The sequence below is a fragment of the Sceloporus undulatus genome, chromosome 3 (assembly GCF_019175285.1).
Source record: "Sceloporus undulatus isolate JIND9_A2432 ecotype Alabama chromosome 3, SceUnd_v1.1, whole genome shotgun sequence".
NCBI lineage: Eukaryota > Metazoa > Chordata > Lepidosauria > Squamata > Phrynosomatidae > Sceloporus > Sceloporus undulatus.
In genome coordinates, this window is record NC_056524.1 from 140535481 (window position 1) to 140679659 (window position 144179).

The following is a 144179-nucleotide window of genomic DNA, read 5'->3' on the forward strand; positions in this document are numbered from 1 at the left end:
CCAGTCCAACCCCCTGCCATGCAGGAAATCTAAATCAAAGCATCCCCAACAGATGACCATCAAGCCACTGATTAAAGACCTCCAAGGAGGGAGACTCCATCACTTTCTGAGGGAGTGTGTTCCACTGTCGAACAGCCCTTACTGTCAGGAAGTTCCTCCTAATGTTGAGGTGGAATCTCTTTTCCTGTAGTTTACATCCATTGTTCCGGGTCCTAGTCTCTGGAGCAGCAGAAAACAAGCTTGTTCCCTCCTCAATATTACATCCCTTCAAGTATTTAAACATGGCTATCATATCACCTCCTAACCTTCCCTTCTCCAGGCTAAACATTCCCAGCTCCCTAAGTCTTTCTTCATAGGACATGGTTTCTAGACCCTTCACCATTTTAGTTGCCCTCCTTTGGACATGCTCCAGTTTCTCAATATCCTTTTGAATACACAAAGTATTATGGTACACAGTATTCCAGGTGGGGCCTGACCAAAGCAGTCTAGAGTGGCACTATTATTTCCGTGGATCTTGACACTATACTTCTGTTGATGGAGCCTAAAATTGCTTTGGCCGTTTTAGCTGCAGTATCACACTGTTGACTCATGTTCAGCTTGTGGTCTACTTGGACTCCCAGATCCCTTTCACATGTAATCTCGTTCATCCAGGTGTTCCCCATCCTATATCTGTGCATTTATTTTTCTGTCCTAAGTGCAGTACCTTACATTTCTTTGTATTAAATTTCGTTTTGTTAGCTTTGGCCTAGCTTTCTAGTCTATTCAGGTCATTTTGAATTTTGGTCCTGTCCTCTGGAGGTATTAGCTACTCCTCCTAATTTGGTGTCATCTGCAAATTTGATAAGTATGCCCCCAATTCTGTAGTAGTACTTTGTATCATATCGGGAGATATTAACACAGCTTCTGGTTGGCGGCTGTGGCTTGTGGCTTCCCTGCCAGTGGGGCAGTGATTCTTGTCTGAAGTTTTTGTTGAAGCTATCCTAGGTGCCTGCCCCTACCCCTAAAACAGGTTCAGTGTCTTGGACAGCTCTTCTGAAATTCAGAATGAATTGAAACCCTGCTGACACATAGGCCACCAGCTGTGACTGACAATGCACCAACATTAATCCCCGTGGTGTTAGTGCTCTCTCCAACAGCTATTGCTAGGGTTTTATAAACACAGTTTATAATCTGGAAGAGAAAGAGAGCACTGGCTGGGGAATTATTATGTAACAGCTACAATCATTTTGTAAACTGAGTTCTGGATGTAAAATTATCTAAGATAAAATGGCCCTGAGCTGCTCATTGCATCCCAATTTTCTACTAAAGCACAGGGATTTGCATTTTATACCTCTCCTAATCCCAGACTCGCAGGTCAGGACTTTGTGCTGCTATAAAAAGCTCAGCATAGCACTTGCTTTTCTGGGTGGTGACCTCCCTCAGAGTTTTAATTCTCTGATACAGAAATCAGAGCGGCTTCTTCTTTGCTTTTAAAAAGCATTTGCTTCAAATAGAGCATAACCCAACATGTCTGCTGACTGGTTTGTGCTAATTTCCTTCTCCATAGGGAATTGGAGTCTGTTCCCATCCAGATCCACCTGGTCACATTTGATTCTGCCTCATTTCAGAAGTTATCTGTTATTTAGGAAGGTAATTATGCTTCTCGGCAGTATCTGTGAATTTTAAAATTCCGTGTTACAACCTTCAGTCTAAATAGTTTGTGGAATATATACTTCCCAGTGAAGGCTGACCCTGCTCAGAAATGGGGGTCTTACTGACAATGACCAGTCTAGACACACTCTTGTAGCAAAAGGTCTTCATCGTTGCATGGGGATAATATCAAGCCCTGCATAGGGATAAGCATCCGTTCCTATCATGCAAGAAATCTCTTTCTTTCTCTCTTTCCTTCCTATCTCTGCATTATTTTTATTAGCAAGGGAGCCACAAACATGAGCTTGAAGAGGTGGCTTGAAGAATATAGTCCACGATGCTCATAAGGGAGCAGAAGCAGCTTAAGTTGGTTAACATCCAGTGAGAACTGTAAGCAGAGGATGTATTGCTGAACTTTTGTGAACTCATTGGTTAGGGGCCATCCACTACTTTACTTAACTTGCTGGGTTGGTTCATTGATCCCACTGGATTACTTTCCTGACATCTCAGCATTGTTTGGATTATCTCGCTGTAGCAGAATGCCACAGAGTGCCTTTTGTTTCTGTGTGCCGACTTTGTTGAAAAGAATATAAAAAGAACAACTAATCATTATCTGAGAACTCTGCTAATGCAATTAGTTCTGTTTGGGTTAATTTAGGATAAGATCACGTTTAGACTTTGGAAGAGGACTCCTGGTCAATAAACCTCAGGACAGTCTGCCTGCTCTTTCACTGAAGACTTGCCTTCCACTGACCGAAATTCTTTTTAAAAATTCAGGACTCACATTTTAGGTTGAAGGGAGAATAATTAGCCCAATTGTTTAGTAATTAGATTCCCTACTGTGGCTGAAGCCCCAAATTGAGTGTAAGCTTTAGGAGCCAGTACATACTTAATAAAACTGAAGTCTATCCTCTCCTGTTTGAATAATCTGGGAACCACTGCCTGATTATATAGGCTATTAGGAGCCTACACTCTCCTTTGCATGTGTTAGAACATATAGATTTATTAAATTTTGGAGGGTGTGTGGACTTCACTCTGGCCTCAAACTGACCTCCTAGAGGCACTGTCATTTCTCTAAAGAGAGGAGGTCAGGTAGACAGCTTGCAAAGGAGGGGGCAGGAGCCCTAGAAGATAATAAACTGTAAAATCCCCACAGGAAGTTTGGGAGTTGCTAAAAAGCCATCACCTCCAAAACCAACACAATGCTGATCAAATCAATGACCAGCCCATATATCTGTTTGTCTTCCCTGATTGTGTCGAGACCCAAGTGCATTGACTAGACTATTCTTCATGGTTAACAAAGCCCAGGTCTTTGCACCCTTTGTCTCAGCTTCGGCTAAACCATTAAGCTCATCACCAGAGGCTAGATTTCGCCTATAAATAATAAATAATAATAAATAAAAGTTTTATTTATATACTGCCCTTCCGTAGATCAGGGCGGTTTCCAACATAAAATACAATACAAACCATATCAATACAATAAAAACAGTATAACAACAATATAAAACGATACAAAGCCCCCGTTAGCCCTTCCTCTTTGCCACAGGAGAGGAAGGGAGGCCCACTGAACTCTATTTGGGGAATGCCAGATGGAAAAGAAAGGTTTTAAGGTCCTTTCTGAATTGGGCCAGGGAGGTATTCGAGCGGAGCTCTATGGGCAGCGTGTTCCAAAGGGCCGGAGCGGCGATGGAGAATGTCCTCCTCGTAGTGGAGGACAGCCTAGCCCCTGGCACCCTAAGGAGTTGCTGCCCAGATGTTCTGAGGGTGCGGGGCGGAATGTACGGAGAGAGGCGGTCCATCAGGTATCCTGGGCCCAAGCCATTTAGAGCTTTATAGGTCATTACCAACACCTTATATTGTGCCCGGAAGCGAATAGGCAGCCAGTGCAGATCTTTGAGCACAGGTGTGATGTGGCTGGCCCTGGAAGTACCAGTGACCAGCCTGGCTGCCATATTCTGTACCATTTGTAGCTTCCGAGTTTGGTATAAGGGTTGCCCCATGTAGAGTGCATTGCAGAAATCCAATCTCGAGGTTACCAGAGCATGTACAACAGTTTCAAGGTCTCTCTGGGCCAGGTATGGGCGCAGCTGGCGAATCAGCCGAAACTGATAACAGGCGTTCTTGACCGTCGCACTCACCTGAGCAGTCAGATGGAGCGACGAGTCAAGAAGCACCCCCAGGCTGCGTACAGAGTCCTTCACAGGGAGCGTGACCCCCGTTCAGAACAGGTGGAACTACCGCCATTCCTGGACCAGGGGAACCTATCACAAGTACCTCCGTTTTCTCTGGATTCAATTTGAGTCGGTTTTCCCTCATCCAGCCCATTACTGACTCCAGACAGGCCACGAGAGGAGAGACGCCATCCTCAGTCACTGCATCAGTCGGAGACATAGAGAAGATTATTTGGGTATCATCAGCGTACTGATAACCCCGCGCCCCATGTCTCCGGATGATCTCTCCCAGCGGTTTCATGTAAATGTTAAATAGCATGGGAGACAGAATGGCTCCCTGAGGGACCCCAGTTTTAAGGGCCCTCTCATCGGAGCACACGTCTCCCAGCTGCACCATCTGGGACCTCCCAGAGTGGTAGGAACGGAACCACTGGAGCGCAGTGCCCCCGACTCCCACCTCTGCCAGGCGCCCCAGAAGGATACCATGGTCTATGGTATCGAAAGCCGCTGAGATGTCCAAGAGCACCAACAGGGACACGCTTCCACCCAGTGTGCTATTACCAGAATACAGCCCGGTTCACGCCAGACTTGGCTCTGATTTTAGCTCCCTCAGCCATTTCCCCCATGTTCTGGCAGCCATGTCTCTTTCATCATCCATACCTGCATCGGACTCCCGGAGAAGCCTTCGGAAGTAAGTATCTCCTGTAGTTTTGCCTCTTTCAACTCTCTCCCAAATTTCCCTCCTTTGCTTTTGTTGAGCATTGATATTGTGTGTGTGTGTGTGTGTGTGTGTGATTTTTGCTGTGTGTTTGTTTCCCCCTTTAATAAATATTTGGACATTAATTGGAGTAGTCTGTCTCCATGTCATCTCTTAAGGGATTGTTAGGTCCTCTAGTATACACTAAGGGACAAAATCTTGCGAGGGTGTTGTTAACCCTCCCTCTCAGCAATTTGGGTTAAATTAAGAAATTCCCCTAATTAGAGACTTCCTAACACACGCACCCTAAAAGGTTGCAATTATTCCGAATTTATGCTGGGGAAACAAAAGCTGGGGACACTTTCCTATATTGGCAAGTACTACAAGATTTGAAATGACAGCCTCAGCACTCCATCAACTGCTCCATGATGACTTGCCTGACCATAACTAGCTTCTTTCATCACACAGAACACTTTTCAACAACAGCGGTTACTGGCCTTCAGGTAGAATGTGTGCACACCTAAGCCAGTACTCAGATTTATCTGTGCCAAAAAAGATTGGTGTAAGGATAAAGTAAGGACTGAACAGCACTTTGTACCTGAAAGATGTGGTGTAAATAATAATTGTTGCCATCTATAAGTAAAGGGCAGTGATGGGTAGCTGATAGTAATAGCATGATTGTAAACTACTCAGCTGTTGAACAAGCTGTTGATGGAAGCTAGGGGCTTCTTTTTTAGGTCGCTTTCTCTTTTTTTAAAGGTTGGATAGATGTCTGTCAAGGGTGCGTCAGGTGAACTATCCTCCTGCCCTGTGCTGTAAGGCAAATGAATGAGAGCTGGGTCAGAGTCGTGATGATCACTTATGGTGCCAAATCCCACTGCAGTGATCTCTGAAACCATAAACCTTTTTCTACAAGTAAATGAGTCCCTTCATCTTGTAAATGTGAGCTGTGACACAATGCTAAGGTCCGGCAGCATTTGAGAATTTATTTCTTTGTTGAACAAATGAGCTGGTGCTGCTAGCAAACCTGGCTTGTTTTCTTTCCACTTTTGTAAATTCATTTTGACATGGGAAAAAGAAAGTGCTTTATACCTGCCTAATAAGTAATTGAACATTTGACAGTCAAGATTACTAGCTTCTGAGAAATACCTGTGCGACCAACAAGAGTTTTGTGAAGTACACAAGCTTCTGTTCTCGCTTTGCAGTCAGACACACACAGGTCTCTCCCTCTCTTCTTGCAAACTCTGTTTGCTTCCCCTCTCCCTCATTTGCTAACAGTTTTGGTGGGTGAGTTTTAAAAAGCTCCTTTTAAAAGTCTGCTTCATTGTGCTGCCTCATTCATGAAACAAACACCATACAGGGATCATCAAGCTGAAGCTAGTAATCTCTGATTTGGAGGAGACTTAGGGCTCAAACAGACAGGCCAAAATAAAGCTGCTCCAGGTCACTTTGGAGGTATGCTATTTAAATACTGCATGCATCCTAAGAGGCCAGAAGCCAGGCCAAAGCCACGCTCCAGTCCTAAGGACTAAAACACAGCTTTGGTGCAGCTTCTGGCTTCTTAAGATGTGTGTGTCATTTAAACAGCATACCTCCAAAGTGACCTGAAGCAGCTTTATTTTGGCCTGTCTGTCTGGGTGCTTATTTATAGCGACTATTGTAAATAAATAAATATGAAACAACTCTCATACGTCTCAAGAAGCAGAATAATAGATTTCCCCATTAATCAGCCACAAAGCCAACTTCAACTATATGGGTAACTTAAATGTGACCTTTCTTTTCCTGAATGCCCCACCATTATCCATATGTTGAAGAATGACTAGTTCAGGGGCAGGAATGAGCAGCAGACCCTCCTCCTAGGAGAGAGAAAGAACATCAGTTCAGTTATAATAAGTTGGAATGTAAAGAATATATTCAGCTTTCAGACAGTTGTGAATAGATAGCCCTTGACTGCAGGAGGAGTTTGTCACCCAGAAAGCAAAGGCGTTTATTACTTAATGCATTTTTGTTCCCCTTTTAATTGTAGAAACTGTGACCGTACACAAAGAGGACCTTGCTGATATGGCAAGGACTGCATGAATGAGAATGCTCTTAATGAAAAGAGGAGAAATAGTTTTTAAAAAGTTAAGCAAGCAAATCCCTCTGTTTTTATTCATAAGAAAAGTATATATTTCTTTTCTAAAGAAGTTGCCAAAGGGCTGAATGAGAATGAAACGAACCATTTGCAGTATCCATTTGAGCTTTCCTTCTTTTTAATGTATTGGCACTTCCTGCTGTGGTCAGTTCAACTCCAGCTGAAAATCTATTAAGAGAAAAACCCTTTAAAGATAAACAGACATGCAGAGGCTTTCTGAATGAGAAATAAAATATGGCAAAGGCTCCTAGAAAGAAAGCCAAGACTCCAGCTGAGGGCAGAATGTATATGCACTGCACTCTGTGGTTTTGAAGTCACAAACGCAGAGAGGAATCGTCTTTTTATTTTCTTTACAACAGTGTTTTGCTGACAATTCCTGGCAAAGCAGACATGCAACACACAAGGGGAGACAATGAACACAGGTTGCTGTCTCCTCTTAAGGGCAAGTAGGTCAAACATGCAGAATGGTTTGGAAATGAAGGCGACCCCTTTTTATTAGAGGTTGAAAGGTGCTGACAATCTGCAACTTCTCTGTTCACCAGCGGCTATAAAGAAACCATACATGCCAGCTGCTGCCACAACATTTTGCAAGGTTTTCATAGACTTCCAAGGCTAAGTTACTTTTGTAGCCAAAACAGCACCATCTATGCACAAAAGAAAAGTATAAGCAGGCATGAAAACTTTAAAAAATGTCTCCTTCAGTAATTTCAAAATCACCCTCACCCCTAATTCAGCTGTCCTAATGGATATTATTGCATGGAGAAGACTGAGCATACTAGCTCTGGTGGTTAATAGCTTCTGTATCAGTGGGGGTTTATCTGAAACTCAAAGCAGCTATCCAAGGTGCTGAAACCTATTTCCCTAAACCCATAGCTTCAGCATCTTGGATAGTTCCTTTTAAATGAGAACTGAAGCTCAGAGGACAGCCATTGCCTCATTGACATGGAAACCTTTAGAAACACCCAAGGGAGCAGTCGGCAGATGAGATCCTCTCTTAGATGCTTCCATTGAATACATAGAGTCCCTCCCTGTATATTTGAAAGGGATGTGCATTTCATGGAATTATGAAGAAAAGAGAAGCAGTGTGGCCTGGAGGCAACCAATGAAGTACTTCTACACCTCTTTCCCTCAAACATTTAAATTCAGGACATTGTAAGCCTACATGTAGAACCTACCTGGATGGAAGTAGTCTATCTGTAATTGGTTCGAGGAATCACTCAACCTGGCAATGAGAGAGAGGGCAACGGATATTTTGCAGGATCTAGCACCAGATATATCAATATTCACTATGGAGACCCAGTCAAAGTGCAATATATATTATTGAGAAACAAAGAAAGTAGCATACATGCAGAGAAAACTCATACAAATATACAGCATACAGAGCTAACCAAATATGGAGACTTGAAAGTGGGCAGCTTAGACTTAAGGTTGGATGAGGTGATAGATACCTGTTCCTGAACACAAAGATTCATGGAAAGCTGGGACGAAAAAAAAAAAAAGAAAAAAGAAAGAAAGAAAGCCAAAAGGCTTGGGATGGCAAAATAATAATATATATATTATTTTTAAACTGTAGATGCTTGAATATTTGGATTAAAAAAAAATCTGTGGAGACGGAAGACTGACTAGAATATCTCTTCTTCGCTGAAAAGGGCATCTCAAAATACAGGAGCAAACAGCATTACGTATAATGACTGAAATCCTATCAGTGACAAACATGCATGTACATCTTGTTCTGGACAGGTGACAAAGAGTTATTCACTAGCTGTTTGTGCCTTGCCCCAAACCACCAGTCCTTGGCAGTCTGGAAGGTGCTTCTAGGGCACAACTGTGAGATGTGCAGGGTGACTATGCAGCAGGGATTGACTTGCATTAAAACAATTGGTTGCAATTATTGATGAAGATATTTGAGAATATTATCAGATCTGTGTGTGTGTGTGTGTGTGAGTGAGAGAGAGAGAGAGAGAGAGAGAAGCATGCTGATCAAGCATGTACTTAAAAGATCCACCAGTTTTTTTCCAGCAAAATGTTGTGTATATAAAATGCATAAATGTTGACATCTTCACATTTCTCACTGTCTCTTTTTCCCACGCTGCTTAAAGTCAAATTATAAAGATGGTGCAGTGCAAATGTTAAAAGGATAGTAGAGCTCAAGTGGGCTAGACAAATCAATATTCAGTTCATGCAATAGACCTAACCTAACTTGCTCTCCTCCTCTTCACACGCAAGGTCAAATGATGTAGAGTTGAAGTCTGATACTGCTATAAATATCTGAATCAAAAGCATTTTTTTTCCTCTGGGACTTGCAGACAAGGTGAGGATTCTTAGGACAGACCTTTACTGAAAATTCAACACTCAATTTCATTACCTTTTCAAACTAAATAAATACATAAAAATAAAAATGCGGTAACTGTATGTTGGGGAGGGTCAACCATGCAATTTTAGACTGTGGATGTAATGATCATATGGAGGGGTATTTTTAGGGTACCTGTAGATACATAATCTTGCTGCTGAGTGGTTCCCTAGTCCCTATGATGCCACTGGGAAAAATATGTTGACTATTCTCTGTTAGAGATCCCTTGACTTTTTCACAAAATGAATATCTTCAGTGTTCTAAGGAAAAATGTCCCTAGCATTCTGTAGTCATTTTCATATGTTTAGCAACAAGCTACACAGTAAGCAAGAAACAACTAAGTGATCAGAAAAGAAAGGTGGAAACATTGGCAAAAAATGAGCACGGAAAAAAATGTGTTCTAGTTTTGTTTAATTAAAAAGTGGGCTCCTTGACATGGATGCAAACGCTTCAAAACTATGGAATCACCTTCAACATCTGATGCAATCAGTTATGGCCTTCAGACATGCAGAGACTTTCCTTCATTTTACCTTAACGGCAGCATAAGCTTCCAAAGTGTCATAAGCATCCCAGGGGTTTGTCTACATGGCTGATTTACCCCAAATTTTCTCTGGATTCACTGTGTCCTGTTTAAATGATACAGGCCCCAAGCCTCAAGTTGGATCCAGACTGTCTTCATGGCACATGCAGACAATTTGGGGCTTCTTCCCCCTGCCCCGCATTTGAATAAATCGCCTTTTACTGTGGGTTTATGGCTCTTTTCGCAGTGAGAACAGTGACTGCCTTTTCATTCGCTGTCTCTGTGAACTGGTTGGAGTTATCGCTGTGGACAACAAGTTGCTCTGACATCAGCAGGAGCTCAGCATCTATAGAATGGCTGGGTGCCTTGTTTTGACCTCAGCAGTGGTGTCAAATAACCAACATGGGCCATGTAAGAAAGCGGGAGTCTGTTTTTCACTGCAAGAGTTGAAAACCTGCAGCAAGATTGCACAGGGAAATTTGGGGCCAGAATACTCCAGGGATGGCTCAAAGTATTTGGCCAAGTGTTGACTTACCCCAAGAAGCACTGAGGTACATGTGTGCCTACTGAAAAATTTAGGGTCATTTAAAAGAATAAGTTGGATATGTTAAACAGGGAATCATTTCTATTTCAGCTTTCCTTCTCACCTGCCTCCTATGCAAGGAACAAAGGAAAGAGCAATATAATTCAAATGTATTGCACCAGATGAGATACTTAAAAGAAAATGAATCAGTTTCACACTTTTCAAAAGGCAAAGTCAGAAGACAGACTTTGCTTTTTAAAAAGTCAGTTGTAATTGGCACTTGTGCAATTTTGTACCCATGCAATTAAAGAGCACAAAGAAATATCTAAGAATCACCATGACAGGGCATCATGCAACACCTGAACAAATGAAAGGAAGGGCGCATAAAGAATAAAAAGAATGTTTTAAACCCTACCACTTTATGAATTTTGGAAAGAATGTGACTATCACAAACTGGAAAACAGGAATTTGCAAAAGGTGTATTCAACTCTTGCTGTTTTATAAGTCATCCAAATGTCTTGATCCAAAGATCAGAAACAAGACTACAGTGGACCCTTCCCATCTGGGGGGAAGGGTTGATTCTGCCTTCATCATGAATGGCAAAAAGCATGGATGGCTGTTCCCCACATGATTCAACACGAGGTGCACCTGCAGCCATTTAATAATATGGGGCACAGCAATCTATGAGTAGTCAAATGTGCTGATGGCCAACCTGCTGATACGAGGAGTCCGTTGCACATAGAGATTTTGCAAGGTTGGCAGGTCAGCAGTTTGAGACCCAAGTGCTGCGTGATGGAGTGTGTGTCCATCACTAGTCCCAGCTTTTTGCCAACTTAGCAGTTCAAAAGCCTGCAAAAGTCAAGGAGATACATAGGTACCACTTTGATGGGAAAGTAACAGTGTTCTGTGCAGTCATGCTGGCCACATGATCAGAGTCCTCTTTGACAACGCTGGCTCCCTCGGCTTAGTAACAGAAATGAGCACTGCCCCCTACAGTTGGACATGACTTGACAACGTTATCAAAGGGGAAACCTTTACCTTTTTAAGCCTTTTAAATACTAAGATCTATGTTTTCATATTCTTCTCAGCTGGAGTTAAAATGGAAAGACGGTTCTGGGTTTGTTCCCCATTTTATTTTCAGAAACAGCAAGGAATGTTTAATTCAGACGATCCAGATAAGTAGGAAAAATGACACACCCAGACACAAACTACAAACATTTTGTAACTCTTTATGCTTCACATTAGAAAGTAAGAAAATTAACATCTTTCATATTCGCTATCCTGTGGAAATGGGCAGACATAAAGGAATGTGGACTAGAAACACTCTGATCAATTCCTTTTCAATTTGATTGTGTGAAGTTGTCCTACCCGATTATGAACTTTGCAACAAGTTCATTGTCTCCCAGTTCATTTCTGGGCCCAATCTAAAATAGGCGTTGCAATATTAAATTGTGATGGGGAAAGCGTACAGCCTAAATGTGGGGAACACAAAGCTGTTTTTGCACTTACAGGTCATCCCCAGCATTCTCCTGACTGTATTTAGCCCAAACAAGTCTGTTTTTTTCAACCAGGAAGTTAATTTGACTTCAATTGACTGGTGCCCTTTAAAATTCATTTATTTGGGCTGCATCCCTCTAAGGTCCCATGGGAAGGGGCAATGTGGTCCCTCAACTCCTGGCACTCAGTTTATCCTGGACTAAATGGTCTACAGTCAAGATACAGTACCTTAAACCACAGCTGCACCACCTCTCCCTCATGGGTAACATATGGCCTTAGGCAATCTGTCATCTGACCTGGAGTTTTCACCTCCATTTGCTGTTATCTCTAATCAGTGACAACAGGTGATTTTAAGGCCAAGAAACAAGGGGTGGAAATGAGCTCTGCTTTGCAACCCAGTGCAATAATGCACTGGAGCTTACTCTTGAACTTTGCTTTGGCCAATTTAGCAAAAATGATAGGACTGGGGGTGCAACTATTTGTTAATTTTACTCTCAAAGGAAGTAACAAGTAATTTTAGCAATGTTCTTCCCATGAGAAGTCTCCAGGATCTATTTTGCCCAAATTTAGCATGTTGTTTCACCCCGAAAATAGTATTTTTGGGGCAGAAAATATTGCCATAGAGAAATATTCTATGCATAGAAAATTGTTTCCTGCGTGCATACGCATGCGTGTATACACACAGAGAATATTTTGCACAGAATAAATCCCTAATTGCTTAGCTTAATCTCATCAGGGTTTTCCAACACTTGAGTAACACTTATTTTGACCGTTTATCAAATATTCTTTTCATCCCTATAGAGCACTCCCTATTGATTTTGATGTGGCTCCAGTTAGTATTACCCATTCCTTGTGACCCTTTCCAAATTAAGATTTTACTACCAGTCCAAAAGTGTTTCCTCATCCCTCCATTTAAGATTCCATGCTTCTATATGAACATATCCACAAAATTCCTCCTGCAAGATACTGCTCCATGGTGCCTCTGCATCTGCAACAAGACCTTTCATGCAATGGTACTTTAGTAATGGAACTCTTTCTTTAGTAACATTCACTGCTGACCTTTAGTTGTCAGATAAATTAAGCTCTGATGGAGAATATATGCAAATCTCAAAGAGAAGGCACAAGAAACTAGACTATGCTTTAGCCTTTCATTTGCTGGTACACTGCAAGCCTTTATTTTTCAAATGATGAAGCAAGGATTATGCTATTGACTGATCCATATTACTCAGCCCTCTCAAATTTGTTTAGCTATTCAGGATAATCCTCAGGTTCTGTTTAAACAAGATACCAGATTTATAACACTGATATCCATATGAGATTCCACATTCAGTAACATCATGTTTAAACTGGGTGTTGTTATGGTACCTCAGCATGATGCCACCAGAGATATAGTATCCATTTGTTTCTAGTGCCACACAAATACTAGAGGAGGGACCAACTGAAAACATGGAAACTGGCCATGTAGAACTGTGTAAACAATTCCAGCCTCCCCATTCTCTGGTCAAAGTGTTGCTTGTTTGCCTGACCGGGATGTTTGTGACACCTCAATTTAAAAAAAATATTGCATGCCTATGACTAGGTCCATCAGCAGTTTGTCAGTGATGTTGCTTTGTTTTCTCGGCACAACTTCACAAGAGAAGGTCTGACATCAATATATAGCTAGAGAAATATAGCCATTATCAGCATGGCAGATGTGATCTTGGTGCTCAATATTCTGACAGCCCCTTTATACATTGTGCTAAGCCCCTCACATTCACAGAGCTATGCTAGCCAGCTACCAATCACTCCTACCCTCATTAGAGCAGGAAAGACTACTTCCTATTACTTGTTAAGAATGAGAAACGCTCCATGGTTTCCTGGACTCCTGCTTCTTTTCATAGATCTCTCTCACCTAGCCCTTATATCTCTTTCACTAGTTCTATGCTGCCTCTGCCAGCAGAATCAGATTAATTTCAAGGAAACACTGTGAACTACTACAGCAAATAAATGGTTCTTCAAGCAGCATACATACTGGTAGTAATGCAAATGGCCCTGCCAATGATTTTATTACATCCAGGATGATTTAAAACTTTTATTCATTTGATATTTTGCATGCTTTTCCACACAAGAAAATTGAATTAAAACCAGTTAAAGTCCGCAGTATAAGAGTTCTTTTCTGTCTCAGCAACATTTTAAAAATGCGAATTCACAAACAGACAAAACTGTCCAGTGTCTACAACTCAGATGGGTTTGTTAGGGGAGTAATGACATATTACTGCTATTCCCATAGAATATTTTTTTTAAAAAGCCATCTCTAGTGGTACAAGACTGGGACACAGAAACTATGAGACAGAGAGAGAGAGAGAGAGGGAGGGAGGGAGGGAGGGAGGGAGAGAGAGAGAGAGAGAGATTTTCTTTCAGATTTAATACCAGAACCATAATCAATAGTTTGAAACACTTCTGAATAACAGAAGAGACAACAGGTCAAACAAACATGGCTGAATAAAAGGATGTGAGATAGGAAGGAAAAATAATCCCTGAAGCTTTTTGTAAGGTAACTTTTCCAACTGCTGTGTCAGGAATCCTGTAAAATAAAATCAAAATTAGTGTTGTTGTATCAGAAAAAAAAGCCATTGAGTAGCATGAAAAAAGACTGAAGCATTACAGTTAAATACAACTAGCATATTTCTAGTTTTCTAAATATTTGAGATGTTTTATGATACAGCGGACAGATAATATACGGATACTGAGAATACAAAACAGATCCTGATACAAAACAAATCCTGTAACAAAGCATATTTCATACTAAATATCGTACAGTAAAGTCACAAGAATGAACAGAGCAGAATACAAATGCATATTCACAATTATGATAAAACAGAATGACTAACAGCTAACTGAAGCAAAATCTAGTTTGATGATTCATTTCGAAAATCAGAAGTATACCCTGATGTAGCTAAGCTCCAGCAATGCTTTTGAAATGGTTTCGTGGTATTTTCAGGTAGAATATTGATTATCAAATACTTTGTAAAGTGGGAGGAGTACAATTGGCCTTGGATAGGATACACTATCCATAAAGATCAAATCAATACATGTGGGTCCTCTTACACAATGCTCTCTGTGGATATGTAGGTGGTGCTGATGCCTGGATGGGGGTAGGTTAACTGATTCAGCTGGAATTTTATCAAAACTAACTAAACCTTGATGCCGTTATCCATGCACAAATTATATCTAGGCTAAGCTAATATAACATGCTGTATATGGGGCTAGCTAACAATGTGGTCTAGAAACATCAACTGGTGCAGAATGCAGTTTATGAAACTGTTGGTCAGCACTGGATGCAGGTGAGTATAAAATTGAAGATGGAAGTTCTGATGTTCAACTCTGGCCACACTGGTTCACACCTTATGTGTCTCCCAATTAGACTACTGGGGCTGTCCTTGAAAAGTGTTCAGAAACTACATGTGATGCAAAATGTGGTGGCCAGAAAGATCCAAGAATATGTTGTATATGATCCAATAAAACTGATTCTGTAAAGGCACTCCCACAGTAAATACACTGAGGGTTGTAGCCAAAGTCCAATCAGACATACGAATCACTGAATATGAAAGATGTAGGTGAAGATTGTAGATTTAAAAATTTAGGATACTAGTGGTACAGCAGGAAGAATGAATGGCAGCATCCAGTCATGGCTCCCACAGACTGACTCCCTAGCATTTGGTATGCAATGTCAAGCTGTCACTGCATACCAAACAGTGGAAGCCAATGTGATTCTAGACTGTATCAATAGAAATGTAGTTTCTATATCAAGGGAAGTAACAGTGTCACTCTATTCTGCTTCAGTCAGATCTCACCTTTAAGACACTGTCCAGTTCTGGGCACCAAAATTCAAAAAAGAATATGGACAAGTTGGAGTAAGTCCAGAGGAAGGCAATCAAAATGGTGAAAGGTCTGGAAACCCTGCCCTGTGAGGAGTGACTTAAGGAGCTGGAAATATTTAGCTTGTAGAAGAGAAAGCTAAGAGGTGATATGATAGCCCCATTTAAATATTTGAAGATGTCATACTGAAGATTGAGCAAGTTTTGTTTTCTGCAGCTCCAGAGAATAGGATCCAGAGCAATAGATACAAACTACAGGAAAAAAAGATTCGACCTCAACATTAGGAATAACTTCCTCACAGTAAAAGCTGTTTGACAGTGGAATATGCTGTCTTGGAGTGTGGTGGAGTCTCCTCCTTTGGAAGTTTTTAAACAGAGGCTAGATGGTCATCTGTCAGGGGTGTTTTGATTGTGTATTCCTGCATGGCAGCGGGTTGGACTTGATGACCTTTGAAGTCTCTTCCAATTCTATGATTCTAACTGTTTGGGTTGAATTCCACCCTTTGTTTTTGTTTTGAGCATATTAGGATATTATTTTAGTATTTTATAGTGTTGTGTTTATTGTTCACTTTTTATTGTATATGTTCTGATGTACCACCCTTTGGTGGAAAGAGCATTATAAATAGTTACTCCTCTTACTCACATTGTCACTTAAATATGGGATTTGGGGTATACCATATGACCCCAATATGGGACAGTATTTGAGCGTCCAAATAAAGGATTTCATATATGAAACAGACACTTGGTACCCAAAACATTTTGGCACCAGGTTATTAGGTCTGCCTGCATGATAAGACTGTAATCATTGGTTCAACTCTAACATCTATTTAGTTGGTGAGTGTGAAATCATGTTGCGTAATTTCATGTTTTCTCCGGGATAATTTTGGTTTAACATTTCGATCTCCCTCGTGTGATAAACTCCCAAGAGAGACATGACCATTTCAAGGTTTGTACTCTCTATCCATTTATGCATGGCTTCATCTGTGATTGTTTTTTAAGAATGTTATAAAAGTTTCATGTTTTCATCCTATTTTTCCATAAGTCTGAACTGCTTAACTTAACTGAACAAGTTAAAAATTGTATTTACCATATATACTTGTCTATAAGTCTAAAAATTTCTGCCCAAAAATTGACCTCAAAATCCCAGGTCAACTTATTTATGGGTCACTATGGCAATGTGACAGCAGCTCTTTCAGATTTCCCCATGCAGTTGGCAGAGCAGTTTATTTCTCCTGGGTGATTAATTGATATTGCTGTTTGTTTAAGAGTCCTCTCCTGCCCGCCCACCTATCTGAAAGGAAAGTTGAAACGATGAAGCAAAAAGCCTCAATGATAGTCTCTCTTGCCATACGCACACATACACACACTGAAGGAGCCTCCAAGTTTTACCCTCAACCCATCCACGGGTCATGGCAAATCCAAAACATAGCCTTGACTTATACATGAGGTCAACTTATAGCTGAGTATATATGGTAGCCTTAATTGCTTTTATAGACATTTTAAAAAACCTAGCCAGATTTTTTCTACTTTTTTATTCAATGAAAGATATACTGCTACATGTCTGATTATATATTTCATTTACCAATAATTTTATTATGTGAGGGACCTTATGAGGATGTGATCCTAGGAGGTGGCATACAAATGATTACACAAATAAATAATAATTAATATACATTTGTGTTGGGACACACAAGGACTTTGCTAGAAGGCTTATGTCTGTCCTGCCTGAAGGTAGAAAGATCACTGATTGATATGAGATATGGGAATTCTGTATCATTATCAATCAATTTATCTAGATTTTTTCACTGAGCAAGAAAAGCTGGCAATGAGATTTGACAGACATTTCAAGGGAGAGTAGCTGTGTTAGTTTGCTGCAGAGAAAAGAACAGTCTTGTGGCACCTTAAAGACTAAAGAAGATTTATTTGGCAGCAAAGGCATCTGATGAAGAGGGATGGAGTCTACAAAAGGTTATACCAAACCTTGCTACTCACAAGACTCTTTACAGGATTTAACCATATTTAAATGATGTACTGAAAGCATTCCCACAATGTTTTAGGGATGGAAAATTCCCAGCATTCAACTATGCAGGCTAGGGCTGCTGGGAGTTGCAGTCCAACAACATCTTGAGGACCTCTTGCTTCCCATCCTTGCAACTCTTTGAACTACCAAAATAAATCGCTCCCATTATTGTGGGAGAATGAATGGAATGTGAATGACATAGGTTCGGGGGAAATGACACACATGATTAACAATGAAGTCAGTTAACCAAAGTTCAGAAAGTTACATTTTAAAAGCAATCCTAGGCGGGATATAGACCGCCGCTTTGCGGCGGTCTCCCGCCAGCACCATTTGCTCCGTGAGGGAGCCGCAGCAGCCAAACTGCGCAGCTCCCGCGCGGAGCAAAAAAGAAGCTCCATTTTGGAGCTTCTTTTTGCGGCGCCTTTATGATGTCGCGAGGCGCCGCTGGCACATTCACGACGTCATAGGCGTCGCGACACGTCTGGACGCTATGCATCCAGTACGTAAACATGGTGGCCCCCATGTGGAAGGGGCGCCGTCATGTTGTACGTATTCTATACGTACTAGGGTTAGGGGTGTGTGGAAGCACCGCCCTTCCTAACCCTAGTACGTATAGAATACGTACTATATGGCGGTCTATATCCCGCCCTAGTTATAATTACAGGCCCAATGAGTAGGTAGTTGCAGTTACTTGCACTTTTTAAAAGAAACATTCCTTTCTAGTTTCTCAAAAGTTATTTTTACATATTTTTAAAAAAAATCTGAACGCTACAAGCAGCTGCCCTGTGGGGAAAATGATTCTTCTTCCATTGACAGCATTGCTAGCTTAACACCCACAGCAAACCATTAGACAGCAGAATGAAATCCAATACAAACTACCATTAGGACTGTATCATATTTATAAGTTACAGCCATACAACAAATGAAACAAACCCCTCTATTTAAGTTAGAACTGTCATTAGGGGATGGCGGAATTGACTGCAAATAACTTGTTACAGGTAGCTAGTTAGTTCCAAGCTCTGGTTGTATAACCCCTAATACATGAAAGGATTAAGAATATGAATAATACATTTTAAAAATAAGTGTGTGTGACAGACCATCTCTAAGTATTAAGAAAAAACTGAGTTTCTCACAGCAATACAGAGTGATGATTACCGAACAATTTTTATGTGTTGACTGAGCCCCCTGGGATTTTCAGATAGCTTCCTTGCATTAAGAGCAGGGACATTATTCATTCCCAAGAGTCCTTCTCATTCCCATTTCTGGGCTTATAGTTGTCAAAGCATTTTTTTTTAAAAAATGGTCAAGTCAGATTCCCAAATCCGTATTTCAACACAAGTATAATTCTATGTTTTGGAAAACTTACCTGTCTAATTGTTTTTGTATAATAGCTCACATTTTACTGGAAATATCGAGATTCCTGTAGAAATGAGAATTGGTATTAGCATATTTATGGTTGATTTTCAGGGTTTACATTCAATATAAAATATGATTTAAAGTCGTACATCAGAAAAATAAAATTGGTAAGAGACCCAATAACACTGATCAACCCAATAAAAACAGTAAAATCAAACAACTGCAAGCACAGCAGAACCAAGATGATCTTCATTCAAATTAATGGTGTTTAAAAACAATAACTTAGATACAGTGAAATTGTTAGATTTGTGAGAGAAAATTTCCTGCACTTCTGATCAGAGGGAAAAGGCCCCTGTCTGAGCATCCTCTCAGACACATAAAGTATCAGGCGGAAAACGCTTGCCCAATCATTGTCTCATGTGCTGGTCAGGAAAAAATGGGTTGAGTGGAATATATGAAGTAGGCTTACAAAAGATCAGACTACAGCTACACTGTGGTAGGTATGTTCCTTGGCATCATATCATGAATAGAAAACATTGATACTAGAGACAGTAATAACATGGGAACGAATATAGGGACAGATTCATACACAGCCACCAAAGTATGGCAATTAAACATGTTTTAGGAAAAAATTATTCAAAACTAACAATATGAACATATGAAGTAAAGAACATGGTTCAGGGAAGCCTTGCATAAGGAGACCAAAACATTTTGAACCTTCTGGAGACAATGCAAAGGCTTATTCCAAAATTCATACAGGGATGACTTTTTCACCAGCCTCTACCTTTCTTATGATTTCTATTTTGGTGGCCACAAACTCTGCTGATGCAGTTTTCTCCGTTTTGCTATTGCTATTTGTATGTGCTTGGTAAAGGGTTTTGGAGGCAGCTGCTGTTTATCTTGTCTGTTGCAGGCAGTCCCAGATAGTTGCAGCAGGATAGGCTAAGGCAGAATCCTGCTCTCTCTCAGCTCAAGCTTTGTTTATAGCAGACAAATTGCTCCCAGTACTAATGCTGCTTAAAAACTTTCACCTGTCCTAGGCAGAGTATGAGATGAAAATGGAGGCTCCATGGGCAAAAAAACTTTGCAAAAAGAAATGTTGTTGCCAAGAGGCTTTGATCATTGATGCCTGTCTGTATTGGCCAGTCTACTACCATCTGCTACTAAAGCGGTAGAGGTTCTCAGACAAAGGTCTTTTCCAAGATTTTAGATACACTGGAATTGAACTGAATTGTGGCCTTCTTGCATATTAGCAACATGTATGCTATGTTATGGAGTCAGAACCCCTTTCAAAGGTCCAACCTATGGTCTGAGTAGGTAAGACACAATGAGGGACTCTAAAGAGACCATAATGAAAGGACTGGCACAAGGGTAATTTTTGTTTTGTTTATCCAGCTATGATGATAATGTGTGCTTCAATGCTAGACGTTTTGTTTGGAATAGTCACTCTTAATTTTGTATATACCCTCCCAAAAAAACATGGTGGAAGGAAAAGTAAAACAAGCCATTCTTTCTCACACAATCCTTCAGAAATTTAGGACTAGCCCAGATGTTTTACAAGTTTGTTGCTTATGGCCAGCTCTAAGACTTCTGTTACTTTCATTGCAGTGGTCCAGAATGAACACAGGGACCTAAATCCAACTGTTAGTCTCACCTAGAATGGATCCAGTGAATCAATGGAGATTTGTTAAGTCAACACTTATGTAGATTTCATTGACTCAACTGATAAACCGTAGTAGGGAGCAACAACTGAATTTAACTCAGGAAGATTAAATATATCCATTTTTGGTATACCCTCTGAATGGAAAGCCTGCTCTTGGACAAATTCCTTGTAGTGAAAGGTGTATAATCGCTTTCATAGACACTGCTTTTCCTGTAGAGTTTCATCCAACTGTGATGAAAACAGCAAAAGCAATAGCCATTTCTCTATCTTCCATTATAGTCAATGGCAGGCACAAACCTCCAGATTTTGGAGTCAGATTGGTATCTGAAGAAAAAAAGAGAGAGGTTGTATTCATCTCTATGGGGCATCTATTAATTACCAACTCCTGCCCCATAACTTTATTTTTTGGGGGGAAACACATGTAATACTGTCCCTCAATTCTAGCTTTCACATATGTATGTGAACATATGCCTCACTGAATGCTGCAGGATGTTCTTCCAAAGAACTTATCACACTACATTATTGTGGCACTATACTGCACTTTAACTGCCATAGCAACTTTCTGGAATGGAATTCTAGGGTTTGTAGTTTTAGTGATGTCCAAGAGCTCTCTGACTGAGAATTCCTAATGCCTCTCCCTAAACTACGAACCCCAGAATTCCACAGGATGCTTTTATGACAGTTAAAGTGGGAATATAGTATTATAACAGTGTAGTGTGATAAGGACCCAACTTCCATGTAAACGGAATAAAACTACAAATGGGGCTATCCTGAAAAGGAAACAATTTCAGGATGGGATTAAAGAGCAGGAGCCATTTTAAGTCACACCAAATTGGAAAAACTTTGCTGAATTATGCAACTGAGAAAAAAGGACTTCTATTTTGTCAATGATATCTCTGTTTGGATCCTCTGGTGCTCTGCAATGTTATAACTAAATAGCAGTGACAACAACCCACTCTTACCTTGCCATGGCAATACAGCATTTTAGATTGCAAGTGAAGATAAAACAGTTTCTTAGGTCTGGTGTGCAAACCCAGCATTCATCTTAGGCATGGCTATGCAAATGCTGTGGCTCCATGTAGAACCCACCAGTACCAATACACTTCTACAAATATTGTGTAAAGTGCTCTAGACTAGAAATATACAATTACTTGATCCCTAGAAATGAAGGTCCTTTAAGCAAAATTTAAAGTCTGCCCAACCACCCATCTTCTAAACATTTCATATTCACTTTGGGACATACTGTGTATTGTTTGCCATGCTTATAGAGCAGCTATTATTTCTGCCTCCGCAGATAAACACATTTTATCCAAGATTTCTTTCTGTTGTACTATACAGAAGGAGCGATAAAAGCAGCATATTCAAGGCAATCTAAATCCTGCAGAAGCAGGCAGCTGTCATTTTGTGTTTAGATAAAGTCTCGGTTTCTTCCTCCTCCAAAGTGATCGCTGAATTTTTATTCATCACCTTGGCTTCATGCCGACCCCAGACAATGAATATTACAAGCAGACTATTCAGGTGGTGTGCCATTTAAAAAAACAACTCCTCGTTGTTTTATTCTTCAGGACTTTGAAAGATGAGGTTTGTTACTCACCCAGCTGTCAGCAGTAAAACCCATATTCCCAAGATATCCAGACTGGTAAATGCCACCTGGCTGGTTATTGTTTTGTAGCCTGTCCAGAAATGCATTATTCACCCTTAGAAATAGAAGTCAGGAAATGAATGTTAACAGAATTCCACCAAAAGGCACAGTTTATGGAAGTGAATGCAATGTACAAGCTTGAATTGGTTTTTGTGACAAGAAAAACAGACTGTGTAAGTGTGAAGGCCAGTTTCAAGTCAAAACTATAAATCTTCTATTTAAATATTCTAGCTTTCCTACTTTGTTGAGCCAGCTTTGACTATGATGACAATGTTTTCCAAAATACCCAATTCTACACTGCAAAACCCTGTTAATAAATATTCAATCTCACTATGTTACTAAAAATCAGCAACTGTACCAAGCAGTTGCTAGAATTGGCTCTCATAGATAAACTGACAGGATTGATGCATACAAGAAAAGAGAAAATACCTTTAATAGATTTCCCTCCATAAAAGGCAATCATGTTTTAGAACAGCTTTCCTGGGTTAACACTGAACCCAGCACTGGGTACTATATATTTATATTCAAGATAGTATATGAAATGGTACCGTACTGATGCAAATGCTAGACATGTCCAAGTCATTTTGTATTTTCACTTATAAATAATAAAGCTGTTACAGTCTGCCCTCTATATCAACAGATTCTTTATCCACAGATTCAAGCATCCACTGCTTGAAAATATTTTAAAAATATATAAATTTCCAAAAGCAAACCTTGACTTTGCCATTTTATATAAAGGTCACCATTTTACTATCCACTGTATTTAATGAGACTTGAATAGCTACAGGTTTTGGTATCCAGGATGGTCCTGGAATCAAACCACAGGAGATTCCAAGGGTCCACTGTAAATAATAAATGTTCAGTCTGGAACTAGCAGTGCACAAGTAACTTCAGAAGACTGTCTGAGTCACTCACTTAATGGAAATGAGTACATCATTATCAATTTTCCCTTTCAAATCAAAACATGTAGTTGGAATGTAGTACACTGTTTATAAGTTTGGAAGATAGCACTGAACATTTCCCCACCTACAAGTCAACTAGATTTCACACAGAAAGTTAAGGAACCACTACCATTTGACTCTATGACCAGGAGAATGAATTTGAGATGAATAGGAAGGGGCTGGTACCAACCTCACTAGCATTTGTGTCGCACTTTGGGATTCACAATATATAGTCGGCCCTTCTTATACATGGATTCAAGTATACACGATTTGAAAATGTTAAAAAAAAGTATAAATTTCAAATATCATACGTTGATTTTCAATTTTTTATAAGGGACACCATTTTGCTATGTCATTCTATTTAATTGGACTTGAGTATACGTGAATTTTGTTATATACAGGGGATCTTGGAACCAAACCCCAGCGTATAACAAGGGTCCACTGTACCCCATACTCATACACACATTATCCACTAATTACAGTCCAATGCACCAACTACCATGTTAAAAGAAAAGCATGTAGAATCCTACAGCTCAACTTACCACAGTTTTCCTACATTTAAACTTAACACTACTGCCATGTCTGACATGAGGAATTTAAATGTGTCCCAACAATTCCTTCCATTAATGTTACCTCTGCTGTTCATTCCGATGTGTTCTCATTCTCATTTTCTCCTCTTGCTTTTGTTTGAGTTCCAATAATTCAGCCTGGAAATAATAATAAAAAACCCTGAATATTAATGTTGAGTATAATTAAGTATGAGGCAACAATTAATTTTGTCTTGTAATAAACTGGTGTAATACTTCATCTTTAAGACCTGCTTACCCATGTACCTGTGAGAAGTACTTTTTAAAATGCGCACTACAGTTAAAACACAGTGATTCCTCATTTCCTCTTTGAGACAAAGTACTTTCCCTTACAAGTTACAGACATTTTGAACCATGTCAAAAAAAATATAAAACAGCACCCTGAATGGCTGAGGTATCAGGAAACTATTACTGTGTTATGTTATGCTATTTTCCTGTTCGTCCTTACAGTGGATCAGCATGCCAGGCACATGGATACTGATTTAATATCCATGGAGAGAGAGATACAAAAAGAGAGACAGTGGGGCTAGCGTGATTCATTTGGTATGAAACTTCTATGTAAGGCCAGGCTAACTTCTATGGATAAGACTGGATCACATTTGGGATTCTGGTATGTAGGTGTTTTTTGTTTGTTTGTATGCTTTAGCAGAATGCAAACTAGAGTTTGGAAAAACATTATTTTTTAGACTACTGCTCTCACAGTCTCCTAGCCAGAATGACTACTATTTATAACTGGGAGATTATGGGATTTTTAAACAAAAAAGTAGTATTTCCAAACTAAGTGCAAATCAAAAGATAAAATTAATCTGCCTGAAAGACCAACATTATGATGTTGTGTATTCATTTTGCACTTCTCCCTCTAAAGGCTCAGATAGATCTTAGCTATTCAGGAGTGCCTTTAGTTATCATAGTTTGTCACTAAATAGCTCCCTAAATGCTACAGATACAGTTTTATACAGTACTGAGATGTTCTAGGAAGCTTATAACTCAGCTTTCCTGGTAATGCTGACTGTATTCAAGAAAAGAATACTTACAAATGCTTCTAAGTCAATTTATGTTTTGTTATGCTTAATCTCCCATTTCATCAATACTTGGTGGGCAGTGCTTCATATACTACTAGGGTAACATCTGTCAAAACCTTTGTATGTTTTCCTGTAATGTTACTCTGAGGGTGCTACCAAAATAACCACAGCCAAACCAACTTACATCAGCAAGATAGCATGCATACATTTGTGTATGTCAGTAAACACGAATTCAGGTTACGCCAGTGCCCAATGCATTTTTCACTCATAAGCATTCACAAAGTTATGTGTTTGGATCCTCTGGTACTTCTGCTACACCCTTGTACTGTGTGGCATTCAGATTTGTTAAAAACATTAACTAAACAAATCTATTTTAGTTACTTTCAGGACATGAAGAAAAAAGTATTACCTTAAAAAATCCTAAGTGGTAAATAGTAAATAACTATCATAGAGTTGGAACAGACTACAAGTGCCATCCAGTCCAACCCCCTGCCATGCAGGAACTCACAATCAAAGCACCCATGACAGATGGCCATCCAGCTTCTGTTTAAAGTCCTCCAAAGAAGGAGACTCCACCACAATCCAAGGGAGTGTGTTCCACTGTCAAATAGCTCTCACTGCCAGGAAGTTCCTCCTAATGTTGAGGGGGAATCTCTTTTCCTGTAGCTTGCATCCATTGTTCCAGGTCCTATTCTCTGCAAAAAAAGCTTTCTCCATCCTCAATACAACATCACTTCAAATATTTAAAGAGGGCTACCATATCCCTTAACTTCTCTTCTCTGGGCTAAACATACCCAGCTCCCTAAGCCTTTCCTTCACCATTTTGGTCACCCTCCTCTGGACACGTTCCAGCTTATCAACATCCTTTTTGAACTGTGTTGCCCAGAACTGGACACAGTATTCCAGGTGAGGCCTGACCAAAGCAGAATAGAGTGGCAATATTACTACCCTTGATCTAGACCTTATGCTTCTATTAATGCAGCCTAGAATCCCACTGACCTTTTTAGCTGCTGCATTGTACTGTTGACTCATGTTCAACTTGTGGTCTACTTGGACTCCTAAATCCCTTTCACATGTAGTCTCATTAAGCAAGTGTCCCCCATCCTATATCTATCCATTACATTTTTTTAACCTAAGTGCAGTACCTTACATTTCTCTGTGTTGAAATTCATCTTGTTAGCTTTGGCCCAGATTTTTAACCTATTAAGGTCATTTTGAATTTTGATTCTGTCCTCTGGGGCATTAGCTGTTTACTTCTAATTTGGTGTCATCTGCAAATTTGATAAGCATGCCCCCTATTCTTTCATTTAAGTCATTGATACAGATGTTGAATAGCACTGGCCCAGGACAGAATCCTGTGGTACACCACTGGTCACTTCTCTCCAGGATGAGAGGAGCCATTGCTCAGCACCTTTTGGGTTTGATCGGTCAAGCAATTACAAATCCATTTAACAGTTGCCTTGGCTAACCCACATTTTACTATCTTGTTTGCAAGAATGTCATGGGGGACTTTGTCAAAAGCCTTACTGAAATCAAGATATGCAATATCCACAGCATTCCCTTCATCTATCAAGCTGGTAATTTTATCAAAAAAGGAGATCAGATTAGTCTAGCATGACTTGTTTTTTAGAAACCCATTTTGACTTTTTGTTATAATGGCATTGCTTTCTAAATGTTCACAGACTCTCTGTTTAATGATCTGTTGTAGAATCTTTCCTGGTATTGATGTCAGACTAACTGGATGATAATTGTTAGGATCCTCTTTTTTCCCCTTTTGAAGATGGGAACAACGTTTGCCCTCCTCCGGTCTGCTGGGACTTCTCCTATTCCCCAGGAGTTCTCAAAGATTATTGCCAATGGCTCTGAGATTACATTTGCCAGTTCTTTTAATATCCTTGGATGTAGTTCATCTGGTCCCAGAGATTTACATTCATTTAGATTAACAAGGTATTCCTGTACTACCTCTTTACTTATTCTGTGCTGCATTTCCCCTATTGTGTCATCTGCTCCATTCTTCTATGGGACTATAACTGCAATCAATTATTTTTAAAGTAGGTATGCAAGCTCTGAGTTTGCATAAGAAATTCAGAAAAATCTTTCAGGAAAGCGTCGCCAATTAGAATATGTCCTCCAAACAAGAAACAAAAATTCAGTTTTAAAGTGGTGAACGCATACAAATTTAGGTGTTCTTTAAGAAACAAATTTGAGAAACAAAGGTGTTCTTTAAGAAACAAATGTACATTACCTTCAGGCTATATGTTTAAGGTGTACATGAAACATTCATGAATTTCATGTGTAGACTTGAGTCCTGTCACCAAGATATTTCATTATGCACATGCAAATATTCCAAAATCTGAAAAAATCCAAAATCCAAAACACTTGTGGACCCCAAGCATTTCAGATAAAGGCAACTCAACCTACACTGCTTCCAAGAATAGCTTAACAAGTATGGACATAAATTAACTGAGACTTTGAGAAATGAAAGACAAATACTTAAGAAAAAGTAAATAAAGGTGTTCAAGCAATATTAATACCGGGAAACAGCTGTAGTGTAGTCCAGCCTTGAAGTTGTGGCTTATTCAGTGTGATTATTAAAACTGTATAGCTAAGGTTGCACAACAAAATAAGTTCCCAGTTCAAAGGAGAAGCCACAGATACCAGTATTGACCTAAATTTTTCACCTTTCTTCGCTGTTCTTCCTTCATCTCCTGCAGCTTTCTATTTTCCTCTTGCCTTTGGAGTTGCCTGTATGTGTGGCTTCTGGCCTATTGCAAAACAAAACAAAAATTGGTGTAAAAATAAGCTTGAGATAATATGTTTAAATTATCTTAGACATCTTGCAGCTAAGTGAAATGCCACATTTGCAAAGATACAGTCAGGTAAGCCAAGCAATAAGGTGCGAACAGCAGAAGAGACTTGACATTCAAGGATGGTTTTCTTTAATAGTCTAGTATCCCACAGCTGCTGACAACAACTTTTTTTTTTCCAGGAGATGTTCAGAAATCCATCAGTATTCATAGTTCCTGAAGGAGAATGGAAGGGTAGCATATACAGCCCCCAAATGGAATGTGTCACTTTGAAGTATGGATATTTTGAATTCTGGAGCTTAGATTTGGAAGAGTTCCAAGAAGCACAAGACACAAGATTTATGCTTCAATACCAGAAATGATTTACTTTCTGCCCATTGATATGCTGTCTTTAAGTACTAATACTTGGTAGTGCTGATGATTTCATCTGGAAATATAGAGATTTCAACAGATTGTTGGAATATGTTTCATAAAAGTGCATGTATCTGGGAATAACAAGCTCTAAATTCAAACTAACACCTGAAAATGCCTGGTTCAAAGTTATTGTTATCTCCAGGGCTGCACTTTCATATCCACTATCTAAATAGAAGCATAGAGTACATATATAAAATCTATTGTCTAATGAATTACATTTTAAAAAGATTATGCATGCTTTGCATACTAATGATTTTCATACTCATGAAATAAAGGTAAATTCGTTCTTGGTCACATTTTATACTGCTCCTCATCTATACAAGTGGCTTGCACCCTTTGACTCTCCATATGGGACTTCAGTTCTCAGATGCCCCAGTTCAGAGACTGGGCACAAAAGTCCAAAATAATTTGAAAGGAAAGGCTGAGAACTAACTGTCTTGACTATAGCAAAACACACAAAAGTGAGAAACCAGTCAAAACATACACAAATTACAGACAAACATACCCAGGCAGTGGATTCCAGGCTAGAGCAGTCTGTTTGACAGGTTCTTTGGTTGGATGAGCCAAAATCTAATCTATTTAAAAATTCAGTGGTTTTTCTGTAGAAAGAATACAAACACAGAAAAAAAGATTATGCTTTTATATGATTCTGCATTCTATTCTAGAATTATGAAATGAATAAATACAAGCAAATGTAATGAAAGTTTAGCAGGATGGATGTCCAAGGAAGAGGCATGCCATAGAAAGACTGATACTGACAGAAGTTGTCTTTCCACAACCTGGCCACCTGAAGTTATGTTGCTGTACAGGTTCAATTATTCCCAATCTCCCAAACTATGAATGCAGTAGTAGTAGAAGATCCTCTGGAAATTAGTAATGGCCGGTGCCTAGCAGTTCTGAACTCAGTCTGATCCCACCAAACTCTTCATCAATGAAACAGAAACTAGTCTCTCCCTCCCAAAGAATGGCATCATAGTTGCACTTTTGGATCCATGGGGTTTCAGTTCTGGGACACCCCATAGATGCAAAAAAGAAAAAAAATGAGTAATTGTGCCCCATATCATTCAATGGTGTTGATATGAATGTGCACACTTCAGTGTGTCTGCATTTGTGTCACCGCCATTTAATAATATGGGTCATGCTGATCTGTGATTTACTGCATTTGTGGATCTGAAGTGCGCAGATCCAAAGAGCCAATAATACTTAGAAATATAGCCTGTCCTACCCAAAACAGTGTATTTCCTTCATCTACACTCTAATATTAGCCAGACTTTATTCTTCTTGGTAAACACAGCAAGTATCAGGTAATCTAACCTTATTCTCTGTGATAGCAATGGCTAGAATGAGATCAATAGGAATTTTCACAGCATCATCTTATTTCAGTTCTCATTAACTTTTCCAATCACCCATTTTTATTGCTAGTACCTTGATGTTATTTCATGTCTCTTTCTTAGCTGGCTGGCATAGTTTCTCTGCTGGCCCACCTTCCTTTTATTCTAACCTATTAGTCTGTTGCTGGAGGCAATTTCAGGCATCAAGATTTCATTTATTATTGTGAAATAGTTGACATAAATCCCATAGTCTAAGAAAATTACAGCACTCAGTACTCTGTGGAGGTCTTGCCTTGTAAGCCATCCTAGGCTCCCCATCTGTATGGTCAAGCTGCTCCTATATTTTCAGCCAGCTTGAATGGCAGATTAATGGGCACAATTAGAAGGTGCCCTCACAGGCATTCAAACTGGCTTCATTACTACACTCAAGGAGGGGGGGGATCTATAGAAGCCTAGTTTTCTGCCAGTTAGCAAAGCACTGGACAATGGCCAAATAATCAGTTGCAAGAACAAAACTAAATACAGCAGTGTAAAGAGCAATTCCAATATAGATGCAAATTTTTGTTTGTCTTCATTTTCATTTGTGACAACAAGAAACCACAAAACATTTCCCATCACCTACAATATGATTTTCTGCTGACAAGAATTTTTGCATTTGTGAGAAGTATTTTTGTATAGCTGAGTAATGATAGTTACTGTTTTGCTAGATTGACTTTTATTTATTATTTATTTTAGTTATTTCAGTTTTATGCCGACTTTCTCCCAGAAAGGGATCCAAGGCAGTTCACAAGATAAAAACATGTTAAAAACTTTATGGTAAGAATTTTAAAACAGTTAAAATCATCTAATTAAAACAGTGTTTGCTAGTTATACGAGCACTCGTTAAACGAGCAGGCGTTAAACGCGGACCCCCCCCCCTATAAAACCACCCTATCATGAATATTATGTTAAAAAGCATGCCTAAATAAAAATGTTTTTGCTTGCTAGTGAAAGTCGAACAGGTAGAGGGCCAGTCTAGCCTCCCATGGAAGGGCGTTCCAGAGGGTGGGAGCAGCCACCGAGAAGGCTCACTCTTGAGACCTCACCAAGCGGATCTGTGATGTTGGCGGACCAAGAGAAAGCCTTCCTGAGAAGATCTTAGGACTCTGGAAGGTTCATATGGAGAGATACAGTCTTTCAGTCTGGACATAAGTGATATAAAATCATTACACTGGCTGCTGATCAGCTTCCAGGCCCAATACAAAGTGTTGGTTATGACCTTTAAAGCACTACATGGCTTGGGCCCGAGTTACTTGAAGGAATGCCTCAATCCGCCCCGCACTCTCAGAACATCCAGGAAGAATTTATCGGAATATACAAAGACCAGACCATTTACAACTTCCCATAAAGCATTCACAGCCGCAGCTCCCACACTCTGGAACAACTTATTGGAAGAGATCCATCTCATCACCACCTGAGAAGCCTTTAATAAGGCACTTAAGACAGATCTCTTCTGGCGGGCCTATCCACCTGATGTTTTATAGTGGATCTTATAGAATTTTTTACACCTGATTCAACAGTACAGAAACAGAGTACGATTTGGCTTTGTTGATGATTGTATTGCATCTTGGCGTGTTTTAATTGATTATTTTATGTAGTAGTATGGGTTGTGCAATTGTATCATTTGATTTTATTGGTTGTAATCCCACCTCGATCCACAGGGAGAGGTGCAAATTATAAATAACAACAACAACAACAACAACAACAACAACAACAACAATAGGCTTTATAAGTCATAACCATCCATTTGAATTGTGCCCAAAAATGAACCAGTAGCCAGTGAAGCTGTTTCAACAAGTGAGTTACATGCTCCCTATAACTTGCCCTTAAGCTTGGTGTTTTGAACCGGCTGAAGTTTCTGAACAGTTTCCAAAGGCAACCTGCGGAGTGTGTTACAGTAGTCCAAACTGGATGTAATCAAGACATGTGCCACCATAGACAGATCTGACGTGTCAAGGAACAGGCGCGCAGGTGGCACACTAGTTTTAGTTGTGCAAATGCACAGCTGGCCACTGCTGAAACCTGGGCATCAAGGCTCAGAGTGGGGTCCAGATCCAGGATACACCCAAGATCCTGCCATATATTGTTGTTATGCATTTCTAATATGTATAGGGGAAGGATATGGGGCATGCTGTATACATGTATCATTGGGTAGTGATCTTTTGCAAGGGATGGCTATGTAGCAGGGGTAGGAGGTGATGTAATGGTTAAACTGTTTGTCACAGCACTGAATGCTGAGACCAGTCTGAGAAATGTGTAGGAGAGTTCATCCTGGCAAGCCGAAGCTTATCACAGGCTGTAGATTCAGAAGAAAGCAGAGGTGATGTGGGACATCTAGTCACTGTCCTGGGAGCAAAGGATAAAAGAGCACCAAACTGGTGGGGTTGAGTAAACAACTTTAAATGTCTTGACAGTGGGCCCTCAGGATCTGTGGGGAATCCGTTCTGGATCCCCCTGTGGATATAAACATCAGTGGATGCTCAAGTCCCATAGTATGACATTTTGCCCCCATGCCCCCCTGAAACCAGCTTTGCCGTTCTCACTGCTGCAGCAGTGGGGGTGCCTCCATTTCCTCCTCTTCCCTGCCTCCTCCTCCTTTTCTCCTCTTCCCCCTTTCATTACTGCTGCAGTGGCTCTTGCTCTTTTTCCTCCTCCTTGTTCTTCCTCTTCCTCCTCCTGCTCTTAACTACCTCAGTCGCTGCCACTCTACCTCCTCCTTGTCCTTTCTCCTCCTCCTCTGCCATCCCCCAGGCTTGCCAAGTGCGGGTGCTCAAATCTGCACATGGCAAGTCCTCAGATATGGAGGGAGCACTGTTTTCTGCTTTGATATATTCTAGTGCCCTCAGTTCTAACTGGAACTTCTGTCTCCGCTGGCTGTAGCAATAAACATGTTTTGTTAGTCAGCTGAAGACTGGTAATCTGTGGCGCTGTACATACCGGTGTATGCAGCGCCCTGTCATGTGCTAGGGGTTGGCTGAGGACGCAGTGTCCATACCGGCTTCACCCCTAGCAAGTGACGGGGGCATCAAAATGGCACCACCCTGTACACACGGGTGACACAATTTTGACGTAACAGCCGCGTCGCGTCCAAACAGCTGTTACGTCCTGGCGTCGCTGAAGGGCGCTTGTGGCGCCATTTCAGTGGTGTTGAAAGGAGCTCCAAAACTGAGCTCCTTTTGTGCTGCGTATCGCTGGCGCGGCCTTTACATGACCATGCCAGTGATACTGAAGAGAAAGAGGCCGAGTGGCGCCTTTCTCGGTCTCCCTGCCGCATGAAGCCCCAAGGACACCCCTTTCCAGGCTGCAGGGAAGCATCGGATCGGGGCCTCCGGGGGTGCTGCTGTGGCAACTGAGGCCCTGATCCATTGGGGAAAGGGGTGGTCTGTATCCCACCTGTGTTTTGTAGTAAGAATTTCCCCTGGTTCTGACAGAGCCAATGGTTAAGATGGGTCTGCAATCTGACAACATTTGGAGTACAGAATGGTTGCCCACGCCTACACTGAAAGCAATATTTTCATTAAAGACTACTACATTGCTAATCACATGAAATTATCGGAATATATAACAGTTTAAGAAATACAAAAGCTCTAGAAAAACTGAAGGCAATGGTTTTGGGGCCAGCCCAAGGAATGTTCCTCCCTCAGGAAAAGCAGCAAGCCCTCATAATTCCAGATGCATAGTACCCAAGGCCATCACAAAACCTACACGTGTCCCTCCCTGACAAGAAAATACAACAACAATATTAAGCAATTGGCAGATTGCTTGCCTTTACACATCAGACAAAAATCAGCTAACTGAGGCACCCACCACAACAAATAAGCAGGGCTTGAGGTGAACTGCTTATCCTCTACAAGACTGCAGAATTTACTACAATAATATAAGAAAAGTTTAACTGTTTAAGAAAATTGTTGTCAGCTCTGACCTAATTCCATCATTACCCATCTAGTACATAAGACCTTGAACTCAGATTGGTGAATGACTGCTGAAAAGAAATGACTTTATTCTGAAGAACAAAGTAGTTACAATTTTCAGAGAACATCATTTCAAGGTATTAAAAGGGAATCTCATTACTCTTAAAAGAGAATAAAAACAACCTAACAATTGGAATTCATGCTGACGATGTGAAGAGATAAGTTACTTTCACACGTAATGAAGTTGAAAAAAAATACAGTCACCTTGAAAGAAGGTTTTGATGATTAAAGATATAACTTTAACTTATTAATGATCCACTCTAAGTGTCCTTTTGGAAAATTCAGAAAGGAGACTCAAGTACATCTAGAGAAGGCTTTTATTATAAAACCACCCTGCCCATTTAAATAATTTTCTGTACATCCAAATGTCATCTTCCATTTACAATTTTCCTGAGCTTTTCCACTATTCCTTAATCTTCCTTCCTCCCACAGAAGATTTGTTAAATTTTGCCATCTTATGTGTGCAAAATGACACAGCAGATGTTCTAGCCTGAAGACTTCCAAGAAACATTTGCTTAACAGACTGTATGAGTGAATGTGTTTGGGCTCCTCCAGATGCAGTAAATGTGCTGGGAGGTTCTGGTATTTATTGCTATTGCTATTGTTCTTGTTTTGTTTTGTAATATCCAAACAATGATTTTGTTGATCTGGACTATCTTCTAGCAATTTACTAGAAGAAGAGTCCAGATCATCTGGCAGCCCATTGTGAAAAACATGCCCAGCACTGTGCAGATAACATCACTCAGATCCATTCTGACTTATCAGTACACAGTATCTAGCTTTGGTGCCTACTTGATCACTGATAATGGGTACTTTTTAGTTTGTACAGCCACAGGATGTGGAAAAGATTCTTGGAGAGATGAGGGTAACCACAGATGTGTTACTCTTCCCTTCCTGACTTACTAAAAATTCAAAAAGGATTGGCTCAGTGTGTAGACGGTAGGTCTTGCTTGGGACATCCAGGAGTGACCATGTTACACCAATTTTAAAAACACTCCACTAGTTGACTCCACGAGTCAAAAAGGCTGGAAAATCCTGGTCTATATTGTGAAAACTCACACCTCTAACACAATCTGGAAAAGTCTGACATTTTGAAAATCCTGCCACTTTCACGACTTTAATCTAAACCTTATTGGTTGTCCCAACTAGAGTTGACTAGGTCAATAATCTGTGAGTTGGTAAATCAACATTTACATGCCAGAGATTCCATGAATGTGCTCTTGCAGGGTCTAAAAGGATGATTCAGCCTTGAAGCTTTATAAACTACTTGAAACGAGACAAGATTATACAGGAGTTGGTTTGAAGCTAGTACTGGGTGATTCAAAGCCAGCTATGGGTTTTTTTTGACACTTTTCTTCTTCAACTTCATGAACAGGATTTCCTTCCTTTTCCCCCTTTCCTTTATACTACCTTCTCTTAGCAACTGTTCTGGCAGACACAATCTCTGGCAGCAACTATTTGTAGCCCACAGAAGAAAAGAGTACCCAACAGCAGAATCTACTCTCAACATTGCCCCCTTTCCAAAGTGATTAAAGGAAGCACATTTCCTGTCCTCTTTGTTGTCAGCACAGGTAATAGCTCTCAAGCCAATTTTGGGATATTTACAATATTCTTATATAGGCAGAAAGTTACTCAAGTATAACAAAGGCTCTGACTGATTTATCTGCCATTAGTTTATTAGTTTTTTCAGACTAGATGGTGCTATTGCTTCACTACTTGTAGGATGTACTAATTGCTGCCTTGCCAGTCTCTCCTTGTGAAAACCTTTTTGCAACTATTGTAATGTTCCACCCTGTGTCCTATAAAAGCTTGAAAGTAGACCTCAGACACATGATTTCTTTGAAAGGTGCTTATTAATTTTGGAAAAATACACACATTGACACACATCTCAAACAGCCTGGTAGCTTATTTTTAAAAAATATGTATCTAATGATGATTTTAAGTTTCATGAAAGGGTTCATATTGTTAGACATTCAGTTTATTATCCTTGTATTCTTATTGTTGGGGACAAGGAAGATGGGATTATGAGGTTTTCTGCCTCAGGTGGCAGTATCACTTAACTATATGGGAGTGGGACATCTTTTGTTATTCTATTCTGCCTCAGGCAGCAAATGTTTTGTGTTGGGTCTAACAGAGAAGCTTCTTGCAAGTCAAGCATTTCTTCTTTTATTATTATTTTTTAAAAAATTAAAATATTTCTTCCATACCAAACAATTTCTGATTTGCTGTCCTAATCAGGCAGACAAGAGATTAAAATAAGTTTATGACTGGATGGGGTTTCTTATGTTGGTTTTTATAGATTTTTTAAGAGAAATCATTGTTCCCCCATCAAGTTTTATATAGTGGAAAAAAGGTTTGATTACTGTGAGGTATGGATTTTCCATTTTGAGACTGCCCTAGAATGTTTATTTTGTGGGGCAATCTTATGTTCAGGCCATCTCTCTGTAAACTTTCCTGATTTTTCAATGGAAACAATATATTTTTATTGTTTCTGCATGTAAGGAGGTTGAATTTCATAAGCAGAACACAGTTTTTCTGGAGGCTATTTCAGTATGGGCTCTTGGGTACTGGAAGAATTTGGTTTGAAGTGCAAGAAGATATGAAGTCCAAGGCTTTCATGGCTGACATCCATAGTTTTTTGTGGGTTTTCTGGGCTATATGGCCATGTTCTAGAAGAGTTTCTTCTTCACAATTCTCTGAAGATGCCAGCCATTGCAATGCTGGCAAAACATCAGGAACAAAGTCTTCTAGAACATGGCCACATAGCCCAAAAAAACCCACAAAAAACTAGGCAAGAAGATAGATTAGTTATCGACTTTAAAATCCTGAAAAATAATGAATAGGATCCACACCCATTCCTGTTCGTATAACTGAAGAACCAAAATAGTAACTGTCTAATCATGTCTATCTCGTTAGAAAAATGTACTTTGTCCATCCTAAAAACGTCAAGTTACTTGCATTCACTTCTAGGCTTAAGCAAGATCACATGCATTTTCAATGTGACAATTTAGTTTGCAACTACTTCTTAGTAGTAGCAGACCCAAGACTTCACAAATTCTCATTCGTACTATCTTAAACATGATCAGGCAATAGGAACAGGGGACAGCTGTCAAATGATAGGATCGTAGCATGAGGCCAGAAGGCCATACCCAAGAACTGAATAATATTTACTTATTATGAAGAACGGATGGTAAGAACCTCCACTAAGGAAACAGAAACACCATCTTTCCCTGTATGTGTGGTATGTATGTGCCTTCAAGTAGCCTGTGGATTTAGGACGATCCCATGAATTTCATAGGGGTTTCTTAGGCAAGGAATACTACTGAACCTCAAACACAACTTACAAAAGGTAGTCTTCATCAAGCATCTGATGCCTTTGCCATTCTTGTTGTCTTTGTTTTTCTTCAAGTTTCTTGGCCTAGAATATTACAACATCAGAGCCGTACAATGAATTATTGATGCAGTACTATAAACAGAAACAGTCAGCTAGAAGTGAAGCACATGTATCCTAGGACAGACAAAGATAAAGTCATCACTTAAGGCTGATTCTATATAACCATAAGTTTTAGACAACGAGTACAACTTGCTTGAGTTCTTTATTATTGATAGATTTTATTTCATATATTTATCTTCCCTTTCCCTTCAAGGGATTCAGTGTGGCATACATGGTTTATTCTCCCTTTATTTTCTCCCACAAACCACCTTATGATAAAAATCCATTTCCCAAGACCTAGTGTAATAATAATTATGCCACACTGGTCCTCATTTAAGAATTATTTCCAATCAGTATTGACTCATGATAACAATCAGATACATTTTTTGGTCCAACACTAAGATATACGCACAACCCTCTAGAAATCAGATGGAGGTAGCCATTAGAAACAGTACTGAAGAAAGACTAGTGCAACTCAAACAAAAACATTAAACCATAGTTTAATGTAATATACATGCCTTAGGGTAGTGCACACCTTTGTTCCCTTTCCTTTACATATAGGTGCAAGCTTTTGGAAACCTGATGAAACTTTTCCTTCCATCTTCAACTGCACTTTTATTTATCATCATATCCAAATCCAAAATTAGAGTTGCAGTTAACTTTAATTATAGTTCAGGAAAGAAACTAGACCATTCACCATGGTTTAGGATAACTACAGTTTGAGGTAATTACACCAATGTGGTGTAGTGGTGTGAGTGTTGGGACTATGAGCCTGGAAATCAGAATTCAAATCCCAATTCAGCCACAGAAACCCATTGGGTGACCTTGGGCAAGTCACACTCTTTCAGCTTTAGAAGCAGGCAAAGGCAAGCCCCATCTGACCAAATCTTGTCAAGAAAACCCTGTGATAGGTTTGCCTTAGGGTCGCCATAAGTAAAAAATGATTGAAAGACACACAACAGCAACATAGTGGTCTGGGTAAACAAGCTAAGATCACATATTTGCTGAAGTTCAGACACCTGTAATAACCATGATTAGTTTAACACAGAATCCAGAGTTTATTGATTTTGTTCTAGTAACACACTAATAGGCATGGAAGAAAAGGCATATTTATGTTTATGCGCATAATTCTGAATTATAATTTTAAATCAGAACAGAGCTACTCTCATAAATTAGAGAAATATCCTGAAGAGGGCAAGGTATTTTTTCATTAAAATAATCGTGTTAATTTAAAAAACCACCAGATAGTGCTAGTTTGATCTTGGAAACACTTTGTGTGTATGTGCCTTCAATTTACCTGTCAACTTATAGTGACCTCATTTATTTCATATGGTTTTCTTATGGAATCCTCAGAGGTGGTTTTGCCAGCTCTGAAATATAGTCCATAGCACCTGGTATTTGTTGGTGGTCTCCCATCCAAGTACTAAGCATTACTGAAAATATAATAGTCGGCCCTCCATTTTTGCAGGGAATCCATTCCGGACCAACCCACGTAAACAGAGATTCACCAATATTCAAGCCCCATAGGCTTGTATGGGGCGAGTGCTTGTATGGGGTGTCCCACTGAAATTAATGGAGGTCACCCCTCCATGAATATTCAAGACCACGGATCTCAAAAGAGAGAGAGAGAAAAGAAAAGCCCATGATAGAGTCTTTATGTCAGAGCTGACTTGAAAGCACATAACAATCAATCAAGCAGAGTTACTTATTAGCAACATGTTATTTAGTGCCATTTTTATTATTAAAAGTAAGAAATGCATTTAAAAATAGAAAAAATCCCCCAAGTACCCAAAATAACCTCAACACAAGTAACAAATAGTAATGGGTTGTTGTTGTGGTTGTATTTATTTATATTCCTCCTTCTTCCCACTTAAAGGCAACAGGTAAATGCTATTTGCTACAGAAATGAACTCTAACACTTACCATATATACTAGATTACAAGTCAACCTCATGTATATATCGAGGTCATTTTTTGGGGCCAAAATTGTTGATTTTCATATGACCCATGGATAAGTCGAGGGTCAGAGTTAAGGAGCAACCCAGCTGGAAAGAGGCTCCAGCAGCGATCTATCACCTGGCCTCTTCCCAGCTGGATCACCCACTCTGGAGGCAGCCCAGCTGGGATCAGACTCGGGGGACAATCATATGTCAATGCTATGTGTAAGTCAACCCAAGCTTTTGGGATCAATTTTTAATTTTGGGGTCAAATTTTTTGACCTATACATGAGTATATATGGTACTTCATTCTTATTAAAATAGTTAAAAGTAATGATGTTGTTCCTTATTCCAAAAAAAAAAAAAAGCTCCAAGCTCCTCCATACGCACCTGTGGGGACGTAAAACAACCCTGGCCAGATTATGTCTGTTTTACCTTTTCTCTTTGAATAGCTTTCTTTTTCAGAATGTCTGCTTCTTCTGCCTCCCTCTTGATTGTTTCATATTTTTCTTTCTTCAACTATCATGAGAAAAAGCAGTGCTTATTAAAGAGACTGCATTTACTCCAACTAACATTTAGATTAGCAAGTCAAGGAAGAAAAGGACAAATTGGGTTTCTAGTACACTGGTGTACTTCACTCAAATACTATGATTAACAGGGATCATGGGAGACCAGAAGTCCCAACAGTATTTTGAGAGGCGCAGTATGTTTACACTTAAATATTCTTACTGGCAACAAGGTGTCATGGGGAATCAAAAAAGATAAGGACCTGCTCCCTCCTCCTTTGAACCTGTTGCAGACAGAGTCCTATCCACCATTGCATCTTATCATGAACAGGGAGGCAGTCACACATGTTCTTCAGCTGTCATAAACCACATCCACACTGCAGAAATAATCCAGTTTGACAACACTTTAACTGCCATGGCTCAGTGCAATGAAATTTTGCGAATTGTAGTTTGTTGTGGCACTAGAGCACTCTGACAAAGAAGGCTAACTATCCTACAAAAACTACAATTCCCCAAATTCCATTGCACTGAACCACGAAAGTTAAACTTGACTCAAACTGGATTATTTCTGCAGTGCAGATGCAACCATAGCCCTCAGGTTTGTTGTTAATTGCCATCAAGTTGATCTTGGCAATCCTATGAATGACCAAACTCCAAGGCCTCTGTCCTCAACTGCCTTCCTTGTTCAGGTCTTCCAGACTCATAGCTGTGGCTTCCTTGATTGAGTCTATCCATCTAGAATATGGTCTTCCTCTTTTTCTGCCACCTTCTGCTTATTAAATGTTATTCCTTTGGTGGGGTTTTTTTTTTTTTAGTGAATTATGTCTTCTGATTATATGGCCAAAGTACTATAGTCTTATTTTAGACATCACGACTTCTACAGAAAGTTCAGGTTTGATTTGCTCCAGGAACCATTTATTTGTCTTTTTAGCAGTCCGCAATATCTGCAGAACACTTCTTAGCATCACATGTCAAATGAGTTGATTTGATTCCTATCAGCTTCCTTCACTGTCCAGTTTTTGCAGTCATATATAGAAGTGGGAAATATGATGCAACAGCTAAAAAGCCAATGTCATTCTAGGTTGCATCAACAGAAGTATAGTGTCTAGATTGAGAGAAGTAATAGTACCACTCTACCCTGCTTTGGTCAGGCCTCACCTCAAATACTGGATCAAATTCTGGGCACATTTCAAAAAGGGTGTGTCCAGAGGAGGATGACCAAAATGGTGAAAGATCTGGAAACCATGCTGCATGAGAAGCAACTTAGGGAGCTGAATATGTTTAGCTTGGAGAAGAGAAATTTAAGATGTGATATGATAGCCCTATATAAATATTTGAAGGGATGACATACTGAAGATTGAGCTAGTTTTGTTTTCTGCAGCTCCAGAGAATAGGACCCAGAGCAATGAATACAAACTAGAGGTAAAGAGCTTCCACTTCAACATTAGGAAGAACTTCCTGACAGTACAAGCTGTTTGATAGTTAAACACACTCCTTCAGAGTGTGATAGATTCTCCTGGAAGTTTTTAAAGAGAGACAGGGTGTCCATCTGTCAGAGGTGCTTTTATATGGTGTTCCTGCATGGCAGAGAGTTGGACTGGATGGCTAATGTGGTCTCTTCCAACTCTATGGCCTGTTACAGACAGCCAAAATAAAGCTGCTTCAAGTCACAGTGGAAGTATGGTGTTTCAATGATGCATGCGTCCTAAGAGTCCAGAAGTCGCACCAAAGCCATGCTCCAGCCCTGCATCATTGAACACCATACCTCCACTGTAACTCGAAGCAACTTCATTTTGGCTGTCTGTAACAGGCCTATGATTACACACACACACACACACACATACACACACATTCACACACTGAATAATTTCTAATATAGAAATATTATCTGTGGTAAACCCTATTTCCTTATAGAAAACCGATGAGATCAAAAGGATCCTTCAGTTTACATTATTGATAACTTGGGAGTGCTATCCAAAAGGAAAAATGGTGTCTGGCTGCTCACTGAAATGATTTGTATTCTTCATATTTATTTTCTTATACAAAGAACAAAAGAAACCAAGTCAGACAACACAAAACACTTTTGTTCTTATTCCATGCAGTGGTTAAGGAACAGAAAGATACATTCTAGCTGACCTTTTGCTGGTATTTAGACTGCTTGTGTTCAAATAGCTGCTTCTGCCTCACTTCAGCCTCTGATGCCTTCCCACCTAGAAACGTAATACATATCAAATAAGTCAGGAGCATACTAAATTCATTCTACACAATATAATATTCAAGAGGCAGCGTTACAATATATTGTATATTAACTGATATAGGGAGATGTCTCATCTTAAATGACCTACAAATCAGACTGAGAAACTAGATGATGCTTTTCTAGAACAGATGATCACACACTCAGAAAGGAGATATGTAGTAGTGATAGGTGACTTCAACTATGCTGATATTTGCTAGAAGCCAAACTCAGCCAAAACTTTAAAATTCAGTAAACTCCTCACTTGCCTGGAAGACAATTTCATTGTTGAAAAGGTAGAAAAGACAAGCTATTTTTGATCTGATCCAAACCAGCAGGGAGGACCCAATAAATGGGGTGCAAGTGATGGGATCCTTAGAAAGGAGTAATCATGTTCTCCTTAAGTTTGTTACACAGTGGAAAGGAGAAGCCAAGCATAGTCAGACACGCATTCCAGACTTTAGGAAAGGTGATTTCAGCAAACCTAGGGAAATACTGGGGGTGATCCTATGGTCAAGAATATAAAAAAAGAAGGGAGTTCAGAACAGATGGGAGTTTCTCAAAAGGGAGGTGCTGCTTTGATTCTGTGTTCCTGCATGGCAGGGAGTTGGACTGGATTGCCTTTGTGGTCTCTTCCAACTCTATGATGCTATGAAATACAAGAGTTTTCCTTTTTATCTCATTAAAATGGGTGGAGTGGCTTTTGAAACCTGAACTACAGAATGGTGTCTTTGCCAAAAAATGTCAAGTTGTATATCTAGTTTTGTATTTGAGAATATTAAACAAGTACATGAGAATAAATAGAGGCTTTATTTTAGTCTTTTAAACAAAACTAGAAATCTGCATTGGTTCACCTTACGCGCTCTCTGTCCTCCCCAATGGTGTTCTTACCATTTTCTAAAAACAGAGGTTTTATTTCAGCCCATGCTCTCTTAGCAGAATCACCAAAACCTGCCAGATCTCACAGAAGTCCAAAGTACATGATAGGAAAATGGGCAAGTTGCACCATTGCAACTGGTAGCTTTTATTTTTCAAAAATTGAACTGCAGTGAATTCATAAAAATAAGTCTGGCTCCCTTCAAAAAACTAATTTAAGTATTTGTTTGTATCAGTGCCTCCCCGATGAGTTTTTTTTTAAATTTTCCAGGAGATCATTGGCAATTTTGTCACATTAATTTAGCTCCCTGCCTTAAGTTAATGCTGCTCCATCAAGATTGATTTATGGCCTGAAGTACATGCTTTTATATTTTATAAGACCTTTTATTAATATTGTAAGCTGATTTGAGTTCATTTGGGGCACAAGCTTTAAATAAGCACAACAAGGAAACCAATAATTAATTCTCACAACAAATTCTGGAAAATAAAGCTGATACAGGAGCAATTTACAGAAGCTGATCAAATACCAAATGGAAGACTATTCACTACTAAGCTCCTAATAAAACAAATAAAAATTGTGCACAGGAAACATTTCATTAGTAAAGTGCATTGCTGAAAGATGTGCTTAGGATACTGTTGTTGTTGTTATGCAGTGTGGGCCCAACGTTCCAGCTAATTCCAGCTAATTATTGAAAAGGAATGCTCCAACAGCACCCCAATATGGAAACCCAGGTTTCTGTTATGTTAAAAGATGTACTATAAATTGCCCCCCCCCCCCCAAATACTGCTGAATCAGCTGTTGAGGCAAATATTCATCCCTGGTTCCATATTTCATTATTGGTTGCCATCAGAAGGAATGGAGCTGAGGGAATACTTCACTCTACCTGTACTACAATTCTGAACTTTCAGGTAAGAGTTTATGAAACACAATATATGATTGACTCAGTACAAAAATGCCCTATTGCCTCCGCAATCACTTGATACAATTTGATCAAGAAATCTCATCAGGTGTTTCTCAAATTATTTACAGTATGAGCCTCCAGTACTTATTGCCTAGGCTACATCACTGAAGTAACAACGGATTCTGTATTCTTATTTGCTTTTATGCTTGGTTCCACAGATTAGCTAGAGAATAAATCTGGCTCACTACCTGCTATAGACGGACAGTACTTCAATACTTAAGGGAACTCCCATAGTATTTATTCAAGGTTATCTAGCATGCCATATAAGGCTTCAGCAAAGAAGAGTTCTGATTATTTATCCAGCAACATTTCCATTTCCTCAAGTACAGCAAGTTTTAATTCTCACAAAATTTAAGCACTGAAACATGATTTACATTTTTAGCTCAGAATGCTAAGAGAAAGCAGCATCTTACTGGCATTTTGGATGTCTTTAAGAAATGCCTCAGGGATGGCTACTTACCCAGTTTCTGGGGCGGCAATCTAATCACTCCTGGCCTGTGCTGTTCCTTCCACTTTGCTAGGTCCTCCAACTCTTTATTAGCAACTGAAATATAGTAAGTAAAGCAAGGAGGAAAAAGTACCAATGAGAACATTATTTTATGACAGGCATGAAAACAGAGGAAGAAAAAAATGGTTCCTGAAGGAGCAGGAAGAATCCAAAGCACCATCAACAGTAGGCTCTTCCACCCACAGGTTCCCACCAATTCATCTACATAATCCAGGCTAGTATGACAACTCATAGATAAAGGATAAAGCACAGGATACATACAAAGAAAAGTAGTTCTGCATGTCTCATGCAAACAAGTGGTCCACTCTGAGGTCAACTGGCTTAACACATTTGGACTGTACTTCTTCAAAAAAAAGTACGATGGCAGGAACCCTGTTGGTGTGCTACATTGCACTTTTGAAGAAATTATTAATGGTTCTCCTATTTAAAAGGTTTATGACTGGAAGCTTCGGCACTACATACAATCTTGACACTCAGACCATGCTGCAATTTTTTAAAGGGGGGAATCAATAGCGAGCTGCAAAAATATTTACAGACATAAATATCCTAACATTTTTTATTATCTTGTCCACTACCAGAAAGAATTTCAATTAAAAATAAGGAACAACCTTAAAAAATGTTATCAAAGCTTAGAAAAATTGGTTTAAAAGTGTAACTCGTCAAAGGATTATTTTTTATTTTTGGTTTGCATTTTGCAGTACTTGCAAGGGGCACTGAAACAGGAGTGAGAAGCACTCAGTTTATTTATTGAATTGTATATGTCTATTTGTTTTCACTAAGTGTCCAAAAGCCGAGCTTTGGCATCTATTTGCACAGAAAGCTACTACTTAAAAATGCCTTGGTGTGCTATGCTGGCATTAACTACACCAGCCTAGGCAATGGTACTAAGAAGAAAAAGGCTGCAGCAGGCACAGAGGATGTGAAGGAAGGAAGACATCGGAGAAACTGACAAAATCTGCTGACCCAGAACAGCCTATCATTCCATCTGGAAAAATATGGACCCATTAATGTAATGCTCCCACAAGATTCCAACCTATCATCTAAATGAAAAAGTGAACTTTTCAATCAATTTTTGTAACGGGAGCTTATATTAGGGAATAATTTATGAAATCAACCGAACTCATTTTAAAGTGGACATGTTCCCTGTTAATCACCATGAGAATCTTACAGATCCATCATGGGAATCTGTAAGATTTTAAGAAAAGCAACAGACAAATCTGATTTACTACATCAGTGTTTTGATATAAATATCAGATGCAGAAGTGAGGTTCAACTTCACATGATGCTTTTAAGGATGGAATGGAATCACCTTTAAAGCTACACCTACATGCAAGTGAATCAAAGGGCTACCTACATATACCTACCAGTGGTGCAGTTTGTTAAAAGCTAACCTAGGCCTGCTCACAGATCTAAAAATGATATAATTTTGGTGTATTAAACCATTAATTTACTTATCCATCTAGGTCTGGATTAATGAAACATAATCCAGATGGTATGTAAATAGACTGCCTTTTTGGGGAGGAAGAACCTGCCAGTATGACAGAGTATTAAATATCAGGGAAGCTTCTCCTCATGGCCAGACACTATATGTAGCACCTAATTGCTATACACTATACAGAATTCAATTAGCAGACCAATATCAAACTATGTACTTACTTTTCTGTAACTGATCCCTCCTTGTTGGATTTGGGGCTATCACAACATATGCACTCGCACTAGAGAGAGAAAGAGGGGGAGGAAGAACATTATTACATACCTAACAACCTTATGTAAGTTACCTTAAAACTCACTATATATGTTACTTGTATGGTTTAAAACAGGGACATTATGGCTTAGCAGTAAAGATGCTGACTTTGGCTATCGCAAGGTCAGCAGTTCGAGACCCAGGCACTGCATGACCGAGTGAGCTCCCGTCACTAGTCCCAGCTTCTGCCAACCTAGCAGTTCGAAAGGATGTAAAAGTGCAAGTAGATAAATAGGTACCACTCCAGTGGGAAGGTAACAGCATTCTGTGCAGTCATGCTGGCCACATTATCACAGTTTTCATGATGCTGACTCATTCATTGGCTTAGTAACGCAGATGGGCACCACCTACAGTCAGACACAACTAGATAAACTTGTCAGTGGGGAAACCCTTTATCTTTAACCTTTATAGTTTAAAACAGAATTTCATTATAAAGATCTACGACTTTATATAGAGGTTTGGATAACAACTCCAGATTAAGGCATGGTCACCAAGATTTTAGGGATGTGGTGTAGAATGATGCAATGTTCTAGATGTTTTATGAATGTAACTGTCATCCTCCTTAGCCAACATAGCCAGTAGTAAGGAATGCTGGGAGCTGCAGTCCTATCATCTCTGGAGGATTGCATGATTCCCACTTCTGCTTTAGGCACTGAATTAATTCTCTTGAAACAATTAGTGAACTGTCATCTCTTGCTTGCCAATTTAATTGGTTCTTATTCCTCGGGCTCAAATGAACAGCTTACCTGTTTAAGTGAAAATTTATGTGCTGATATGGAAAAAACAGACTTGCCAAAAATCTATAGAATTCTAGGCTTCTAAAATGAATCTGGAGCAGTACTCTTGTTACTCTGCATGTCACGTATGTTAGCCAAATGTATATAAAGGTTAAAAATATGACAGGTTGGTTTTGACAAAACCTATGGTATGTATACAGTTTAATAAAGCTTTTTTGTAATGAAATATTTGTATTTTTAAACCCAGTGTATAAATAAATGAATCTGTCATGTAACTTTCCTGGAAAAAAAAAGAAAGAAAGATATTGAAATGATGGACAACCAGTTTGATAAGACTTGCAGACTTGAAGAGAAGAAACTGGCCTAGCCTTTTCTGTTTCAAGCTGGTTACCAGAAAAATTCCTTCTATGAGTTGGCAAACATGAGCAGGGCAGGTGGTAACAGGGAGACCTAGAGATCTGTCATTTGTAGGATCATCATAAATTGTTGACTTGAAGGCTATTAATAGCAACCACAACCTTTACCACAAGCATATCTCATTTTAGGTCAGGAGTTGTTGCTAGACTATAACTCTTTATCATCACAAAGCTATGGAATCCATGCTGGCTGGAGTTGCCAAGAGGCTGCTTTTTTATTGTGATATGGGCTCCATCCTCTCACCAGCCAAAATCTGGGCTTTCTCCTTGGCTTTACTCAGATACCTGACTGTTTTATTTAAAGATTTGACAGCTGTATAGCAATACATAATTGTGCCATATAGTTATAACATTCAGTATTAGGAGCCAAGTGATAATTTTAGCTTATTCTTCCTTCACTTAAACTCACCTCTAGTAGTTTGGACTGACAGAACTGAATATGGATGTTCCATCTCCAACAACCTTACCTACCGGTAGGTTGTTGTCTGTCTTCAAGTTATTTCCAACTTATGGCAATCCTAAAACGAATTTAACATGGGGTTTTCTGAAGCGGAGAGTGTGCAACTTGCCCATGGTCACCTCGTGGGTTTCCATGAGTGAACAGGGATTTGAAGCCTGCTCACCAGAGTCACAGGAAGGTCCCATGAATAAAAAGCCATGGGATAATTCCTCTTTATTCATGAAATAATGACGCGATTATTGCAGCATCATATGACATCATCTGATCATCTTTGCATAATTGCGTGATAGTGATAGGAGCATACCACTATGCTCCCATCACTTTTGCCCATGTGAACATCTCCATAGTCCACCACTAAAATCTCTATGCCACGCTGGCTTTATATCTGTAGTTGTAACTCCTGACAAGTCTCCAAAATGGCAACAGAAATGTCATACCACAAGGAGAGGAAAAGAAGTGGTTAAAGTACCAGTACAAACACTTCTGTTGTAGGAAATAATGCACTTTTATTTCCCAGAACAAAACTTACAGCTGGATGATAATAATCTGTCTCCTGCTACCTACTTCCAGCAGCAGAGCTCCCTCGCAGAATGGGTAAATTCTCATTATATTTTCATGGCAGCAAAGTTAAAGATAAAGACTTGTGTAGTTTTGGGTAATAGAAAAAGATAGGTTCTAGTTTTCTTAGATACTAGAAAGCTATGGCATTCACAAGAATTGTCAGCACACTGGGTAAATGCCATAAATCTTATTTTATTATGCATACAGAGGATCCTAGACATAGTTCAGTCCACAGAACTTTATTTAACACAACAGCCTTTTTGCAAAATTTACCAAAACAAGGAGCAAATACATTTAACCCTTTGTAGAACATCCTTTTAGTCACAATGACAGAGCTGGGCTGTAGCAGTATCTTCTATTGTAAATACTGTTACAATTTTTTTCACTGTAAAAGATGGCACATCTGCAATTTTAAGAGGCAGGCTTAAAGTTCTTTATAGTGTTTATATTATCTTAACTGGATTTCCAGAAAATACTTACAGTATCAATATTTAAAGGGAAATGCAAAGCAATGGTACGTACAGTGATGGCAGCGTGGAAACCACTGGGTGACAAGTCACACTCTCTCAGCCTCAGAGGGGAGCAAAGGCAACCTCCCCCCAAACAAATCTTGTGAAGAAAACCCTGTGATAGGTTCACTTTAGGATCACCATAAATCAGAAATGACTTGAAGGCATGCAACAACAGCAATCAAAATGATCCATGAATAGGCACACAGAAAGAAGACATTTATAAGACCAGTAAAGGTAAAAGAGCTAGAAAAGCACGAGACTGATGTTCTATTTTGGTGTTACTTCTTGTTTGCATCATGTGAATACCAGTACATCAAGTTCGACTCTGAATGCAACTATGTGCTACAGTTATTAAAGCACGTTATATATAAAAGCATGAAAGACAGTTTAACCAAGTTTACCTATGCTTATAGTTATCTGCTGCACTGTACATTTCTTTTCTCTTCCTACCTCTTTTCAGTATGATTTAGTTGCATCACTGAAACATTTCTAGATTCATTATGTACTATTTCATTAAAACAGATCTGTCTGATCTCATAGTTCATCAACAAGGAGTGATTGTGCGACAGTCCCTAAAGTCTTTATTATGGGCACAGTCAACCTTGGGATCTAAGATGTTGTACAAGTCCTCAACCTACTTTCAAGTGAGATCTCTGAAGGCAAGCCCTTAACTCCAACAGGAGTAATGAGTCCCTCCATCAGCATCTGCTCAGCAGGAAGAAAGAAAATGGGTGGCCTCACCTACTTTTGACTCTGGCCCTGCCATGCAGCCCTCAACATTTCAACAGAGGCAGTATGGGTCTCAACAGGGGAAAAAAAGTTTCATTTCTCTGACAGAGAGTTGTTTTCAATGATTAACAATCTCATTCCAGATCACAGTACATGGTGTGGCGACCCCTCCCTAACCTTCAATATGGAAAGGTATAGAATATATTACTCAGTTCCTGTAACCAGTCCTTAGCTTCTACCCACATTAATTCTCATGGACTAATAAGACATTTAGGCCCAGTCCTTCTCTTCCCCCCTTCCAGAAGTCACAAATTGTGCTAGAATGAGATTGTCTCATTACTTTTGTTTCTTTTCATTGTTAGAGAAGTAAAAAAAAAAAAATGACAAGACCATTTTCAGTCGAAGGATGCATTTAAGTATACTTCATGTTTATGGATTGTTGAGCTACAGGGAACAGTATTCATTTTCAGAGCAGTTATAAAGCAAGAGTGCTATTGTGTTAAATACGTGTTGTTCCCTAATTCACTTAAAGGGATAGTTTTGTGGCTGCTACAGTAAGAAATGTTAAAATACTTATGGTCAGGACTCACCCAGGCCTTGAGATTTCAGGCCAAAATCTGAGACTTCGGTTGCTTCCGCACTGCAGAAATAATCCAGTTAGACACAGCTTTAAGTGCTGTGACTCAGTGCTATGGAATTCTGCAAATTGTAGTTTCCTCAGATATTTTGGCTTCTCTGCCAGAGCCCTCTGGTGCAACAACAAACTACAATTCCCAGAATTCCTGGCATTGAGCCAAGGAAGTTAAAGGGTTACAATGATTGTCTCTTTTAATATGGGGAAATACATCATTAGCAGAGCTTGGAAAAATTGCATAGCCTGCAATAGACATCTCTACAAACTACAAGCTCCAGAATTCCATAGCATTAAACCATGGCAGTTAAGGTGGAGTCCAAACCAGATTATTTCTGCAGTACAGATGCAGCCTGCAGTTACTGAAGTTGAAACCATCAGAAAAACAGTGAGTTATTATCCAGAGGCCTATTGAGCATTTGAGTAATACTTAAAAGCTCCAGATGCTGCCTGATCTTGGAAGCTAAACAGGGTCAGCCCTGGTTAGCACTTGGATGGTAGACCGCCAAGGAATCCCAGGTTTTGTAGGCTGTATTTCAGAGGAAAGAACTGGCAAAAACACCTCTTGAGTATTCCTCGCCTAGGAAAACCCTTTGCAATCCCTGCTTAACCTTTCCTGAGCCTTCCACCTGTTCCTCTTCTCAACTAACCTCCCATTTCTGCTCCACAGTGAGAACTTCAGGATCAGAATTCAAAACGACCATAAGAAAGAATTGGGCTAGAACTAACAAAACGTGATGTTTTAAATAATATTTTTAAAGTGCTTTTATCTTTTTTAATTGTATTCTATTCCCCCCCACCAAAAACAACAACAAGTAATCAGTTTTAATATTGCAACAGCTGAATTCTATTTGACCGGTCCTTTTTTGTATGCTTTTAATTATACCGTGTTTTTAAAATTGTAAGCCCCTTTGACTCCCAGTGTTGGGGAAAAAGTGGGATATAAGTAAAGAGAAGACTATTTGAGAGACCATATCTCCCCATATGAACCTGCCAGTCCTAAGATCTTCAGGAGAAGGCTTTCTCTCACTCCTGCCACCATCACAGTCTGGCTTGGTGAGGATATGAGAGAGCCTTTTTGGTGGCTGCTCCCAACTCCTACAATGCACTTCCATGAGAGGCTAAGCTGGCCTCCTTCTCGCTTTCCTTTCAAAGACATTTTTATTCAGGAAGGCTTTTAATACACAATTATGGAGTGTCTTTTATATGGGGTGCTTGTTATATGGGGTATGCATTGTAACTTTTAATGTATGTAATTCTATACTGCTCCTACTTCGATGTTTTAAAAATGCTGACTCCAAATTCTTTTTAAAAACTTCTAAATTGTGAGCAGCCTTGGGTCCCTTTCTGAGAGAAAGGCGGCATAACAGTGACGTAAATTAAATACATAACAACAACATCATGGGAGTTTCACGTGAAGGATTTCTAGAGTTCATCCCATGAGTATCCCGGAAAAAAATGTATCATTAGGCGAAACGAGTTCACATGACGTTGCACAAAACCGGCCATTAAAGTGGTCACAAAGAAGCTTTAACAAGCATTTCCGATATCACTATTTGCACCACTGCATGTGATAATCATTCGTGCAATTCCTCGCCATTTTCGCTTTATTTGCGGGATTGTTTGAAATGTGCTTTAGTCTCTCTTTAATGCTGAAATTGGCCCCAGTGTGATAAAGTCCATGGAGTCTATAGCGCCCCAGTGTTGGTGCCATATTACAAAGGAATTACCCTGTCCGCAATGGAGAAATAATCCATTTTGACACCACTTTAACTGCCCTGGCTCCAGGCTATGGCAATTGGGGGGTGCCAGTTTGTTGGGAAGTGTTCCCAGGCATTGCGTGACTATTATTTGTTACTTGATGTTTTTAATTGGTTGCGTGCTTTACTTTATTGTACCCTTTTCTATATTATGTATTACTTATATGTATTATGCTATTATTTCTTAGATTGTACACAGTGGGCAGGTTTACTTTATTTTATTGTTTGTATGTACAGCGCTGCGTAAATCTACAGCGCTATATAAATAAAGCATAATAATAATAATAATAATAATAATGGGGCACCAGAACACTCTAACAGAGAAGGCTAAAGATCTCACAAAACTACACATAACTCACAAAACTACACCTAGCTTGCAAAACTACAAATCCCAATATTGCATAGCACTGAGCTTTGGTTAAAAGTGATGTCAAGCCGGATTATTTCTGCCTCCTGGACCCCACAGCCAACTCCAACTCCCAGAATCCCATAGCCTTGAGTCAGGAAGAGTTAAAGCGGTGCCAAACCGGATGATGTCTCCAGTGTGGATGCAGCCTTATTATTATTATCATCCAGAGACCTATTGCTTGTTATCCAGAGACCAGGGTCCAGTCTGGTGCCCCAGCAAATGACCATGCCCAAAACTCCAGTCTGCTGGAGCCAGGGCAGTTAAAGCGGTGCCAAACCGGTTCATTTCTGCAGTGTGGATGCCTCTGACTGGCAAAAGCTCCCTGGAAATGTGACTTACGGCTGCTCCCCAGGCGGGGCTTGGTCCCTGGTGTCCTCCTGGTTCCAAACCCTGGGCTCCTCCTGGGACTCTTCGCCTGGGCAGGGGCAATCCCTGGCCCCAGAGCCCCGGGGTCCCCAGGGGGAGGCAGCCCCTTCCCTGCTGCTGCTGGTGGTTCTGCTTCTAGCCCAGCTCATGGCTCCTGCCTTGGTCTCCACTCAGCAAGAATGAACTAGGGGTCTGGCAACTTTGTTCCCTCTCTTTCCTTTTGGAAACGAAACTGCAACTGGACAGCTTTGGCTTGGAGTTAGTTTCAGTTCTTTGGCGGGAAGCTGGGCCTTTCCCCACACTTTATTATTACTGGCCCCACCTGCCTCAGTTCTGCTCCTGGAAGCCATTTATTTGCTCTCCATTAAAGGAGCAGGAGACATGTGAAACCACTCTAGTAATAATAATACTATTATTATTATATTTTATTATTACTTTATTATACAACCACCAAAAACAAGACATAAAATATATAGCTTAGCATAACAACTACAAAACAATGACCACAACATAACAATATGCTCAAGTTCACTCACTTCCAAGACCCAATATGACCCAGTTACCTAGTTTACCTGCGTTCCTCCAAAATGTCATTGATAAACCTCTTGGCACACAAAATGATGTGTTCTTAGATTTAATACACAATATCAGGATTTAATGTTACCAAAAAATGATCAAAGCAAAACCAACCTTCTTTTAATTAATAACCACATTTATTTTTATCCCACTTCTCCAGGCAGATCGAAGCAGATAACAATAAAAACGTTATAAAACCGTAGTAACTTTGGCTGCATCCACACAGTGGACACAATCCGCTTTGACACCACTTTAATTGCCATGGCTCAATAGTATTGAATTCTGGAAAAGTGTAGTTTGTTGGGGCACCAGAGCTCTCTAACAGAGAAGGTTGAACATCTCATGAAACTACGGGAAGTTACAGACTGCCCAAATAAAGCTGCTTGGGGTCTCTTTGGAGGTATGCTGTTTAAATGATGCATGGGTCCTAAGAGTCCGGAGGTCGCGCCAAAGCCACACTCCATTCCTAAGCACTGGAGGGCAGCTTTGGTGCAGCTTCCGGATTCTTAGGATGCATGCATCATTTAAACAGCATACTTCCAAAGGGAACTGAAGCAGATTTATTTTGGCAGTCTGTAACAGGCCGCAAATCCCAAACTTCCATACTACAGTACTGAGCCAGGGTGGTTAAAAGCAATGTCAAACCAGGTTGTTTCTGTCAGTGTGGATGCAGCTCCAAGTTACTGAGGCTGACATTGAAACCATCAGCCAAACTGATTTGTTATCCAGAGACCTACTGTTTATTATGAAGAGACCAGGTCCCAACAAACTACACTTTCCAGTAACCCATACATTGAGCCATGAGAACTGAAGCAGTGCTATAGAATCATAGAGCTGGAAGAGACCCCCCTGCCACCCAGGAACTCAGAATCAAAGTGTCAAACTGGATTGTGCCCACAGTGCAGATGTGGCCTCTTGTTAAGTCTTAAAGATAACACAAAGCTGTGGAGTTTTGGGGTGCATAGACTGTCTCTCCTGAAAGAGAAGACCTTACTCGCTTTGAGTTACCTGCATATGGGATCACTCTGGCCTAGGGCTGATAGGTTCAACCATAAGGCCAGAACTTGGGGATCTTAGGGTTCAAATCCTCCCTCACCAGTGTGACCCTGGAAAAGTTTCTCAGCCTCAGGGGGAAACAATTGCAAACCCTTCCAAAATAAAGCTTGCTAAGAAACCCTTCTGATAGGATAGCTGCAACTTGGAGTCAATTTGAAGACACAGAAGAACAGTAGGGTTGGCAACTTCTCTTGTTTCCTTTTCCTTTTTTAATCTCTTTTCTTTCTTACTTTTTGCTCAGATGCCTGATGTTTTTAGTAATCATTAACAGGTGGAAGGAGTTCAAGTGGGGATTTTCCTGACAAGCAGGCAGTGAAATGGGCTCAGTTTTATTTCTGCAGCCTGTGCAGCTCTTAAGAAGACTGCTCTTCTTCCATTTCCTAGCACATCTACATTCCTATTCAAGAACCTTCCAAGTACATACTCTTCAGCTGTCCTGATCTGACAGTGACAGTACCAATTACCCCTTTATCATTCCACTTTTTCAGCTGCTTTTAAAAGGTCCCAGTTTCTCTCTCCTCTTCTTACTTGTCCCTTTTGTTCTCAGCTTATTTCAGTTGCTGAAAATTGAATTGTGCATTGCTTTCAGGAACCTAATGGTCAGAAAACCATTTTTAAAATGTACAAAATAAATGTTTCTTTCACATGGAGCTGCTCAAAGAATGTAGCTAGGGCTGGAATGGTCCATAGCTGGTATTGGCTGTGACAGCATCCTTTACTTTTATTTAGAAAGCAACTAGGCATTAGCCACTATTGAGTCCCTATGTTGGGACAAAGGTGGGATATATAAGAAAATAATAATAATAATAATAATAATAATAATAATAATAATAATACATGTATTGTACATGCTCATTTTTAAATGTTTGACTTCATAAAAATTTTGTGACAAAACAGAAGCATGGTAGAAAAAAATGAATTGTGTGCTTAACATATGACCATTAAAAGGATGGAGGGCATGTAGGGTCTAAAATTACCTAGCTGCTAGTTTGGCAGCATGAGCTTTCATAAACCTCAGTCTACTTCCTCAGATGCAAAACTGTTGATGCTAACAAGAGGAAAAACACTAATCTGTACTCCTTGGAGGAAGGCTGGAGCTAAAATGGTAATAAATAAATAAAATGTTGAAATAGCAATGCTGAAAGTCATGCAAAACAACAACAACATATTTTCTTCTTCCAGGGGAATACATCTTAGTTCTTTCCATTTCAAGTTAACCTTGCCAAAATTTGGTCCACAATATGAATATTTTATCTTGTTATGCTTGGCATATTACAAACTGGGTATTGTTTCCACTGAAACTTCTTCTGGAGCTTGTACTATTAAATATGATTCTTCACATGCAGTCAGTTTTCAGGCTGAGGAGGTTGCCTTGTAGGTGCGTGAACAAAATCGACATACTTTAAAAAAGTGAAAGAAAATGACCACTGAACTACCTGTACTGTATATGCTTTTTGGGGTTTTCTTTTGCAATTTCTACGTGAAAGAGGTGACATTTGCACATTTTGGCCTGTCATATACACTGATTTTTTTATACATGGATTCAAACATCTACAATTTGAAAATGTTCAAAAAAAGTATAAATGTCAAATATAAAACCTTGATTTTTCATTTTTTTATAAGGGACACTATTTTGCTATGTCATTATATTTAATGGGACTTGAGCATCCACGGATTTTGTTATCCACGGGGGATCTTGGAATCAAACCCCAGTGTATAACAAGGGTCCACTGTAGAAGTATATATCTTGTTTTGGGGGTGAAATGAATGTAATTAATAATAATAACTTTATTACGGCCATTTGGCCAGCACATGAATGTAATTATACATTTAAGCCATTGGTAAGAAGCAGGGCAGTTAACTTATAGCATTTCTGTATGTGTTTTAATGTAGTTTAGTGTTTAGCTTAATAGCTTTCTAGATGCGTAATATGTGTCTTATGTCCTATGTTTTGTTTGTTTATGTGTATTTTATTATATAGTCAGTAGAAATTTTAAAGGAAAAAAAAAGAAATATCTTCATTTTGGTGGGACATGAATTTAGCTCCTTATTCTATTAACTGTTTTCTTTTATGATTGTCTCCTCTATTTGGTGTGTTGTGTGCCTTGAAGTTGTTTCCAACTTACGGCAACCCGAATGAGGTTTCCTTGGCAAGATTTGTTCAGAGGAGGTTTGCCATTGCCATTGTTTTCTCCTAAGGCTGGGAGCATGTGACTTGCCCATGGTCAGCCAGTGAGTTTCATGGCCGAACTGGGGTTCGAACCCTGGTCTCCAGAGCTGTAGTCCAACACTAAAACTACTATACCACACTGGCTCTAGTGAATCATTCCTCCCTCCAAAAATATTTTACTTGTCCAACCTTGTTGTTGGCCTCTTGTTCCTGAGATGTGTTTCAATCTCCCAGATGCACTATATAATATGACCAGGTGCTATGGATGTGTGCAGGACAAATGAAACTAATTCAGTATTTATCATGGGAAATATGATAGCGCACACATATTATGACATTGGTAAGCTTTCAGGGTTCCTAAACCCAGGTTGGAAAAGAATTCCCCAAAAGAGCTCATCTTCTTCTTCTCTATATAAAATGTAAATGTTCGTTTGTTCAACATCTTAAATCTCCTAAAGGTCTTTACCGATTGCTTTGAAATGTTGACACAATGTTCCATTCAAATACACTGATGTTTTTTAATATACATATACCTACTATTATAAAGATGTCACACCTGTGATAGGTACAAATGTTTTTTTAAAAAACAGTGCTATCTGTCAGACATAACAGCAACACACACCATACTAAATATTCTATTGGCATTTGCAATCACCATCAACAAAGCTCAGAATTGTGTGGTTTAGATCTAAACACGGATTGCTTCTCACATGGACAATCGTATGTTGCCTGTTCTAGAGTCGGCAAACCAGACAATCTCTATATCTACACAATGGAACAACAAAAAATATTGTATGCCCAAAAGCCTTGTGAAATTAAATATTTCAGAAACGCGCGCTTTCTCTTTTCTTTCTTTTTCATTTAACCAGACTGAGCCACAGCAACGCGTGGCCGGGTACAGCTAGTAAATACAGTAACACTAAGGAGAGCTGATGAGGAGGGGAGCTTGCCTACTGTACACAGAGGGATTCCTAAGTCTTTAAGAGGGACCAGGGACTCACGTTTTCTTTGATGCATTGCGATTTGCATGAGAAGTTAACACTCCCTTAACTTTGTGGCCTTTTTTCTTCCCTTTATGATCTTTTCTTGCCTCTAGGTTCAATGGTGCCAGAAAAACCTGAGGCATTTTAGCAGATATTGGTTATACTCAAACAACAAGACCTGTTAATTCAAATTTCTGACATGTTTGGTGGACATCATGGAGTTTGCTTCCTTGCCTTCCAACTGCCTGAATTTTAAAATAATATTTGCCTGAATTCCCAGAAGTGAACATTCTGTTTGGAAGGTTCAAGAAGATTGGCTGCTCCTAGTACTATTGGGCCTGAACAGACAGGCCAAAATAAAGCTGCTTTGGGTCACTTTGGAGGTATGCTGTTTAAATGATGCATGCGTCCTAAGAGTCCAGAAGCCACACCAAAGACATGCTCCAGTCCTAAGGACTAGAGTGCAGCTTTGGCACAGCTTCTGGCCTCTTAAGATGCGTGTGTCATTTAAACAGCATACCTCCAAAATGACCCAAAGCAACTTTATTTTGGCCTGTCTGTTCGGGCCCATTAACTATTATAATACTACCTAGTAATTGCTCTTCTCTTCTCCCATAAACTACTAACAGAATAGTGTCATCCCTGCTATTATTTAGAGGTATTGTTCTTGTTTCATGGATGCATCTCTCACCACAATCCAAGTAATGGACACAAGAAAGCTTTTGTGAGTGAGACAAAAGTCCAATTGTCTCAGCATCTAAGCTATCTTTTTCTTAAGCATTGTAAAAATATATTATTTAATTTAAAAAACCCCACTTATGAACATCTATTAACACAAATCTAACTTATTAATGACTCAGTTTCTGTCCTTGGACGAAGGGAGCATCTGTCCAGGAAAACATGCTGAAAATTGACGGATGCATTCACATTGGAGAAATAACATGGTTTGGCACCACTTTAACTGCCCTGGCTCAAGACTATGGAATTCTGGGAGATGGAGTTTGTTGTGGGCCCAGGGCAGAGCCTTGAGACAGGGCATTTAATGCGATGCCAAACCGGGTTATTTCTCCAGTGTGGATGCAGCCGAAGATGGATATTGTTGGATATCTGTGTCAAGACTGGTCTGAGTGTATTAGAAGCAAGAACCGCATGGGTTATTTTTAATGCCTTTTCAAATGTTTATGTCCATGTTTATTTGTTAGATTTGTTAACACAAATATTTCAAAAGAAAAAGAAGCTGGAGGAGCGTCTTTTCTAAACAGTTCCCCCGAAACACACTGCAGAAACAATCCAGTCTGAGACTGCTTTAACTGCCCTGGCTTAGTGCTAGGGAATCCTGGGAACTATAGTTTGTTGTGGCACCACAGCTCTCTTTGACAGAGAAAGCTAAATGTCTCAACAAACTACAGCTCCCAGGATTCCCTAGCACTGAGCCAGGAAGATTAAAGCGGTGTCAAACTAGGTTATTTCTGTAGTGTGTTAAGAATATCTCATAGGGCCATCTTGACAATTATTTCCTCTGAGGCTGAGAGAGTGTGACTTAGTGGGATTTCATGACAGAGTGAGAATCGAGAGTGATACTCCAGCGCTCAAAGCACTAGGCCACAGTGTTGTTGTTGTTGTTGAAGACTACAAAAATCTTGCCCTATTGCCTTTCTCTACAGTCACTGTGGTTTTCTATTGGGGCCTCTGATGCTGTTGGACTTCAATACCCAGAAGCCCCAGCCACTACGTATTGTACTGAGGCATCATGGGAATTGTAGTGTAATAACAGCTTCAACGACTGCCTTCAAACAGAGGAAACCGCCGCTGAAGGGCAACGGCTTCACTTTCTCCTCCTGCGCATGCTCCGACTAGTTCGGCGCATGCGCGTTAGAACTCAGCCGGCCTCTTGCCATTTCCGGAGCGCGATGACTTTGGGAGCAGCCGCGGTTCCCTGTGGGCGAGTGTAATTTTGTCCCCTCGCGGGCTTCCTTTGGAAAGGAAAGGATGGGGAGCGCCTCGGAGTCCCTTCGCTACGCCGAATACGCCGCGAGCAAAAGGGCGGACGTAGACAAGGGGCCGGTGCGTAGTGACTAGGAAGCAAAATTGGGGGGGGGGGGGGCGCGTGGCTGTCGGTTAGAACTCTCCGAGGCAGGCGTGCGCATGCGCGTTTGTGGCGGTCGGCGCTGTTGCCATGGCGATGCTCTCGCGCAGTTTGGCCCCGCTTTAGCTCTTTCTGTGGCTCAAGGCTGTGGAATTCTGGGAGTTGTAGTCTCTTGTTCTGACTTATGGTGACCCTAACCTTGAACCTATCATGACGTTTTCTTAACGAGGTTTGTTCAGAGGGAGTTTGTCCTTGCTTGCCTCTGAGGCTGAGAGAGTGTGAATTGCCCAGGGCCATCGAGTGATGGGACATCTTTATTGGCACTGTCACTATCATGATCTTGTTTTCTTTACCCACAGCCAAAGTCAAGGGCTTATCTGTATTCCTCCTTTACATACTTAGGGCTGCTTCCCTTTGAGCTTCTTTGGATCGCCCCATGAAACAATATTTAACTAACCTTGCGCATGGTTGATTGAACTGAGGTGAGAGTAGGTTTAAAAGCCTTAGCTGCAGAAGTGACACTCCTTCGAGCAACATGTTATTTGTTCCATCTAACAATAACAAAAAACTTAGATTCTTATTTGTTTGCCAGTGCTTTGCTTTCTTTAGCGAGGACACAAAATATTGATTTGTAATGTGCTTATCTGATACTCTGGGGGAAATTCCCTGTGGTACAGTCTACATATGCACAGTGTAGATGGCTCAGTATATCCCCAGATCTGTCCTGTTAAAACATTGGCTCTAGGTGTTCAGAATGGAGACAGATAAGAAGATTCCACTACAGTGGGCCCTTCCCTTATGTGTAAGAGGAATTCTGCATATGCTCGAGCCCCATTCAAAAGGATGCACTCCATTACCCCTTCCGGGGTGCACCAAGCCTTCTTCCGGCATGGCATTCAGTATTTCACTGTACAGTATTTCATTTCATAGGAAATCTTAATATTTTTCATACTGATGGTGACATGCTGCACTTTCCAGATATCCCACTGGAATTTATAAGGAAAGAGCTGTTGTATCAGTTTGTATTCCTGTATGTGTTTAATTATGTCTTTAGATGGATTTTTTAAATGAATTTAATTACCTGTACTGAAAAACCCTGCAATGATAGATTTCAGTATTTCTGAAACTATAAACTACGTGATGCTGGTGCCACTTGTTCCCCAAGGTGGAGCTTAAGTAGTTTATCTTTTATGTCTGGGTTATTTTTCATCAGTAGTTAAAATATTCTTAACAGGAACCTGACCAAAGGCTAACTCTGGTTGAATGGCATCAGTGAGTTAAGATCTTAACTTCCTTAAAATTACATGCAAAAAATAGCTTTGTACCCTTTAAATTATTGTAAAGTTTGCAATCTACCAAATTTCTTTCCCAGAGGTTAGTACAGGAACCACCATGGCCCTAAAAACATGTACGATTGGATATATTATTTATGGATGTCTAAGATTTAGTAATCTTGTTTAGACCTGTACAAAAGATGGTGATGCGAACACAATTTTCTGCTTATAACTAGATTATTTTCCATGCAGAGAGAACAGAGATATCTCAGTTATGTTTGGATGCTGAAAATAAAACCATATCATCTGTGTAGAGTAATATGTTTACAAATCTATCATCAATCTTTACATAAACTTTGTTTATGAAATAATGCAGTTTGACATCACTTTGGTATCTGCACTGCAGAAATAATTCAGTTTGCAACCACTTTATCTGCCATGGAATTCTAGAAACTATAGTTTGTTGTGGCACAAGAGCTCTTAGACAGAGAAGGCTAAATGTCTCACAAAACTACAATTCCCAGAATGCCATAGCATTGAGCCATGGCAGTTAAGTTGGTGTCAAACTGTATTATTTCTACAGTGCAGATTAGACCAGTATCTTTTATATAAAAGTTTAAAGTGATTATAATGCAGCCTCATCCACTTTCTTTACACTGTGTAGGATTCTAAGCAATAAGAACATGATTTGAATCCTTCCAGACCTTCTGTTGCTTCTCTACCGAGTGCCCTAAAATAATAATCTCAGTTCAGTATTTGGTTTTAGATGGTGGTCCCAACGGCAGCTTTTGTTTATAGGATCAAAAGTTGCACTTAAACCACTTGCATGCGAATGCAGCGCAAGGATACCCACCTGACAAAAGGAAAAGCTTTTTTAGACTGCAGATAGTTAAACTCTGGAATTCATTTCCACTAGATGTGTTGATGACCACAACTTTGAAGTCTTTAAAGGGGTTTTAATAAATGTATGGGGCATAAAACTATAAATGTCTATTAGTCATTATGGCAATACACAGCCTGCAGCATTATAGGGCAGTACATCTCTCAGTACTAGTGAGAGTACTAAGTGAGAGAGTGGCATCGGCATTCATGGCCTGGAGACTTCTTAATAATTCAGCCTGAAAACACAGTCACATCCTGATGATGAATGAAAACAGAAATGCCAGAGCTATAATCATCACAATAATCTCCAATGTCCTTAAGTGTGAGATTTCTGAGCCATGTTATAAATATATGGAGCTGGTGACTAGGTTCTCTAGGGTTTTCTAATTGTTCAGTATTTGATGGCCAAATTCTTCAGTCAGGCATTTGTGTAGACCATTGTCATCGATACCCCAGAAGTAGATTGTTGTTGTTTCAGCATGATTTCAATATGCTGATTCTTTTTCTGGAAGCAGTTATGTGACCTTTAGCATGGCTAATCTTTACCCTAAATGTTCACAGCCAAAGCCTGCAAAAAAGGGGGAAGATATTCTTAGTTTGTTTAGCTCAGCCACTGTGATATCAGTGTTCACGATTTTTGCAATCAATGTTTTCAGAAGGTACATACATCCCCCTAGAAACTTTGGTCATGGTGATGTATCAGTGAAATATATTTCTTCCAGCAAAAGGAAAGATACTAAATTTAATCAGCAAAAATATAAGTTGGAATACTGATTATGGCAAAGATTTTGTCATGCATTACATTATTTCTACTGTGTGTACTGTATTTTAAATGCCATGTACTTGTCACTTGAAACAGACACCACTTGTAACACTCTGAGTTTATTCTGTTCTAATTTCATGCATTATGCCCAAAAGATCTTTATTATGAGTATGGCAGAGCTTGTTTTTCATTATTTAGGATTCGGCTGGGATTGTCCAGAGGATTTTCCAGGGTATGTTTAGCTGGAGAAGAGAAGGATAAGAGGTGATATGATAACCCTCTTTAAATATTTGAAAGGATGTCATATTGAGGAGGGAGCAAGGTTGTTTTCTGCTGCTCCAAAGGACAGAACATGGAGCAGTGGATGTAAGTTCCTGCATGTCAGGGGGTTGGACTTGATAGCACTTGAGGTCTCTTCCAACTCTATGATTCTAGCACCAAGATGTGCTTATATTATGCCTATGCTTGAAAAATTTGGCTGGCTGCTTGCTTCCCACTTTCCACGTTCAAGCTTGTGTAATCTGCAGGCTGACTCCACTCCAGGAACACAAGCCTTTAATAGATCCAGAAAAACTTTATTCAGTAAGCAGAGTTGATCACAGCACATAGTTGTTGTCAGGACTAAAAGGGTTTTTTCCAGTTACACAGTATCCTTAGAATCCAAACGATTCACCCATTACAAAAGCCTTCATCTTATTTCTCAGCAACGTAAAATATATTGTCTACCTAGATCATACCTCCCCACCACCACCAAGCTACGGCTTCCCACAAGAGTGACTTTGGTAATTTTCAGTTCATCCTCCCTCCCTACACATCACCAATAGGATAGCATATTCATCATCTCATATTGCCAGTCATATTCTTAAGCACAAGTATGGCAGGACTATGTCTGGACCATGATCCTGACACTTCATTGTAGAGACCAAGATAGCTTGCAGACCCCTTTCCCCTATACATGCACACTCAGCTCCTAAAATCTTCACTGAAGGCCTTATTTGTTGCTCATAACAACAGAATACTGCAAATACTTTTCAGTGATCTCTCTCACTTTTTGGAATATTCCTCCCTGAATAATTAAAGAGGCAGAAAGGGACACTTCAAAAAAATATTTGTTTATGCTTGCCTTTCCTTGTTTACTTGTATACTATCCGTATCTCTTTACATTTTTAATTGATTATTTTTAAACTGCTTTTGTTTTCTACTTTATTATGTATGTTTTTTAACTAAGTTCATTTAGACATCTTATTTGGAGGAGACTCCTAAGTCTGGTATATTCTCAGTTGAATTGTCACACTCTTGTCTCCACAAAATGCTCTTGGAATCATGGAATCACAAAGATGGAAGGAACCCCAAGAGCCATCTAGACTGACTTCCTTGCATGCATGAATTCATTGTTCTAGCACCCCTGAAGAATCTTGCCTCTACTAGGTCCATGTAGCTTTTTTGGGCAGGGGTGTGTGTGTCACACAGTTACAGTCCACCCTCCCCATATGCAGGGGATCTGTTCCGGACCCCTCCACATATGGGGAAAAGAGTGCGTGCTCAAGCCCCATAGAAAATAATGGGGTGCGTGCTCACAGTGGCACATGGGACGCACAGCATGAGTACGCACCTCATTTCTGCTGGCGCTTGCCTTCTGCGTTAGCTCAAAGTCGTGGAAGGCAAGCCCACCTATAATCATATAAACATACTGTAAAATCCAAAAATATGATGAAAACCACAAAACAATAAAGTATATGTACCAGTATAACAATAACCAATAAAAGCAGATGTAGACCGCAAGGTCTTTGTATGTCTTTGCTAGGGCTATTTTTCTCTTTTATTGTTATGTTCTATGACACACTGTTTATGTTGATGGTGCCATATAAATAGATGAAAATAATAAACATATTAAAAACACATGCGGGGAAGGAGCCAAGCCAATTTGCCTTGGTAGGGAGTTCACCACTGAAAAGGCTAAGTTTCTTGTGCCTGCCATATTGATGGATACATGCTGGGCTTTAACAGCTGATCTTAATGTTTGGACGTGTTCCTATGTATGTCCATATTTCCCCAAATATTTTACTTCAGATTGTGGTGTTTATATGGCAGTGTGCTATGTTGTCATTTCTTGAGGATGTCACTCGTTTTAGAAAATAGTACAACTTGACAGAAGGAACAGTAGGCCATCTGCTTGAGTGGCTTGCCACTAGAGCGAGCTATTCTGTCATCACTCTCTTCCCCATCAACATTTGTGATGATCTGTCTACTAATATACAATGAACCTTCTTGATCACGTAGCTTAAAGTACCTATTTTCCTTTGTCATACCTTCAAGGGCAGGGGCAACAAACATTGCCTTTTTCCATTAGTGAAATGAGCACCCTAATTACCTTGTGTCTCATATTGTAAGAATTAATGTTTGTAAACTCTTTCAAGAGGCTTAGATTAAAGATGCTATACAAGTGGAAAGAATTATTCTTGAAAATGATGGGTTGGGTTTTTGTAACAAGGCAAAACATGACAAGAATTCCAACAGTGAACTGTAATCACTTGAAGTGGTGCATCTGCTGGGGTGTTAAAGAATATTAATGTGATTTCTTAGGGAATGAAGGCAAGCTCTGAATCAGTATAGTGCATTAGCTTTCCCTTCGCACTGTTCAAAACAATAAAATCTAGTTGCCTTTAAAAGTGTGGTGAATTTTAAGTTAGAATTCTTACATTTGTGCATGTTCTTTTCATGATGAGCTCGGAGAGAGAATTTCATTTCATGAAAATATGGTGTAGAATCTATATAGAGATCTTTATTTAGAAGAAAATAAAATAGAAGCTAGATATATAGTTGGAAAATACATATCGGCAAAAAGAATTTGAGAAAGTTTGTGCCCACCCATGCTGTACTTCCAGTCTCTTCTCTCCACTTTACAATCAATCTGTCGAAAGCAGACTTAATTTATTTAGTTGAATCTTACATTAGTTGGTTTTTATAATTAAAGTATTCTAAATTTGTTCTAAATTTGACTTTGCACTGCAAGCACAATACACGTCTAGAGCAAGGTTTGAGGGGATGGAGATAAAACTTCATTGGGGAGCTGTAAATTACTTTTAAAACTCTCTTATTGATAATAGGCCTTATGGTCCATTTTATATACAGTGGTACCCCGGGATACGAATTACCCAGCTTACGAATTTTTCGGGATACGAAAAAATCCCATAGGGATTTATTGTTTCGGCTTACGAAGGTTTTTTCGGGTTACGAAAAAACCCCGGCGCTGTTTTCAATGGAGCCGCGGCGGAGCCGCGGCTTTTTTTCCATTAGCGCCTATGGCAATTCGGGTTACGAAGGTTTTTCGGGTTACGAAATTAGCCGCGGAACGAATTAATTTCGTAACCCGAGGGAGCACTGTACATTGTGATTTCCATGTTCTATTGTACCGAACTTGAGCCTGGTAATACTGGACCTTTTTTGTTTGTTTAAGGAGTCCTCACCCCCTTAAAAAGCCCAAGGTCCTGCAAATTGTGTGACTGGGTTGCATTTTATTCAACTGGAATTAGGAGTATTTTAATTGTGTAGACAAGGCTCATTAATAATTAAAATTAGGAAGTTGGTGAAAGTAGTGATTATGTATTTGTTGCTGAGCCGTTTACACCAGATAAAACAATGTAATACCTACTTTCTTTCACCCTTTTTAAATAGGCCAATTCTTTGATAGCTGTTGGTCTTGGTGTTGCTGCTGTTGCTTTTGCAGGTAAGTATTAGGAATATATGTATTGTATGTTTCAAAACAGATAAGCTCTATGTGTATGCAGTGCAATTTAATGGGAAAAGATCTCTAACTGTGAGAGGTTGGCATGCAAAGTATCTGTTCTGACATTGAGCTATAGCATAAGACAAAGCTCTATGCAGAGTGCAATATGATATAATAAAGTGTAATTTTTCAGACTAGCTTCTTTTGAATAATCTGATCCTGACTTTTCAGGGCAACTACTTGTCATGCCTCCCCACCTCCCAATCTCGTTCTGGTCTATAATCTAGCCCTGTTGAGCATTGATTGTTGTACAGGCTAGACCTCTTATGGCAAAAAGGGTATTTGATGGAGAAGCACTGGCATGCTTCTGGGGTAGATCTTTCTGCTGGAGCTAGACTATACTGGGCTGGTGCTTCTCCCTATATCTCAATGCTATTGGTACCATTCAATTTGGAAAACATCCAAGCTTGCCAGTGCTATCTCAGCTGCTGTTTTGAGGATGATGTTCTTGCATTGGGTTGTGCCCACTACATGCTTTGCCTTAATGGACAATTCTTCTTTCTATGCAATTTGCAGTATCAGATTTTCACCGATCCCCCTGTCCATCTATTACAGCCCTTTGCTCTGTATCCAAATCTGTTCTGGAGGAGCTGCACAGATAGCTTTTCAATGAGGGCAGGAGACTTATATGAGGCAGGAGAAACTGTTAAACATGTAGGGTTTCCACTTTGGCATGTGGACCTGCTTTCTACAAAGGCAAGCTCACCATTGGAAACAACTTTTACTACACTTACTGGTCCACTTCTTAGAGATTCAGCTGTAGGCACGGCTGGTTTAAACCAAATGACATTTTAAAAAAACCTCCTGTTTTTTAAAATTGGTTATTTGTATTTTTAAAAAGTCTGGCTGTTATCACTATTTTTCACCCCTCTAATTGGAACAGCAATGACTGTTTGAATTTAAACATTTTAACTTATTGGCAGTGGTTCGTTGTTAGACCATATCAGTTGCTTCTTTTTTAATCACTTTATTTTATAGTGTAAGAAATGCCATTCAGAAACAAATCCTTCAATTAACCTAAGTTCAACCAAAATAACTCTGAGAGTATTTTGTATATATTTTATGTATGTATATATGTATATATATGCATTATGTATATATGTATATATATGTATTATGTCTTACATAAATTCAGATTTAAAAGGAATAATAAGCAGTAGAAAATGTTTTATTTAAAGATGTTAATCATATCAAAGCCTAATAACTCTGGATTGTTAGAAGGCATTAAAACATGGCTGATCAAGCTTTCTAATACATAAAACAACATTTTACAGTGTTAATATAATAAGCAGGATTAATTTTTTTTCATTAAAACATCAAACCCAAAAACTGGTTTAAAGAAACAACAACAACAACAAAACACATTTTGGGTTTGGCTTTTTTGAAAAAATTGTTTTCCCCCCAACCCTGTAGAGCTTTGGCCTTTTGCAAGTACAGCAATGATTCTGAAAGTGGACCGTAATTGCCGTCTTGTGGACAGTGGAAAGATCCAGGGGGTGGTGAGGGAAAAGGAGGCGCAAGGGGTCATCAGTCAAAGTATTGGGGAAACCGTGACCTTTTAAGACCATGGTGGGGATGAGGAGTTAGAGCACATGGCAGCAGGGGAGAGGTGGTGACAAAAAGGAGCTTTCACATTTGGAACCCTGCTTTAGCTTTGTGAGCTTTGTGTCTGGCAGGTTGGAGCTGCTCCTGTCTTCTTTTGTCAGACAGGCCACGAGAAGAAGTAGCAGCAGAGGAAACAATTTTTGTATGGAGAGGGATGACTTAAAGCTGTGTGGGCAAGACACATCTCTAGGGAAGGAGGAGGAAGAGTATCCATTGAGAGTCCTTTACCTCTCTCAGATTGAGAGTCTTGCTCCAGCAGAGAGAAGAGTGGGAAACTGGCTACGCTTCTCTCTGCCCTGGGAAAGAAGGGTTGAGAATCCTTCTTCACCAGGGAGAAAATTCTCCCTTTGTACCCGACCACCATAGGAGCAGCAGCTGAGCAGCTAGTCAAACAGTGACCCCCAAAGCTTCTCGCCTGTGCCGGCCTTTACTGCAAGGCTGGCATGGGCGACAGGCTTCCCAGTCACTGCTCAACTGGCTGCTCGGTTGCTGCTTCCAGGGTGACTGAGTGCAAAGGGAGCAGTGACCGAGCAGCCAGTTCAGTAGTGCCCAATGCCAATCCTCTTGCCTATGCCAGGCTTGCAGCAAAAGCTGGCACAAGTGAGAGAGAAGAGCAGGCCTGGCCCGCAGTCACTGCTGTGATCGCACATGAGAGGTGGAGGAGGAGGCAGTGGTGAACTGGACGCAGTCAAGGTAGACACCCCTCACCAGCTGGCTGTTCACAAATAATAGAGCTAAAATCAAGAAATAGGTGTTGGGTTGTCACCATAGAGGAAAGGGGCTGGTAACCCGAAAAAGGGGATCAGTGGAGTAGAGTGTGATCTTCTGCTTCTTCTAGAACTCTGTCTACAAATGTTGCTCAGAGGTGATTTGGCTAATAGTTTAAAGAACAGCTGCCATTTCTGTTGATTATGACTGCTTGAGGGGGAAGGTGAATGAGAAGGATGATTTAAATATAGATTTTAATTGCTCTTTGCTTATATGTTTTGAATAAGCCCTTTGCTTATGTGAATTTGAGCACCTCACTTCTTTCTCATTTTACACCTTTCTGTTTCCTCTGGGTCCACTTGTTAAAAATAAAATGAAAGCTGGCAACAGAAGTAAAATGTCCATGACACACGGGATAAATGTAGATTTGGTTGATTCTAGGCAAACTAGTGCATTTACATTTCATGAGATGAAAATGAAATGCATATGTTTGGTAGGAAGAATGCTAATATGCATATTTGGAAAAGGATGACATTGGGCTGTCATTTACATAGGAATGTCATGTATAACTGACAGAAGATATTGATCCATTTCAGAGGTTAGCTGTAGGGCTGATATTCTTGTATTCAGGCAGTTTAATATTACCCAAGTTAGTCTGGGTCTCATGCATAGCCAGTCTCATTAAAGTGTTTAAATTTGAACGCCCAGGAAAAAAAAAAAAGCACAAGCTCAGGAAAAATTGGAAGCAATTTTTTCCTGTTTTCCCCACAAGCATTGTTTTTCTGGAAACACTGAGAAAAATGGATTAATGACTATTTTCTTTTAGAATTATGAATAAAATACGTAAGGTAAAATATTTCTAAATTTATCCACAGACCTTATTTTTAAAAACTAAGTAGCGGGTAGATTTTAATTTAAGATTGTAAACATTATCTCATGCTATCTCATACCATACAAATGCATCTGAGGAAGTAGACTGAAGTCTACAAAAGCTCATACTGCCAATTTCTTTCTTTCAGTTAGTCTCAAAGGTGCTACAAGACCTCTTTATATACTGATTCTACAGACTATTACGGCTATATCTTTTATTTGCTAAAAAGTGTATGTGATATTATAACTATTGTGTGGAGATATGTAATATTTAAAAAATAAAGTTATCACTGTTTTATGGGTTGTTGGATGTTATTTACCAGTCTTTTTGCAAGATACCCAGACAGCAATAGACTCTTAAGAAGGTCCACCAGAAACTGGCCAGCATTCCACTGTCTTCTGCCAACCACAGCCTTTAATATCTCAGGAACCATCATTTATGGTGTTGTCTTGCTATAACCCCTTGTATCTACTGTCTATGAGGATACTTTCTGGTAGCATTAATTGGCTATATTAGGATGTAACAATTACTTGTGAGTTAGTGTTGATGCAAGAGCTGGAAAGAGCCCAAGAAAGGCTTGGGTCATACGCTGCCCCTTCCCAAAAATCTGGAGAAGGTAGTGATTACTTTTTGCTTCCAGGAATCTCAGTTTATTACAGGAGTGTTGGCAGTTGGAGTCTATAATAAACTCTGGTCAGTTTCACTCAGTTTCAAACTGTCATGTCACTGTTTTCAAAGACAGAAAGGTAATAGCATGGGAAGTTAATAGCATTCTCAATGATAAGGTTCTCCTTCACTTCTGAAGCTTTTTTGAAACTTCAGTCATGGCTATATTCATTGCAGGCAATTCAAAACTGCTTGTGGTGCTTTGTTTAAACCTAGATTTTAGTGTCCTCTAATGGAAAGGCTAACTGAAAACTTTTTTATTGTGTCCCTTTGTGATTTGTGTTTATATTCATTTTGGGTATTTTAATTTTTGTATACTGGTTTGAGCCATTCCATTGGAAATCAATTAAAAAGAATAAAAAATATAAATTGGTCTTTCCTCTGCCTCAGTCCCAGATTTAAAAAAAAAATACTTCATAGGCCTCAATGGCAGCTGTAATCCAGCAACCAATCCTAAACATGCTTACTTGGAAATAAATTCATTGGAACTTGCTTCATATTTATACTACCCCACCTCCATGCATGTTTTTTTCAGATGTTAAGGCTTACTAGTTCCAGTGGCACTTATTCCAAGTAAATGCTCATTTGATAAATTCTATCAGTTCTTGTCATACCCTTATAACTGTTCCATTGGGTGTCTTGGGAGAATGTGCCATTTAACATTTCTAGACAAAAGCAGCTACCATTCTGTTGACTATTTAGTGTTTAGTCACAGTGAACATTCAGTTAAATGTCATGATGAACATTCAGTTATGAGCTCCTTATAAATAAAACAATCAGTCAAAAATCTAAATGCTTATCGTATCTTTTACTGAACTTCAAAATATGGGATTATAATAGAACACACAAGTAAATAGGTTAGAGTTATTGCCACATGATTTCTGCAATTTGCAAATATATATATAATATATATATATTCCCCTTATAATACTGTAACCAGTGAAGACTGTGTGCTTGCCAACTCATCTTGGTGCTGTACTGGGCTTGCATCCAAAATCAGCCACTCAGAAAACAGTTTGAACCAGGAGAAGGGCAACAGTTTGCACCTTTGGACAAACGAGATGAAAAATCACATGCTTCCCTGTTTTTTTGTTTTGGTTTCTTGCAGAAATTACTGTTATTGCATGCTTTCTTAGCCAATGAACAGATGTTAAGTTGCCTTTTGTTTCAATATTTATAGGTCGTTATGCTTTCCAGCTCTTGAAACCACTAGAACAAGTTTTCACAGGAACAGCAAGAAAAATCTTGACTGGTGTAAGTTTAGCACAGAGATCTCTTTTATGGGGTTTTTAAAAGTCGTTAGACAACACTTGGGTGTAACTATCTGTCTATCTATATGGTATATGTGATATTTTAAAACTGATTTTTGCAATACAGGAACATTTTCTAAGTTTCTTAGTATTTTATGTGCTGTAAACTAGGGAGAGAATCTGTGGCACTGTAAGTCCAAGCTAGGGTCTTTACCATTCAGGTGTCCAATAGCTTCTTTCATTGTGGTTTAATACCATGGGACGTGTCACCAAGGGCATCATTTTTAGAATGATGCATTTTTAGATAATGGATTGAAATAATAAAATATTGTAACATCACAAGGATTTTTTTAAAATAAAATTTTATTGATTAAAACCAAAATTGTGTTTTACGTATTTTCTCTCATACATTCCATACATCCATCAATCATTCATAATTTTGAATACAAATCATCATAGTTCTTTACATATCTTAATATTATCTTTAAAAAGCATAACAGTATCCAAATACATAATCAGCATCAATATATATTTTTATCTGGTAACATCACAAGGATTTCTTACAAATTCCTGTATAGGAAGAATGAGCTAAATGCAATGGGTTGTCCCAAGTAGAGTAAGACAATTGAATCCGCAGAATGTACAAAAGTGTTGCTTTAACATATCCCATTCACTCAGTGGGTCTGTTTCAGTTGGAATTAATAATTGGATTTAGTTCAAATGCATGACTTCATTTTTAGTTTAGTTAGATTAGCTGTGGTAAATTCAAGATCAACTATTTTGCTAAGAGGAAACCTCTGTTGATTCCCTTCAGAGGTATATGAAATTCTGTTATGCACAGATTCTCTAAGAGTATTTACTGGTAACTTACTGTAGAATTTTATTGGTGTTGCATACCTGCACAAAACAAATACTGTTTTCAGATGCAATTCCTTGTGTCTGGCTGAGCTTGAAATATGAGAGCTTCTTATCCAAAGGGCTTCTCAGTGCTTCAATTCTATTAATCAAAAATTATTGATCCATATATGTACTTGGTTGTTATTTGTATGCCAATAACAGCCAGCTGTTATTTGAATCATACCTTTTAAGACTTCAGAGTTAAAATGATTTTTGGAAACTGCAAAAAGATCATAAAGCTCTTTTTGCTCTCAGCTATTGTGTCAAATATGACTCAGTTTTAAAAGATAAAAGTTGGCTTTATCTCCTCTAGCAATGAAATCTCTTCAACAAAAGACAAAAAAAAGTTGTTCCATTGATCATGTTTCAAGATCAAATCTGAACCTTTTGTGTTGTATATTACACCTTCAACCATACTACCGACCAAAGGCAGTATTTCTGATTTGAAGTCTTTTCAGTTTTGGAATAGCAGTAAAATCCTTAATGTCAATTACCCTCTCTGTTTCCCCCCCTGAATTTTCCCATGAAGATATTTTTGAAAGATTGATATAACATATCTGGATTTTCCACATTTTCTAGTTCAGCCTTTCTCAATGTGATTTCTTCCAGATGTGTTAGTTTACAATTTGTGTTATCTTCAGCCAGTATGATTTTTGGCTGATAAGCTTTTGTAGTTCAGCACATCTAAAGGAAGCTGGCCCAATGAGACTGAAATTTCCCCTGTTAACTTTTATAATTGGCTAAACCATAAAATCAGCTCCAAAACCATCCCATCACACCATAGTAAACCCATTGTGGTCCCAGTACTTATATACCACTAATTTCAGTGGGATAGCTAGGTACTTGTTTAAAATATCCCCTTTATTTAGATCTTAATGGCTACATCATAGAGACATTTAGATTTCTAGGCTTTATATATTCCTAGACTAACTATAATATTCTTTCGCATCCTTTTGTGCCATGCTATACTATGTAAACTGATACATTATTTACAACCTGCTTTTTTAATTCAAAATGTATATCTTGAATATATCAAATACTGAAACCTTTTTCATATCACAAAATTTTGGCACTTTAAGAAACTTTGGGGTGAAAGAGATGGCCCTGAAGGGGCAGCATGACGCTGTCCCTAAAAAGTCAGATTGGGTCCAAGGCAACCGCACACCACAGCCCCAATCCAGTCACGCTCCACCCCAAATAGGAGCACAAAAAATCTGCTCCCATTTGGGGTGGAAAAAAAGGCACTCCTTTGCCTCTAGAGCCAGCTTTTTGCTGGCTCTGGGGCAAGTGGCGTCTGGGTGCCATGTCCCAAGTCACCTGGGAGCTGGCTGGCGTGTAACCACCAGCATGGCTTCCGGGCAACTCGGGGGCATGGTGTGTCTAAATGCCATGCCCCCAAGCTGGCTATAAGCTGGCTTTACCAGGCCGTCTGTTTTGGCCCTTTGTTTACAAAAATCTATATGGACATTCCTGATTTTATAACAGTAACTATGAAACAAATCAAAGTTAATCTTGTGCCTCTTTCCATGAATTCCACTCACCTTGATTTACCAAAGACATGCACTAACAATTTATTTCTGGAATCTAAACTTCAGTGTCTAAAAGAATGGCAGTTTTTCCTAGATAATATTTATTAATGACATCCTCGGTGCCATGGTTGTGTATGGCACTTGACATTTTTTGATTTTTAACAAAAGGAAACAAAGATAAGAGGTGTGTAGCGGGAAGGTCAAACTGAGATGCTAAAACTAAATTATCAGGCTAATGTGACTTTTCAGTGAATTGCAGAAATGGTGGTCTAGGAAGGACCACCTCCCAAACTCATTCCAGTTTGAAGCCCTTTTCCCTTGCAGATAAAGAAAAATAAAAAAGGTGTAGACCTGTCTTTTAGAGCAGAGGCTATTTAGCCATAGTTTTGTGACTTCAGACAGAATGTTCATAGATCTAATTACTTTATCTTGCCTGTCTCATACAGAGTCTTTCTTCCTATTATAAAGGCGGATTTGAGCAGAAAATGAATAAGCGTGAAGCTAGTCTTATTTTAGGCATAAGGTAAGTATTATGTATAGAAACAGAATCTATTCATTGCTTTCATTTGAAATAAAAATTGTATAAAATGTGGGACAGATATATTCCACTCAATAATTTTAGTTGTGTTTAAGCATCTTAAAATACAGGTTGTCAAAAATATTCATAATTCAGCATATAAATCTAACTGTAAGATAGAAAATTGTAAGATAGTTAAATAGCATAAGAAAATTTCTTAGAAATGTCACAATCAAATAAATGATTACTATGTTGTTTGTAGACTACATAATGAACATACCTCTTTAATGAGACAGTATAGGTATGAAATGATGTATAGACTGTAGATCACTAAGATGTGAAATAAGAAAAATAGGATGGTAATGACACCAATTTAATAAGACAAGTAACCTAATAAATTATATGAGTGATCTTTACAACAACTGAATTGAGATTACAATAATTTAAGCAGGTATGATTTGCAATAGTATTAGTGATAGAAAGTCAACAATAGAGGGAAAGACAAATTGGCAGATGATGGAAAGAAAGTAATGTACGAATGTAGAGAATATAAGAAAGTGATTGAAGGTCAGGGTAAGTGAATTGGGAAGAGTAAGAGAGTGGAAGAGTTAATGAATTGAGGATGAATGAGAGGATTTGGAAATGAAATAAAGGCAAAGAGAATAGAGAGGAAGAAGAGAGAGATGAGAAAGGGAAGGAAGGAAGAGAGGAAAAGGGAAAAGTGGGTATTTGAGGAGGAAGGGAATAGAGAAAGGGAATAAGGGAAGGTATTGAGTTGATGGAATAGAAAGAGGGAAGTAGTGGATGGCCGTCATCGCCAAATAGATCAATAGATTAAATAATGATAGAATGTTAGTGTAAAGTAGGAGATGATGTATGTTGTGGTGGAAATTCCTTTGGTAATGTATGTTATGGTATTTTGTGATTGTGTAGTATTTTTAAATTTTAATTAAAAATGAAAAAAAGAAAGGTGATTTTTATCCCTCTGTTAGGAAATGGTTCACTTTTGAATTAAACAGTTGTACTCATTGACATTTTTATACTGCCAGTGTGTGACGTAACATTATTTTGGCATACAAATTAAAACAGTGCAGAAAGAATGGAAATGAAAGAGGAAAATGAGCAGATTTGAGTGCCAAAGTATAGACTTAAAAGACACATTCCTGCAGTTCTACACACACATAATTCTAACAGAATTTGCAATAGATTCCTGTTTGAGGAATCACAGATCTTTAAGGAAAACAAGCTCTTGCCCAAGGAGGGCTTCTACACAGCTTTTGGCACTGTCTGCTGGTGTTTAGACCAGTGCCCCAGCCATGTGCATAGATGGATGGAGCGCAGAACATCTAAACTATGGAAGACCTTGGCATTTTTTCTTCAGAGACGTAGTATCATCTTTTAACCACCAGATGGCAAGGACCCCTAGATTTTATGTCTTTCAGATGTAAACAAATGGCTGTTTTACAGTTTGCAAGAATAATTATTTATGGAAAGCATCCTAAATTTATCTTTATAGTCCATCTGCTGGCAAAGACAAGATTAGAACTGCTCACCGGCGAATCATGATTTTGAATCATCCTGATAAAGGTATGTTTTTGTATTTCTTAAATATCCATTGGTAGGTAGCGTGCTGCCAGACCTTCTCTCATTACTCAATTACTAGGCTGACATTTAGTTGCTAACTTCACAGTTTCTCTGTGCAACATATTTCAAAGTAAAACATAGTGTGTTACCTGAAGTATGTTCAGCTTGTACCAAACAGTTTAACATCCAGCCTCCATGAACCCTAGCAGAAAATGCAGTGGCTGCCTTTGGGGTCATTCACTAGATCACAAACCTAACTAGCTGTCAAGAGAGTGTTTCTTGGAACTGATAAATCAAGCTGTTAGCTTTGGAAGAAGAGAAAATATTAGCCATGAAGCTGTGAAAAGAAATCCAGGTCTACTAGTATAGAATCTTTGCAACTATAAATAGACAAAACACATACATTCGTAACAGAATGTGACAGAAATGACAAATATATGTACTAGATTTTAGTGCTCTTAAAAACGATAAAGCCAAACACAGATGTTTTAACTAGCCAGGTTTTAATGTAAACGTATCTCCCAAAAAAGCTCTTATTATAACTTTAACTACACTACAGCTGGTTGAGAAGGAAAGCCCATATGTTCATTGCTGTTTGTACTTTGATACAACAGATGGCTGAGAGTTGCACAGTATTTAAAAAGCCAGAAAGGGGAAAGTCAAGATTTTTATATTTGGTTGACAGATTTGTAGTTTATTCCTTCTCATTTCAAGAGTATAAAATTAATTCTGAACTCATTAAGGTGAAAGGTATGGATCACACAGAAGTTTTGTTTTTCAATAGTTATTTTTCACTTAATTGTCTGTTGGGACTTAATGTATATATCCAGATTGAGATAGTCATAGAATAAAACATTTATGGACATGAAGAATTGTAATTGTGATGAAACAGTGATCAGAATACTAGCAGTCTACATTTAATTCTGTATTATTATGTTGCTACTTAGCTCCTGGGAGAGTTGTGGGTAGTAAAAGTAGTTTACACCATTATTATTATTATTATTACACCTGATTCCATTTTCAAAAGGTCTTTCTCTTAATTTAAACATATAGCTGTTGTGACTCCTTTGCAACAAACCTAAGTGATCATTTGGCACAAGTTTTCTTTGCTCTCTTTCCACCTCCACTGGTCCTTTCTAAGCATTCTCAGGCAGCAAATATATTTTATATTTTTAGGCCCAGGGTCAGAGTTTTAGCTGTTCAAGGGTACGTCTGCACATGCCATTTGCAGCAGTTCCCTCCTTGCCCTCACGTCACTCTGTCCAAAAGATGCAGGACCAAAGACTTAATTCAACTGTGGACTTCAGCCCATGAGAACGGCAGTCCTGGAGCAGATCCAGGTCACCCCTGCTTTAAAGGAAATTTAAAAGACTCAACATCTGCTCTGGATCTTCCCATAAAAACCAAAGCACTCCAAAGTGATGCAGGGTGGCTGTGTATACAGTGGTCAGTCCCACTGTGCTGACTACTGCTGGTGCTCCTAGCATGAGTCACTCCTCTGAGGTCACAGTGAGGGCCTAGCCATCTAATCAATGCTGGGCACCATATTTCTATCCACAGAGGGAGCAACTCACACCAGCGGCAGTGGTAAGCAGCACAACAGCATGCTGTGTACACAGCTGCCAAGTGTCACTTCAGAATGTGCAGGTAATGTGGGGACGTCGGGGCAGCTTTGGGGCCAGAATACTCTGGGGACAGAACCGTCCCAAGTGACAGAACTTTTCCCAACCCTGGCCTTCACAGATGGATAGGCATATTCAGGCAATTTTTAGAAGTTAGACCTTCACTAAGACACTAGTACTGTCATATGTCAGTGCTAAGAACATTCAGTGTAATCGCCAGAAGATTTGGCATTTATCCAAGAGCACCTATGTCAGCAACAATGGAACTACTAGAGTTACATTGTCAGATAAAATGTCCACACCTTTTTTTGAATATTTGAACTGAAGATTAAAAAGGAATATGCAAAGTAACATTAAATTCAAATACTGTAGTAAAGAATTCAAAAATATTCAGCAGATACATATAGTTAGTGGTACCACTTCTGTGTCACACCCGCCATGTTTGTTCTTCTATAATACAATTTGCATTATTATCAAACCATGTAATGTATATTACATGGGACATTGTGCAAGTCTGTAGTTTATTGTTTTAAATGTATCTAATCTGGATCAATGTGTTTGCAGTACCAGTACTGAGAATACAATACTCTTTGTTGTGGCTGTATGTCTAGCGAAGGGTACACTCACTACCTTTTGAGGGGCAGGATCTGCTTAGGATTCTCTCACTTAACACTCTCATTTAGCACTGTTTTTGTCTTTTCAATGCTTACCCTAATTATTTTGCAGAAGGGTTTTAGTAGAGTCCAACTGTTGGACTAACAGACATACTGTATTATACAACTAAATAAATTATAAACTAGTTTCTGTTTCCTGTTGTTTACCTATGTTGGTCTGGTCCTAAGACTTCTGAGGAATGGTAAAGCATGTGAAGGTGTTATAAATCTAGATGTGGCCTGGCATTTGATATGCAGCAGCGTCTTGCATCTTGCCCCATCAATCCTCCTGTTTCTCTGATGTTAAGATATTTTATGGACCACATCATGCTATACAGCCTACCACATTTACAGGGTTACACATACACACACCATCTTTTCATACTGTATTTTAATGCCTTATACCGACTGTGGAATGTGCAAAATGTATTTACCCATGCTTCATGTGGTCCATCCAGCATGGTGTTTCAAAGAGTTCTTTATTTGTGCATTGGTCTATTTTTGCAAAGTTTGCACTCCTATGCTTCCTTTCTCCCAATCTCAAACAACTGATGTTCTGGTGGCTGGATACAGAGGGTTCAGCACACAAATTAATGGCAGCATTTTTTTAAAAAGTAATCATGTATTTTACATAGACTTACTAATACTTTTCATATACCATGTATTTTATATAAATCACCTCTAACACTGATTGCGCACTGGTGCCTTCACATTCTGTTATTCTTCTGAACAGATGTTTGGAAAAGGTTGTGCACAATGCTGTGTTGCAGAAAGTACATCTTCACAGGCCAGCGTCTAGGTGTGTGCTGTTGCATGGTGACCTCGTGACAGCAGCTCGTTCGATGTTTTCAGCAGCAGGAGGCAGATGGTTGGCACTCAAGGGGAGAGTAAAAAAACAAACAAACACCAAGACTGCTGAACTGTAATCAGATTGTTAGATGGACTGGAAAGCAATGACAGTGTTGAGAACTGGAAAGAGGAGAGCATTCTGTGTTTTAAATAGCTTTAATGTGACACTCTTGGCTGGTGCCTGTGCCTTCAATGAAGAAGGAGATACTTAATGATTCTGTATTAAAAAATATTCTTACTGGCATTTTATTCAAGGAATGTTATCAAAAATGAAATAAAACCTACTAGAGGAATTTAAAATACCTCTGCTTTTTAAAGCTATTAACTGCATACCACTACGACTAGTTTTGTAAAATGGGTTGTGGGAAAGAGAGTCTAAGTTTTCACACTGTGGATGGCAGCTATCCTTGCCTTATGATATCTGTTGAGTCCTCTGCATTAAACCAAAAAGATCTGAAAGAATTCATTAGTGCTTCACTCTGATTTGACACTAGAGAGTACATGATTTCCAAGTCCTGTGGGTTTTTTGGTTTTTTTAAATAACTGGATGATTCCCACAAGCAGCTCCTGGGTGTGCATATGCCAATAAATGTCTTGTAATATTATGCAGGGAGCTTACAGAGAAATGTAGCACTTCAAAGTTTTGCCTGTGGATCTTCCAGAGATCCCATTCTTCAGTCAGACAAGACATAAGTCTGTTAATGGAAGCACAGGCAGAGCTATGGAAGCCATCCTGTGCCTTTGGAAAAGTAATAATTGGCTCCAAAATTGTGGTGCCTTAGGGTTTTTATATATATCAAATTCTTGCATGAAACGTAATTTGTGAAATGATGTGTAAAATCTATTTCCCAGAACAAGAGCTCGTGCTGTTTTTAAGGTAAATCCAGGATGATTTTGATGATAATTTATTTATTTCTTTTCCTTTAGGTGGCTCTCCCTACTTAGCAACAAAAATCAATGAAGCAAAAGACTTATTGGAATCCAGCAGTAAACATTAAGACACCAGGATTTACCTTAATAAATGCAGAACTGATTATTTGTGGAAAACGTGAGATGTACCACACAGTGGCTTACAGTATACAGTATCTCATTCCTGTTGATTGTGGGACAAAATTGTTAGAGGTCTGCAGCTGTAATTTTAATAAAGTTCCACAAACTCTTGACAATGTCATTTCAGGATTTAATAATAAAAGCCAACTCTGCATTTTGAATTTCACTTGTGCCATTCTGGTGGGAAAAGTGCATTACATACTACATTTGAAGCATGGTACCCTCATGCAGAGAGGATTTGAGAGTTACACCATCACTTTTCATAGTTCCACCAGGCAAAACTACACAACATCTCATCTCTCACCCTTCCAAATCAACTTCTTACTACTGCATTCCTCCCACAACATGGCCATGTACTGGTTGATGGAGAGCAGCGATGATGGCAGAGAAGAAGCATCCATTTCTGTTGCAATGGCAGGATGGTTAACACTGACATTACCCCTTCTCTCTCCACTCTACACCAGTCAGGCTGTTTGTGCAGGTGGAGGGGGGGAACAGCAGTTAAAAGGCAGGTTGGGGGAAAAGGAGACATTGCCTAGTTCTTCCTGACAGATTTCTAGGCTGCATCTTTCTGATCCATGATCCGTTAACTACTATAGATAGCCCTGTACCCTATTCAACCTGTCAACCTTAAGGCTACCCCGAATTTACAAGAATGATATGGAGAGAAGGGTATGTTGGGAGTATATATTTCTTTACTAGTTGTTTCAAAAGAAGGTGATTCACCATGGCAAAACACCATTTGCTTCTCAGCCTGAGGATTTTTGAGTATACCCAGCTCTCCCCAATATCTGTCACTCAATAATTATGGAGAATAGCTGACCTAAGCTATTCTCTGGAGTATTATGAAACACTGTTGATCTCTTCTAATTACCATTCTGTTTTTAAGTTGATGTTTTAGTGCTATTGTAACTGTTAAGTTCCTCTTTCTCCTTTCCCAGTGTCTTGACACAGACTTTACACCAAGCTTTTCAAGTACTCAGCCTTACACACTGAGAACCTTTACAGGCAGTAACATGTCTACCTTTTAAAGTGACTCTGTAATCTATGTTTAATAGAATTATTTTTGAAATATGCAGGCAATGTCTGGATAATGCTTATTCCATTGAATGTATTTTTCATAGGGTTTATAGTCTTTTATGTTATTTAAAAAAACGATGTATCTTATCCTAATAAAAAGTCCATTTATTATTTTACTTTTTTCTACTATTTGATATATTTTTGTGACTGTGTCTACAGCAGACTGATTTAAAATGTACCTTTAAATGAGTGTCTGAGTATCTTGCCTGCACACTGAAAACTTAATTTACCTTTCACTAATAAGGCAGGTGTGAGAAGGAATGCAAAAGTTTCTCCTCTTGCAATCTGCATGTGGTCTGGCATGTTGCCTAGAAGCACAATTGCTCTGCTAGGAAAAGAAAATGTTCTTTCAGCCATTTTATGATCTGACAAGTGCTGCTGTTCCCATCTGAATGTCCTCTTTTGTTGCCGCGGAAAATAATTTATTGAAAATTCACATAAAAATTTAATGGAAACATAAATACGCATAAAACTGTTAATATTGCTTTGCGCTTTAAATTAGCCATCCCTTTGCTTGTGTTATTATCTCTTGTCTTTTCTTCAGCCTTTATCATCTTACATCCATATTAAATATGTCCTCCCTGCTGCATGAGTGCAGTATTTTTGTCTTCCTCGTGAAGACTGGGAAAGGGCTTTGTCTCTTCCTAGCATATCTACTTTCTAAATTAGATTTCTATCATATTAGTTTACATTTTAAATCGAAAAGTCTTCACATATCCTAAGAATTAATTTAACACCTAATACCATCGGCAGTAGGACAGAGGGAATGGGAACTAAGCACCAGTCAAAATTCCCAAGTACATTTCAGTATCACTGCTTGGAGCTGAGGAAAAAGCATAAAATGGAAATGAATAAAATAGTAACATGGGAGTTTTGTACGAAACGGAACATTTAGTTATTACATTCATCACCACAAATGAAAGTAGCTTACAATGGCATAAACCAGAAGTGACACCTAAGGGCAATTTTTAATTTTTTAAAAAAATATTTTTGCAATATTCAGTACAATACAATACATAACATTTTCCTTTGTAAGTATATTTATTCTTTGCATTCTAATATCTTATATCTAAATATCTTTAACATACCACCTCAGTGTTCCCCTTCTCCGGAGCCATTTCTATCCTTATACTCCATCCAAAATTTTAATTCATCTTATGAAGGTAATTTTCTATCTTCTTTTCTTAATACTTTTTCAATAATTTTTTCCATATCTCATCAAAATCATTTTTTTTTTGTTTCTTTCAATTTACATCTAAGACCAATCTAAAGCACTAAAACAGTGCCCTCCTGGTAAAACTTATTTCAAAAATTGGAAGGATAAAAGCCAAAGGCCTGGCTAAACTAGCAAGTCTTTGCCTGTAGATAGGAGGCCACCGCAGATGGAACTAGACTGGCCTCTCTTGCCCCAAGAAACCCTCTCCCTTGCATTCTGCCGCCTACGGTTGTGGGACAGAATTAAAAGACCTCTCGCCAAGATGTCAAAACATGGGCCTGTTCCCAAATTATGAAGTTTCTGTAGCCTCTTCCTAAGCCATGAAGGGCTCTGCAGGTTATATCCAATGTTTGAACTACCCCTGGAAATAGACTATTGCCAGAGCCAATGAAACTCCGGTTCAGAAGAAGTCTTGTGCCCTTTTGCTGCCCCTGGTCTGGCTGTAACAATTTCAACCAGCTGATGCTTTCGAATGCTTTCTCCATGTAGAGTGCCTTGTTTAGAGTAGTCTAAATAAGAGGTATGCTATGGCATGTATTACTTTGACCTGTTCTGACTGACAGCCCCTGGAACGGCCATGGTTGCCATCGTGGTTGTGAAGGATGCTTTTGGCCGCTACTGAAATCTAGCCATCCAGGGTGGAATCTGAGGACACCGAGTCAGTGATCCTCAACAAGAAGACCCAAAACGCACTGAACTTCTACTCTGCTCCTCTACAGACAAGGACTAACCTGTCTGGATTAAACTTTCTTCAACGTATTACAGGTGCTGAACAGTGATTTAGAATGAGAAAAGTATTCTTGGTTATATATGGAAAGGGAAAATAGAGTTGTATGCCATCAACATAGCAGTGTCACTGCATTCCAAAACTCAGTTATATCAATGTGTCAAGCAGCATGAAGGACGTAATGGTCTAGGGCAATGATGGTGAACCTTTTCGAGGCCGAGTGCCCAAACTGCAACCCAGAACTCACTTATTTATTGCAAAGTGCCATGTCTCTCTGGCTTTCTAGTAGCAAACACTGGCAAACTCTGTGCTGGGACGATGGCACATGTGCCCACAGAGAGAGCTCTGAGTGCCACTTCTGGCACGCGTGCCATAGGTTCGCCATCACTGGTCTAGGGCATGATAGGCCAATGCCTAATGGCAGTTCACAGCTTGCCAGTATATTTCCATACCACTCCCTCTGGAGGAGGTTATCTTTTAGATAAGATCAGAACCACCAATAACACTGCCTCTTTGTTCAATTGTGGTCCAGGATACCATTGCCGATGCTATTGAAAGTTGGCTTAGAAGAACCAAGTGGGTCACAGTTACACTGTCCAATTTCAAGAATACACAATCCACCAAGATGACTGCCTCAAGTGATCCATTCTATAACTAGGCCAAAAGCCAGATGGAAGAGGATCTAAATAATATGCCTCATCCAGAAATACCTGAAACTGATATGCCAGCACACATTCACAACTTGCCAACTGTGCTCCATGTAACTAAATAAATCTTTAACACCTAAAGTGTAACCCATAAACCCCACAAAGTTAGGCACATAGACTTCAACTATGTGAGTGGAGGTGGGGTGTGATTTAACACTTAGTACATTTAGCAAATGTTATTGCTTCCCCCTGCAAAGATAAAATGCTCACTTCATGGATATTGAAGGTACTGCACCTTCTCCACCTGTGTGTTGAAAATCAGTTCTGGAACCAACTGGAATCAGTACCTGGAATTTTTATTTCATTGTTCTAACACTTGCATTGGATGTTATTTTCCAAGCTATTAAAAAGGATGCAGCTTTGATCCACACAATTGGAAGAATTAATCTTACATCTTAATCTGTTTTGTTCTCCTACAATTTCTGCTAGTTTCACAATTTCTAAAAATACCTGGTTCCTCCAAGAATCAGCTTAGAAACTATGCTTCTATTAATGCAGGAGGAAATAGCATTTGCCTTTTTCGCTGCGCCATCACACTGCTGGCTCATGTTCAATTTATGAGCAGCAATAATCCCAAGGTCCTTATCTCATGTAGCACTGCTGAAACGATGTGTGCTCATACTATACCTGTGGATTTTGGGTTTGTGGCCTAAAGGTAGAATTTTGCTTGTGTCATTAATGAGTTTCATTTTATTAACGATGACAATTGAAATAGTTCAACTCACTGGGTTATTGCTAATTAACTTGTTGACTGAAATATTTATGTGGGGCCAGACCAAGGGGTTTACTGAGAACAGCATGGAGCTTATTATACTGTTGACCTTAGACGAGGAACACATTTTGTTATTGGTTCCTTGAAAGGCCTCTTTTTGTGAAATCCCCCAACCATGGATTACAAAACCAATAATAAGTCTGTTGCTTGTGAATGGTGGGAGTTCAGCATGTCTGAGAACTGCCAGGTTGGAGAAGTACCTACCAACCTTTACCAGGGATGGACAAAATGTGGTCTGCAGGCTGCACAAGGCTCCTGGACCCCATGTTTCCAGTTGCTGAAGCTCCCTGCCAGTCCCTCAAAGCCCCACAACCCCCACCATTTTTTTTAAATGATGTCATTTGTTCGTGTTTTATCCGAAAATTGTGTAGGCATTCCCACAAAAGGGCAACCCCCCAAACTCCCATCCCTACACAGAAAGCCCCCCAAAATTTCCAAATACCTCTGCTTCACCTTCTTAAAATGGTGACTTGAAGCATCACAGCTACTCTTAGCCTTTGCTGCCATGCAAAGTGGGGATAGTAAAACTGCTGGTATGCACGTTTTGTTGATATGAAAATGTTGGTGAAATACTTTGATGTCTCCAGGGTGCTATATAAATAATGGTGGTGGCAATGATTCACGTTATGCTGCTTTTAATTATCGCTGGTTCCTGAATCTATGGATAACACCAGAAACTAGAAATATGGTTCAGTTCCATCCACCAAGTACACAACCAAATATACAACATCATCAGCAAATTGCACCAAGCCATAAGGACAAAATAGAACATAAAAACATCCTTCCAGACAAAGGAAATATATTTTGATGCAGGGTCTCTGTAGTTTCCTGTGTGGGGAATCATCACACGTAGTTGGTTGCATTATAATTGGATGGAGGACCTTTATTTGGTTGATCTTATTGATATTTGAGATGAATTCCAGTTTGAAGTCTTGTTGTTTTCTACTCTTTAAAAGTTCTGGGTGAAAAATCTAGCATTTGAGGTTTTATTCTCAGATGTGGATGAGAAGCATAGAACAGTGTTCCTCTCCTGGCCACCATGAACCCATACAAAAGAAAGGAATGAAATAAATGTATTGGGAAGATCAGTTAAGGAAGCAGCTCTTGAGATTCTAACATGCTCCGGACAATTGTCCCTAAGAATGATGAAAGTGAGACAGGGAATCCTGAGGCTTAAAATCTAACAGGCTTATGATAGTAAAGATAAAGGGAATCAGTTTCCCTTGAAAATACCTTCAAGTAGTCACAATATATGCATGGAATGGAATGGAAGAATAAGAGGAATGGGAAGTGAATGATGGTTTGAGTAGGTGGGTAAAGGTATAGAGGATGTTGGATAGGTGGAGATGAGGAAAGAAGTGAAGAGAAGAGGTAAAATGAAAAATGGGTAGGAGGTAATGAGAGTATGGATAAGAGAAGAATGCAGGAATAAAAGAACATAGGGCAAAAGGGAGGAGAATGAATTTAGGAGAGAAGAAGACTAAATTTTCTAATTATTGTTTATTTCAGGATTGGGATGGCAGTGTGAAGGAATTAATTTGCATTTTAATTGCTTTGTTATGTTACTTGCTATGTATTTTGTATTGTATTTGATATACATTTGTATTGCTATTTTTTATTGAAACTGTTATTTGTTATGAATTTTATTGTTGTAACCTGCCCGGATTCTACGTGATTGGGCGGGCTATAAATAAATCCTTATTATTATTAGAAGAAGAAGAAGAAGAAGAAATAGAAAGAAAGAAAGAAAGAAAGAAAGAAAGAAAGAAAGAAAGAAAGAAGAGGAGGGTATAGGGAAAGAAGTGGTAGATGAGAATGTGGCCAAATGAAATTGCTTGGTAATACTGGGCCTGAACAGACAGGCTAAAATAAAGCTGCTTTGGGTCACTTTGGAGGTATGCTGTTTAAATGACCATAAGACTGGAGCGTGGCTTTGGTGCAGCTTCTGGCCTCTTAGAACGCGTGCATAATTTAAACAGCATACCTCCAAAGTGACCCGAAGCAGCTTTATTTTGGCCTGTCCGGGCTCACTGTGTGATAGAGCTTTGAAGCTATTTTTATAAGTGAGTAAGATGAGTTTTGAATGATAGGAGGAGTATGTTTAAAGGGATATGTTAGATGAAAAAAATCATTTGGTTTGATGTAAGTTTAATTAGAATGCTTAACTGATTGTGTCAATGTGTTAAGTTGAAGTATGGAATAAAGATATATATATTTTTAAAAAGCAAGCAAAAAAGAAAGTACTTTAAAGCTACAGTTGCACACTGACCCTGTGTATTTTAGAAGGACGTGCGATCCATAAAGAAGCCATTGGGCTGAAATGAGAGAAAAATACCTGTTGGGTTCCCGAACGTGAGCAACCTAGTTAGCAAAGCCCAGCAGCAGGCTAGTCAGTAAACACTCCATCCTTCCTTCATTGGCATCAGTGGGAGGCACTGTAGTGTAAATTGCTTTAGGGGACAAATTGATCCAGTAAGTGAAGTGTGAAGGTTTGAGTCCTAAGGTTACTGACTGTGGTCCAAGTCCCTGCATTTAAATGATGGAATACAACTTTCCCCCTTCAGGCACAATTGGAGGCAACATTAGATTTATTTGTTTTAGACATGAGTTCATACAGGGGAAGAAATACTGTGAGCTAATAAGCCGACACGTTTCTATTGATTTCCCTGTTTTCTTAGTTATAAATTAATCTTTTGGAGAATATGGTGCATCTCTTCTCTCCTCTACATGATTCCTGTCAACTAGGGGTCTCCCAGGGCAAACCTTAAAAATTTTAAAGTCCAAAACTAAGCAGATTAGAGTGAATTAAGATCTTGAGATTGCTTATAGGAAATTTATTTGCCTTCTAGTACATGTGCCTTTTGACTTAAATACCCTAACTGCAACAGATCCTGCCTGATCTTGGAAGCTAAGCAGGGTCAGCCCTGGTTAGTACTTGGATGGGAGACTACCAACAAATGCCAGGGTAGACTTCAGAGGAAGGAATTGGCTGGCTTTAAACTACCATTCGGTATTCCTTGCTTTAAAAACTCTTTGAAATTCATGGGGTCACCATATGTTTACAGATCACTTGAAGGCATGAACATACATACACCTTTCAGAATGTCGTACTGGTACATTGTTATGTTTCCTTTTAGGACTCCTTATTGCAAACTTTTTTTTCCCATATTCAAATTTCGCACATGTTTTGTATACTTGAGATGTCTCTGCTACTGCCAGGAGAGAGGACAACGTTCTTTGGCACAACATTTTTTGAAGAATTGTTGACAACTGTCTTGTTTCTTTTACATCAAGGGAACAGGCAGCATTCATTTATATGGTTCTGCAGAAAGGAAACTATAGGGGAGATTTCTGGAGCTGCTAAAGAGCTTATAGCAGCAAGGCAGATCAATAGTTTTCAGATTTCTTGACACTCAAGGCAACACTTTGACATCAGCTTGTCTGCAAAGTGTCTTGGGTATACTAAAGCACATTAATTTTATGCAGAACATTGGCTAGGCCTCCTGGTCTTTGCTGGTACTCTTTGAAGAAAGTATAGTACAGTGCGCCCTTGGCTTACGTAGGGGATCATTACGGACCCTCCCGCTTAAGCCAAATACCACGCATGTTCAAGCCCATTCAAGTGGAGGCCATCAACAACGAACAATACACGATTAACATGGGAATCATTCCTCCTTACCCAGAGTCACACAGTGGTGTTGTGTGTGTATGTGTGTGTGTGGTGTGGTGGGTGTTGTGTTGATATATACACACACACACACACACACACACACACACACACACCACTCTCTTACTTGCCATGATTCTCTGAAGATGCCAGCCACAGATGCTGGTGAAATGCCAGGAATAAACTCTTCTAGAACATGCCCACATACCCCAAAAAACCACAAAAACATGTATGGCAGCCATGAAAGCCTTCACTTCACATTTAAGAAGTCCTTCCTAATCTTTTTCGACCTTGAGAATTAAAAAGTGGTAAAGATGATTAATATATATATTTTGATAATAAAAACCTTGTTTCTCTCTATCAGATTCCTCCCCTCAAAATGGGGGGGAGGGGGTAGCTCCAGATCTTCAATTATATTTTACAGCTTTTCAATGTCTCAGGTGATCCTTTTAATGAAAAAAGTAGTAATATCTCATGGGTAAAAGGGAACTCGATATAGATGTACATACTTTCCACAGTATTTTTAAAAAAGATCAGGAAAGGAGATTGAAGGGCTAAACAACCTTGGTTTAAACTACCATTGAGATCTGGCAAAAATGGAAAGATATTCTCTCTCCAGATTTGTCACCTAATTGTCTGTTTTTACATTATCCAAATTTTTTTCATGCGGATAAATTTTGGTAATATAAAGGTTGAGAAGAAAAAGGAATTTATCAAATAAGACCTCTTTAAGAATAATAAACTCAAATCAATTGAAGATTTAGCATCAACTCTAGACCACATACCAACTCGTGGTTTCAATTTAAGCAAATAAAAACCTTTTCTCTAGCTTACTTAAGAAAGGGGAAAGATTGAGATCTATGACTCCCTCTCGAATTTTATGCAATGATCCTGTTGGAAATTAAGGTTCAGTCCCAAATATATCATCTCATTTGTTTGAATTCACAAGATACCATATGTACAAAACTTGTGGGAAAGTGAACTAAATATACCATTCCAGAATCAGACGGGTGTGCTATTTGGTCATCTTCTGTGTTGAAGTCAAGATCAGCTTTAACCAGAGAGAACTTTCTAAAGCTAGTACATAAATGGTATCTGACCCCTGTTAGGAAATCACGGATGATAAAATCTATATCACCTTTGTGTTGGGAGGGTTGTCCAGTCTTAGGACTTATATCCATATGTGGTTATACTGTCCAAAATTACCCACTTCTGGCACAATGTGATAACTCAATTGCTTCAATTACAAAATAAAAAATAACTTTTTGCCCAGCTTCTTTGTTACTTTCAATATACACAAAATGTACTAAATCTTTAAAAAACAGAAAGTTGATATCTTTTTTGATGACAGCATCTCGTCTAGAAGTGGCTAATAACTGGAAAACAGGTCTTGTATCCCTGGATAGCTGGTGGAAAAGTTTGGGACCAATGGCTTATGGAGAAATTAGCATATAATAGAATATAACTCAACAACAAAAATCAAAATCATGTTCAGGAAAAATGGTCTCCTCTTATAGATTACATTAATACAAATTTTACATCGTTTCTCCTCCATCTAGCCACTGTTCTTTATGGTCAGATTCATTTTAAATGAATTGAATTGTGTAAATTTAATAAGGAAAGTTTTTTATGAATGAAACTTTTTTATACCATTGTTTTATGATTGCAAGATTTTGTATTTTGTATTATGAATAAAGTAAATTATTTATATATATATATATATATATTTAAAGGAAGAATCCTTTTCTTGTAATTCCACTGGCAGTGGCACACTAGGGTTGGTGTCACCAATGCAGTAACCATGGTGTCATCCCACACAACACATATTGTCCCACTATCACCATACTACACTGTACAGAATCCTTAGTAATGTTTTTTGTACTAATGTTACTTAAATTGTAATTCCCATATATCACTGAATTGTAATTGCAATAGTTGTGACATAAACAACTAGCAAATTCAACATATGCCTTTAAATTATAATATCATGTGCACAGTCTAATATATTTACATCTACACATTTTCACGTGGTTAAAATGAAAATCTGGTAAAGATGAGATGCTTTTAAAGAAAAATTTTTTTTTAATTTTATTTTTTTAAAACAAAATAAAATCATCATTTGAAAATTTGTAAAGTCGAATGGCGGGCATAATAGTTTTTTTGTGCTTTTTCGGGCTATGTGGCCAGGTTCTAGAAGAGTTTTCTTTCTGACGTTTCGCCAGCACTGTGGCAACGTCAGATGGTGAAACATCAGAAAGAAACTCTACTAGAACATGGCCACATAGCCGGAAAAAGCCACAAAAAACTATTTAAAAATTTATTTTAAGAAAACCCTAAGGCCTCCCTTTCTCTTCTAATTGAGTCTCACCTCACTCACACCAGTTGCCAGCATTTTAAAAGATGCAGGCAAATGCCACAGCTAATTTCTTGGAAGAAATGGTGTCCCCCCCCCTTTAGGGTATCACCTGGTGTGGTCCACAACCCCTAGTGATTGCTTTGTCCCTGGTTTCGTTCTAGTCTTGGAGCACCAGAAAGCAAGCTTACCCATCTTCTACAGGACATTCCATCTGATAGGTAAAGATGATACATATCAGGACATTTTTAAAAATGAGACCAGCTAGTACATCTGCTCAGTGTCCAACATATTTTTCAGTAATTTTACAAACAATTCTGGCAAGGAAAACTAGTATCTCCTCAGGATAACAGACGGCTAATAGTTTTTTTCCACACTACAGCTGGAGGGCAAGCTGAAGGCTAGTTGCTTGCCTAAAGTTATTTAGCAAGGTCACAGTTGTCACACTAGCTTTCAGATTCACCCTTCTATGCAAGACAATTCAGTGTCTTGGACCACCATGCCATAGCAGTTCAGATGTCTGTATGCACCAGATGTTACATACCAACTACCATTATTACATTCTACCAAGTGAATGTTAGGGCTGTAGATGGGTCAGATCATGGTTTTGGAAAACTGCGGCCCTCCAGAATTTGCTGGACAGTAACTTCTTGCATCTTGACCGCTGGCCCTGCGGATTATGATTATAGGAATTGAGTCCAATTGGAAAATTAATCTGTTTTCCCGAAATGGGTGCAGCAAGGACCGATATACACAACGCATCAAGTTCTAGAACTGAAATTGTCGTGCCCATTTTCCTGAGGGGAGAGAAATATCTAGCTCCAAATCTAGTGTATGGCTTTTCTGTTGTGGCTGTCCAAGCCACCCATCATATTTATATACAGTCGGCCCTCTTATACACGGATTTTTTATAAGAGATTAAGCATACACGGTTTGAAAAGGTTCCAAAAAAGTATAAATTTACCTTGATTTTCCATTTTTATAAGGGACACCATTTTGCTATGTCATATATGTAATGGGACTTGAGCATACACGGATTTTGTTATACACGGGGGATCTGGAACCAAATCCAGCGTAACAAGGGTCCACTGTATTGTGACAAGTAAGAATTTTGAAAAAGTTCCAGAAAATTTGTTGTTGTTTTGTTGTTGTTGTTTTGTTGTTGTTGTCCTTCAAGTTGTCTCTGACTTAGGGCAACCTGAAGGCAAACCTATTATGAGGCTTCTTCAGAGGGTCTACATTGCCATCATGTTAGGCTCAAGGAGTAGTGACTTGTCCAAGGTCACCCAGTGTGTTCATGGCCAAATTAGGATTCAAACCCTGGTCTCCAAGTTACAGTCCAAGACTCAAACCACTACATCATGCTGGCCTATAAGAGGTTTCCTAATATATGATTTTTAATATATTAAATATTGGCAATAATATTTTTACTGAGGGAGGAATAAATAAAATGTTATTTCTTTAGCCACTGTGACATGTATGCTAGGATGAATCCATCACTTGCCCAAGTACACCACACCAAAAGTCGTTAATAACAGATGTGTATAAATCCAGGGGTCTTCTCTGCTCCCCCCTCAACCTATCCAAACCTTGTGGGAGAACATGAAGTAGTAAGATGGTGGTGGATCTGTAGATACAGATAGGAAGTTTGTGGAACTTTCTCTACAAACACTAAACTGGCTTGAGGTTAGTAGGTAAGCCAGGTTTAAAAGAAAGAAAGTGGTTCAATACAGCACTGTGTTTTCTGATGCAAACCCAGCTAATGGGAAATTCTTGCATGGATTCATTACAGCAAAGAGACAGAAGCCATAATTTTCAAGAACAGAAATTATATATACATTACATTCAATATATGGCTAGTACGTACATTTATCCACACAATTAGCTTACTTGCTAATTAGCTTACTTGCTGTTCACCGCTATGATCTTTGGAATAGCGGTATATAAATAAAACAAATTATTATTAATTATTATTATTTATCCACACTTCATATCCCAAAGGTCTGGAACATGAGAAATCAAAGTTAACGGTCCTGTCTTACCTGAACTACTTGCACTGGATGAAGGAGATTGAGTCAAATGTATGAAGGAGCTTGGGCAGATGGTTCTTCCGGTGAAGGAACAACATCATGATCAATACCACCATTATTCATGCCTTGCTGTAAGCAGTGGATGAGAAGTTCCAATGCATATGGGAAAATAAGAGATTTTTCCCTCATGTACTCTTATGCAGTGGCTCAAGTGGTTAAGACACTATTGATAGCAAGATCAGCAGGTTGGCAGTTTGAGGCCCGAGTGCCATAAATTGGGAGGATCTCCCATCACTAGTCCCAACCTCTGGCAACCTATCAGGTCGAAAGCATGCAAATGCAAATAGATAGATAGGTACAACTTCAGTGGGAATGTAAACAGTGTTCTGTGCAGTCATGCTGGCCACAAGACTCATGGAGTCGTCTTTGGCTCTTCGGCTTAGTAATGGAGATGAACACCTCCCCCTGCAGTTGGACACAAATTGACAACCTAGTCAGAGAGGAATATCTTTACCTTTACTCTCACAAACATAATTTGAAAACCCCTGAAGTGGCAAACAAACAAAACTGGCAACCATGGAAAAGTATTTCACCAATCTTTATCAAAATACCCTTTTCACACCTTTTGGGATTTATTGTGAGGAAAAAAATAGGCCTTCCCTCTAAAACAACTACATTGAGAAGGTTTATGGGGAATCTGGAGAAATAAAGTGCACACAAAACAATGTACATATTTTAAAATGTGAACAGTTAAAACCATACTAAAAAACCTAAAAAAAATACTACAAGCACATGCTGGTCATGGAGGGTTATAAATTAAGAAACATAGATGTTCTAGAAAAATGCTAATTGGGGAAAATACATTCATATCCACAAAAATTTGTGCATGAAAAAACCCACAGAGCCTTACAACCTGATATGATGCAAGAAGAGGAAGAAAATGGAGGTGAGATTCAAAGAAATGGAAAAAAATTGAGACCAAAGGATTTCCATATTGGTAATGAAAGCAGGAGTCCAGTGGGACAATGGCAAATGAGTATGCTTAGCTCCTTATCTTCTGTATTCTCAGAGACAAATTGCTTAGTTTGTTTTGATATCCTATAGGTCTGGAGTAGGCATACTGCATCTTATAGGTAGCATGCAGACCCCAAAGCCATTTTACCATCCTCCAAGGCCAGGTGTGCATGGGCCAGAATACTCCAGGGGCAGCCTGGAGCACCTACTCCCATACTCCCCTATTATCTGGAGCCCTCTGTTGTAATGCTGGGCAGTTGTGTCACTAGTGCTGGCGATACCCGGTGTGGTAACTCATGATGTCACACCACTCCCATTGACATCCTCCCGTACCACACCATACTGAATCCTTAGTAATGTTCTGTGTTCTAATATTACCCATAAATCATAATCCCCATATATCACTGAATGTAAAGGTAATAGTTGTGACATAAAGAACCAGCAAAATTAAAATTATATCTTTAAATTACAATATTATATGTACAGCCTTTTTGCATGCACATAGTGTCATGTGGTTAGAAAAAAACTAGGGCCCCGTTTTTCTCCTCCCATTGAACCTTGCCCCACTCACACCATCTCCAGTGTTTTAATGGGATGCAGGTGAATGGCACAGCTGTTTTTTGCCAAAAGGAAGATGTTTGGGGACCAATGGTGTCACCTTCCCTTACAGTATCATCTGATGTAGTCCCCCATCCCCTGTACCCCCTCCCAAGTGATGCCTCTGATGCTGAGTGGCTGTTCGCACGTGCATCCCGCTGTACTGTCTGCCACTGCAAATCGCTCTGAAGTCAGAACAAGATGTCCAGCATTGATCACATGGCTGGATGCCTTGCTCTGACTGATGCAAGTGAGTGACTTGCATCAGCAGCAGTAGTGGCAGGTGGCACAGTGGGACATGTTGTAATTAGCCAACCCCCCCCCCCCCCACAATTGTAACAGAGGGCTCCAGTTCTTCTGGAAAGATTTAGAGCAAAAGGTCACTTAAAAAAAACATTTGCAGGGGGGATATATGACGGGTTTGATGCTGAACTAGCTAGAAGTTGTCTGGCTACTTCACAACAGAACTGCTTCTTAAATGTCCCAGTTACTTTTTTGGCTTCCCACTTTGCTCCTTCATCCTTGGTTTATTTCACATACTACAAAATTGCTGAAAATTGAGTTCAAAGTGCACTTAGTTATTTCAAGGGAGAAAACTGGAGAAGTGGAATCTTGCTCTTCCCAGGAAGCTCAGCTAAAAACAATTTGCTTCACTCCTTCCTAGATTGTATGCCTTTCCTCATGAATAACTTTTGCCTTCTTGACCACAGTTTGATGTTGCTTAGCCATTAAATACCTCTCTACTTAGCCATATGTGTCCCAGTTTTGATCTGTGAAATGCTGGAGGGTGTGTGCTTGCACACACAGAAGGGTCCACACTTTGCTCTCCACTTTCTTTGCCCTTAATTTGTTTTGTACAGTGGAAGAATTTGAGAGGTTTAACTGCAGAATTCCAAACCTTTATTTTGCCTCTGTTTGAAATGATCGTCTATGTGAAGGACCCAGTCAGTCTAACAAGTCCCCTTTAAAAATACAGAATTATAAGAAGAGAGAGCAAAAAAGGGTCTGGAATTTCTCCATCAAATAGTTGGAATCTGGATTGCCAAAGGAGCAGGTACATGGCTATTCTACACTATGTTGAAATATACCGAATATAAAATTACACTACTTTTCACTGTATATTTATACATATAAATTAGCCTATGTAAAGTTTAAGTACTCTTTTATCCTCTTCTCTGGCCATAAAAATATGTCCACGTTGCACATTTGACATGTGCTGATGTGTTCAAAGAACAGCTCCCACAAGCCCAATTAAACCATTTCACTGATAATATAACTTTCCCGAATGCATAAGTGTGAATCAGCCCAAGGATGCCTTAGATCAGGGGACAGAGCCATGCAGACTATTGCTTTGCATTGTTTGTATTCTCAGAGGAATGCTGAAGCACTATTTCTAGCATGAAAAAAGCACTCAACAAAGGCCTAGGGAATGTGTAGGCTGCAAACCAGGTGTGAAGGCAAGATGTAACATCTGCAAGTTGCTTTCATGCTCAACTGGAACCTACATATGTTGATGATACACAATTAAGCCTTTTCACACTACAAGAAGCTAGTTTAGGTCACATACCCCACCAACATGATAATACGTATGATTCTGCAGATGTTACTAGAGCACCAGTCTTTCCTTCAGGCTAGATTTCATTTGAAAGCAAAGCAGCAAAGAGAAGAGGTTATGCCATTTCCATGAGATAATAACACCACATTATGGACAGAGGATTATGTGGATAGCTTAAGGGCCTTCACATATTGACTATATATGTGTGTGTGTAAGTGTGGGTATACATATGTGTGTGTGTGTGTATATATATTAGTTCCTCTACAGTTATTTGCATGAGTGTTAATTGCAACTAATTTGTAGATGTATACTATACATGTAATGATATATAAAGTGCAATTCTGTTACTATTTCCACTACTCTTGGGATCAATTCCCCTAAATATATACCTGTTCTTGTGGGTTTTGTGCTTATCTGAGCAAGTCTGAATAAGTTGAGACCATAAGAATTATTATGTGCCTCCGGCCTTCTACTAGATTTTGTTCAAACATAAGCATTGCTGCCTCTGGAAGTCTCCTGTAGAATGAACACAGGGCTTTGGTTCCCTGTAGAGATGGGCAAAAGTGTGACCCTTGGTCCTTAAAAATTCACCAGGGCCATTTTATGGCTTCAAATGCATTTCAGGGATTATTATTACTATTATTATTTGCTTCCAAATGGCCTCTAAGAGGCATAGTGTTGCTGCTTTTCCTCTCCTCTGGGCCATTTTAGGACCAGGAAAGGCCTATACACACACACACACACACACACACACACACACACACACACACTGTATATATGGGAAGTGAATATGCATTGTTGCTTTCCTGGTCCACAAACAGGACAGGAGGCCACAGCACCATGGTCCTCTGTAGTGGCCACTACTGGGGGCAAGCCTTTAAGAATTGATATTTCAGGAGAAACAGGCCTTCTGTGCTGTACTTTTATTTGTTGTTTTAATTTGGTTTAACTGGTTTTAATTTTATAATGGTTTAATTGCTTTTTAATTTTTGAATGCTGTTAATTTTCAACTATGTTTGGTTTAACTGTTGTAAACTACCTTCAGTCTGAATCTAGGATATAAATAAATATGGCAATAGCAATAACAAGAACAACAAGAACATATTTGCTTTGTTGCATTCAAGAATTCATAAAGGGAATGGAGTTAACAGAGGTTCTACCAGAACATTTCCATATGTGCCTTTGAAAAGTATTTGAAAGCTCCACTTGATTCAAAATACAGTTGCTGGATTGTTGTTAGATGTTCACTGGAATGAGTGGATCATGCTGACATGAAAAGATTATCATTCTCTGGCAGTTTGTTTACTCTGAGTAGTTATTTTTATATTAAGTCCAGGGAAGGTTGGGGGCCAGAATACCCTCTTCTCATGCAAGCTTGCTTTACAACTGGTTCACACATGTACATGCATCACTTGATTTCTCATAACTTCATTTGTGTATGTATGTGCCTTCAAAACCTGTCAACATATGGTGACCGCAAGAATTTTATAGGGTTTTCTTAGACAAGGTGGTTTTTCTAGTTCCTTCCTCTGAAATATAGCCTACATTACCTGGTATTTATTGGTGGTTTCTCATCCAAGTGCTAATGAGGGCTGACCCTGCTTAGCTTCCAAGATCAGGTGAGATCTGGTGTGTTTAGAGTATTTAGGCCCTGTGAGGGAGACGGACTGGTGAGGATGTAGATTTAGTCTAGTAAGCATCTCCTATATCTATCCTATATCTACATTGCTCTTTATTTTTATTTAGCCACATGAGTTCAAAAGGCATTTAGACCCTTTGCTTTCTTCTTAATCATTGGCAGCAAAATAGGTGAAGAGGGTCCATTGAAAATAGTGGTGGCAATAGGCTTTGTGTCACATAGTGCAGTACCTCTGAGAGGGGACAACAGCTACGATGTCCCTTCCAAACGCCTCCCAAAGCTTGGACACTGGTTTTCAAGAGTGGACAGGCATTCTGTAAAGGTAAACAAGACTGTTAAGCCCTGAGTGCTTTGATCAATGCAACCATTTCTTTACCAGCAGGACGGCAGATAGTATGGAATTCAACTTCTAGTTTGCAGTTTAGAATAAGGCTTGGCTTTTTCCAAGATAGACAACAGGTCTGGGCCACCATCAGCAGCGCTAACTTTCCAATATGCTTTCTTAACCATTTGTGCAGATTTTGGCAATGTTTCTGTCTTATGCATCCAAGTCTAATATTTATATGTATTGAGCTTAATGTGTAACACCAGCATGCCTTTTAAAAAAATTATAATGCTGTTCTAGAGTTATGGGAATGCAAATTAGTGGGGGAAAACAAAAGCTGGGGGGGGGGACAGACTGCTTCAGAATAGCAAAGGAGAAGGGGGAAAGGGGGAAAGGAGGAGTCTCATACCGCATGACTGTCCAATATTGGGACTGCCATTGGATAAATTTATTGCACCAGTGAAATAATGGGGTGGCAACATGATTGGCTGCTTATTAGGGTTTAGGTTATTCATTCCTGTTAATGAAAAGATGATATCTACCAATGCTTCCTCTACTAAGGCTTACTGTTGCACATAAAGAAAACAAAAATAATGACCATGGAAAATCTACACAAATTCAACCTAAACCATGAGGAAACAGAGACAGTAAAAGAGTTCTCATACCTGGGATCAAACATTGATAGGAATGGAGATTGCAGTCAAGAAATCAGAAGAAGACTAAGGCGGGTTATAGACCGCCATTTCGGACATCCTCAGGACGTCCCATTTTAAAAAAGGGGTGTCTCTTCTAGACGCCCCTTTCCCTATCACGGACTCAGTCCGTGACAAATGGCAGTGGCCGTTCCACATGGCCACCGCCATGTTTACATCTTGGACGCATAGCGTCCAGACGGGTCGTGGCGGTTATGACGTCGCGGGTGCGCCATGGGCGCCTCGCGACATCATAACGGCGCCGCAGGAAGAAGCTCCATTTTGGAGCTTCTTTTTTGCTCCGCGAGGGAGTCACACGGTTTGTATGCTGCGACTCCCTTGCGGAGCAAAGAGCAGCGCCGGCAGACCGCTGCAAAGCGGCGGTTTGTAACGCCTCCAAGAATGGGGAGGGCAGCTACGGGATAGAGACCGCTCAAAAAGGGCATGGCTCCCTCGCGCAGCAAAAAGAACCCACAAAAGTGGGTTCTTCTTGTGGTGTGATTGTGATGCCGCACCCGCGGTGTCACAATGACGCTGGGATGTGCGGACGCTAGGCGCCTATCACATCAAAATGGTGGCGCCCATCTGTACAGGGCGCCGCCATTTTGACGCCCTCATCACATGCTAGGGGTGAGGGCTGTCTGGAAGTGCCGCCCCTCGTACATCATGATGGCGCCCCATAGCGCCCATCTGTAGAGTGCCTAAAGATCCTAAAGTGCAGAGATATACAATTGACCATGAAAGTCAAAATCATGCAAGCCATTTTATTCCCTTTTACCATGTATGAATGTGAGTGCTTGACATTTAAAAAAGTAGATGGGAAGAAAATCAATTCATTTGAGATGTGGTGCTGGAGAAGAGTGCTAAGGATTCTGTGGGCAATCAAAAAAGACAAACAAATAGGTTGTAGAACATATCAAGCCAGTAATCTCCCTGGAAGCCGAGATGACTAAACTGAGGCTATCATACTTTGGTTATATCAAGGCATGACTCAATGAAAACAACAACAATAACTTTAGGAAAGGTGGAAGAAAGTAAAAAGAGAGGAAGGCCACATGCTAGATGGATGGACTTTATTATGGCGCTTTCGGGTATGAATTTACAGGACCTAAGCTGAGCAGTGGAGGTTAGGGAGTCTTGGAGATGTCTCCTCCATAGGGTTGCCATGGGTCGAGATCGACTCAAGGGTGGTTAACAACAGCAAATCAATGCTTCAGAAGCACAGCAACAACAGATCAGAGGTGATGTTGTGCAATAGATATTACCAAAGACACTATTCTCTTGCTAAAATTGCGGTTTACAACCCGCGTGTGATAAAGTCTTTGGACAGAGGCAGTACTGCCTTGGCAATTTCTGTAGCCATTAAACCACACTCAACACTCTGACATACAGACCCCTATACACAACTCACTTCATGATAAGGAAATCACAGGAAACTCCCCCAATTAACTGGCCTCCTGTATGCAAAAGATCAAGAACACATGTGCGCATGTGCAGATAAGAAACAACCAGCATTCAGCCACCCACTCATCCCTATTTCTGTACACACTGGAAAAGCATGAGAAGCATTTTGATAACACATGATAAAGGATAGCCTCCTAGGTATACACACCTACTGTTTTTGTACATCATAGTGAGAGTTTTTCTTTTTTTAGCATCCCAGAGGCACAGGATAAGGGACTAATGAAGACTTTGCAGATTCGGCAAATCCCTCCCAGCATGACTAAGAGAAGATTTTTCTCAGCTCCTGGCTACTTTTATCCAGGTCTTACTTTAGATGTTGAGACTATATCAAAATTCCTTCCAACTGATTTCCCAAGGGACTTCTAGAACTTGTAATCCTCTTTATCTAGCTCTAGTCTAATTACTTGAGTTACATATTAAAAATTGGGTTGTGATTTAAAATGGATATATTTTGGCAATTGGAGTGAATTAAATCGGAAGAAAATATGGCTGCACTTTTACTCTCCTGGAGATCACTGGGAGGCACAAAAACCTAAGATTATATGCATACTTCCTTGCTGAGAGTTGATAAGATGTAAACTCCCCTAAATGAGGGATATGACAGCATGGTTTAAGCTTGTGTAAATACCACAGAAATCAAAGTCTGCTAACTTTAAAGAAGTCAACTTCTCCTCTTCCTGTGTACCTGTCAATTTGGAAAATAACTCTAGTTTGCAAAATAACCAACCACTATAAAGGCTAAAAAATTGTACTTCTGTATCCAGGTTGAATAGAATTAGCCAAATACTTGTGCATGTAGAAAGGCTGGAGCAATCATGATGCTCTAAGAATGCAAGAAGAGCCTTGATGGATTGGCCTAAAGTCCTAGTTTACCTAGTCCTGCATACTGTTCCCATTGTGGTCAACTAGATGTTGCAATAGGAAGCTCATAAACAAGGTATAAGTGCAACTGCACTTTCCACCCCATTCCAGAAACAAAAAACAAAACACACACACACAAAAACCTGATTTACAGAGATGCATTGACTCTGATACTGAATACATAGCCACTATAAATAGTAGCCATCAGTAGCACCAGAGCATGAATATGACTAATTCCATGATGCCATCCAAGCTGATATTTTGTGACAGTGACTTTCACAATTTAACTATGTGGAAGTGTGAAGGAACACACTTTAACTATGTGCTCTTTGAAGGAACACTTATTTTCATCAATCCTGATTCTCCAAAAAGTACTGGTCTCAGTACAGATCTTTGGGGGACTCCATTGGTTTCGTCCTCCTATTGTGAAAACAACATTTATTCCTACTGCCTGTTTCCTTCTCTTAGTCCCATGACAACCAGGATTTCTGAGGAGCCTTTGGTGATGAACTTGTCAGAAGGCTTTTGGAAGTCTGGGTATACACCTCCTAAAAGATCATCTCTTCCATATACATAAGTTTATTGAGGCAGAACTTAACTTTGCAGAAGGTGTGTCGACTCTTTCCCAGTATGATTTGCCTGGGTCTTGATCATTTTGCCATTTTAAAGCTTTAATAATGCTTTCTACCAATTACCTGGAGCAAAGTTGAAGCTAACCAACCTGTAATTTCTTGAATCACCCTGGATCAATTTTTTAAAAATGGACTTACATTATCCACTTTTTAGTTTCATAGTGCAGAAGCTGATGAGTTCATTACAAGTGATGTTACATATTTCTGTTAGAAAAGCAGTGATTTCTCATTTGAGTTCTGTATGAATACTTGGATTAATATCCTCTGAATGTGGTAATCTGTTTCTGGCCCTTTATGTTATTTAAATAATTGTTCATTTTTGGTCTTGACGCTACAAGAAATATGATCCTCAAAATCCTTTTTTGCATATCTGTCTACTTGTCTTTCTTTTGTAAAACTTTGTGCTCCTTTGTTTGAACAAGACTTCCAATTTCTCAAGGACCTTTTTTCTCCAGTAGCTTGACATTAAACTATATTTGGACTTTTTACGACATTTTCTTTCCTGTGGTAAACATTCTAGCTCAGCCTGTGCCATTGTGTATTCCAGTAGTTGGACAAACTACCTCCCATGAAACTCCTAAACCTCTGTTTAAATATTTGAAGGGATGTAATATTGAGGAAGGAGCAAGCTTGTTTTCTGCTGCTCCAGAGAACAGGACCCAGAGCAATGGATGCAAGCTACAGGAAAAGAGATTCCACCTCAACGTTAGGAAGAACTTCCTGACAGTAAGGGCTGTTCGACAGTGGAACAAACTCTCCCGGAGTGTAGTGGAGTTTCCTTCCTTGGAGGTCTTTAAGCAGAGGCTAGATGGCCATCTGTTGGGGATGCTTTGATTGAGAGTTCCTGCATGGCAGGGGGTTGGACTGGATGACCCTTGTGGTCTCTTCCAACTCTACGATTCTATGATTCTATGATTCATGGATGGGTACCATGCCCCAGAAGGTCCTGCCCAAAGCCACAAGTTCTCTTCTCAAGTTGGGACATCCAGTGATGTATGTGACTGCTTTACAAGCATGGGAGACCCTTGTGAGCTACTTAATGGAGGTTTTAGAGCCCTGTGACCTATGTGGGAGGAAATGGCCAGTGGCGGCATTCTTCCCCATCCCCAGATTGGTCCAACAGGTCTATCAACATATGATACTATCACAGATCAATAAGTAAGGATTTTACATCCATGCCACCCATGTGTGTAGAAATGGCTCCATGGGGCTCAATTTCTGGGTTTTCCTCTGTAGGGATGTGGGACATTCTCTAGAGGTTCACATTGAACAAAGCATGAACAAGAGTTTGACTCAGGCTGCTGGTGTTGGTAGAAACATACATTTTGCTTTCCTGAACACATTCAGAGAAAAGAATACAGAGGCACCAGATCCCATCGGATCTTGGAAACTAAGCAGCCGTGGTTAATACTGTACTTGGACTTGAGACCACCAATGAATACCAGGTGCTGTAAGCTATATTTTAGAAGAGGAAACTGGCAAGAGCACCTTTGAGTATTTCTTGCCTATGAAATTCATGGGTTTGCCATATGTTGGCAAGAGAATTGAAGGCACATACATACAACCTCTCCTTCAGACTTGCAGGATTACTCTTACCACTTGCACCCTACGGAGGAAGGAAGGAAGGAAGGTAGGAAGGAAGGAAGGAAGGAAGGAAAGAAGGAGAGAGAGAGAGAGAGAGAGAGAGAGATAACTATACTTTTTTCCATTCCCCCCAAAACATATAAATATTGTAAGTATTCCCATGCCCCTTTATCTTTGAATGTGTATAAAAAGGAAGAAAGGGCCTGAATAAAACCTCAAATCTTTATCTTACCCCAGCAGTTTTACTGGTTGTGAATCTGTGTCTCTGGTTTTTATGTCTTTGATTTGGCCTGTTCTGGCTTCGATATTTCATAGGAAACCGCCTTGTCTCAACAGGTGAGTTATTTAGAAAGATGGTAAATACAAAACTAAAATTGCAGTAACTCTGCAGTAAGCTGCCTTTCTTGGACAGACGCTGTGCTAAAACCCTGTGCAACCCAGTGATGTGTTAATTGCTCCCATGCCTGTCTTTTTTACATACTTCTGCTTGAAAAGGAACGGGTATGATAAAAGATTAGCGAGCAGTTTCTTTAAGTAAAATTGACCTTTAAGATGAAAAATCTTTAGTCATAATCTTCAGAGTAAATATTTCTAGCTGTTAAATATTTCTGCCATGCAATTGGTCATTTGTATCCCCCCTTTTAAAAAGAGTAGTACTGATACAAATGCTTGATTATCATTTACAACAGCAACAAACCTTTCGAAATTGGTTGTTCACAAAACAAATTGCTGTTCTGTCCAGTGTTAAATAAGACGTCATAAACTGCTGAAAATCACCAATTTCTTGTGGATTATTGCTTGAATAAATTTCAGCAGGAAGTGCAGAAGATCATAGTGGAAAAGAACAAGATCAGGCCTAATGAAATTTAACAGAAATGAACCTAACTAAACCAAATGATTTCTACTGTGGTGCACATTCTGAACACGGGGCTGTTTATTACAAATGCTACATTTATAATATCTCATGTGAAAAGACATATTTTTAAAAATACTTTAAAAAATGGGATGGTTTAGATTGTTTTTGAAGGGATTGTTATTAAATGCCTGTTTTTAAAACCAACAGTGGACTCCCAGCCAGTTTGGTTAGTGTGTCTGTATGTGCATTTTTGGTGGTCTATGTGGCCATGGAGGGATCCATGAGAGAAAATTGCCCTCCCCTCCTTAACCCCACAGAACTGAACTCTCCCTTGGATAATCTACATGGTAGAAATAATGCATTTTGACACCACTTTAAGTGCTGTAGAGCCATCCTATGGCATCCTTGATTTGTAGTTTTACAAGGTCTTTAGCCTTCTCTGCCAAAGAGTGCTGGTGCCTCACAAAATGACAAATCACAGAATTCTGAATTATAGAGCCATGGAAGATAAAGTGGTGTCAAACTGCATTATTTCTACAGTGTAGATGCACTCCTTGACTGCCTTGACATGCAGTGCTCCTATCTATTTCTACTGAGGTTGGAGCTCCGATCTTTCCATGGTAAGAGTCACATAAATATCCATGGCAGCTGGGAAGAGGATTATGAGGTCGGATCTCCCCCTTTGAGGTTGGCCCCCTTTCTCCCTGAGCTTAGAATAAATTCAAAACAACAGGATTACAGTCTTAAAGATCATAGTTATTTATAAAAAAATAAACTGCAATGCCTTCCTGTCTTTTTCTTCTATCTCAACCTTTACTATAACCATTACTCATTTTATTAAAAACTGTCATCCAGATGCTATGACACTATATATATATATATATATATATATATATATAAATCCTAAGCATACATTTTTGCAATATGAAGTAGTCTAATGACTACAACAACTAGTTTCAATAGCAAAAATATCTTCAGATGGATCATGGCATAAAGGCCATCTTTCCCTTAGTGAGTGACAGCAAACTTCCTTGCCATAGCAACCGTGGTTATCTCCGAAGAACAACATTAGCCTCCTATAGTTGCAATTTTACGTCCTTAAATATGAAAAGCAGCTGTGTGACATTTGGCTTGATTATATATTTTCATTATTTATTTCTAGGTCCTCCGCCCTTTTCAGCACTTATTAACAAAAAGTAGAATAATATGGTGAAATAATTGAAGATTTCGGTGCATACAAATTACACATTTCAGTCATTAATGAGGAGGAAAGGAGGGATCCTTTGGCTCTTGTGATCCTTCTGAACATTCAACCTCCCTGTTGAGAACCTCTGGTAAATGACAGGCTTTTTAAAAAGGCTGTGAGTGGGAAGAAAAGAAAAAGCAGGAGCGGAAAAGGTGAAGGACACTGCAGAATTTCCTCTGGTTGGCATCACACCTCATTTCGCATAACTTCCACGCTTGCACACAGATAACATTGCACCCATTATTGAATAGCTGAGATTAAACTCTTCTGGGTTTTTGGCATAAATGGAAATTGGACGACTTGATTTGACTTTGGTTTATCCTGCTCCTTTTGTAGATCTTTATTTTAAGTTTCATTGTATTCTTGTATTGCCTTAAGCTTTGTTTTATGCACCTCCCTGAGACCTTCATCTGGTGAGCAATTGAGAAATTTAATAACTAACTCTTATCTTAAACGTTTACACCAAGCGGAGAGATTTGCACCTGACAATATGGCTGGTTAGTAATTTCAAATCACTGTAAACTCCAGTCTTGATTAAAAATAAAATAAAATGTATACTACCTAGTCCTGCACACATTTCACTCATTCCTTGGAGGGTGTTCTCACTTAAGATTTGAAACGAATTAAAATACAACGTTTTTAATAGATCCGATTCAAAATAACCCTGGTCTTATCCCGCGTTCCAAATCGCTTTTATTCTTCGTTCCCATCTGGTTTTTTAAATCGAAGTTTTTACCTGCAAGCGTTCCTACTTGGCATGAATTCGGTGTTTAAATAAATCGATTCTTCTCCTCCATACCTTATTTGGAGCTGTCAATCAATAGTACGTCAGAATGACGTAACGTTAATCCAGAATATTTGGAAGCGATTTATCTTTTGGCATCGTTTCCATTTCATTGACAGCCAGGGAGAATCCCTTCAGAGAGCCCAGAGATCAATGGGAGAGGCTTCTGACAAAGCGAAGCTCTTTTCAGAGGAACTATGGGATAGGTTTTGGAGGGCAGCATCCTGTCTCCCAAGACAGCCAGGGAGAATCCCTTCAGAGAGCCCAGAGATCAATGGGAGAGGCTTCTGGCAATGCGAAGCTCTTTTTAGAGGAACTATGGGATAGGTTTTGGAGGGCAGCATCCTGTCTCCCAAGACAGCCAGGGAGAATCCCTTCAGAGAGCCCAGAGATCAATGGGAGAGGCTTCTGGCAATGCGAAGCTCTTTCCAGAGGAACTATGGGATAGGTTTTGCATGACAGCATCCCCTCTTCATGTCTCCCAAGACAGCCAGGGAGAATCCCTTGACAGATCCCACAGATGAATGGGGGAAGCTTCTGGCAAAGCGAATTGCCAGAGGAACTATGGGATAGGTTTTCTTCATGTCTCCCAAGACAGCCAGGGAGAAACCCTTCACAGAGCCCACAGATGAATGGGGGAAGCTTCTGGCAAAGCAGGGAGGGAGCACTCTTCCCAAAGATTCTCTTTCCAGGGTTGGAGGAGAAGGCAGATTCCGTTTGAGAAAGAGAGGGAGAAAGGATCTATTCCCCCCCCCCCCCATTGATCAGAGCCCTTCCCTGTCTGGGCGAGATCAGATGCCTCCTCGCGAGGAGCCTTCCCTTCCCTGCCTGGGCGAGATCAGAGCCCAAGCGGGCAGGGAATGCCTCTTTGAGAGGAGCCTTCCCTTCCTGCCTCTCCTCCGTTAGAAATGGGCTCTCCCCACACAGAGGGGAGGTTGCAATCCACCGGGAGAAGCCTTGTAGTCCTTTGCAGATGCAGGCGCTGGAGCAGCCGGGACTTCAGGCGCTTAAAGCGCTGAAGAGATTAAGCGCCTGTAAACCATTAAAATAAAAAATAAAAATAATCCTTATCTCTTATTGAAAGACCACAGCGAACAAAGGGGTGAGGGAAGCAAAAATGGCGACAGCCACGACGGATGGGGACAGAAAGGGCAACTCCCCCAAGGACAGCCCCCACCGCAGTCCGCTCCTCCCATCAATCCAACCCGATTCAAAGGCTGTCGTTCCTATTTAAATACTCCGGTTCCTAACTCGAATCAATGGAAAAACGTAGGTCGGACCCTAGTGTTTTTTTAACACGTGTTAAATGAGGAAAATTCGATTTAAATTTTTATCCCGCTCTATGATTCGATTTGTAGTGGGGACGATTGCGGGTTGCTCTAGAACCGTTCTAGGTTTAAATCGGATCCTAATATGAACGCCACTCCTTGGACGTGGTGGGAACATCCCCTTGGCCTTCCTTTCATCCTTATACTTCTCTTCAGAAATATTCTCTCTCTGTTGTAGCATTCATCCCATAGCCCCTTGCTTGCTTCTTTTATTTAAACTTTTTATTTCTTTTTTAAAATACAAGAAAACTAGCCTCTATCCCCAACCCATTCATACCTCCTTATCATGAGCTTCCTCTGATGTAGAAAATGACAACTAGGATGGATCTCACAACATATAATTGAGCTATATGTACAGATGTTCAAGAATGGAGGAAGATACCAAAGACTAGGTTCTTGTTCTTTATAATCTTCCTCATGGCACCTGGGGCCATTTAAAATACTCCCTCTCACGGCTACTCCACCTGTGAGTAACTTGTGGACAGTGCTGTTGTGTGACAGCAGAGAACAAATTAACTGAATTAAGTTAACAAGTTAACTGAATGCCACAGAAGATGTTCTCACTCATTCCTACTCAGTTCTGAAACGCTGTGTCTCATGGAGCTCTAGGATTACACTCACATATCATCCTACTGAATATCATCTGTTATTTTCTTTAATCCTGAAGATTAAACTATTTCTTCAATAACTAAATAAAAGATCTCAATTCTAGGAGCGTCTAGTCTGTTTCATCTTGCAAAAGCCTTTTGGTCTAATAGTTCCTTGATAAAAGTCATGCTCCGAGTAATACACTCTATACTCAAATTTGCATCTCCTGTATTCATGGGCAATACCCAGGAGGCCTAAAGCTAATGGCCAAGATCCAGTGCTGTCAGTTGTAAATGCAATGGTGTAAATACAACCCCTCCTCTGTTTCAGCCTGGCACCTGCCAGTACCTCAACCAAAGGCTTTCTGAGGCATTGCAGATCAGGACACTGCACAATGATTTCTACAGTACTCAGTCTTGAAGCAAGAAATTCCAGCAGTTCCAACTGCCTGTTCTCAAAGCACCCACAACTGGGAAAGCATTGTAGACATTGCTGCCCAGTGTCCTAATATGCAGTGCCCGCAGTTGAGATTCTGCCATCAGTAGTCATTAATGACTGTAAACATGAATCTCCAGCACTTACAACATCTTAAGTACAACTTACAATCTAGCAACAGGGCGTCAGCCATTATCTTTCATTTTCTTTATAAATAGGTATAACTTTGGAGACAAATAAATGGGCCCTACAGCAAATTAAGCCTGGATCCAAGATGACTAAACCGAGACTGTTATACTTTGGAGAAGACAGGACTCACTAGAAAAGACAATAATGCTTGGCAAGGCAGTAGGAAAAGAGGAAGATGGCATTGCAGTCAAGGAAGCCACAACCCAGAGTTTGCAAGACCTGGCCATGGCTGTTGGTGAGCAGGGCCGGCTCATCTGTATAGGCGAACTAGGCAGCCACCTAGGGTGGCAATATTTAGGGGTGACTTGGTGGCTTTTTTTTTTTATAATTTTTTGCGTAATTGGCTTTTTGACTAATTCTCAATACTATGGCAAGAGATTGGAACCTACATTTTATGTCATGTCTCAGCTTTAACAAATGAAACAACGGAAATCAAGGGATGAAAATAATGACGGGTGACAGGGGGTGCCAAAATATTTCTCACCTAGGGTGACCAAATACCTAGAGCCGTCTGTGGGTGACAGGGTGACTTGGAGGTCTCACATTCATAAGGTCACCATAAGTCAAGTCAACTTGATGGCAGTTAACAACAATAACTTTGCAACAGACCTGATCATGTTCACAGCTTATTCTCTTTCTCTCTCTTTGTATTTTTCCCCACCATTTCTCTTTGATAGAGAACATAGAGGCTAAATACACCGCCACTTTGGAGCGTCCTGTGCCGCCCCTTTCAGTGCCAGATCGAGGCTGTGGCAACTACATGCCACTGTCTCAATCCAGCCTTTCTGCAATGCTGAAAGGAATGGCAAAATGCTTCTCCTTTTCATGCTGGGGAAAAGGTGCCTTTGCCACTGCAGTGGCACTTTCTGGCACTCTTTTCGGAACTGTGTCATCTGGATACAGTGCCAAAGGAGTGCCGTAACATTGCCCACTATGCAGTTGGGCACACGGCGTGACAGCGGTGTCAGGATAGCATTGAGGCATGTGTCATGTGGACATCATGCCCTCACTCTGCCCCAAGGCCGACATATAACACCAGTCTGTACAGCCTCTTACTCCAGTTCTTGCTGAACAGATGAAAACTCCATATAGGAAACCACACCCATTCTATGTTAAATATAGTAGCAGGGTAGCATATGCAATCTGAATTCAGGTGGGCCACATCACATACCATACGTCGCTCTCTTGTCTGACAATCTGATGGAATGTAAATTATTTTCTCACTCCCTAATATTTCAATCAGTAATACCTGCTGAAGCAAAACCTATCTGATGAGCTTTTCCACACACTTTTTTCCTTGGGTTGTCAGTAGTGATCCACCCCCACCTCTGGTCTGATATTTAGAAGAGGAAGAAGAAAATACATTCTCAAAATAGAAAACAGGATCAGTGTGTTGGAAAAAACATGATAGAATATATGTAGATAAGAGGGCAGCTAAGGACCATTTGAAAGGGGCTATCAGTGATAGAATCACAGAATCATAGAATTGTAAAGTTGGAAGAGACCACAAGGGCCATCCAGTCCAACCCCCCTGCCATGCAGGAAATCTCAATCAAAGCATACCTGACAAGTGGCCATCCAGCCTCTGCTTAAAGGCATCTAAAGAAGGAGACTCCACCACACTCAGAGGTAGTGTGTTCCACTGTCAGCCCTTACTGTCACGAAGTTCCTCCTTTTATTGATGCAGCCTAAAACTGCATTGGCCTTTTTAGCTGCTGCATCATACTGTTGACTCGTGTTCAACTTGTGGTCTGCTTGGACTTCTAGATCCCTTTCACATGCAGTCTCATTCAGCCAGGTGTCCCTCATCCTATATCTGTGCATATTATTTTTCTGCCCTAAGTTTCTTCATGTTGAATTTCATTTTGTTAGCTTTGGACCAGCGTTCTAGTCTATTCAGGTCATTTTGAATTTTGATTCTGTCATCTGGAGTATCAGCTATTCCTCCTAATTTGGTGTCATCCTCAAACTTGATGACATGAAAGAGATCTAGGAGTCCAAGTAGATATCAATGGAATGTAGAAACAACAGGACCAATGTACTTGTTCAGGTAATTGTGAGTACAATAATTTTCTGACTGTTATGGATGGGGGGAGGGGAATGGCCATGTTGTGCCACAGACCACTTTTTATTTGAAAATGTGGCAAAATTGTATTCTTTACAGTGTGGAACAGGGTTATGCTTTGAGAGTTCCTGCATGGCAAGGGGTTGGATTGGATAGCCTTTGTGGACTCTTTCAACTCTATGATTCTACAATTCTATGATTAATGTTTGTGGTGTTCCCAACCATAGATTTAATGGAGGAGATGGGTGGACATCTCCTGCTCCACTGTTTTCAGACTCCACCTGTGGAAGTTCCTGAAGATATTTAGAGGAAATAAAAACTGCAACATGCATATTTATTAGGGATACTTGAAACAGCTCAAATAGTAAAGAACATATACACCGTATATGGAAAGTTATGAGTTCTATCATCACACAAACCAAGGAGCCTGTGTCTTCTCATCATCTAGATCCACATCTGGTTCCCGGAGAAGCCTTCGGAAGTAAGTATCTCCTGTATATTTGCCTCTCTCAACTCTCTCCTGAATTTCCCTCCTTTACTTTCATTGAGAATTGTGTGTATGTGTGAAACCTTTGGTGTGTGTTTGTTTTCCCCTTTTAATAAATATTTGGACTTAATTGGAGCAGTCTGTCTCAGCGTCGTCTCTCAAGAGATTCTTGTGAACTTCTCATATACATCATGGGACATGGTCTCGTGAGGGTGTTGTTAGGACCCTCCCTCTTAGCAATTGAGCTAAATTCAGAAATTCTCCTAATTAGATCCTTCCTAACACCAGTGTGGAGGCAGTGGTATATATACCCAAAATCATGTTCTGGGGCAAAAGTCAAGGACCAAATGGATTAGATTCCTGCTAAATTGTTTTCCAGGAGGATAAGTAAGGTCCAGAGCTGTAGTAAATGTTTGGATGATTGGTGTGGATACCTAAGACAAAGGAAATCTTGCACTCCTTGCCAGAGTGTTCTTTGTGTATATACAGTCAGTCACCTTCTTTGGCCATGATCACTCTCCGTAGGCAAAATGGATTATGCAGATGCTTGTTCCCTTGCTAGAGCCAGCTGGAATTCCAAATATGGTATACCTTGGAGTTGCCTTTTCAGGTCACTTACCAGTCACTCACTCTGGTGTCCCTTTAATATTAAATTGATATCGAAGAAGAGGGGTGATCAGGGGCCTGGTCTTGGGTAACAGGATGCTATTTTAGCCTGCATTGATAGAAGCATAGCTTCCAAATCAAGGAAAGTAATTGTCCCATTATATTCTGGAGTGGTCAGGCCCATCTGAAGTACAGTTCTGTGTGCCTCATTTTAAGAAGGATATAGAGAAGTTGGAGTAAGCTAAGAGAAAGACAACAAGGATGATAAAGGATATGGAGAAGAAACCAGGGAAGGATGAAGGAGCTGGTTATGTCCAGTTTGGTGAAGAGTGTCATGAATGCACTCTTTAAATACCTTAAGGACTGTCACTCTGCTGGCCCAGAGGATAGGACCATGTCTAATGGTTTGAAGTTACAGGAGAGTAGATTTTGATTGAACATTAGAAAGAACATCTTGACAGCAAAAGTGGTTCATCAATAGAACCAACTGCCTAGAGAGGTGGTAGGATCTCCTTCTCTGGACGTCTTTAGGAAGAAGACTGACAGCTACCTAGTGGAGATGCTTTACCTGGAGATCCTGAGTAGAGCAGAATATTGGACCTGATGGTCCCTGAGCTCCCTTTCAACTCTATGGTCCTATGTTTTTAAATGGCTATGCAATTAATGCCAACAAACATTTATTGGGTTAAAATAATTCATAAAAACTAATTATTTAATAAATGCAGAAAAACAGAAAACTAATGTGTGTGACTACTGTGTGGGAGTAGTTGTTGACAAGAAGAAATAAAAACAGAATCAGAGGCAGAGAGACACATGGTCTTATAAAAGTAATGGAGGGAAGTATTCCTCATAAAGAGAAATATGAGGAAAAAAGGTGGCATTTTAAGAGAGATGTTGGGTGTCTTGTGAGCTAATACTGCTGTAAGAAAGAGAGTGAGGATTCTCTGTACAGAATGGAGGGAACACAGAGATAATCATTTCACTGATTATAAAGACCTAATCGAGCTCTTAGGCTGTAGGTTTCGCAATTTAAAGCAGTTAACACTTATTTTAAGAGTTTTCAACTTTTTTAGCATTAATGTAAGGGGAGTGTTATCTAATAAGTAGAGAAGTGTTGGTAGCTTCCCTCTTGCTTCATCCTTAGAAATGAAGGTGATGAAGGGAAAGGAAAGACAGTCAGGCAGTGAGTTCTCAGATCCAGCAACAATTTGGTGAACAGAAATACTAATGGAAATTCTTATTACATCAGCTCAGTAAAAAAGGTAATGAGTTGTTTTAGATTGATACAACAGTTGGCACCAAAATGTCTGTCCTTTAAATCTATGGACCTGGTAGACAACATAGTGGAAGCTATTACCTTATAACAGCATCAGTTTATAATTACCTTGGCATCTAGTGTGAGTTCAAGCTTGATTTGCAATAAGACCCATTCATTCATTCTTTTTTTGGTGTGGGGAGAGCAATCCATGGTATCCGTAGAACTCTTCTCCAGCATCACATTTCAAATTGTTGATTTTCTTCACCGTCCAGTTTTCATACCCTTCACAGAAATGGGAGATATTAAGGTCTGGATTTGTCTTGTGACAATCTTGCCCCCATTTCTTCTGGAGTTGCTGCTAGGTCAAGCATCTCAGCAAACCACATGTTCGGTGTCATTAACAGTTTTCTCCCTTGCCTCCCTCTCTCTAGTGCCATTGTTCAATAGTGTGCATTTCAAAGATATAGCCATGTTAGTCCATAGAGTCAGTATGTAGAGAGATCTTGTAGCACCTTTGAGACTAACTGTAAGAAAGAAGTTGGTGCTGCCAACTTCTTTCTTTCAGTTAGTCTCAAAGGTGCCACAAGATCTCTCTACAGTCTGAATTTAATTCATTTTGCCATCATGTGCCCTTCTTTCCATTTGCCCCCAATATTTCTGTCTTTCATTCTCTATCCGAATGGGGTAGGCCTTAATGCAGCCAACTTGTTTACCTGTAGATGGTTTTAGTGAATATACTGAATGTGAACCTCAGCTACAAGAGGTGGGGTCGAGGACACACAAAGTGGCTCCTCAAACGAATCGTCAAGGCCATTATATCTCTCATGCATCAGAGAATGCGCTAAAATGAAGCAAGGTCAGATGAGCTCAGTCAGAAGCGATTGTCAGCGACAGCTCGTTCATACAAATTAATGTGCACTTTGGGAGGGAGAACAGCTTTGCCATTTAGATTAGGAAGAGCATTTTGCTATGGGTCTAATCAAGAAAGGCAGGGAGAGTGGTAGGAGGTAAATTAGACTATGGTGGATGTGCCAGGGCTGGGCATTAGACTGTGGGGTTTTTTTGTCCTTCCTGAGAAAGTGGAAGAAAACAAGTTATTCACGTCAGCTCCTACAAACACAGAAGTTGATAGAAAGCTGGTGTAACACATGGCTACCATTGGAACTAGATCTTATAGGAGAAACGAAGCCAGTGCTACTCTGTGGTTTTTTCTCCCATTTCCTTAAACTGTACTGTTTCACACAATGCATAATGTGTTTATGCTGTACATGGCTCATCTGAGGAAGTAGACTAAAGTCTACGAAATCTCATGCTGCCAACTTCTTTCTTTCAGTTAGTCTCAAAGATGCTACAAGATCTCTCTACATAATGGCTCTGTCCCATCCATGCAGCATTGGCTGTTGGCATTGCACAATTATCACACTTTCTGTTCAGCTAGAATCAAGATGTTGCGAGGAAGAGCCAGGGAACAAGGTGAGCTCTGTTCCTCTTATATTGCCTATTTCTATCCTTGGACACTGAAGTGGGAACTTGAATGTTTGTGTCTCACACAATCTCACCTCATCCACACATGCAGTAAGTGGCTGCTCCTTTAGGCTATCCCTAATGATGCTTACTGTGTGGTCATTTTTCTCTCTTCCCAATAATAAGTTAAAGCATTTTTCTTTGGTCAAGCATGTCGGAAGACAGAGGTATGAAGTACTGTATATACTCGACTATAAGTACACTCCATGTATAAATCGAGGGCAGGTTTTGGGGCCAAAATTATGAGTTTTGATATGACTCATAGATAAGTCGAGGAGTAAAACTTTGGGACATGTAACGAAGCAAAGTTTCCAGGAGAAAAGCAAAGGAAAACAATGCCAGTGAACTTAACAAAATATCAGCAGGGCCAACTGTTAGTACTTATGCTAAAGGCAGGATAGATGAGAGACTAGAGAAGGAGTTAGTGCTTCCAGGACAGATTACGCTCTTGCCTTTCACCAAGGGATGGTTCCTTTTTTATATATAAGAGTTAAAATACAGAATTTACACTGACACATGGATAAGTCAACTCAAGTTTTTGAGGTCAATTTTTTACTAAAGTTTCTAGACGTATACATGAGTATATACAGTAGTTCAGACTGCTGCTTTGTTGCAATCTTATATCATATTTGTGAGAGCTCTGAGCATACAGAGTGAAGGGGGAGTAAGGATATTTGTTATGTCACAGTCCACTCTTGGTGCTGCTTTCTAGAGGGATAAAACCACAAAGTACATTTTGGTTTTCTCAAGGAGCGACTGAAAGTAAACAACCAATAGCCAAATTGATCAGGAATTGATGTGTGATGTGTGATATCTAAGGCCTAATTCTTATTGCTGACTTTTATTTATCTATTTATTTATTTTTAACCTGGGCTACACAACTCCGTACTGCAAATGAGAGAATTGTATGATTGCAGCGCCTTTATACAACATAATCTTCAGCATCTCATAAAAGGAAATAAGGGCACATGTGGCCGAGCAGCGTGTGAGTGTGCTAAAAAAGGAGTGACCAGGCAACTCAACTAGTGCATGGTCAGGCGTAAAAGTTATTAATGAGGAAGAACACAAAAAACTGCTGTTTTAAGCAGGGAAGCCTTGAAATTAACACAGTGAGCTTAAGAAAACTTGAAAAACAAAACAAAAGCTAGATCAATAAATACAGTACTCTGTGTGCATGCAGCCTTGTGAAACATGATTCATAATGAATACATAGTGCATTGTTGTAAAATAAAAATACATTCATCAGACTGCCGGGTCCTATCACAGCTTCCTATCACCGAGCGCCACACTGCTGGGAGAGGGTTAGAGGCATTATCAGATATTCCTCTGCCTTGGAAATGCCTCTGTGGACATGGGGAGGGGGCTGCACCACTGAAAAGGTAGGTTTTGAGGAGGTACATTGGGAGATGTAGCTATGACAACACAGTTCCATTGTCACAGCTATGTCTCCCAAAGCAAGATCTCAGCCTATACATATATGGAATGAAATTAGTTGAGGAAGTTATAGCTGGAAAAAAACATGAGTATCCTAAACAAATCCATGCATTCTAAATGGCGTTTTAGAATGTCTCCGTTATACTACAGTCTTGTATACATTTACCTAGAAGCAAGATCAGAGCAATTTCTTGGTGCTGACTTCTGAGTAAATATGTGTTTGATTGCTTTGTAATGTAAATACAATATGGCTTTGCAGAAGAAGACTCTGAAAGTAAGAAGCTAGTATATCTCTCCCAATGCTGCACCACTACAAATTTCTTTCCTATGGCACTACATACATACATCCAAACAAATGTTTGCACAGACACAAACACAGGATTGAAAGTAATGGGGTAGAGAGAAGAAAGCTTCCATTCACCTCTCATTCATTGACATAAAGTTTATGCCTATCTCAAAAATATATAAATCCATAGAGAAATTAAGGGGTAAGGAGAAAAAATATTTTCAAAGCAGGAATGCTTCTCTGTAATATAGATCCTATTTTACAGAAATTAGAGATGTAGGAAAAATGTAAACTCCATTAAAGGGATCAAATATCTGTTTCTATGGAAGAGAGAGATTATGTAAAAGTCTGGGGTAGAGTTCTGGGGTGCTGTAATTCAAATAGGATCCCTTCAAGGAAAACCTGTCTTAGTTCACAGGTTCTTCACATCTTCTATGTGTGATGTATTTATTATTTTTCTTAGTGAAAGAAGAGTCACATTGTCTCTTGAAGGAGAACATTGCAAACTGGATTCCAAAGCAGGAGTGGATGCAAAGTTCTTCATTTGGAAGGAGCAAGACTCCACCTTCTCCTCTCTTTTCCTTGTTGCATGTTCTCCCCTGTTGAGTTATTGCAAATTACATAGTTGTAGAAGCCTTGAAGATTGCAAACTGCAGCTATTAGGGAGACTCTTTAAAATAAACTGAGATTCTGGGCATGTGGAGGATTAACCATGGCTGTGCTGGTCATTCCCTGGGAATCTGAGGAAATTTCTGCTCAAACACACACAAGAAGGATGGTTCTAGCTGTGAGCAATCCTTGCAGCCTTGGTCAGCTTTATGGTACAGCAACAACTGCTTTCAGTGAGAGTAAGGTTACAGACTGTCATTTTCACATATTAGTTATTTAAGAGTGGACTTCTCTTTACTTGGACACATAATATTTTAAATCCACTGTTTGATTATGGGGGGAGCTTTTGATGCACACTTCTTCAGGTTGTAATCCACTGAATTATAGCAGGGATGGGAATGCCCCACCCATCAGCAAGCTTCTTCTGCTTTTATATCCAATCATTCATTTGAGATAAGAAGGCATTTAGTGTATTAGAACTGCCTATTCAGAAACATCACTGACTTTAACAAATTGTACACTTTTCATCAAATTGTAGTTATTAACAGAACCAAACTAACAATATTTGCATGTTGTCTATTGGCTTCTTCCCTATGAATATCCTCTCCAGATCAGGCTGGGATGGTCTTTACTCATGGCCAGCCATTATAGATACTGTAAAGTAATTATTTCCTAGGAATTGGCAGCACGGAAGAGCGCCCATCTCACTGCAAATGAGTCTTTGATGACCTTTCATTAAGCCAGAACAGCCTTCTCCTTTAAGCCTTATCAATATTAGATCCATTTATTGTACTTTTTGATACACAGAGACATCCACTTTTAAATGGAAGAATTTATGACTGCCAAGCCTTTTGTATCTACAGGCACCCTAATTGATCACTTACAGGATTCTTGTAATCTTAATTAAGTCTTGCGGCCTTTGTGCCTCAGGATGTTCATGTCCTTGCCAACTAGTTACAATAACTCAGAAATGCTGTTTGCGGGTGGTGGTGGTGGTGGGGTGTTGCCACTGAAATGAAGTAAGAAGCTGTAAAGGAAGGAAACAAGCAAGCAGAATTTTCCTTAGTCTCATGTCATTTTCCTAGGGTATTCTGCCCATCTGTATATGGCTTTGATAGGCTGGATGGGGAGAGAAGCTGTGGTCTGGGGATCACCCACCTCTCTCCAGTACGCAATGTTTTCTTGGGAGTCTGGGATGCCCAGTGGATATGCTTTCTAAGAGTTGAGACTGGAGTTTCTGTATATTTTGCATAAAAATCTGGAGAAATACTGAAGGACATTTGAGGGAAACCACAAATTTAGTTCCACTAGGAGCATCCAAATACAATGGGTAGCCCCAACCAGAGTAGGCTCAATGAATCAATGGGATTTACTTACCATATATATTCGATTATAAGTCAACCTCATGTATAGGATTAGAGCAGGTTCTGAGGCTTAAATTATGGATTTTGATACAATCCATGGATAAGTTGAGGGTAAAACTTAGGGACATGTAACAAAGGATGCCAGAGAACATACAAATCCCAGCAGGCATAACTGTTTCTGCTCACCTTAAAGGCTGGATGGATGAGAGAGTAGAGGGGGGGTCAGTGCTTCCAGGACAGATTACACACTTGCCTTTCACCAGGAGATAGTTCCTTTTTGGATAAGAGTTAAAGTTTAGTACTTACATTGACCCATGGATAAGTCAACTCAGGTTTTTTTGTGTCAATTTTTGACTAAAATTTCTAGACTTATGCATGAATATATCCAGTAGGTTTTGATTTGTAGTTCAGCAGCTCATCAACTACTCAACTGTACTTGTGTCTAGTGATTTAGACCAGAGTCTTTGCAGCACTTTAAGATTGACAGGTGGAATCCTGTTGAGCAGTTATGAAGTAATAACCTAGAGTTATGCACTTTTGACTGTTTTGTATTCACAACTGCCATATAGCCATTTATTTGTTGTATTCATGATCCCTATGTAACCCCAATCCCCACCTACCAGGAAGCAGCCACTGTGATCTGTGAGGGTCTGTTCCCTGTTGGGAAGCAGCTGGTTGACGGTCCCACTTGCCTTGTGTGAGTAATCTGCAGTATAAAAAGGAATTGCTTCTGCCTGACGCAACAGAGATTGTTTATGGGGGGGGGGACATCAGCCAGCAGCTTCCTGAGTGACAGAGGAACAGATCTCTGTTGACTGCAATGGCTGCTTCCTGGTAAGTGGGGATTGGAGGGGGTTGGGACAGGATTCACTGCATGGCAGCACAACTATGGTATTTATACATACAGTCGGCCCTTCTTATACATGGATTTTTAATACATGGATTCAAGTATCCACGGTTTGAAAATGTTCAAAAAAAGTATAATTTTTAAATATCAAACCTTGAGTATCCATTTTTTTTATAAGGGACACCATTTTGCTATGTCATTATATTTAATGGGACTTGAGCATCCACGGATTTTGTTATCAATGGGGGATCTTGGAATGAAACCCCAGCGGATAACAAGGGTCCACTGTACATAAATCCCCAACAGGATTCTGGCCCACACTTTTATTGTGGCCTATGCTTTCAAGGATTAGACCCCAACCTGATTTTCCATTTGTTGGGAAAGACTAACATGGCTACTTCTTGGATTTCTAAATGTAAGTCTTGTGATGTTTCTCCAAAGGCTTCTGCACGTTCTTAGCCCATTGACCTCTACAGCCCTGAATGAAGGAGTCATTCAGCCTGCTTTTGATGTAGGTTCCCTGCCTGCTTTTGGAAATTCAGGTTTTCAGCATGGTCATGCGCCTGGATCCAGCATAGCCACTTGAGGTACAGGTGTCCTCAAGGACATGGATTACTTTCTTTTCTTTTCTTTCTTTAAAGCTTAGGCTGGTATACCTTGCTTCCCCAGGGACAATAAAGCACAGTGTTCTGTGCTATAGTAACATTCTTTTTAGATTAAGGTAATGAACCTGTCCCTGAAGACAGTTCAGAATTGCCTGTGAATTGGAAATACAATGTTTGGTACACAACCCAGGCATTCTTCAAAAATACATATTTTTGTTGTACAACATAGAATGCTAGAATTATAGAGTAGCCCCCATGGGCCATTGAGTCCATCCCCCAGGTCATTGCAGTATCTCCAGCTAAAGCATCCCCAGCAGGTAACTGTCCAGCTTCTTTTTTGAAGATGTTCAAAGGAGACCCCACTACCTCTCTAGGCAACTGATTCCTTTGATGAACCACTGTTACTGTCAAGAAGTTCCTTCTAATGTTCTATTGAAATCTACTCTCCTGTAACTTTGAACCATTAGACCTGGACCTACCCTCTGTGTAACTTTTTAACATCTACTCTTTAATGACCAAAAAAACCCCACCCTTGTAAATATTGTGAAGTTGAAGGCTTTCATGGCTGGCATCCATAGTTTTCTGTGAGTTTTTTGGGCTATGTGGCCATGTTCTAGAAGAGGTTATTCCTGACGTTTCGCCAGCATCTGTGGCTGGCATCTTCAGGGAAGATGTGAATATTCTTCACTCTCCTTGTGGCAACTTGGCTATACAAATCCCTTTCTAATCAAGCACTTATTCATACATGCATTTCTACAGAATGAATTATGTTCTGTTTTAACATGGCTAAAATCTACTGTTGACAGAGCTACTTTGTTGTTGATTTGGTTTATCAATTACTTTAGTTGTGATGGCTTAATAAATTACTCTGGAATAAAAACTAGAGAATCTCTCACGCCACTGCAGTTATTATACCTTTATACAGTATATAAAATTATCTTTTTCTTCTCTGCCCCCAAAGTCTGCCCATGGATATCTTGGTCATCTAGCTTTAGGGACCAATTTTTCAGCTTTTGCCTCATATTCTTTTCCACACTTCCTTCTCCTGTCCTTTTCACGTTAACCATTAAGACTGATAATGCCCTCACACTGCTATTTTACAGAGCCAATTTTTCATAGTTTAAGAAGGGTGCTTGCGAAACGGCATTTCCAGTCAATGCTGACAGCAATATAGTAGTCAATATAAGAGTATACCTCTTAGAGGTACATCTTTCTGTCTGTGGACAAAATGAAGTAAAAGTCATAGTTCATTAAATTTTGTATTGTCCCTCATACGAGGTTCTCAGAAAAAGATCTCTGGAGCCTGATTTGTTGCAGTTTTTTGGTTATCTATCTCTGCTAAGATATGTTTGTTGTTGCTGTTGGCTGATTTAGCCACATGTCTAGATGATCAAAATTTCTGCAGTAGCTACTGAAAAGAATCTGCTAGTTACTGTATATGCATTAATGTACACTGCTGTATCATCTTAGGGCAACCTTAAGTGTGTGTTGATTTGATTCCCTTCCTATTTTTATTTGCACCAGCTGGATTTTCATGGTTCTGTGATGACCTTTGGTTTTAAACCAATAAATGATTGATTGACTATCATCCATGCCTTCTGAAAGGTCATGCGGATAGTCGTAAAGGTCCTGTCAGAATTCAGAGCAGATCTAAAACAAGGTGCGGTGACTCATTTTAAGAGGCAAAGGTGTATGTGAAGTTTTGAGTTACACAAAATGCTAGCCTGTATAAAAACAAATATTTGTTTCACACTCCAGACAGCCTAGTTAGAACACTTCAAAACAGACTGGCTAAAACATAGACCTCTGTGAACTCAGAAGACATCTGTTCAACATGGTGATGTGGCCATATTCCAGGAATGGACCAAGAGATTAGAACAATCTTTATTGCGTTGGCAGGAATGCTCATTCGCAGTCATTCTTGTTCATTAGCACTTTTTTATAATGTTCATTCAATTCAAAAGTTGCTGAGTTATCTAGACACACTCATAGTCTACAAACTACATTGCTTGGGAAACAGGCCTTTCCCATCTTAAGGAAGAAAAGCAGAACACCGAATTTGCTGGATGTAAACCACTTCACGGGATTTGGCATTTTGGTAGCCCTTTGCAAAGAGTGAGGCTGGCAGGATGGAAAGTACAGGTGTATATTTAACAGAAAAAGCTGTGCAAAGTCAATAACTGAGAAATTCCAGCATCTATCTTGGGAGACTAAGGATGTTTACTGCCACAGTTTATCTGGCATCAGAATGAAACTCCCATCTATTGGGCTCAGCTCCCATCCTCCACATATGAGAAATCTGGACGTAAATCTACATGCCAGTCAGCTGGTAGCCTTTCATCTCTCAGGAGTTAAATAACCGTCAGCGAGTTGACTTTCATCTTTCTGGGCTAATTCATGTTGTGCATTTATAACAATGTTTATGGGTTTCTCATAGTAATTGCTAGCTTCTCACTTTCTTTGTAAATTGTATGGGTGGCTATTTACATGCAAATTTGTCCTATGTGGAACATTGTCATTATACATATTTTATTACGTGGATTGATAAGATGATTTCTCCTTTTGCATTTTTTTTTAATCACAAGGTTTACAGTAAAACAAATACAATTCACATAATGAACTAATTAAAGGCACTGTGCACAGATGAGAACAAGGAGCCAAAAGATAGTAGAGCAGTTCTTGCCAGGCTGGGCATAAGAACAGATTTCGAGATTTGGGTCAGGAGCTTCCAGAATAGATGGCAAATGTTTTGCTTCTGATGAAACAATCTGAAAATTATGCTCACAGTTTCCTTCTTTAAGTATCTTTTTTTTGGTGTATGAAACTGGGAAAAATTAAAACTGAGCAGAATAAGCACTCTTATGAGTGAATACTAGCAAAATCAAATTATTAACACGTCTATATATTCAGTACCTCAGTATACCAGTTGCTGAGGGATAAACAGCCAAGGATAAGGGGTTGCTTTCATATTCTGGTTATGGGGTTCCCAGGAGTATCTAGCTGGCCACTGTTGGAAAATTATGAATTAGATAAAGTCATGGTCTGATCCAATGGAGCTTCCACATCTTCTCTTCTCGACAGGTCCTAGTGAGCAAAAATTTAATTTGTTTTTTAGAAATACAATTATGAGAAAGAGACTTTGACCAGACACACCTGGACTAGAAGGAAAAATAGACTGAACTAGTAGAAAACAGAAGATAAAGGAGTTGGGTGCAGGCTCAAAATGCTATCTTGGTTGCAGGGTTCAGGATCAGAGCAAAGATTTCGACTTCACAAAGAATTTGAAAATCTTTACTGTACATTGGGAGTATTGGGATATAAATTTTACAAGCCATGACACATGAGACAATCTCTCACTCACATATATGGTAGATACAGAACAAGATAAAACAAAGCAGAGCCAAAGCAATCATGGAAAGTGCACAATGGAAAAGCCCAATAGGAGTGTCTCTCATCAAAGAGTCCAACCAAGTAACAACTTGAGTTGACTTACCAGGGGAAGAAGGGTAGTCTGTCAAACACAATCACACTGTGACTGAATGAGCTACACAGCTGTCTCCTATAGCCTGCCTTGGTTGCAGTGGTACATATTACATAGGTAACTTCAGTCATTTTAGAAAGTAATCGTTTTGGACTCCTGTTTTAGACAGGTATGTTCTGTGACACACACGAGTAATATCCCTTTTCCTTCTTTACTCCTTTCTGTGCTTTACAGCTGCTTCTAGAACCTTAATGTTGTTGAGCAAAAATGAAAACATTAAAAAAAACCCACTATTTGCCAACTATGGGAGGAAAAAACCCAAACATAGGCAGTTTCACACTGCAAGCTCACTTAAATCAGCCCTGTAATAACTACAGATATAAAAGGGAGTTTGCTTCTGCTGTCTTGATACTAAACACATTTACTTGGGAATAAGCACCATTTATTGCAAAAAGGGAAAGAAGACAATAATAATGAAATGAGCATTTATAGCCATGTAGGTGCCTGGATGTCTGCCGCTGACTCTCTCTCTCTCTCAAACTAAGAAGGTGACTATTGAGCCTTAGAATGCCTGGCCTGTAATAGTGGACAATTATGGCAACCCTAGACCTGTTTGGCATTGGCACCAGCTCTGGGTTGTCATTTTTTCCATGACTAGCATTCTGTTAGTGACATAACACTGGCATATATTTTTGTCATTGTTGTAGAGAAGAGAGGAATTCAATGCTTCCTTCATGCAACAACCTCTAATTACCTCAAAACTTAGCCCTCTCTTATATTGTTATTTAGCTACCAGTGTTGAGCTGGAGTGGCAGAGGGCCCAGCTATGTCCCTATAACTGGATGCACAATGATGATGGTATCATCCATTACATCCACCCCAGGGATGTCTTGGTCATTGTGTGTTTGGCAACTGAGACATAACCATCCATTCCACCATTGCCCTTTGCTCTCCCTGGCCACTTTTTTTTGGTGGGGGCATCCTGTAGGTAGTAAGAGGGGAAGAAGTATAGTTCCAGCTGGCCATAACAAGGAGGTTAAAGAGCTAATAGCAGATGGAAGGCTGAGCAGAGGCAAAGCCTTTTCTCTAGAAACAATGTACAATTTCCAATAGTTTAAAGGAGGAGGATTCTAAATAATGTTTGTTCTTTATCGGGGTGCTATGTAAAAATTTGAAAAGGTGGGCTGGCTGTCTACCCTGGTTGCTACTAGTGTTCACTGTACAAATTTTGGGTAAGTTCCTGCATTCTAAGGAATGCTGTTGTTCATTCTTTACTTCTAGTGCACAGCTTTTTACATGTTGCTAATGCTGAAATATAATGGTGTGCCCAAAATGGTTTAGGAACTCCATGTAAGGTGTTGGTGTATATTAACAGTTCTTACACCTCTTTAAATGCTGACTACAAGTACAAGGGATGCAGTGGCTCAAGTGGTTCAGACGCTAACTGTTGAGCATGTTGGCAGTTCGAGGCCCAACTGCTGCATGAAGGGATGAACTCCTGTCACTAGTCCCAGCTTCTGCCAACCTAGCAGTTCAAACGCATGCAAATGCAAGTAGATAGATAGGTACCACTTCTCAGTGGTACCTATCTATCTACAGCGTTCAGTGGAGTCATGCTGGCCAAATGACCACCAGAGCAGTCCTCGGACAATGCTGGCACTTTGGCTTAGAAATGGAGATGAGCACCACCCCCTACATTGGTTACAGCTAGACATTCATGTCAAGGGACTATCTTTACCTTTTTACCTTTACAAGACTTTAGATATTGAATGCAGGAGGATGAAGCTAGATGATACATGAAACACCTTTTGGAGGCGCTCCTCCAAATGTTGAAAGTTGTCTGTGATTTGCCACACCTGTGCAATGCTAGTAAACATTTAATGTGGTTTGTTTTGTGGTTGATCTTGGAAGGTAAATGTGTGTTTAATTTGCAAGCCTGATTGCCAAGGCATGTGTCTGTGGAGAGATCCTATTTGGAATGGAAAATGGCTCAGTTGCAGGGATATACATACCACTTAATAGTTTCACCAAAGTTGCTGGCCAAAGGTACCTGAGTAAATACTGTATAGCAGTCAAGGGGTTAAAAGGAAGGGCTTTCCTATGGACTGCTCACTAGATCTGTAAGCAGAGAGGAGGAAACAAAGAACATCATAAACGGTGCCATGTTCTTCCAGTGGAGAGATGTAAGAAGTAGCTTCCTCCTAAAATCTGTACTGGGATCTATGCTTTTTAATTTGTTCATAAATGATTGAGGGATGGTGTAGTAAGGTGATAAAGTTTGTTAATGACACCCAATGGCCGAGGGTGGTTTAAACAAATGGCCGAGGAAGTGATAAGACTCAAAAAGTTCTCTCTAAAATGTGTGGATGACAAATATGGAAGCTGGAGGGAAGAGGAATGCTCATGGCTCAAACCAAGTGCAGAGTCATGTACATTGGAGCAAAATTCAAAATCAAATTTTCTCCTCCTAAAAAGCTGCATATAGCCACTGGTGGAAGTCTGAACTAACAGTGATTGACCACAACAAAAATCTTGGCATCATGCTGGGATGGCTCAATGAAAATGTCAACCCAGTGTGCAGCAGCTGTGCAAAAGGCGAATTCCATGTTAGGGATCATTAGGAAAAGGATCAAAAGTAGAACTGCCAATATTGTTATGCCTTTATACAAATCTATGATGGGACCACAGTTGGAATACTGTTTACAGTTTTGGCTGTTGCATCTCAAATAGGATATTGTGCATCTAACAAAGGTGCAGAGAAGGACTGGTGGGTTGTCGCCATGATAGGGATTTTAAAACCATTTTAGGCATTTTATCTGAGGGAAAAAAAAAGGCAAGAACAAGGCTTAATAAAGGTTTATATAATTAAGCATGGTGTGTGTGTGTGTGTGAGAGAGAGAGAGAGAGAGAGAGAGAGAGAGAGAGAGAGAGAATGAAATTATTCACTCTCATTCATGATTCTAGAACCCGGGGTCATCCACCAAAGGTGAATGGTGGGAGATTCAGGACTGCCAAAAGGAAGAACTTTGAATAGTTGAACTCTCTAACTAGTGCTTTATCTGGGGTTGTGTCTTTGCATCCCTTTCCCTCTCCTTATGTGGCTGACTCAACCAGTACTTCCAAAAGTTGGAAACATTCAATTTTAGGACTCAGCCTTTTTCAGGAACCTCCAGCGGACATCTGAAGCCTGTTTTGCCCACTAGTTACCGATGCATGTGGGTGGGTGAGTGGCACAGGAATGCTTAATGTTTTCTCTAATGGTTTCTTTCCAGCTTCCTGGGCCAGGAGAGGGACTTGACTGGGAGTCTCTGTGCATTGGAGGTTCTGCATATTGACCTTTGGTCTGATCCATCATGGTGCCTCATGTGGTGGAATTCTTGTCCCCCTCTCCTTGGTTACCATATGGGAATATTTGGCATATCCCCAGCTCTCTGGGGAAAGCAACGGTGTTTTAAAAAGGAACAAGGTGCATTTATATGTCGTGTGATAGAAATTAAGTCCTAATTAGCATGCCTATGAGTATTTACATCCTTATGATATGATGACAACGTAACTATTTGTTTACTTTATGAATAAGGAGAAAAGGCTTGGGAGCCTATGCAGAACCTTGTGTTGGTGTCATATGGTGCTTAGCAACAAAGGAGATGGTTAGCGCCATTAACAGGATCCATCAAAGCAGCTCAGTCTTCGTGCCAATACAAATTCAATTTCCGCACCCAAAGCAGACTGTTTTTCTGCTCAGTAAGTTATGAAGAGCCTAAAAATTAATGCAAGTTGTCTGATTTTGCATAACTTGCTCGCTTTGTTATTCTGAACCTAGTACAGTTGGGTGCACTGCAAATGTAATGGCAGAAGGAGAGGTGTAGATGAGTGTATAGCAGAATTGTTGTGACTCAAATGATAGATCTGGAGCTTGGAAAGATGACATATTGCAGAATCCCCCATCAGCAGGTCTACTGGATATGTTGGCTGACAATCCTAGCATTTGTAGTCCCAAAATAACTAGGTAAATCTTTGGGGTGACATTAAAGATGTAAAGGCACTACTTATATGTAGATGCTGCTGCTTGTATTGATTCGCTAACCGTTGAAGTTGGGAGATCTGTTGGGCTTCTCTCTTGGTGGCAAGCACTCTGCCAATGTCCCACTCACCTCATGGTCCCTTGCAACAAATGATTCCCCGATGAGCCAATAAGAAGCTTCATTCATTGTTTTCATGTCAGGTAATCCATGATGACCATGAGATTTGTTCTTCTTTCTCTATCCAACAAACAAACAGAGGTATGTGGCTGATAGCAGACATCTCCCACGGACAGATGACCATTGCACAAAGTTAGACTGTCACTAAATACATGTGCATAATCCCCACTGAACAGAGTTTAGTTTATTTCCTAGTAAATCCACAGGTCAATACAACAGTTAATGTACAATTCATTGGTATTTTATTGGTAAATACTTAGCCCAGCCCCTATACATATTAACCTAAAAATCCCAGTGAAATAAACTGAATGTACTCTCTAGCAAGGGGCAGTTGGGAACAGTCACCTTAATACATTACCGTGGGCCCTTGATATCCTCTGGGGTTTGCTTCCTGGTTCCCCCATAGATACCAAAATCTGTGGATGCTCAAGTCCCATTAAATACAGTGATATCGTAAAATGGTGTAACCTATATAAGATGGCAAAATTGAGGTTTGTTTTTTTGGAATTTACATATATATTTGAATATTTTCAAGCCATGGATGGTTGGATCCATGGATAAAAAAAATCTGTGGATATGGAGGGCTGTAATTTAGTGTTTGAGCCAGCATGATGTAGTGGTTTGAGCACTGGACTATGACTCTGGAGATCAGGATTTGATTCTTCACTTGAGCATAACAAACTTACTGGGTGACCTTGGACAAATCACACTCTCTCAGCTTCAGAGGACGCCCCTTCCCAAGCTGGATTGGGGCCATGGTAATTGTACGCCGTGGACCCAATCTGCCTTGAAGCTGCTCGAAAAAGGAGTACAAGTAGCCACGCCTTTCTTGGGTAGCAAAAAGCCGTGACTTCATGCTACTCTGGCAGCATGCGGTGTGTAAATGCTGCACTGCTGGAGCATCTTGAAGCTCCCCCATGTAAATAGCCAGGGGGCTTCTGGATGGCTTAGGAAAATGCAGTGTGTAAATGCCACACTTCCAAGCTGTCCAGAATGCAGGGCAAAGGGGCAGTATGTTTTGCCCCAATAACCTACTTCCTTTTTTTCGATCCCTAAATTCTGGATTATTTGGTCTTGTTTTGAATGAGTTTCATGTTTAATTTGCATTTATTGTGATTTTGGGGGTGTTTGAGGTTTTGTTTCTGAACAGTCTTGAGATCCTGGGTATTGAGTGGTCTGTTACAAATCAAACAAATAATAATAAGAGCAGGGTGAGCAAATGCTACTCAGATGTCTCTGGCTTTGCTTCGCAAACGAAGATCACCAACAATGGCATGGGGACGCACTATCCATGACGCTGCAGCCTTCTTCGAAAGCTCACGCCGAATGAGCCTCGAAGAGAAACGACAACGCAGAAAGAACCGCAACCTGGAAACATCACCCAAGGAGACTTTCTGCTGTGCTTTCTGCAACCGGACCTGTTCATCCCGAATTGGCCTTTTTAGTCACCAACACACTTGTACAAAGCGCGGGATGAGTCCTTCCTGAATCTTCTTCTTTGGGAGCAAATGCTCCTCAGATGTACATTTATGCAAAATATATCTGATAAGTAGTTTAGAACTAATTTGACCATTTTGTGGGCCACTAAATGTTTTATGTGAGAGCACTAGAGCAATGAAAAGTTTCAGATGGATTTTTACAGGGTGGAATGCTGACAACAGATTAAAATCTCTCTCAAACCCTCTCAGGTAGAAATGTTTTTTTGCAAATGGGTGGCTCCCATGGTTCCAAGGCAACAGGAATTCATTAAAGTAGATCCATGTGATTATAGCAGATGGTAGAGGAAGGCTGAGGATACAAAATGCTTCTGGACCCCTTAAACTGCATGGCACACATTCTGCAGATAAATGGATTTCAGCTTCCAAATTGCACATTGCAAAATAAAAATGAAAACTCTCCCTCCAACTACTGGTTCTCAGCTACCATCTGGCTTCATTTAATCAAATATGTCTTACTGTGTAAAAGATTTTGTTGTTTCTCATCACAGAAACTGAGTCCCACCTCTTTGGTTGTTAATGTGAGGAATAATGAGCAGAGTCCAGCAGTGAGGCGGGTATCACGTTCCTTTATTTGTGAGGGCAACACAATTTCCCAATTTTTACCAAAATAATCCCTTTCCTTATAAAATATCAGAAAGGAATGAGGAACAATCAGTGCAGATTCAGCTGTTGGGATCTAGTTAATTTCATTTGAAAGTGAGATTTATAGAAACCTCCAAAGCATGGGGAAGGAATATATGCTGGCAGAAAGTTCTGTGTTTATTCATTTTGCAGCCGAAGGAACTGACCAGTGCTTTCTACAACTGTGTAGGGTAGCTCCATATTCTCAGTTTTGTGAGCTGGAAGCAGTAAGCAGGTACAAAGGAAGACTAAATACTGTACTGTTTTAGATGCTGCGGATGTAATTCCAACACAAATTCCGGAATTCAATTTAGCTCTTTTTATGCATTCTGTCAAACATGTGAGGACTAAAATTGGGGGTGCTGATGTGCATTCTGCCCCCACCCCAAGTCCTGGTGTGACCTAGCCCCACCATTCAAATCTTCCATTTTGCCATGTTGAACAACGAGGTCTGTAGAAGATTCTTCCATCTCCTTAAATGAAACTGTAACCCTCCAGATATCCCTGAACCTGCTTTATCAGTTTTCCCAGTTGCACACTGTTTTATTCTGTTCTGTTCTATTTTTCTCCAAGATTACTTCCAGAACACACAGATTTGCTTTATTTCACATAAAGCTTATTTTAAAGCTCTTTAAAGCGGTTTGAATGCCTTTTGCTTTCAAAATAACCCCCCAAATGGATAATCCATATTTTATTAGTACATTTTAGGAGACAGCAACTCTAACTCAACAGCCGAATCAGTAGATTTAAAATATATATATACTGTTAGTTTTTTATATAAACCATAACATGGCAAAATATGTAATGTTTATTATGAGCTTTAAGCAAAAAAGAGAAGTCTGACTGATGATTAAACTAGTTCGCTTGTGTAAAGTAAGTACTCTGAATGTCACTGTCTTGCAGTTTTCATTCTTTGGGTTCAAGTTGATGCTGCTTTTCCACGTACCTTTCAGAAATGAGCAGTTAATATATAGCAACAGAGTCTCTAACATCCACAGCAGAAAGATGACTACAGTGATATGTGGATTTTGGATTTTTAAGATGATCAGAGGCAGACACAAGAACCAATAGGGTAGAAGTCCTATTTATTGAAAAAAAATTAATATATTTGCTATAAAATCTGTAACAGTAATGCAACTGGATACTTATTTTTGGATGCATAATCCTGAATGTTACATACCAAATACAATACAGTAACACTGCCTTCCTCTTTATTTACACATTTATGAAAATCAATATGCAATCCATGTTACATGAACTCAGAATGGAGAATAGTTACATTAGAAAAATAATATTTTGGATAAAGCATTCTCAAGGAATCCAATCACATTTTTTTTCAGGCCTCTAGCAATAAGGCAAAAGTCCCTGGTACGGCAGATAACTTAATTTACAAAATACAATAACTGCTGAGACACATTTTCAAGTTTGCTTTTGGTATGTTTTCTCTCACTGTGAAATCACTTTTGTCTTCTTACTAAATGGAGAGACTCTCGGGAATGGAACTTGAGGAAGATCTACTACGTATTACATATACATTGCTGGAGCTTAGTAGCTCAGAAGTCTTTCTATTTGCTCAGGGAGCTAATTTTAAAAGGATCACATTTTAAATAATGATATCATTATGATTGTAGTACCTTTCTTGAGTTTTCATAGGAAACACCGGTCACATTTCAGAAGTCTTTCCCCCCTTTTTTTTCTTTTTGGAATTGGCACACAACTACATTTTCACAAGAGGACATTACAAATGCAACTAAAACCAGGTCTGGAGCACTCTGGAAATGGAGGTACCAAACCCAATTGTTTCCCATTAATAACTTCGACTGACTCCTGTTGTCATACACCATGAAGCTTTTCCCCTCGCCACCCAGCTCCAGTCCAGTCCACAGTCAAGTTGTTTTGATTCCTTCAAAGGCACAGAACTTCCATCTCTTCTCCAGTGTTGCTCCTACACCAGAAAACTCTTGCTTAAACATGCGTGGAAGCTTCATCAACAGCATTTCTATTTCATTTGCAGAGATCTAGGCAAGGAGGAGAAAAAACAGCAAAAGATTATTATTATTATTATTATTATTAAACTTTATTTCTAAAGCGCTGTAATTAAAAGATGTTTCTGTGATCTCAGGATGGATTGACACAATCAGTTGTTCTGATACTGGAGGTTTAGCACATGTAAAGCCACTGGTGCCATATAGAGAATTATATTATATTTCACCTAGAGAAGCCAGCGAAATTCTCCTGAGCCAAACTCAAGGAAGAAGACTGACAGTTCAAAACAAGGCACCTCAAATGGCAGACAAGCTGAACAAGCCATCACATTTCTCTTGGGGTCAGATTAAAATAATTACAGGAACTTTGGGGCATACTACACATCCCAAAGGCCACTGCATCTTTTCTTCTTCTTCAGTGTGGAAAAGACAAGTTTCAGATGAGCTTGTAAAAATGATCAAAGTTTGATGATCAATGATCATCAAAAACACAGTCAAACTTTCCAGTTTGGGAAAAGGGAGAAGTTGTATTATTTCTTTTTTTTTTTATTAAACAAAACAAAACAATAAAACATTTAATACATCAAAGTACAAAATACATACATCACATATATAAAAATATTAAAAACAATAACAAAACAACAACATAACTACACACACACACACACACACACAAAAACATTATGTTGAAATTTAGCAATTACCTGTTACAAAGGCTTCCACAAAGTTTTGTATTATCCAATATTCTATTATACAGTACATACTTAAATTGCATGATTTGTTGCTTAAAAGAAAAGCTCTTTATACTTTTAAATCTCCATTGAGTTCTTTATATCTTTTCAAACATTCCCATTCTTTCTCTCTCTCTTCCAACTTTAAATCACTCACCAATACTGTTAGTATGTCCATTTCCATTGCCTCCTCTAATCTATCTAACCATTCCTCAACTGTTGGAATTATTTGCTGTCTCCAGTATCTGGCAAAAGTAATTCTAGCTATCGTTACCATATATAATATCGTTCGTCTATATTTTATTTCTAATTTTCTTTCTAGTATACCAGCCATGTTCAAAAGGAACAATAAAGGGCTAAATGGCAGTGTAGTCTGTAGAATTTTTGACATTGAAGTATGTATTTCCCCCCAATATTTTTTAGTTTCTTCACATTCCCACCAAAGATGGTAGAAGGTGCCCTTATGTTTACTGCATTTCCAGCAGTTACCACTCCCCACCTTATAGATTCTATTTAGTCTATTTGGAGATAGATACCAACAATGTTGAATTTTAATATAATTTTCTTTATAGTTTTGACAACGGGTAAAGGAATTTGTATCACACCAAGAACTAGTAAGCAATACAACAAATGGGAGGGGGGTATCAATGACTTACTTGAGCCATGTTCCATGTTCCTGTCTAACCATTTACATAACAAATTAATTTTTCCAGCTCTGACTATGGCGAATGTCAGTGAGTCATATTGCCTAATTATGGTAAAAAGGAGGTAGAAGGAACATGCAATCCTAAATCCTGATTCTACTTCTTTAATGACTGAGCTACCATTTTGTTTGCATTTTATATCCTGACAAAAGCCTCACTAACCCACCTTTCTCTCTGACCCTTAAAAGTTTTTATGCATGAGACAGGAATGGCATAGGTCTGCGCATCATCATGAACAAACCTTTATCAATTCCTTTTTTTTCCCTACTAAGAGACAATGTGAAGTTCAGATGATGCATATTGCTTTTGACATGGGAAAACCTTTGCTTTAACATCCCCAGCCTTGAATGCTTCTCTTGAAGATTCCTACCAGGAGAACATGGTTAAGCAGTCTGCATCTGCAGCGCTTAATGGCCGTGCTTCCCTTTTTATTTCATTATATTTTGTTATACATTTCCCCAAGATAGAAATACACATTTTCTTGAAAAATCAGTTGCATCAGGCGCCTCTATCTGAACAGCAACAAAACAAGGTGAGGAAAATATCTTGCATTTATCTGTGAATAAATGAATGAATGACTACAGGTGAAAAAGATCTCTTCTGTGATAACCATGGGGAAATCGTTTCTGCTTAGAGTCAGAAAACTAAATTAGCTTGGCATCTGAGGAGAGTGGAGTAAAAGATTCCCTGGTAAAAGTATATCATATCTATTCGGTCTATCATGCTTCATTTTGTTTTAGCAAGGGCAGCAGTTAGGTGGTACACATTGGCTGGCATCTTATTAGTGGCATATGCAGGCATAGGTCCACTTTGTGCCTGCATATGTCTTTGTTGTTGTTGCAGAGGTTGGTATTCCATTCCATCCTCTACAACTATCTTGAGTTTGGACTCACGGTTTAGTTGATGTAGACCTGTCACTGCCATTCTAAGCAGTGGAGAAAATGTGTGCGGCTCTGTTCCTGCAACCAGACGCAGAATGATTACTGCAGGGGACTTTGACAGATCTCAGTAGATGATGCAACCATTCTCTGTTTGGCTACAGGAACATAGCTAGATAATTCTCTGATTTCCCCCCACCAATTTTCTACAAGCCACGGAATAGCCATGAGACTTATTGAGTTCAGGGGTTGTTGAAAGCACAGATGTGGCATAGTTCCTGCACCATCCGGAATCTCAAACATTTTGTACTTATTTCAATGTACAGTCATTTTGTTCTTGGTTTTTTTGGTCCAGCCGCTACAACTTGCTTCTTAAGAGCCAACTTCTGCCTTTTGTTTCTTAGGCAACTGGAAATTTCAGCTCTTTAGGAGGGCCCTGAACTGGTGGAAAATACCACAACAGTGAGAAAGTAGATAGTAGAGATTGGTGCATCTTCTCACATTCTCCTAAATTAACAGTAGCCACAGATCTTATCTATCTGGCTATAAAATAGTAGAAGTGGGATAGGGGAGTCTTCTTTCTCTTTAGCTTGTGGTAAGGTTGATGCATGTACAGATTCCTTGGGAGGTTCAGCAGTGAAAACTGTTTTAAAATCAGATTAGACAACGTTTGACTGGATTTATTTAGCTGGATGGAATATAATAATAATAAGGATTTATTTATAGCCCGCCCAATCATGAAGAATCTGGGTGGGTTACAACAGTAAAGAAAATACATAGCAAATAACAATAACAATAAAATACTCCTTATTATGCTCCTAGCCCTATATCTAAGGGTACCCACTGACAAAATTAAACAACAACAACAACACCCAGTAGAGAATGGATCTGACTGTAATGTTGGCTGACATTCTGTTTTGTGAGTTACAATGGTGTTACCTATGCCATTATAACACCCCCACCCCCCCCCCCCCCCCCCCCCCGGTTGTTGTTTCAGTTGTCAGAATTCTTTGTTCACTACTTGGGGAAGAAAATTCCCTTTAAACCCATCTTTACACTTAGTGTGGTAGAATCTCAAGATGGCGGTTTTCTTTTAGCAGAGCAATAATATTATCCTCAAAGACTTCCCACCCACCCCCCCACCCCAGGAGATCCCTGAGGTTGCCCATTACAGTATATCCTGCTAAAGGAAAATAGCTGGACATATCTCTGCTGCTCCCCCTGATATGCACCAACATGGAAATGGCTATCTTGGGGAATATGGCTGCCACACTGAAATGCTGGATTTGGGGGGGATTGTACCAAAAGATTTATTGCAGGTACATGCTGGAGTTATGTCTCCCAACAGAGTATCTTGGCTATTGTTTGCGTTCTATTAATATTAATGAGAGTGAATAGCCTTTTGCTAAGGTTAGTTTAAGGGGAGATTTCTGCTCCAGCCTTTTAATGGTTTACATCAAGACTAATAAGCTGTGCCCCCCATCCTTGCATCTAGCTAGAAAAGGCAATGGTGAAGGCTTGTGGGATATGCATTCCAAAAATATCCATAGGACCACAGTTTCCTACCATTGGTTGACATAGCCCAAGTGGTCCTGTACAAACTTATATTTCTGTAACTCCACAACCACAAGTAATGAATCTAATTTACCTTTGAATCCAGCTGCTGCATATACGACCAAAGGTATTCTATATTAGCTCCAAAAGGATGGACGTGAAGAAATGTTGATATGATGCCTGTAGTTAAAATACACACATACCGCAAAAATGAAAATAAAATAAACATTGTCTTGTTCACAACAGAACATGCGAGCATAAAGAAACCTCTCTATATGACAGTGCCTGTTTTTGTATCCCAACCAAATTGTACCTCTTATTAAACAGTTCAGGAAAAAGAGCACATTTAAACAAAAGCACACTGCTTCAAAAATGACAACAGTTTGTAACCAAGTGACCAAGATGAACTGAGAGAGATTTTAAGACAATCTTGCTGGAAGCACTTGTTTTGGTTCCCAATTTTATGCTTGATTTGCCAATTAAAAAAAATATATAGGCATTGGGATGAGAAAACTGTTGCTTTTTTCTCCTTCAGTGAATCTTGTCATGAAAATGTTGAATATCAACTGCATCCAAAATTGTACTGCTTTGAATTTTCCTAATAATTTCAGCATGAGTTGTGTTTAATCCAGATTACTGAGTGAACAGAAACATTTCCAAGCATCTTTGTTTATTTTTTCCTTCTAAAACCCAACTTCATCTGTCTTATCTGTACCCTCATGCAACAAAAAGCACATAAACCTAGGTTTTGCAGGAAGACGCTTGTTTCTATGTGGCCTCTCTCCTTCCATTTCAAGTGATGCAGATAACACAGCTCATTCCACAAGAAGCTAGTTATTTTTTTTCCACTGACACTGGATTATTGCCATCATGCAGCATAAGACTAATGTAGCTGCTCTGCCAGAATTACATTTCTTTCTATGTTCCAAATCCTAGGACTCAGCTTTCCTTCTTGATCCTTTGAGGGGAACAATCTTGGCAACATAGGAAGCATTAGCTGCATAGGTGAGTTGGTTAGGAGTTCTGGTAACAGAAACAATAGAGAAGATGTGAAATACCAGGCACAGATTGCTTTTTGTTCCCAAATGTTTAAAAAAAAATCTAAAAGGGATCTAAGCAGAAGCAAGGTGCCTGGGGAAAATGTTGCTAAACTCTTTCTGTTCTTGTGCTGATGCCTCAATGAAAATTGTTGTGCTGAAAATTTGGCTCAGCTTGGAATCTACATATATCAAATACAATAGCCTCACAAGCTGAATATTCCTCCCAATTTCAAATGCATTTCTCTTCTGATTAGAAGGTTGGAATAAATGAAAAATAATTAGTTGAATTAATTTAATAAAATTTAAGAAATTAAGTTTAATGCTATCTTGTGATGCAGATAAATGGACTTAATTGAAGGACTGGAAAAGGTTTAGTCTATACAGAAATCAAGATTTATATTCTCATCCTTCTCCAAAACCAGTAGAGTACACTGAGGCTCAATTACAGTATAGACCAACCCAATGGCTGCAGATATTTCAAATTATTACTTCTTTCCTCATCTACAAGTGTTTTATATGTATTGCCTTTAAAATACCGACTCCTTTGGAACTAGTGAGTACCACCTCCTTGGGTCAAGATCAGGATGTAATATCCAAGGCATATATTATGCCTTCAGAGGGATGTATGGTAGTTTGGGAGAAGGATTGAGGATGTTAAATGGAATCAGTTCTGGGTTAATGGGCCTATTTATTCAATCTCTCTCTCTCTCTTAAGGTCCACATGTTTAAGCTGATTCATAAATGGCATTATACCCCTCTCAGACTGAGATACTTTCCTAGGAATTTAATTCAAACAGTTGAAATGGCAAAACCAACCAGAATCATAACTTCCACGCTCTATGTCTCCTGGCTTTTGATCTTGTTTAAGAAATATCTTCCATTACAGTCAAGAAGTCGTTATACATCCAGCTAGAATCATAGAATCATAGCATTGGAAGCGACCACAAGGGCCATCCAGTCCAACTGTCTGCCATGCAGGATCATTCAGTCAAAGCATCCCCGACAAATGGCCATCCAGCCTCTGTTTAAAGACCTCCAAGGAGGGAGATTCCACCAGTTTGTTCCACTGTCAAATAGCTCTTACTGTCAGGAAGTTCCTCTTAATGTTGAGGTGGAATCTCTTTTCCTGCAGTTTGCATCCACTGTTCCTAGTCTCTGGAGCAGCAGAAAACAAGCTTGCTCCCTCCTCAATCTGCCACCCCTTCAAGTATTTAAACAGGGCTATCATATCACCTCTTAACCTTCTCTTCTCCAGACTAAACATCCCCAGCTCCCTAAGGCGTCTCTTGTGGAGCATGGTTTCCAGGCCCTTCACCATTATAGTAACCCTCCTTTGGACCCACTCCAGTTTCTCAACATCCTTTTTGAATTGTGGTGCCCAGAACTGGACACAATATTCCAGGTGGGGCCTGACCAATGCAGAATATAGTGGCACTATTATACAGTAGCTACAGTAAAATAGTAGTATGTGCCTTCTGACAATTTCATAAATTTAATAGACAAGAAATACTCAGAGGTGGTTTGCCATTGCCTTCCTCTGAACACAGCCTACAGCACTTGGAAGGGAGACCCTGGTGGTTTCCCTTCCAAGTACTAATCAGGACTATAAGGGGTTACATATTTTTCCTAGGGAACATGAAAATCTTCTTCATAAGGATCCAAATTCCTTTATCTTCTGGCTAGGATGATTATTGCTAGACACTGGAAAAATTCCAAGACAATTACCTTCTCTAACAGGCTAGCCCATTTATAGAAAATTGCTCTTACAGAGAAATTGACAGTCTAGGTTAGGAAAGGAAGAAACAATCAGACCCATAACTCATTTAATGAAATATGGAAGCCTTCATTGTTTCTTATTGTGAAGGAGGACCTAAGCAGACTTGGCTTCAAGACAGCCAATCACCATTCAGAGAGACTGTCAAAAATCTGAAAATATAAAAAGCAGGAGTGGGTGTTGAGGGAGTAGACAGGTGTCAGCTGGAAGAGTCAGTTGGAATAGTCAGTGGGGAGTGAATGTGTACTCAGTGTCTGACGTGATTGAAGAAAAAGGATGGTCATAACTCAGGGTGAATACTATTATATTTTGGAACTAAGAACTGGCACTTGTTAAAGCATTTGCTATTCTACAGGATATACTAAACCACATGAATTCTCTTGCTATTTTGTTAACTCTGAATCAGAGTGGTTTCCTTAACTCTGGAATATGGGTGGGTCACAATTAACATAAAGAACACAAAGATAACATATCAATCCATAATGAGGTCCCTTGGAAGCCCAGTCTCCTCAAATCAAGGAGGGATTTTAGAAGGGAGACCTTGGGTTAGGGTGAGAGTGCCAGGCATCCAAGGACAGGAATTGTAGAGCCTGCCTGGATAGGCCAATGCCACACTTAAAATAATGATATTTATTATACTCCATGAATGCATAGTATTGTAATTATGGAAGGACCTGATATTTTGATTACCCTTCTTAATAAATGAGTTTCAATTTATATATATATATAAAATAACAACAACAATATAGACAACAATAGGGTTGTTAGTGTTTGGTCACTCTCCTTTTATGACTTTGATTGTATTTGATTGTAAATTTTATTATGTGTAATTTATGATTTTAGATATTTGCCATTTTAGGCATGTGCAATATTGTGATGACTGAATTTGTGATTTAAAATTAGAAAACAAAATTTTCTTTCTTCCCATCTAGTTTTATCATCCTTCAAACTGTGACAGTTTTTTTCTTTGTACTATGAGAGAGAGAGAGAGAGAGAGAGAGAGAATTGTTGCATCCTTAAGAGAAGAACTTTTGGGGCTTGACTTAGGAGGGTGAGTGGAACCTGGGCAAAAGGAACACAGATAAGAGTGTGAGAATCATTGAATCATAAAATAAGAACTGTGTGGTCGAGAGGAAGGTCAGGAAGAAAAATAATTAAATAAACCAAGTGTTAACAATATGCACAGAACTCAAACAGCATTGAATCTATGACTATAGAAGAACCTTTGGTTGGCAACTTGCCACATTTCCATTCATTTCCCAGCTCAGAATTGGTTTCCTCAAGCGCTCCCACCCACCCACCCAGCATGCATGGGAAAAGACATTGGGAACATAATCATTGCCCCTACAGGGGAAAAGGCCTGTTTTATATTCCTCTGGCTATATTGGAAAAAACAGGGCTGTAAAATCTATGCTTCCTATGGTGTATCTGACCACAGAGGGGTGAGAGCACTCCAAAGCAGGTCCACCACTTGTATTATGTATATCTGGAGGCATTCTTAAATAGATTGCACTTCAAGTTTGATTAATCCTACCCAGAGGCCCTTGTGCTTCAAGTATAAAAGAGCAAGCATGTAAATTTGTTATCATACTGCAGCAAGAGTACAGTGTGCACGTCCTGAAAAGTATGTGAGCTACTTTTGAGGGGACATTCCTGTTTCTGAAGGGCTGCCAGAAGACAGTTCTCTTTTCTCAGAGCAGTCCAGTCCACTCCTACTCCAGTTTAAAGACAATGAACTATGATTGAACAGGGGCCTGGAAATTGCTCATCATTAATTGTTAGTGCCTGGTCAACAGACTGCAACATACAGGTTATCTAGTCACAATCTTCATGGTGACTAAGGTATGGTATTCTATTTCTTTTTAAATTCTAGTAATGTGTGCACAAACACAAGTGGCCACTTGAGACAATACTTCATAAAACCCATGAACACCTCAAGCAAGTCCTCACTTCCTAGAATATAACCTGCAAATCCCTGTCATATATTAGTATGTGTGCAAAAAGATATGTAATGAAATTGGAGTTCGTAGAATTGCTGAACAGCATGACCTCTATCACATTCTTCCACCAAATCTTTTTGAAAGGCACAGAAATAACAATGGGAGCAGGGTTGTTATTATGCTATTTTAGGGGGAATTATTCTTCTTCAGGAAACTATATCTAGGCATACAGTATCAGATTTCAATGTACAAAAAATAGTTGAAGTCATGCTTTCTACAATTTAATGTGAAATATATCCAAGTGTAGTTCTGAAAAGTATATTATTCCCCCAGACTTCTTTGCCTCTGCCCACTAAAATTAGAAATGATGCTCATGTGAGTACATCCCAAACTCTGGAAAATGCTATACATTGTGCAAAAGAAGGGACAGCATCCAAAGGAAACATTTGTAATCATTTCATAGAGCACACAAATTCACTGATCTGATTCTCTTTCAAATTATAGCCAGCAACCAACCATATCTAGTCAGTGGAAATTTCTTTGGTATCACACACTGAAATAGCAAAAAAATTTTTCATAGCTATTTATTTTATATACCGTAACTACCTTGAGTTTGCCACAGGCGATGTTATGATTGGAATTGCAGCACAGGAAGTTTCCTTACCTATCAACAGTGCCTCTTTCTCTGATTTTAATGGCTGGCTTCGCTTCTCAGAATTTTTTTCTCTGTCTTGGCTGACCAACGGTACCGTCAACACATTGATTTCCTATAAATTTAAAAACAAAACTAAATAAAACAGGTGCTTAGGTGGAATTCATCCATTTCAGTAAGTATTGCTGACAGTCTGTCTTCATCTCTATATAAAAAAAAGATCATTACTTTAATTTTACAGCTACAGACAAGACAATTATAAATTATTGATCTGTTTCCAGACACTCTGTATTCCCAATGGCAAAAGCAGCAGCAGCAAGCTTTGTCTTTCCCCTGTCTTTATTGGAAATGACTGAGAGAGGTTCAGGTTGAGCAATAAAAGAGAATCTCTTTAGGATTCACTATTTCCCCAACAAGCTAAGCTAAGATTTGACACTACCGTAGATGATTTCAGAATCAAGACAAATACAGGTAATATAATGTAATGGCAAGCGCCTATCACATTTATCTCATTTTCTTCCCTTGCAGTAGGAAAAATACAGATGGGACTGTGAATAATCCATTTTGTACCTGAAATTACCACTTTTCGTGCAATGATACATATAGAATTCCAGTAAAAAGCAAATAACTCAATTGCAAAATACCACATTGACTACCTCTAGTGTTTCTAGAACTCACTGAATGCCCTGTTTGCAATATTTCATTCAGGGCACCCTCCAACAGGGCTTCAGCTTAAAAGAAGTCGCTTTGCTAAGAGTGTAAAAGAAAATAATGCCATCTTATAAAATAGGGTTGTGATCAATTTTGTTGTGATTCATTTTTTTCCAATCTGAAAGATGAATTTTGGATAGGGATACAGGAGAATTTTGTTCAACTGCCACATGAAATATAATTTGCACTTTGTAAACTATTATGTGGGTAGGAAACAGTTTCCTTCAGACTGTGTGCTTTTGTTAATTTTTGATGCCATCTTTTAGCCCAAAAACGAGCAACAAATGCCTATTTAGGAGACAAAGCACATAAAAACAGATATTTTGAGAGTTGATTCAGATGGGACAGAATAGATTCATGACTGAAGACAAGTGAAACCAAATGGAACAAATTGACTGAGCTGTCCAACCCTCTTAGGATGTGTGCATGTATGCATATTTTCCTCTGGGAGAGTAGGGTTCCCTTGTAAAATGGCAAAGGACCGGTGCTTGTGGCCTTTAAAGCAGTAGTCTGCAAGGCTGTTTGGAGCCCTCAGTCTCTGCAAATTCCTCAAACCATCCTATCTTTGGCCATTAAAAAAAAATATCCAAAAAGGCAAACTGCCTGTTCCAGAACTGTCCAGGAGCAGCAATCCATTTTAAAAAAAGTTGTTGCTCCTCTTGCACTCTTTAACCTCTAAAATACCCATTTATGAAACCAGAAGTGGATTTATCGTGACTTCTAACCCCCTCACGCACTTTATGGCAGTGCACAGAGGGCCCCATGGAAAACCAGCACCCACATCTACCACAGTTGTTTTGAATCCCTGTTTTAAAGAAGTTCCAGCAACCACACCAAGGACAGGAATCCACAGTACTATGCTAAACACATCTCTTCCTCAGTTGCCAAGGGAACAACAATTGGGAAGAAAAAACTTTTTTGGTTCTGGCACTCACAGATACATGGTACAACTACCATAGTAAAAGATGCTTCCATATTCTGAGCTATAAAAATGGGACCCATGCAGGGTGATGATGTCTCCTGAATTGCTGTGAACTTACTAATGGTCCTTTCACACTACAGAATAATAGCACTATGATTCCACTTTAACTTCCATGACTGCCTCCTATGGAGCACTGGGGGTTGTAGTTCAGAGAAGCACTACAGTTCCCTGGCTGAGAATTTGAAATAGCCCTCCCTAACCTGCAAATATAGAATGGAACTATGTCAGTTAAAGTGGAATCTTACTACTATGATTATGTTGTTTGAAAGGGCCCTGGGTGCCTTGAGTAACCCAGATCTGTTGTTGTTGTTGTTATTATTATTAATAGAGAAGGCAATGGGACTGGCAGTTAGAGCTCATTTCAACATTAGGAATGGTGCAGGGTGGCAAGCTGTCTTAAAGGTTACAGGGCAGACATGCAGTACACAAAGCTCTGCCCTCTAGCACCTTGGTACTACGCCACTTGCCACTCAAAGGAAGGCTGTAGTGCAGGTGGCAGCACCATTGTGTGTGACACGGGGCAGTGCTTGCACATGTGCAGTAATTGCTGAACTGTGCAGGTCCAGACTTAGCCTACTCTTTCTGCCAGGAAAGGTGCAGTTTGTGGCACCTTGAAAGAATTTGGAGAGGAGGTTATCTGTTCAAAACTGTTCCTCATAAGCACATTTTTGGCATGTTTTTACCACCCTGCCCATCCTATTTAGCCCTAGGAGAGACCTTTCTTTAAACAGTAAGTAAACTGGAGTTGATTTACAGTTTGATTAAATAAAGACTTCTTCTGGGCCTAAAACAATCAAGAAGGCAAAAACACGGCAAAAATGCCCCCATACCATGTAGTGTATCGGGGGAACACAGCCTCCAAGGTCTTTGGGGTGGGGGTCAGTGCAGCTCCCACAACCCCTGGCAGTTGCCCATTCCTGCTCCAGCACCTAGCTGGATTGGGGACATAGGGCTGCAGTAGAGGTATATTACTGTTAATTGTATGTGTTAAGAGAGGATGAATATAGTTGGCCTATTTACATATGATGAGACCCAAGGTGGCATAGTGATTTGAATGTTGGCTTATGACTCTGGGAACCAGGGTTCTGTTCCCAGTTCTACTGTAGAAATTTATTGTGTGACCTTTGGCAAGTCACATGCTCTGCCTCAGGAGAAGGAATGGCAAACCCCCTCTGAACAAATCTTAACAAGAAAACCCTTAGGGTCACTGTAAGTCAGAAACAACCTGAAGGCAAACCAACAACATCAATTTACATATGACAACACCAGATTATTAAAATGCAAACTGATCTTTTTCAATTGGATTGCTGCATGATGGAGTGGCACATGTGTCGTAATGCATGAAGTCTTTCCTACACAGTCATTCTGTGGTTTTACTCCAGATGTCTTCCCTTCAAGGCAGTATTTTTGCAGCAGTGTTATCATTTTGAGCATTCAGAATATATTCTCTTCTGCCTGGATTTATAGCCTAACATTAAGAAAACAAATATAATGACCACAGATGATTTATATAAATTTAAAGAAAACGATGAAGACATTGCAATAGTTAAAGGTTTTCCATTCCTTGGCTCAGTCATTATTTAGAATGGAGACTGAAGTCAAGAAATCTGAACATGACTAGGACTTGGAAGTGCAGCTATAAAGGAACTAGACAAGACCCTGAAGAGTAAAGATATATCAATCTAAGGATTTCAATCTAAGGACTGATATATACTATAAGGTGAGTCTATGCCATTGTATTTCCAGTTTCTGTGTATGGTTGTGAAAGCTGGACAGAGAAGAAAGCTGATAGGAAGAAAATAAACTTATTTGAAATGTGTTGGAGAAGAGTTCTATGGATACCAGGGATTGCTAAAAAGACAAATAAATGAGTTATAGATCAAAACAACTCTGAACTCCCCCTAGAAGCCAAGGTGACTAAACTGATATTGTCATACTTTGGACATATAATATGAAGACATGACTCACTAGAAAAGACAGTGATGCTTGGTGAGATAGAAGACAGTAGGAAAAGAGGGAGACGAGAACACAGAAGGATAGACTCAAACAAGGATGCCTGGTTCCAGAATCTGCAAGACTTGAGCAGGCAGTTGATGATAGAGTGACTTGATGGTCTCTTATTCATAGGTTTACCATATGTGAAAGTTGACTTGATAGTAGTTAACAACAACTGGAGAAATGGAAGTTTTCTCACAGCTTGGTTTGCCATTGTTATAATGATTTTATCGATAATGTACTTGCAGAATTATTGGACAGTCTACTGGACATATCAGCCTGCAGTTAGTGAATTTAATAACCACAAACACAGAGGAAAAAAATATGCACATGGTACTGAACAGCTTTAAAAACTTGATAATATCTCTGTGAAAACACACATATTTAAATGTTTCATATTTTATGCAAAACACATACATTTTCAAACAGCTATGCTTCTGTTTCAGTGAAATAATCTAGTTACAATTAGCAGCTTCTCACAACTGGGCAAAGATGCATCTGGACAAAATGCCATGTGAAAAATGTTTGTGTGAACAAACTCTTTACAAACATAGTATGTGTTAATAAAATTCCACGGGCAAGTTGGTAGAAAGTGTGCAATTTGACATCTTGTTCTGCACACAGCTTTTTTTTTTTAACAGAACTACAGAGTTAGAAAGGATCACTTCATACACTGGGA

General features: G+C 39.5%; 3 protein-coding genes across 10 annotated transcripts in view; 1 reads left to right on the top strand and 2 right to left on the bottom strand.

Moving 5' to 3' along the window:
• Window positions 1–13574: 13574 nt before the first annotated feature.
• EPSTI1 (epithelial stromal interaction 1) lies at window positions 13575–56976 on the bottom strand. 2 transcript variants are annotated; one of them, XM_042458876.1, is made up of 12 exons: window positions 56754–56976; window positions 45282–45340; window positions 43578–43661; window positions 41183–41256; window positions 38976–39059; window positions 36516–36589; window positions 28336–28429; window positions 27291–27374; window positions 23634–23707; window positions 22012–22114; window positions 18765–18818; window positions 13575–14084 (listed from the first exon to the last, which is right to left on the bottom strand). In XM_042458876.1, the coding sequence occupies exons 1-11, from the start codon at window positions 56876–56878 to the stop codon at window positions 18798–18800; spliced, it is 876 nt and encodes a 291-aa protein (XP_042314810.1). In that variant the 5' UTR covers window positions 56879–56976; the 3' UTR covers window positions 13575–14084; window positions 18765–18797. The 2 variants fall into 2 exon arrangements, with proteins under 2 accessions (XP_042314810.1, XP_042314809.1); XM_042458875.1 differs by lacking the exon at window positions 56754–56976 and adding an exon at window positions 51924–52178.
• A 1644-nt stretch (window positions 56977–58620) lies between these two features.
• DNAJC15 (DnaJ heat shock protein family (Hsp40) member C15) lies at window positions 58621–79489 on the top strand. Its single transcript, XM_042459923.1, has 6 exons — window positions 58621–58799; window positions 65416–65467; window positions 70558–70631; window positions 73500–73576; window positions 75087–75157; window positions 79206–79489. Exons 1-6 carry the CDS (start codon window positions 58725–58727, stop codon window positions 79274–79276), a joined length of 420 nt encoding a protein of 139 aa, XP_042315857.1. The 5' UTR covers window positions 58621–58724; the 3' UTR covers window positions 79277–79489.
• Window positions 79490–129631: 50142 nt separating this feature from the next.
• The window catches only part of ENOX1 (ecto-NOX disulfide-thiol exchanger 1), a 359770-nt gene continuing 345222 nt past the window's right edge, over window positions 129632–144179 (bottom strand). For all 7 annotated transcript variants that reach the window (XM_042460210.1, XM_042460212.1, XM_042460215.1 and 4 more), the window contains 3 exons: window positions 139825–139927; window positions 134501–134586; window positions 129632–130572 (listed from right to left, as the gene is read on the bottom strand). In XM_042460210.1, the coding sequence (XP_042316144.1) occupies window positions 130441–130572; window positions 134501–134586; window positions 139825–139927 (321 nt within the window). In that variant the 3' untranslated portion in view covers window positions 129632–130440. The remainder of the gene's footprint in view (window positions 130573–134500; window positions 134587–139824; window positions 139928–144179) is intronic.

Excerpts from the sequence above, each read along its gene's own strand:
- DNAJC15 (XM_042459923.1), top strand. The coding sequence starts at position 58,725 with ATGGGGAGCGCCTCGGAGTCCCTTCGCTACGCCGAATACGCCGCGAGC. Across the intron at positions 65,468-70,557 it reads TGCTGCTGTTGCTTTTGCAG|GTCGTTATGCTTTCCAGCTC; the intron begins GTAAGTATTAGG and ends CAATATTTATAG. Across the intron at positions 70,632-73,499 it reads CAAGAAAAATCTTGACTGGT|AGTCTTTCTTCCTATTATAA; the intron begins GTAAGTTTAGCA and ends TGTCTCATACAG.
- EPSTI1 (XM_042458875.1), bottom strand. The coding sequence starts at position 52,099 with ATGAGCTGGGCTAGAAGCAGAACCACCAGCAGCAGCAGGGAAGGGGCT. Across the intron at positions 36,590-38,975 it reads AAGCTATTCAAAGAGAAAAG|GCCAAGAAACTTGAAGAAAA; the intron begins GTAAAACAGACA and ends GTAATATTCTAG. Across the intron at positions 22,115-23,633 it reads CATCGGAATGAACAGCAGAG|GGTGAATAATGCATTTCTGG; the intron begins GTAACATTAATG and ends TCTATTTCTAAG.